Below are 138,041 nucleotides of genomic sequence, written 5' to 3'. Positions count from 1 at the left end.
CTGGGTAGGGGCTCAAGGTAATACATGGCCCCTGTCATCATTAGCAACTCCTCTTTCCAGGCCCAGCCTCTGCCTCTGCTTTTTTCTGAGAGAACAGGTCATGTTCCCCTCTAAAAGTGGATCGATAGCACAACAGGTAGGGCGTTTGCTTTGCACACGGCCAACCCAGATGTGATCCTGGGCATACCATATGGTCCCCAAGCCTGCCAGGAGAGATCCTTGAGTAAGCCCTGAACACTGCCAGGTATGACCCACAAACAAAAATGAAAAATAAATAAAACCTCAAACTTCACTCTCTTCATTGGCAAGAACTATCCTTTGCTCCCTGATGTAGAGAGATGGTACAAGGTTGATATGAATTGGCCAGACTGATATGCCATAATACAAACCATATGACTTGATCTTCATGGTGGATAAACCTGAATTTCAAACAAAGATAGGCCTTTCCTAGCACCCCTCAAACCACTCAGTGCACTTTGGGGTGGGAGACAGCTCAGAAGATTGGAGCAGGTGCCTTGCATTCATCCCTGGACCCTCACCCGCACCCCAAGTACTGCCAGGAGTGGCGCTGTGTCACTTAGAGCAGACAGGGGAGGTGGGGGTGGGGGAAGCACTTACCTGAGCCCCACCACCTGGCCCATCATCACACCCAGAGAAGCAAAGATTGCAGAGGTCATGGCTGCTGCTCCACGAAGCTCCTTGGGGGCGCTCTCCCCCAGGTACATAGGCTGTATGTTCATGCTCACACCTGGAAGTGGGAAAAATAGGGCACTTCGAGACACCCAGGCCTGCACACCACCACCAACCCTCATCTACAGGATAGTGGCCCAAGATGGCTCCTTCGCCCCCTCCCCTGAAGGTCATAGGCTCCAAATCTGCTCCCAAGTCTACTGATAGAGAAACCTTCCTTTCTTTTTTTTTTTTTGTTTTTGTTTTTGTTTTTGTTTTTGGGCCACACCCGGCGTTGCTCAGGGGTTACTCCTGGCTGTCTGCTCAGAAATAGCTCCTGTCATGGGGGACCATATGGGACACCGGGATTCGAACCAACCACCTTTGGTCCTGGATTGGCTGCTTGCAAGGCAAACGCCGCTGTGTTATGTCTCCGGGCCCGAAACCTTCCTTTCTAACCTCCCATCATTGCAGTGAAAGGGGAGAAAGGCATGAGGGCATCCTGGGGCCACCAGCTGTCCCAGCTTGTGTCACTGATTTCATTGACCCTATCCCATTGCTGTATGTAGGTTCTTTTTGTTTCAGTTTTGGGGCCACACCTAGATATCCTCAGAGCTTACTCCTGGCTCTGCACTCAGGAATCACTCCTGGAGGTGCTTGGGAAACTACATGGGGTCTAAGAGATTGAATCCAGGTCAGCCTAAGATACATTCCTTATTCCATTCCTTGCTGTAGGTTTTTTGTTTGTTTGTTTTGGGGGTTGTTGTTGTTTTTGTTTAGTTTTGGGGTGACACACCCATTTGATGCTCAGGGGTTACTCCTGACTATGGACTCAGAAATCGCTCCTGGCTTGGGGGACCATATGGGACACCAGGGGTTCGAACCGTGGTCCGTCCTAGGCTAGCGCTTGCAAGGCAGACACCTTGCCTCTAGCGCCACTGCTCTGGCTCCTTGCTGTAGGTTTTTTAATCAGACCTCAGGAAGGCTCCCCAGCACCCACACAGCCAGGGGCAAAGAGAACTGAACAGCACCCTTTTGCCCACCTTCGGTGGCACCACTGGAAAAAAACTGCAAGCTATTGAGTTTTGAGGGCTCACCCAGGTTCCCAATGCAATTCTCTGGCCTGGGATTAGGAGAAAGTTGTCATCAGGGTCTGCCTCCCTGGGTAGAAGGAGCTAAAGGAAGCTAGATTGCAATGACAGACAAAAAGGTCTCGAAGGCACCCCTAGTCTTCCTACAAGCATTGAGGAAGATAAAAATTTGGCCTGGTCCCTATCCTTGAAGTGTGAGCTGTTCATAGTGGCTGACAGACTAGGACTGTAACTCCACCCTGGATTTAGGTGTAGCTACCTAAGACCCACCCATTTCTGGAAGGGGTCTTGGGAACCAGATATTATGTGTGGCCTTACCTGCAAGACCCCGCCCATTCCTGGGAGGGGTCTTGGAAGAGGTACATAAGCCTTTGAGCCAGGAGATTAGGGGGTTTGCCCTGCTGGGCTCTCTGGCTTTTGGGTCTTTGCATTCTGGTCTTTGGCCAGCATGGAGCCCAAAGGGAAGATGGCTGAAAGGAGTTAAGATGCAGGGCTGCCTAAGAATGGCTGTGCTTGAAAGGTTAGGATAGAGGCCACACATGTGGTGGATAGGGATGAATAAAGCTGATGCTTCCTGATGCCTGTCTCTGGATGAGTCTGATTCCGCCGTTCACCTGGGCCTGGGACCCTCCGGCTGGATGGGGGTTGCGAAGCCACGTGGCCTGGAATGGCATCCACTTCCATCCAGCCCCATCGTTAATTATTTAATGCTACATAGGACAAAACGAGGTGGGTCTGAAGAACATAGGGTTCTTTTCAGCACCCTCACTTGAGCTCCTTTTCTCTCTGATCACTGTCACCAGGGCTATGGGCCGCCATGTTGTGAGGACACCCAAGTAGACAGGCTGATCTACCGGGTTAGAAGTTTACAGAATGCTGCAGCAGGCCCAGCCTTCAAGTGCTGCAGTCCAGTCTCTCAGCTGTGCTGCAGCCTCATGAGATCCTAAATCAGGACCTCCCCACTAAAAGACTCTTTTCTGCTGATTCACAGAAATGATGAGGTAATAAACATTGAAGGATGTCGTGCCGTGACTAGGAATTTCTATATTTCTAGAGGAAAACCGACAGATGGCCCTTGGTGCGGATTGCTGTTTCGAAAACTCCCAAGGAATATTTCACCAGAAAGCCCACTGAGAAGCTTCCCCCCAGTGTGGATGGCTGAACAATTCCTGGGAAATATTTTTGAGATTCATGTTATTGTAGCGACATTATGCTTCCTTCACAACTAACATCTAATTGGCCTTTCTCCCTTTGACTTTGTTACAGGCAACTATAGCCTCAATTAAATTTCCCTTTACCTGGAAAATCTCAGCACCAAATTAAAGACAGAAACATTTTTTTTTCTCTGTCTTTAAAATGACCTTGCAGTCTCTGCTTCTGGGGACATTTCTAAAATTGATTACTTGTTGACTAACTTTTACCTCAGAATTTATATCGAAAAAAGTTTCAAAAAAAAAGGGGAGGCCGGGCGGTGGCGCTAGAGGTAAGGTGCCTGCCTTGCCTTGGATGGACCACGACCTGGGTTCAATCCCCCAGCGTCCCATGTGGTCCCCCAAGACAGGAGCAACTTCTGAGCACATAGCCAGGAGTAATCCCTGAGCATTACTGGGTGTGGCCTAAAAACCAAAAAAAAAGAAAAGAAAAAGGTTTGGCTAGGATGTAGATTTGGGCTGTTGAACTTTTCCCAGAAAAAGAATTATATCCTTTTGAGACATAGTTCGTCTTCTTCATTTTGATCTTTAAACAATGAAAACTCTCCCCTTAAAAATAGAAACTTGAGGGCCTGAAGAAATAGCACAGCGGCGTTTGCCTTGCAAGCAGCCGATCCAGGACCAAAGGTGGTTGGTTCGAATCCCGGTGTCCCATATGGTCCCCCGGGCCTGCCAGGAGCTATTTCTGAGCTGACAGCCAGGAGTAACCCCTGAGCACCGCCGGGTGTGGCCCAAAAACCGAAAAAAAAAAAAAATAGAAACTTGATAGAGAAACTCTGCTCCTCACCAATACTCCTGGCTCTGAGCTCAGAAATCACTCCTGGCAGGCTCAGGGGACCATATGGGATGCTGGAGATGGAATCCAGGTCTATACCAGGTTGGAAAATTTGCAAGGCAAATGCCCTACTGCTGTGCTATCACTCAGCATGCAAGCAAACATCCTATCTGTGTGCTGTCTCTCCTGCCCTGTCTCCCTAGGACTTTTCCTTAATATCAGATCTATTCAGGTCTGCGTGCCACTCTAGCCAGGTGAATTGTTTTACTGTTAATCTGAGCTTTGTTTGTGAACATTCTTCTCATACCTGTGACTGACAGTTTACCTCATATACACCTGTCCCCCACATTAAAGATTAGAATGCTGTTTCTCCCACACACATTGTGTGGTCTTTTTTTCTTCATATTTTCGCCGTTCATGTCACCCATTCTCCTCGAAGGAATTCAAAGAAGTTGTCTAATGCAACTGGACCCAAAAGCTAGCCTGCAGCAGGAGGGTTTGTCACAGTTTTAAAGCACTTTGTTCCACAGGAATAGAAGAGTATTACAGACATTGGCATCTGGTTTTATGGACAGGAGGAAACAGGAGGCAGAGGGGACTTGTTGATGGAAGCTTCTAAAAATACTCAAAATTTTGCACCCTCATATGATAAGGTCCAGATTCTGAGGGGTCCCCAAAAGTTGGTCTGCCCTGGCAGCAAAGATCTGAGGGCAACTACCAGACATCTTTACACTGCCTCTACCCAAAGCTAAGGGCTTACAGAGTTGTTAAGATGCAGGACCTCAGTGAATTCGTGGAGTTTTCCCCTCTCCTGCCAAACCCTCATTTTAAAAAATATCCACTTGATTGGTGGGGGGATGGACTTCTGGGCCACATCCAGAGGCATTAAAGAGTTATTCCTAGCTCTATAATCAGAAATCACTCCTGGGAGGCTCGGGGGACCATATGGGATGCTGGGGATCAAACCCCGGTCTATCCCAGGCTGCAAGGTTTGCAAGGCAAACGCCCTACCGCCGTGCTATCACTCTGACTCCTCCACTTGATATTTTTATTGTCACTGATTATTTATTTATAGGCTTGGGGGCCACACCCAGCATTATTAAGGCTTACTCCTGGCTCCATGCTCAGGGATCACTCCTGGGGAACTGTCGGCCTGTCAGCTATGCTCAAGGCAATAATAGCTTTTCCTATCACTCTGACCCTCAGCATACACTTTAAAAGTCTAGTTATAGGGGCCAGAGCAGTGGCGCTAAATGTAAGGCATCTGCCTTGCAAGCACTAGCCTAGGATGGACCACAGTTTAATCCCCTGGTGTCCCATATGGTCCCCCCAAGCCAGGAGCAATTTCTGAGCACATAGCCAGGAGTAACCCATGAGCATCAATGGGTGTGGTCCCAAAACAAAACAAAACAAAAGCAGTCTAGTTATAAATACCTCTCTGACACTACTAAATCTGGTTTACCACCAAAAGAGGACCTGAATGAAGACATCAAGGGATAAAGAACATGTATGAATCAAGGCAATTGAGGAACATGTGTAGGAGTAGAAACAGACCCTCATACCTGCACTGATCCCCATAAGCAATCTCCCCAGAATGATCATTTCAAAGGAGCCTGCTCTGCGGCTGAAGCCAAACAGGACTGCTGCTGCCATCGCCAGGCCATTATTCGCCAGCAGGGACTTCTTCCTTGGGGAGGAGAATACAGGGAAGAGAGATGGGTCTGAGGCCAGAAAAGTTCTCCCTAGGGTTGCCCCTCTCTAAGGCTGATAGAGATCAGTCCTTTGCAGTGGCATTTCCATGTGTGGGCTGCGTCAAAGCCTTACTCCCACCCCCTACTCTAGAATCTTCCCCCACACCCCAAGTCAACCCCCAGCACCCAGGCAAAAGCACAGGGTTTTTTTTTTCTGGTTTTGATCCCACATGGGATCAAATCTAGGTTAGCCATGTGCAAGGCAAATGCCCTAGCCATTGTGCTATCACTTCAGCCCTCTACTTTGGCTTTTTTTTTTGGGGGGGGCCACACCCAGTAATGCTCAGGGGTTACTCCTGGCTATGTGCTCAGAAGTTGCTCCTGGCTTGGGGGACCATATGGGACACCGGGGGATCGAACCGAGGTCCATCCAAGGCTAGTGCAGGCAAGGCAGGCACCTTACCTTTAGCGCCACCGCCCGGTCCCTGCTTTGGCTTTTTAAAGTACCACATTTGGTAGTACTCTGGAGTTCCTTCTAGTTCTATGCTCAGGGAAAACTCTTGGAGAAGAGTGGGGGGAAAATCTATGTGGTGCCAATCACCGAATCCAGGTTGGATCTATACAAGGCAAGTATTCTACCCACTGTACTATCTCTCCAGCCTCCAATTTCACATCCTTATTTTGCACATATAGGTAAAATCCTCCAATATGCATCTCTTTCCTTATCCTTAGTTCACTTTTATTTCACTTCAAGAAGGCCCGTGAGCACCTTCCATTTTCCATTTTGCTGCTAAATCTTCATCTTTTTATAGCTGAGTTGTATGCCGTGGCATAAATGTACCATATCTTCTTTATCTAATCATCTATCAAAGGACACCTTGATTGTGTCCCTATTTTAGTTACTGTAAATAATGCTACAATAAATATTAGGTGGCTCTTTTGTGCTAAAGTGTTTATATTATCTGGATAGATGCCCCCAAATAGGATTGCTGGATCATAGGGTAGCTCTCTCGTTTTCAAAAGTGCTGGCATAGAACCCAGGACATCACACTGAGAGGCGTGAGTTTGACCAGTTGCGCCACATCCTCCAGTCTCTACTTGAGCTTCTTGAGGAAATTTCCTCGAGTTTTCCCAAATAATTGTACCAATTTATAACCCCACCAACAGTGAAGGAGAGTTCCTTTTTCTCTGTACCTCCTGACACATGTTGCCACATTTGAGGGGCAGGCATGCCCACAGATACAAACAATAGAACTTCTAGCATGAAAGCTTGTGCCTTTCCCAAAGGATTTGTTTTTCATATTTTGGGGGGTATTATTTTGGGGGGACAGATCCAGAGATGCTCGGGGTTACTCCTGGATCTAAGCTCAGGAATTATTCCTGGCAGGCTCAGGAGACCTCATAGGTGTGAGAAATCAAACCCAGAGTACACCGGAAACACTTACCTTCCCAGTATGACGGCCAGAGGTCCAGCAAACAGTGCTCCAAAGAAGCCCCCCAGGGGGTACAGAGACACAATGATGGACCACACCAACAGGACCATGTGCTCAGGCAGGGGCTGGCCTGTGCGTGCCTTCCACGTGCCATTGATGAATTCCTGAATGGGCTGTGGACAGAAATACTGGTCAGCTTAAGTGGGGGGGGGGGGCAGCGCCAGACTCTAAGAACTCTAGTTGCTTCTGTACAATGGGTAGGGTTCTGAGCAATGCTGCTCCAAGCCCAGGTGTGGGGCAGGAATGAACCTTCCTGAGTTCTTGCCACATGCAGGATGCTCTTCTAGTCTCTCAACTAGTGTTTGCTGGACGTCTCCACTATCCCCACTCACCCTGTCCCCTTGCTTCTGGCCTGAACAGAGAGCCACCCAGACTGGTTCCAGTCTTACCCACCTCAGTGATTCTCTTCAGAGCATTAAAGAAGGCAGAAGAATACAACTTCTGGGGACTTCAGGGTCCACTCTGGGGACTTCTTCCTTGGAAGGTCGCCACAGACTGGCTGTTCCCCCTGTTACGGGCCATTATTTCTCTTCTGTGCCTCTTTCCTACCCGATTGCCTATGGGCAATGTATTGATGCCAAGGCACTCAATCCGCATTGCTCTCCCATCTCCACCCAGTGTTCTCTATGCCCTATTTAATCCTTCAGAAAAAAAAATTTTTTTGGTTTTTGGGCCACACCCAGCAGTGCTCAGGGGTTACTCCTGGCTGTCTGTTCAGAAATAGCTTCTGGCAGGCACGGGGGATCATATGGGACACTGGGATTCGAACCAACCACCTTTGGTCCTGGATTGGCTGCTTGCAAGGCAAACGCCACTGTGCTATCTCTCCGGGCCCCAGAAATTATTTTCTGTGCAATCAAAACCCACTCAAGGGGCAGAAAGATAGCACAACGGTAGGGGATTTGCCTTGCACACAACCAACCCAGGACAGACAATGGTTTGAATCCCAGCATCCCATATAGTTCCCCGAGCCTGCCTGGAGCGATTTCTGAGACAGAGCCAGGAGTAACCCCTGAGCACCACCAGCACCTCCGGGTGTGGCCCAAAAGCAAAACAAACAAACAAAAATAAAACATTTGATTTATCTGGAGTGTGCCAGGTGTTACTTTGGGAAACCTGGCTGTGACAATCTAGGAAGAGACTGCTAGATAAATTTTATACACAGTTTATTGTTAACCCTGGGGTCAAGCTCAGAAAGGCAAAACAGTCTCAACAACTTGTCAGGGCTTCAGCCTCATGTGATTAAGAATGGGGGCCAAAGCAGTGGCACAGGAGGCAGGACGTTTGCCTTGTTCGTGCTAACCTACGACAGACCACAGTTTGATCTCCTGGCATCCCACATGGTCCCCCAAGCCAGGAGTAACCCCTGAGCATCACCAGGTGTGGCCTAAAAACCAAAAACCAAAACAAAAATAAATGAATAAATAAAGAATGATTGATCAGGGGCCAGAGAGATAGCACAGTGGTAGGGCATTTGCCTTGCACATGGCAAACCCGGGACAGACCTAGGTTTGATCCCCAGCATCCCATATGGTTCCCCAAGCCTGCCAGGAGTAACCTCTAAATACAGAGCCAGGAATAACCTCTGAATGCCTCCAGTTGTGGCCCAAAAACAAAAACAAAAAAGAATGTATGAATGACTGGGCACGCAAGTACATACCAAGGTCGGGGCATTGATGATGGAGAGATTGTAGCCAAACTGAAAAGTCCCCCCAATGCCTGCTGCACAGATCGTCAGGAGCAAGACCCGGCCCTGAGTCTGAGGAGAGAAAAGGCAGTGACTGAGAAAGACTCTTCTTCCATCACTGGTAAGAACTCGTCAGGCATAGCAGAGCAATCTGAGGCAGGCAATGATGTCTCTCCTTTTCAGATGAGAGAACAAGCTTTGAAGAGAAGGAACTGCACCAGGTCCTACACCTGACAGAGTTCAGAAGATCCTTCTTAATCCTTCTCTGATCCAGGACTTCCGCTCCTGGCCTTCTCACTGTCTTTACCACTATAGTTCTGAGGTGGATAGCAACGTCCAGCCTCCTTCCCAGCTGCCCCTGAGAAATTATTCTATTGAAATTAGAATATTTGAAATTAGAAATTTCAATAGAAACTGTTCTATTGAAGTGCCTGGGGCAGGATAAGAGCCCCTGAGCCCTAATATTTGGGAGGAGGGTTTGGTACACCCAGTTGGAGCTCAGGTTTATTCTTCATTCTATGTTCAGGCACTTGTCCTGGCAGTGCCTGGGGAAACCATGTGTGGGACTGAACTTGGATAAAACATAAAAAGACTGATCCTCTGTAATATGTCTTAGCCTTGACCCCAATGAGACATTCTCCAAGAGTGAGGCAGCCTGCTCTTACCTCCAAGCACACTCTGTGGTGAGGTTAAGAGAAGAAACCATGTGGATCTACCTACATAACTGAAAAAACGGGCAGCATGGAGTAGTTGCAGGTATTGGCAGGCCTGGGACTCAAAGGCAGCTCACCCTTCCCCTCAATTCGAGTCATATCTTTGTCTAGAACTAAACATGATAATGCCTACCTTCAACCCGGGGGCTGCCAAGGCACCACACACTTGCTACAACTAAGGAAAGGTTGCATCTTAGTGGGACTCCCTAGCAAATGGGGAAATAACTCAACACAACACACACAGACTCTATTTCCTCTGTGAAGCTAGCTACACAGTGCTCAATGGAAGCATGCAGAGGAGAGAAACTGGAGAGGGAAGTGAGGGTGCAAAACTGTCACAAAAGGTGGTTGAGGGGGCCCGGAGAGATAGCACAGCGGTGTTTGCCTTGCAAGCAGCCGATCCAGGACCTAAGGTGGTTGGTTCGAATCCCAGTGTCCCATATGGTCCCCCGTGCCTGCCAGGAGCTATTTCTGAGCAGACAGCCAGAAGTAACCCCTGAGCACCGCTGGGTGTGGTCCAAACAGCAAAAAAAAAAAAAAAGGGGGGGGGGTGAGGGCTGCCCTGGGAGTTAACTCTGGCCTTCTCAAGGTCTCCAAGGATCCTGAGGTCATGCTTCTGAAAGGAGGCCCCCCAAATCCTGCACACCTGTGAACCCCCCCATGCAGCCTCGCACTGGCTCCACCCTCACCCCCAGGCCAGGTTTCAGGGAACATTAACCTAGGCTCATTTTGAGCCTCGCGTTTCACTTTCACTCCACTCTACAAAGCAAGCACAAACTATGATTTCTTCTACTACATGTGAGGCCTTGGGGAAGTCTTGGGGTGCGCTGGTTGGCAGATCCTCCTCTGAAACACCTGGGCCACGGCAGTTTGGGGAGTCAGATCTCTCCAGATCACAGGGAGGCGTCGCGGAGAGGCCCAGAGGGTCCACCATGCTGCAGCCAGCATTTAGTAGGGACAGAGGGTGGTGACAGGCGAGGTCCAGGTCCAGTGAACTGCAGCTATGCAGTGGCCCGCGCATGCGCGCTGAGCCCTCAGGACATCCCGACGCCTGGGAGGCGAGCCGGGGAGGGACCGCGCGTGCGCAGTGGGCACAGGCCCAGGGATTCCAGCAAAAAGGGTTGCAAAAAGGGGGGTTCAAAGCGGGGCTGCCGCGTGCATGAAGGTGACCTGTGCTGGGTGCCGACTGAGCGCTGTTTCTTCATCCTCCATCCTCCTTTGAGCCAGTGGCTGAGGCTTAAAAGCTTTTCATGCATTTCAGCTGAACCCCAAACCCAATTCTGCAGCCCCTGGGTGCTCTGAGTTCCAAACTGACACTCCCCCAAATCCCATGCATTTGTACCTGCAGACCTTTCCAGAATTCCCTCTCCGGCCTCTCATCGCCCTCCCCCGCAGCAGCCTGCAAACGCTTCTGCAATCCCACATCTGCACACTGCCTGGGCCTGGGCCAGGTTCCCCTTGGAATAGCAACTGGGACCCCCAGACTGCCCCCCACCCCACCCCACCCCACCCCCGAGCTCGGAAGACCCGGTCCACCGGCGCTAAACGGCTGCACCCTGGCTCATGTCCACCACCGCATGTCCCCAGCGCCCCAGGCTTAGGAGGCACCAAGCGGTGGACTCACCCACCAGGGCTCTCATGGGTGCTGCCTGGAAGACTCTGTCTCGGGTGGGAGCTGGGGGATCCAATGCCTGAGAGGCCAGGCCCGGAAGGCGCTTGCCGGTAAGATGCAGAGTCCACAGGGCGGGTTTAATTTATTTCTCAAGGCTTCTCACGCCCTGGAAGGGCAACCCGGGGATGGACAAGGGCCAAATGGAAGTGACTTCCCAGAGATACTATTACCAGAACTGCCTTGGCCTGAGTGGCACTGAGCACCGTCTGGGACAGGACGTGTTACAAAATACAAAAATACTGCACTTTCTTTGTTGCTCAGGCTTGCCTCTTGCTTCTCTGAACATGAAGTTAGAGAGCCCCATCGGTATTTTATGAGGAAAAATATAAAATATTAGCTACTGCTAATCTCGCTTTTTTTTTTTTCTGCTTTACTCTATTTATGAGCAGGATTACATCAGGAGGGTTTTTGGTTGGTTGGTTGGTTGGTTGGTTGGTTGGTTGGTTGGTTGGTTGGTTGGGATTTGAGGAATTGAACCTGAGTCTACTGTGTGCAAAACAAATACTCTACCCACTGTGCTTTCTCTTTGGCCCCTACATCAGATACTTAACCATCCTTGAATGCTTGGCTTAAATACAACTTTCTCATAAAGTCCTGTTACTACTAGCACACCTTCAGTTTCAACTACTAGTAAATAACTCCAATAGACCTTTTTTTTTTCTCGTTTTGGGGTCACACCCGGCAGCACTCAGGGGTTACTCGTGGATCTATGCTCAGAAATCGCTCCTGGCAGGCTCGGGAGACCATATGGGATGCCGGGTTCAAACCACCGTCCTTCTTCATGCAAGGCAAATGCCCTACCTCTATGCTATCTCTCAAGCCCAATAGACCTTTTTGAGGAGGGGATATTTGGGCCACACCCGACAGCACTCAGGGGTTACTTCTGGTTCTGTGATCAGAAATTGCTTCTGGCAGGTTCAGGGGACCATGTAGGATATCAGGCATCAAACCTGGGTCTGTCCCATTGTAGGCTGCATGCAAAGTTGCCCTACCATCATGCTATGTCACTCTGGCTCCTGATTTTTCCCCAAAAAACAACTATTGCTCTCCTACCCTCTCATGAAAAGTCATTGGGAAATTATGGATTAATAAGTGGTTTCGGGCAATTATCTGGAAAAATAAAATTATCTCAGTCAACCCGTATAGAAAGTCATTCCAGGGGCCGGAGAGATAGCATGGAGGTAAGGCGTTTACCTTGCATGCAGAAGGTTGTTAGTTCGAATTTCAGCATCCCAGATGGTCCCCTGAGCCTGCCAGGAGTGATTTCTGAGCGTAGAGCCAGGAGTAACCCCTGAGCGCTGCCAGGTGTGACCACCCCTGGTCACACAAAAAAAAAAGTCATTCCAGAATGACTGAGGAAATAACTCAAAGGTTTGGGATGTTGGTGGCTCAAAATGCTAAGCACATGCTTTGAATGTGGAAACTTCAGGTTTGACCCCCAAAACTACGTGGTCCCAATGCTTCTGGGAGTAACTCTCGAACATAGAGCTAGAATTAGTTCGTGAGTCCCACCAGATGTGTGACCCAGCCACCTCTCCCAGCAACATGAGGTTCCTCCAAGAACCATCAGGAATGACCTCAGAGCATCACTGGATGTCAATGTGACCCCAGACAGACAAAATCATTCTAGGTAAACACAAAAATAAAATGCAAACAACAAGCTTTAATATTTATTCTTATTTTTTATTTTGATGATGGGACCACACCCAGCAGTGATCAGGACTTAATCCTGGATCTGCGTTCAGGGAATCACTCCTGGTGGGCTCAGGAGACCATATGTGTTGCCAGGGAACCTAAACTTGGGTCAGCTATGTGCAAAACAAACACTCTACCTGCTGTATTATCCCCCTGGCCCTAAAAATATTATTAAAATACGGGCCAGAGCAGTGGTGCAAGCAGTAGGATATTTGCCTTTAATGCACTAACCTAGGATGGACTGCAGTTTGATCCCCCAGTGTCCCATCTGGTCCCCCAAGCCAGGAGCAATTTCTGAGCACATAGCTGGGAGTAACCCCTGAGCGTCACTGGGTGTGGGCCAAAAAGCAAAAACAGAAAAAAAATAAAGGAAAAGAAAAAGTTTGTATTAAAAGATATAGAATACTTTTATAATTCAGGATAAATATTAACTCATATAAGGTCTTTTTGGTGTCTTTGTATTTTTTTGTTTGTTTTGGTTTTGGGGTCACACCCAGCAGCGCTCAGGGGTTACTCCTGGCTCTGTGTTCAGAAATTGCTCCTGGCAGGCTCGGGGGACCATATGGGATGCCGGGATTCGAACCACCGTCCTTCTGCATGCAAGACAAATGCCCTACCTCCATGCTATCACTCGGTCCCTAAATCATTTAAGTTTTTATGAGGATTTTTTATTACAAGTAAGAATCTACATTAAGACACACCATAAAAAGGGGAAATAAAAAAGCTGGAGCAGGGGACTGGAGTGATAGCACAGCAGCAGGGCATTTGCCCTGCATGCAGCTGACCGGGATGGACCTGGGTCGGACCCCAGGCTTCCCATATGGTCCTGGAGCCTGCCGGGAGCGATTTCTGAGTGCAGAGGCAGAATAATCCCTGATCTGGGCGTGGCCCCAAATAAAAACAAACAAACAAACAAAAGCTAGGGTACATGCCTTGCATGCTCAAAGTCCAGGAGCTTGACTTCCCCAGCACCTCCAGCAGCGCCTAACTTTTTGGCCTACACCTATTTCCTGGACCACCGCGAGGGGGCGACAAAGCCTGAGCTCTGCAGGAGTTTTCCACTGTGGGTGGAAAACAAGCAGTGAAATGTTCCCCTTTCTGTGATACAGCTTGGAAAATCAGAAACTACCGTGGACAAGGAGAGTTGATGTTATCTTGCCACCCCCCCAAAAGAAGCCTAGATAAAGTCCTTACTCTCAAACCTTGGCTAATTTTTCCAGTAAGATAGTGTGTCCTTCAGGGGACCAGCCATGGAGGGAATTTATTGCCCACTCTGGCACCCACTGGGACACTCTTTTCTAAAAAGACTTCTTTAGGGGCCGGAGAGATAGCATGGAGGTAGGGCATTTGCCTTGCATACAGAAGAACGGTGGTTCGAATCCCGGCATCCCATATGGCCCCCCGGGCCTGCCAGGAGCGACTTCTGAGGGTAAAGCCAGGAGTAACCCCTGAGCGCTGCCGGGTGTGGCCCAAAAAACAAAAAAATTAAATTAAATTAAAATTAAAATAAAAAGACTTCTTTAGGGCCAGAGCTATAATACAGTGGGTAGGGCGCTTGCTTTGCATGCAGCCGATCTGGAGTGTGATCCCCAGCCTCGCGTATGGTCCTCTGAGTCTGCCAAGAGTGATTCCAGAATGCAGAGCTAGGAGTAACCCCTGAGCACTGCCAGATGTGGCCCAAAAATCAACCAATCAATAAAATAAAAGGGCTTCTTTGTCCTCTCTCTCTATAAATATAAGAACCCAAGCTTGGAGCTGGAAAGATGGTGCAGGGGTTAAGGCACTTTCCTTGACCCAGGTTCAGGGTGATTTGCAGCACCCCACACAGTCCCCAAGCTCTGCCAGGAGTGATCTCTGAGCACAGAGCCAGGAGTAAGCCCTGAGCCCCACAGGTTATGGTGTCAAAACAATAAAAATCCCTACTTGTGACCCTGTAGACAAGGTTCTGTTGAAGACCCGAGTTTGTCATCACTCAGCCCACCAGCCAGTACAGCCCCTTGCCCATGTCTCTTGGTGGACTGACTACCCACCCTCTGGCAGCAGTGAAACGAACCTTCACAGTGACAAGGATGCTGCCTCCACAGTCCCAGGTTCCCAGCCCCAGCCAGTACACAAGGGCCCTGTCTGATTTCACTTCTCTGTTCTGTTCACCCACCCAGCAAGCCAGGTGGGCCATGACCCTGAGTGGGCCCTGGTGGGCCTCATATCCAGCCCAGACTTTCCTTTCTGCTTCTTGAGATGTGGCGGGATCTTGACAAGTGTCTTCCACTAGAACCAGTACGAGGACTGGCCTCCAGGACCCCTGCAGGGCTCAGCCTAGCATCAGGCCCTCCTCTGCTGGAGAAATAAGACTGGGGATCTGGGGTCAGAGAAATAGCATAGAGGTAAGGCATTTGCCTTGCATCAGAAGGACAGTGGTTTGAATCCCGGCATCCCATATGGTCTCCTGAGCCTGCCAGGAGCAATTTCTGAGTGGAAAGTCAGGAGTAAGCCCTGAGTGCTGCCGGTGTGACCCAAAAAAAACAAAACAAAACAAAACAAAAAAGACTGGGGATCCTCTAACAGCCTGCCAACATTGGTCAGTGGGGAAGGGCAACTTCAGGCCAGCTTCTGCTATTTCAAGGTCACTCAAAGGCCCTTTCGTCCTGTGACTTTTCCTGTCCCTTCTACACGGACATTATCTCTTCCTCAGGGAAGTAAGTCACTGACCTTGAGTACCAAGTCATCTTGGTGACCATCAGCTGCCACCAACCATAGCAGGCTGGCCACACCCCAATTGTCCTGAAGTTGCTCTTCCCAGCCTCTATTTGCTCCCCTGTAAAATGGGGATATCACAGCTCACCTGCTCCCCACAACAGCATTGTGCCCTCAGGGCCTTCTACCTGTATTACCTTCCCTGCACCAGGCTTCTTCCTAAACTTTCCCCAATACTGTTCCAGGCAGGCCCTTCGCTTCTGTCAGTGAACACAGAGAATTTTTTAATTTAGTTTCATTTTACTTTTGGTTTGGGGCTACATCCAGCCATGTTCAGGGGTTACTCCTGACTCTGCACTCAGGATTTATTCCTGGAAGTACTCAGGGAGCCAGAGATCAAAACCAGGTTGGCTGCATGCAAGGCACGTGCCCTCCCAGCTGTACTATTACACTTTAGCCTGAAGGGTGGGCGCCCTCTCCCCCCAACCCGAGCAGGGGTACAAGGGCTGGGCTGATTCCAGCAAACTCCATGGATTCCTGCTTCGCCCTCCTCAGAGCCAGGCTCACGCTCCAGCTCTGGGTCTCATTTTCAATTTAATGGTTCAAAAGAAAGGAAGGAAGAAAGAAAAAAAATAAAATAAAAACTCAAGCTTACAACTGGCTGCGGGGGGCCCCTCCTGATCGCCCTTTGATATCTGAGGCCTGAATAATGGGCTGATGGCAGGGAGATGTGAAGCCATCTTAATTAGAAGAAAGGAATGTCCTTGTGGCTTTGGGGCTGGGGGGCCAGGCCGTTCTAAAAATACGACTGTGCCCACATCTGGAGGGAAGGGGTAAGGAAGGGGCGGCCAGAGTTGAGGTGCTGACGCCTGCATTCCTTAGAGGGGGTACGCCAAGGCCAGTCCCTCTGGGTCCCATGTCAGCCCCTTGTGGCTGGGCAACTTGCTGGAAGGGTGAGGGAGCTCACCTTTCTGGGTTCCACCTGAGCCCCTTCAGACATGCCTCCCACATCCTTGGCCCCTGGTCCCCATGACATGACATGTGGGACTGGCAGGGTCTCCGGCTGTTGGTTCCTTCACCAGGTGAAAAAAGTCTCATGACCAATTGGCTGGCTCCAAGGGTACCACAGTTGTCACCAGGGCAGCCAGTTCAGCCTAGCCCTTAAGCTCCCACTCCCGTTAACTGCTGTATCCCCCAGTGCTGCTGCCACCATTAGCACCCCCACACCTTCCCTTCCCCCTGATGACATTCCAGCTCTCAGCACACTGGGGTCCCATAACCCTATTAGTGTCTCCCTGGGCCAGATAACACTCCTGGGTGGGGGTTCCTGGATCCCTGTCTAGTTTGGGCCCAAACTCCCCATCATGTTAGATTCCTTAGGTGTCAGCATTTTTGCTTAAGCCTGGCTCCTCTCCAGCCTTCCAGGGCTCCAGCTCCTCCTTCTTGCTCCTCCATACCCCCTTGCCCCATCCATCCATGCCATCTCAGATCACTCTACTACCAGGGCCTGGCAAATGCCCCTCATCCTTTGGGCACCTCTCTCCACCTTGAACCCAGTCTCGGGGATGCCTGAAAAGTCCAGCTTCTGTCACTGCCTCAAAGGGCCAAGTGCAGGCCGCTCGCCTGGCCCTCGCCTGACACAGCCCACCTGGACTCTGTTGTTCTTGCATGGCTGCCAACAGCAGCAGCTGCCCAATGAGTTCCGGATCTGGTGCTAAAAATATCTCCAGGACCCAGACAGGAAGGGCCAAGGGGACGCAGCTGCTGCTGGGAGGGGGTGACTGGAGTGGTGGGGGAAGCCCACCCACTGTGGCTGGGGTTTGTGTACTGGAAGTGGGTGGCACTGTGTTCACAGAGAGAGAGGGCTCTGTGAGGGGAACCCAGCAGCCAGCAAAGGGTACCAGGTGTTGTCAGAGGGAAACCCAGAGTTGACACGAAATACCTTGCGTGTGGTTTACCTGGTGTGTTAGCACAGCTATGGTGTGGCCTGGAGATAAAATATACTTAAGTATGAATGGAGGGGGGCCAGAGAGATAGCATGGAGGTAAGACGTTTGCCTTGCATGCAGAAGGACGGTGGTTCGAATCCCACATCCTACATCCCATATAGTCCTCCCCCACCCCCAGCCTGCCAGAAGCGATTTCTGAGCATAGAGCCAGGCTGAGTAACCCCTGAGCGCTGCCGGGTGTGACCCAAAAATAAAAAATATATATATATATGAATGGAGGGAGCAGAGAGATGGCATAGTGGTAGGGTGTTTGCCATGCACATGACCAACCTGGGAGGAATCTAGGTTCAATTCCTTACATCCCATATGGTCCACCGAGCCTGCCAGGGGAGATTTCTGAGTGCAGAGCCAACAGTAATCATTGAGGCACCAACGGGTGTAGCCCCAAAATCAAAATAAATAAAAATAAAGCTACCATTTAGGGACCAGAGCAGGGGCGCAAGCAGTAGGGTGTTTGCCTTGCATGCGTCAACCTAGGACAGACTATATGGTTTGATCCTGAGGGTCCCATATGGTCCCCCACGCCAGGAGCAATTTCTGAGTGCATAGCCAGGAGTAATCCCAGAGCATCAGCAGGTTTGACCCAAAAAAGTAAAAAAAAAAAAAAAAGCAAAAAGCTACCATTTAAAAACATGTGCTGCCCGGGGACGTGGTGCTCAAGCTCATGTCAGCTGCATTTCTCCACTTGTAAGTGCATTTTCCTACTGTCCTACCTTCATGCTGAGATGTGTATACTGTGCTCTCTTTACCTGTGGAGAAGCTTGTGTTCTTTCAAGCACGTTACTCTCTTTCTCATCAGAATTTCAAAAAAAAGGGGCCGGCGAGGTGGCGCTAGAGGCAAGGTGTCTGCCTTGCAAGCGCTAGCCAAGGAAAGATCACAACCTCGGTTCGATCCCCCGGTGTCCCATATGGTCCCCCCACGCCAGGGGCAATTTCTGAGTGCTTAGCCAGGAGTAACCCCTGAGCATCAAATGGGTGTGGCCCGAAAAACAAAAAAACAAAAAAAGAATTTCAAAAAAAAAAAACAAAAACAACTTTTTACTTCAAAAAAAAGAACAAAGGGCTGAAGAGACACAGAGTGTTAAGGGGTGCTGGTCTCATATGTAGATGACCCAGGTTCAGTCTCTCATGTCCTGCCACGAATGATCCCTGAGTGCAGAGCCAGGAGTAAGCCCGGAGCCCTGCCCAGAGCCCTGCTGGGTGTGCCATCCCCTCCCCACAAAAGAAGAATGAAAAGGGAAGAGCCCTATCAGAAGCTGTCTCTTCAGGGAGAACTTCCTGGAGTAGGAGGCATTTCTACTACCCTTTATTCCTCTCTTAAAATAATATCTAGGGTGGCCTGAGCTGTGGCGCAAGTGGTAAGGCATTTGCCTTGCATGTGCTAACCTAGGTTGGACTGCGGTTCCATCCCCCAACGTCCCATATGGTCCCCCCAAGCCAGGAGCAATTTTTGAGCACATAGGCAGGAGTAACCCCTGAGCATCACCGGGTGTGGCCCAAAACAAACAAACAAACAAAAAATATATATATATGTAGGCTGGTAGGAAGGAGAATCAATAGGTGGATTAGTGAAGATAGTTGATGGATGAAGGAGCAAATGAATAAACGACTGAGTCAAATCTGGGCAGCAGCTAGAAGTCCTGAGGCCTGAATGAAGGCGAGATGACAGTGTGCCCTGCTGCAGAGCAGGAAGGGCTGAGAGCCAAGGGGTTACAAAGTCCAGAGACTAGGGAAAGGCATGAACTTGGGGGATTCTGATATTATCTTGTCTGGAGCCTGTAGTTGGTTCCTGTTTTTAGGCCTGAAGTGTTTTCTTTCCATTTTTCTTTGATGTACCTATGCAAATTACTGCTATTTGTTATAGTTTAGGTTTTCCCTCGTCGCTTCAGGGCCTATTACTTATTTTCCATTTTGTTTTAATTTTTTAAAGAATTAAGGGGGAGATATGATGTAAATAGAGGCCTTTGAATTAATCCTCATTTGTTTTTGTTTTTTTGTTTGGTTTGTGTGTGTGTGTGTGTGTGTGTGTGTGTGTGTGTGTGTGTGTGTGTGTGGTTTTTGGGTCACACCCGGCAGTGCTCAGGGGTTTTTCTTGGTTCCAGGCTCAGAAATTGCTCCTGGCAGGCACGGGGGACCATATGGGGCACTGGGATTCGAACCGATGACCTCCTGCATGAAGGGCAAACACCTTACCTCCTTGCTATCTCTCCGGCACCCTAGTCCTCATTTGTATCTTAACCTGTTTTCCGTTGGTCTTGTTTCCCTGTTGCCTTTCATCTGGCTTTTTCCCCTCCCCTTGGAGTGTGGGACTTATTTGTTTTTGTTTGTTTTTGTTTTTATCTTGGTTTTGGTTTTTAGCTTTTTAGGGCCACACTCTGTGACACTTAGGGGCTACTCCTGGCTATGCGCTCAGAATTTGCTCATGGGTTGGGGGACCATATGGGACACGGGGGGATTGAACCTTGGTCCATCCTAGGCTTGAGTGGGCAAGACAAACGCCTTACTGCTTGCACCACTGCTCCGGCCCTGGGGCTTGTTTTTTTTGTTTTTTGTTTTTTGTTTTATCTTAATAAATACTAATCAGGAGACCTTACCTGAGAGCTGCCATCTAGGCCTGTACTTTCACATAGTGGAATGACTGGCTTGTGGGTAAACAGCTTATGGTGTGAGTTTCTAGCCTGCTAAAAACCTCCATATCTATGTGGATTATTTATTGTGAGAAATTACCAGACCAACTTCTACACACACACACAAACACAACACACACACACACACACACACACACACACACACGCACACGTTTGGACGTTGCTTAGCATAACAAAATCAAAGAGAGCATTCATCCAATATAACCCTAGGCCCCTGTAATTTGTGGTCTCTAGGCTTCACTCCACTACTAACTGTCGAAAGTGGCAGGTGTCAGAAAAGTGGAACTGGTGTCTCAGGAGTGGCCTGTCCTGGGCCTGAGACGAGGGGAAAGCAGTATGGCCCACACCCAATTCTGCTCTGACGGGGCCTTTAAGTTTTCCACTCGGAGGACAGAAGCATGTGAGGAAACAATGCAGCCAGGGCTGCCTGCATGCCTCACTTAGCTGGCTGCCTCCACCTGCCCCGAACTCCCAGCCACCCAAGAATGTGCTTCTCAGCCCCCAAATCAGGCGCCTGCCTTATCGGCTAATCGAAGGGGAGACAGATGCCCCTGTGGACAATGACAGCCCCTCTTGTTAGCCCCGACTTGACCCTGAGTGGAGGGCCCGACAGCATCTGCCAAAGTGCCTTCAGGCAGGAATAGCTCCCCTTCCCCAGGTTGACAGGAAACCCGACCTCCAGCACCCCCCCAACCCCAGCTCCTTCATGCCAGGCAGGCGCCGGCTCTGGTGTGGGGGGAGGCTGGGCCCTGGACCTGCTGCCATGTTTCCATCTGGATGAATTCTGTTTGCCTGTCCCCCATCCACCCACCCACCCCCCTTGAATGTGACCATGGCCTGGCTGAGTGGAAAGCAGAGGCTGTCAGAGGGCTCCCTTCACCTGCTCAGGCCACCCAGCTTGTCAGCCCAGGGCTCCAATCCTATTAAATGAGACCCGACCGACCTCTCTACCTTTCTACTGAGCCAAATGATCTTCCCTCAATCTTCCCTTGAGCAGAGTCTCACTGAAACACTGCCTGAGGACTCGTCTCAGTGTCCTGTGGAGCCTCATTCATTCTCTCATGGTGAGATGACTTGCTCCATTGAATTTCCTCTGTTCCTATTTCCTTGTGGGATCTCAAGTCCTGTCCAAAGCATCTCTTCTCTGCCATGTTTGTCCATAACAGAGCTCCCCCACATTGATGAAGGAACATCTGTCTGGACACTCTTCTTCCCTTCATGCCTGACATTATTTGAGCCAGCTGCTAGGGCCATATCCCAGAGTCCCTTCCAAGGTTGGGTTGTCTCTTGGGCTTGCTCCAGGACTGTCTTACTCCAGAAGCCCTTTCCTGTTGCTCAGCGGCCACCTGGCCTCTTTAATGGGGCTATTGCTGTCTGACCATTAATTGCCCTGCACTGACCATTTTTCTTCTCCAAATAGATGGCAGGCTATCAACGCCTCTGCTCTACCGATGGCAGGCACCCACATCTGGACCACACCAATCTGCTTTCCCAGCACTAATGTGGCTCTAGACCTTGGGCAACTCTCACACAAAATAACCAGACTGAAGTAACTGGCCCCTTTAACTTCAGGGAAGGCCACTGCTGTTATATCTTTTTTTGGGGGGGGGGGGATTTTGGGTCACACCCGGCAGAGCTCAGGGGTTCCTCCAGGCTCTAGGCTCAGAAATCACACCTGGCAGGCTCAGGGACCATAAGGGATGCCGGGATTCGAACCACCGTCCTTCTGCATGAAAGGCAAACACCTTACCTCCATGCTATCTCTCCGGCCCCTGCTGTTGTATCTCAAATCTCAAACTCACCACTAGCCGAGCCTCTTAGGATTTGGGCCGACAAATCCCCATTCCAAACTGCTCACTCAACCTCTAGGTCCCACCGGGTCTAAGCCACCAAACGCAATGCCCCTTTGCAGCCTTCCCCTGGTCACTGACTCCTCTGCAAGGCCACTACACTCAGAACAGCCCCATTTGATCTTTTTTTTAAAGTGACAACGAAGCATCACTTCCTTCCAAGGCCTCCCCAGCTTTCCGGACTGCAAGTGACAAATGTCCTTGGTCGGGTTTCTGTGGTCTCTGAATCTCCCTCATCTGCAATAGCACACGCCAAGTTTGTTGGGCAGAGAACAAGCAGCTGTGGATGAATGAAACGAAGGAAAATGGAAAGAAATTCTCTCTCCCTGAAAATCACTCAGGCCCTCTCCAGTCTGTCTCCAGGCTCACACCCACCAGGGTCCTTTTGTGCCCTACATGGGGGGCTCCGATTCCTCAGACAGACTTCTTGGGGGAGACGCACAAACACCAAAGGGGTGGATGTGCAACGGAGCAGGGACCCTCTGGGCCTAGGCTTCAGGCCTGCACAGCTCAGAGAGCTTTTCTCTGCTGGGTGTCCCCGGTGTGATAGGGAGAGAGGGAGAACGGGAGAGGGTTCTGGGCCCAAGGGGGTGGGTGGACGACAGGGCAGATAGAGTCATTCACCCAGAGTTGAGTGATGGGCTCTCAGGGCCCCTCATCATTTTAGGCTGGGGCCTGGGTCCTAAGAGGATCCTGCTTTTTCTCTCCTAACAACCACTTCTTTCTTTTATTTTGATTGATTGATTGATTTTTGGACCACACTCGGTGTCACTCAGGGGTTCCTCCTAGCTCTGCGGTCAGAAATCGCTCCTGGCTTTTGGGAACTATATGGGACGCCGGGATGGGGAATCGAACCCCTAACCTAGGATAGCGACAGCAAGGCAGAAGTCCAACCGCTCGCGCCACCGCTCCGCCCCCCCCCCCCCCCCCCGCGGAAGCCGCCAAAGCAACTCGCTTTCCTATTGGCTACGACTTCTCCCGCGCTGTTTCCGCGGGGACCACAACAATCGCCACGTGCTCCACCGTGGGCCTCGCTGATTGGCTCCTGCGCTGGGCCCGCCCATGCTCCAGGCCGCTTCCTGCTTTCACGCTCCCTCAATCCCGATAGGCTAACAGGGAACCCAGGCCCCGCCTCCTGGCGCTGGGCTCCGTCGCGGATTGGCCGAGATCGCAGAAGGAGGCGGGCTTAAGAAAAAACAAAACATGCTGCCAGCAGGTAAGGGCCATGTGTGTCCCAGAAGGTGCCCCATGGCGTGGCAGGGCCTGGCTGCGGAGTTCTCGCAGGTGCCGGCGGTCACGCGGGCCTACACCGCGGCCTGCGTCCTCACCACGGCCGCCGTGGTAAGTAAAGATGCCCAGGAAGGTTTGGGAGGGGGGACTGCCAGGCCCTGAGGGGGTGGTGATGGAGTGGGGCTCCCCCTAACTGTGGTGGGTTTTGCAGCAGCTGGAGCTCCTGAGCCCTTTCCAGCTCTACTTCAACCCGCACCTGGTGTTCCGCAGGTTCCAGGTGAGGTCACCCACCTTTGGTATTTTTATTTTTATTTATTTATTGGTTTGGGGGGGGATTACACCTGGCTCTGCGCTCAGGAATCCCTCCTGGCAGGCCCTGGGGACCATATGGGATGCTAGGATTCGAACCACCGTCTTTCCGCATGCAAGGCAAACGCCTTACCTCCATGCGATATATCTCTCTGGCCCCCCCACCCTGGGTTATTAACCGGCTCAGGGCCCCCCACTTTGTTCACCTGACTGCCCACCCCATCCCCAACCCCCTTTGCAGATCTGGAGGCTGGTCACCAACTTCTTCTTCTTCGGACCCCTGGGATTCAGCTTCTTCTTCAACATGCTCTTTGTGTATCCTGCACTGAAATGGGGAGTGGGGAGGAGGGGACACTGTGGCTTGAGGGCGCTTCCTAAACTTGCACCCCACAGGTTCCGCTACTGCCGCATGCTAGAGGAAGGCTCTTTCCGGGGCCGGACGGCTGACTTTGTCTACATGTTTCTCTTCGGTGGCGTCCTGATGATTGTATCCTTCCCCCCAGCTCTGCCAAAGCAGGCCCCAGATAGGCATAGCACCTCCAGGTGGGTATCAGGGCCACCCTACACCCCCAAGTTTTAGGTCGACTGTGCTGGGGCCACATCTTTTTTTTGGTTTTTAATTGGTTTTTGGGTCACACCTGCAGCGCTCAGGGGTTACTCCTGGCTCAGAAATCACCCCTGGCAGGCTCCAGGGCCCATATGGGATGCCAGGATTTGAACCACCAGCCTTCTGCATGCAAGTCAAGAGCCTTACCTCCATGCTAACTCTCTGGCCCCGGGGCCACATCTTGAGCGCCCTGCAAAGGGCCACAGGGGATTCATACACACCAGGCTCCCAAGGGCTGTAGCCAGAGGCTGGGGTGAAGGGAAGAGGCACCATCACTCACTCTGGGCACAGATTGATGGGAAAATGACACCTGGGGCTACTGAGGGCAATAGCACTCCAACAGCACAGACAGGTCTGACTCTAAAGACGCCTCCAGCGCCTTGACTCTGGCCCAGCTGCTGGGTCTCCTGGGAAGCCTGTTCTTCCTGGGCCAGGCCCTCATGGCCATGCTGGTGTACATCTGGAGCCGCCGCAGCCCTCAGGTGAGGGTCAACTTCTTCGGCCTCACCTTCCAGGCGCCTTTCCTGCCCTGGGTGCTCATGGGCTTCTCACTGCTGCTGGGCAACTCCATCCTCGTCGACCTGTTGGGTAAGCCTGTTTCTCTCTATCCCGTTTCAAGCAGGTGGTCCGTTCGTTATTAGCCAAGGGTCCTGGATGGTACCTATCCCCCTGGACATGGGCATTGACCTCTCATCTGCCCTCTCAATGCCTGTTATATGTGCTAGCAGACACCAGCCAGGTCAGCCTGCTGACGGGTGTGGCTCCAGATAGGTGGTGGGAGTGAAGGGTGGGGAGATTGGTTGGGCCAAGTTTCCAGTGAAGGCTCTTCCTCCTTCAATCTCCAAGTCCTGCCCACTCTGGGCCAAATCTGCTCTGCCTGAGGCTGGCTGGTCATGCTATGGGGCCTGAAGTTACTCTGGATCTTACTGGGATCTGGACTGTGTAGGGCTTGGATCATGGCTGTGAAGTACAGTCACAGCAGTGCTCTGCTCTTCCACAGGGATTGCTGTGGGCCACATCTACTACTTTCTGGAGGATGTCTTCCCCAACCAGCCAGGTGGGAAGCGGCTGCTGCTGACCCCTGGCTTCTTGTGAGTGCTAAGATGACAGTTCTCCTCCCATTTGTCCTCTTGAGTACTCCCTGTCTTGAGGCGGGCCTCTGCTGACCTCTACTCTGCATGGGCCCCTTCTTATAGGAAGCTGCTACTGGATGCCCCGGAAGAGGACCCCAATTACTTGCCTCTCCCAGAAGAGCAGCCAGAACCCCCACAGCAGTGATCTCAACCTCTAAAGGCCTGTTTCCCTGACCTCTGCTTCCAGCGACTAACATATCCTAGACTAGAGGCTGAGCTCAGGTCCAGGCTCCACCCAAATAAACAATTCACCTGCAGCTGCTTGCCCCCAGAACTGACTCCGCTGACTAGCTGGCCATATCTTCCATGATGGTTCACAAACCTGGTCCAGCCTTACAAAGGATGTCATCAACCTGGGATCAAACAAACACCTCAGAGTCACTGGTCACCAATTTCAGCTAGCCTAGAATCACCCCCTCTGGTCAGGCCTTCCACTGAATACCAGCTGACCCCAGGCAATGGAGATAGGTGAGGACCTACGTACCACATATTCCTGCTTAACCCCAGACACAGGCCTGCCAGCAGCTAAGGTTGTGCTGGGTCTGGACCTGTTGTCTTCAGTACCATAGATGTACACTTATATGTAGTATTTAGAATACCTGCATGAAGAAATGCAGTGGTTTGAATGGAAGTTGTCTCGAACACTCTTGGCCTCAGAGTATAGTGAAAAAAAGGAAAGAAACTTGAATCAAGGAGGAGAAAGGCAAATATGAAAGGATGGGGGCCAGGGGCCAAGGGGTCTCAGGTGCACTGGTGGAGATTTAAAAAAAAAAAAAAAAAAAAAAAAAGGACAGATGGGGCCAGAACAATAGCACAGCAGTCAACATAGGACGGATGGTGGCTCAAATCCCAGCATCCCCCGAACCTGCCAGGAGCGACCTTGGAGCACAGAGCCAGGAGTAAATCCTGAGCACTGCTGGGTGTGACCCAAAAACAAACAAAAAAGGACAGAACTAAATATTAAAGCCAAAGTTAACAATGGAATCAAGAGACACAAATGTTTAATCTAAACTTTAAATGGGCCTGTTATACTGGCAGACTGGGGGAGGGGGGCAAAGGGAACATGGTGGAGGGAGGTATGACAATGGCGGTGGGATTGGCCCTGATCCACTGTATGAAACCCAACTATGAAGGACTGTAAATCACAATGGTATCAATAATATTACATTTAAAAAAACACCAGAACTGTTTTTTTGTTTTTGTTTTTGGGTCACACCTGGCATCACTCAGGGGTCACTCCTGGCTCTATGCTCAGAAATCGCTCCTGGCAGGCTCGGGGGACTGTATGGGATGCCGGGACTCAAACCACTGTCCTTCTGTATGCAAGGCAAACGCCATATCTTCACACTACCTCTCCGGCCCCAGAAGACCATAACTGATTCACGTGTTGACAGTGATTTGGTTAATTCGAGAAAGCCCCTTTGTGGTTCAGGGCTATGAGAGAGGGGATAACAACCTGTTAGAGGCAGAGCTAGGAAGAAGGCAGGGGAAATTGTCCAGATGTCTCTCTCCTAGGAGCTAGGACACAGCAGGCTGTTAGTCAAGCAGCACTGGGAGGTGAGGGGGCAGGCGTGCATTTGCAGGAACTGAGGCTGTTGTGTCCCTGCAATGCAGGGTCAGGGGAGTGGAGTGGGAATATTGAGCCCCTTCCCACTGTTCATTTCCCCTCCCACAAGCCCATCAGGAGGAAAAGCTAGGATGGATCTCTGGCAGGGATGGAATGAAGAGTGATAACCCCACTCCCACCCCCAGCCAGGCCCCACTCCTTGCCTGGCCCTTATTTTTAGGCTGTTATCTTGAAGAAACAGAACATGACCTGTTGCCTTTTATTTAAAAAGTGTTTCAAGCCCTGCCTGGGGCTCCTATACAAAAACCAACCCTAAATGAGGCCTCTTCTTCCTGATCGAGTGGGTCCTGGGAAGTGGGGTTCAGCAGGTGGAAGCGTGTGCCCGGGGAGGGCAGCAAGGGATTTCCCCTGCCCTGTGCCGCTCAGGACAGTCTGGCTGCCCTTTGGCCTCACTCTCTCCAGAAGATGATAAAGAAGTGGGTCCATCTTCTATACGCTTCGTGGGTGTGCCAGGCCGTTACCAGGCTGGGGCAGTGTTGGCCAGACGCCTCATCCGCCTAGAGGAGAAGGATGATGAGCCAGGGCAGCTTCTCTGTGGCCCCTCCTGCTACCTGTTCCCACCTACCCAGCTTTTCAAGAGCCCTCAGGCTAGGGGTCTGCTTATGGACTTGCAGAAAAACCCTCCTTAGTCGTGTGGATGAGGACTCCCCAGAAACCAAGGAAGATGTGGGGTGAGGGAACGTGGTGCCTATAGAGACACCTATAGGGACAGACTTGTACCTTGTGTTTCTGTCCTGGTCCCGAATCTTCTTCTCCATTTCAGCATCCGTCAGGGTCTCCAGCAGAGGGCACCACTGGTCAGCATCACCAGTGTTCCGGATGGCAATCTCCACCGTGGGCAGGGGATTCTCGCTATGGGGCATTCACAGACTGTTAGTCCACAGAGAAGCAGCACGGAAGGCTGCAGAAGGCACAGCGCATCACCATACCTTTACTGGTATGCTGAACCGGTACACTCAGGAAGACCCAGGGTGTTCTGGGGCTGCCTCTCAGTGGGACTCCCGAGGGGGTGGCCGGGACAACTCCTGTCACTGGGGGCTACAGAGATGCCGCCACCTCCCTGGCAACAACAGGCCCCTGTTCTCTGGGCTTCACTTCAAAGCAGACTCTGGGCAGACCCCATGCCGCCACTGCTCCAGCCGCCTCAGCGTCTCCTAGTCTGGAGACTGGGAGGGGTGTTTACTGTGGAGGTGGTTCCACGGGCAGCCGTGATAATAGCCTCTGAGGCAGAGCAGGGGAGGGCTGGCTGCCCACTCATGTCCAGGGCCATGAAGCATTGAGCAAGGACAGGTACTGAGTGAAAGAAAGCAGGAGAAGTCCCTCAAGTTCCTGCCACCTCCTTGTGAAGGGCAGAGGTTACTCTGCTCCTGAACGTTTCACACACTTTCAGCTTCAGTTGAGTCAAATTAAACTCCCCGAGAGCTAGGCTAGTTACTCATTTATATGACAAAGTGCTGATCCAGACCCTTGGGTCCCCCAATCACTCCATCCTAGATCCCTAAGCAACCTCTTAAAGACACATGGAAAGCTGACAGCCTCCCTCCTAAGATCAGCCTCAGCACAGCCTGTGCCTTTGTCTTCTCTGACCCTTCCAGCTGCTGCCATGCCATGGCTTCCTGATCTTTCTTCTCCAGCTGGCCCCTCCAGGGCCACTGACTTGGGCAGCACCAGGCACTGCTCCAATGTGGTGGGACCCTGGCTGACCCCTCCTGGTAGCTCTTGACAGCTGTTGTCCAGCCAGTGTGGGCGGTTTGGCAATCCAGGAACTGCCCGGCCACAGACCCAAACCCAAACATCCTTCCTCACCTCGAGGGCTCCCGGCTGCCCTCCTTGGGAAATGTGGAGGGCGCCAAGCCCACACCAAGGGGAGGCAAAACATGTTTTCCTTTTAATTTAAACAAGAGCTGGTGAGTGGAGGCCCCTCTGTTTACCTCCCTTTGGCTCCGGGAAGATGTCACTCCAGTGCTTGGTTCTAAATTAAGAACTGCTTGAAACAGCACGTGAGAGCCTGGAGCCGGCAGGCCTGCCTTGAGTTTCTGAGGAAACTCAAGCAGAGCCTCCCTTTTGCTGGGCCCCTGAGGGGAGATCTGCTGGGTTGTTTCCAGGAGCTCATGAAGCTCCAGGCCTTCCTACAGCAACCCCTGAACTCCTCCAATACCAGATGGGACCCCCAGAGCTCAAGCCAAGAGAGCCATGGCTGACAGAACCACAGGAATGCTTCGAGACACTCCGAAGCTCATCTCTGGCAATTCTGCGTTTACACTCTCATGTGACAGGCCGGGTCAGCTGAGCCTTGTGCAGCTGCCCTTTCACACAGGAGATGAGGGAAAACAAGTGTGACAAGAAGGAGAGGAGGCCGCAAGACGTCACCCTCCTGTTTACTAGACAAGGGTGCCAGGCCTGCATTAGGTAACGGTCTCTTAAGCATGACACTATGTATGTCACAATAGCATCAACAATAAAAGGGGGGAAAACACATGCCACATGACTAAGACTTTAGGCAACCATAGCTCAGTGGGAGTGCTGCTCTGCAAGAAGAAAGCCTGGGCTCCATCCCTGATACTCCAAAGTAAAGAAAAGAAGTGAGAACTCTAGACTTCAAAGGGCACTGCCAATCATAACCATGATATGACAGATGGTATGGGAGAGTCTACTGGCAAATCTGAGCAGGGCCCTGTATCTAGGCTCTCTAAAGAACTCCTGACAACACAGGAATGAAAAGAAAAATAACCCAACTGAAAAACAGACCAAGACCTTGAACGACCAATTTGGCAAAGATAGAGAGGTATCCAGTCTCATCATTCACCAGAGCAATGCAAATCCAAGCCTCCCTCTTCCCACCAGGATGGCTAGAACCAAAGCCAGGAAAGGGCAGGGATGCAGCTCAAGTGGCAGATCGCAGGCCTTGCCCTTTTCAAGACCTTGGGTCCAATCCTGTGTGCCTCACAACCTCTGAGTACCACTGGAGGTGCTCCTTCCTCAGGAAGAGTCAGGTAAGCCCTGGAAACCTCTTTAGTAGTGCAGCTACTAGAGAAAGCAGCATACACACACACTGAAAGTTATCAAACAAAAACTTGCACACCAGCATTCACAGCAAATCTTTCCTATTTTGGAGAGAGGTTCATACTCAGAAATATTCAGGAGTCAATCACTCCTGGTGGTGCTCAGGGGCCGACTGGGGAGATGAGAACTGAACCCAGATAAGCCACATGAAAGGCAAGTGTGCTGCCTGCTGTACTATACTATCTCAGTCCCCCATCCACTTTTTTTAGTGCTGAGGATCCAATTCAGGGCCCCACAGATGGGGGACACGTGTTCTACTCCTGCCATATCCCTGGTGCCAGCAACACGATCAAAACTATCTATATTTTGGGTGTCAATTGTCTATGTCACACCCAGTAGAGAGCTGAGTCCAATTGGTGGCAGAGACTGAATCCAGCACCTTTTGGTTTTGGTTTGAGTCATACCAGTGATGCTCAGGGGAGCGCCTGGAGTACCAGAAGTCGAACCCAGGCCAGCTGCATGCAAGGCAAGTGCCCTACCTGCAGTACTCCATCTCTGCCCCTTGTCCCTGAACCCACTGCCATGGATATGAGAAGCAGGATAAGCTCCCCTACTTAGCCCACAGCCCTGGCCCAGCAATGCCTTTCCTGCTAGCCCCAAACTGTAAATGCCCAAGCAGGCTGATAAGGCAGAAGATTGGCATGTCTCTCAGGGCAATCTCATTCACTCTCTTGGCAGGGACAGTAGCTCACAGTAGAGCACTGTCTCACATGTGCAAGGCCTGGGTTTGAACTAGACTGAAAAAAATAAGATGATTCCCACCACCATAGGCTATATATAGTGAAAATACTCTTTCAGCTAAGAAGTCAGTCACGAAGACTGCGTATCATCTCAACCAAGTATTACAAAGAGAAAGTTTATACACAGAACAGAATATTATTGTCTGTCCAGGTCTGGAAACATGACGCTTGGGGCTGAATATTGTATGGTGGAGGACTTCCTTCTGGGGTGCTAAGAAAATTTTCAAGCCAACTGTGACAGCTACTGTACAACTACGTAGAAACACCAAATCTCCACACAGCTGGCAGCTGAGAGGGGGATTATCCTTGTCAAGGTCTCTGGGAAGAAGTTACTAAAACAAGTGGTTCCTGCCATCAAGTTCTACGTTCCACAGTCTTCATCCTCAGCCTAGGGCCTAGAGCTGATAACTCTGTAGGGAGGCACTTGGCCCAGACGCCTAGAGCCTCCATACAACCTGGTGAGCAACACACTTGAAGGACACGCTCCAACACCACGCTCCAGCGCTCCTGCCCAATCCCGCTGGTTCAGGGTAGCAATGTGTTGCTCTGGATCAGCTCTGTCTTTAAGGAGCCTGGAGCACTCCGATCATGCCCCATCTTGACTACTTGAAGAGTGCCTCCTGCCCACTGCCAGGGGTAGCAGACAAACTGTGTATACAGGCAGACTTGTCTCACATTGGACCAACTCAATGCCTCTATCCCTGAACAGGCACCAGCCAGGAGCTGGGCTTGCTTGAAGGAATGGACAGGACTATTTCGTGAAGGCCCAGAAGGGCTGCTTTGTTTTTATTTTATTTTATTCTATTTTTTGGTTTTGGGGCCACACCCAGCAGCACTCAGAGGTTACTCCTAGCTCTGCACTCAAAAATCTCTCCTGGCTGGGCCCGGAGAGATAGCACAGTGGCATTTGCCTTGCAAGCAGCCGATCCAGGACCAAAGGTGGTTGGTTCGAATCCCAGTGTCCCATATGGTCCCCCATGCCTGCCAGGAGCTATTTCTGAGCAGAGAGCCAGGAGTAATCCCTGAGCATCGCCAGGTGTGGCCCAAAAAAACCAAACAAACAAAAAAAACTCTCCTGGCAGGCCCGGGGTATCAGATGGGATGTTGGGGATCAAACTCGGATCTGTCCTACCATTCCATTCCCCAGGAAGAGCTTCTTGTATGGAGCAGACAGTGAGCCAGGGCTTCATGCATCACAGTGGTCCTGGCTTTGGGGACACGGCTATCCCCTCGCCTTCCTCTCTAGACAGACCTCAAGGACTTGCACACAGAGACTTAGGGAGCAGGGATGGACTGGTGCTGGGAGAACCTTGGAGGAGTGGGAGAAGCCTCAAAGAATGTGAGCCTGAGCCAGAAAACTCAGAAGACTCCCCTTCTTTTCTTTGCCCATCCTCTCCCCCAGACAGTGTAAAGAACGCCAGGGGCCTGGGCGGAAGAACCCCTGAAGCCAAAAAGAACTGCTCAGACACAGCTCTGCACCCACAGGGGTTACAGCTTTCCTGCCTAGCTGGCCTGCTAGGGGGTCTAAGGGAGTTGTGCAAGGCAAGCAACCTCCTCCATGGTGAAACTACACTCCCCCACACCAGGTATACACCAGGTATAGAGGAACTGTCAGTTGGGATAAGTGAGACTCCCAAGGGGCCAGCTACATGGTGTTTCTGATCTCCCCTGATGCCTGACAAGAGCTGGACAAGCTTGATCACCATGCTGGGGTCCAAGGTCTTCTCCCTTGCCTCAGGCCAGGTGGGAAGCAGAACTGCTTAAGAGGATGGAGGTGATGGACTTGCCACCTCAGTTTGCATTCCCAGGAATGCAGGCGGTACTCCGCTCCCAGGGGGGCCAGCTGTTTCCCAGGCCCAGGGCCTCCTATCCCGAGGGCTGAATCATTCCTTCTCTCTTGCTCAGCTTTATAGGAAGTCTGAAGAATAAGGTCTCACGGGATCTCTGGGAGAACCAGCCGAGACACAAACATACTAATGAGCTCAATGAACTGTGCTGTTTTTAAGAGCAGACCTCTTTGTTCTGGCCCATTGTGTACCACTTTCAACTGCAATGAAAATGGCCAACATGTCTGGGCACAGTGAACCCTAACATCCTATCTAGACAGTGAGTTCAGGCTGGAGATGACAGAACAGTCCTGACACTACTCTGCTACTGTCTATACTTATCTAACCTGTGGGGTAACCACCAAAAAACAACACCAAAAACAACCTCAAGGAAAAATGCCCATGTCCCAGGTCCAGAATATTCTGTGTCTACTTCCACCTCTGCAGGAGAGGGGCTGGCTCATGGTCTTGCACTAAATGACAACAAGATAGGATGAAAATAAAAAGGAGCCAAGGAATCAACTCTGAGTCTCAGAGCTGCATGTGAAGCCCTAGTTTGAGAGATAACAAGTCTATCAGAACCCTGTGAGGTGCCTCAACTGAGAAAACCTCTAGGGGTGGGGTTGAGGGAGCTGCTGGCAGCTAAGTGGGAGGAAGACAGACTCAGGAGACAAATGTCATCTTCATTAAGGCCTCTGGATGTAGGGCAAGGCTGCAGTGTCCCAGCAACACCTACCTGAAGGCATAGGTCTTCTGATGCCAGCTCAGCTGTCCCCGGATGCTGTATGCGATAGTGGTGACAAACTCCCCGCCCAGCCCTAGCTCCGAGCACAACTTGAGGGCAAACTTCTCCGGAGAGTTCTCCTTCTCGGACATGTCCCACTCAAACTGGTCCACCAGGGAGATGTTGCCCACATGGATGTTGAGCTGCGGTCAGAAACAGAGAAGAAAGTGAGATTGGCCAGACTCAGGACTTAGCAGGGAGCTAGAGAGGAGGGTGGCCTGATTTGGAGCCAAGCCTGTTGGCTGGACTGTGCCCAGGACTCACCACCGGGAAACTGTGCTGGTCTGTCCTCCTGTCCAGAATGCCCTCTCTGCACTTAATGGACAACCATGAGGGTCTCTGGCTCCAGTCTGGCCTCTTGCTTGCACTGCCTGTGAAGTGATGCCAGAGCATCTGTTCCCACTGCCCAGCTCCCCAAGCTGGCCGGTCTCCTTTGGGCCATTCGTCTCGCAGGCCCTTCCAAGATGATGATACTAGTGTCCCTCACTTAGCTATTATACTGGGGCCTTCCCTGGTCCTTAATATCATCACCTGAACCTGTTGGCAGATGCTCCCTGTCCTTGACCAGCTCTCCAGGGAGGAGGCAGAGGCAATTCTACCCTATCCTACTAATGACCACCAGCCCCACCCCATGCCAAACAACGAACAACCCCCTTCCTGAACCCTCCCAGTCAGAACAATCCTGGGAGAGCAGTATCCAGGCAAGAGAGCCACAGCAGGACCCCAGGGACCCTGGGCCAGTATGTCTCTCACCATGTGACATGTCCTCCCACCCCCACAGATGAGCTGTAACAGCTCAATAATGGGCCCCTCAGTCACTCAGAAAGAATTCTCTGGGTCTGGTTGCCACATGTCCTAGAGATTCTGCTCACTGACATCCAGTAATCTGCCATGCTCATTCACAACACCATCCTGTGCCCCTCCCTGTCCATTCACAAAGCCATCCTCTGGTACTCAGCTCAGCTATTTTGTCTTGACAGAGGCCACGGTCAGTGGTGATGGTAAAGGAGTCCAGGGTTACCCCATGGCACCCAGAGGCCATTAGAGTTACACGTGATACTTGGGGCCATTGGTGCTGGGAATGGACTCAGGACCTCTTTCTACCATATGAGAATCTTTGAGGCTTTTGTTGCTTTTTTTTTTTTTTTTTTTTTTTTTTGTGGTTTTTGGGTCACACCCGGCAGTGCTCAGGGGTTATTCCTGGCTCCAGGCTCAGAAATTGCTCCTGGCAGGCACGGGAGGACCATATATGGGACGCCGGGATTCGAACCGATGACCTCCTGCATGAGAGGCAAACGCCTTACCTCCATGCTATCTCTCCGGCCCCGCTTTTGTTGCTTTTTATTTTCATGTAACTGGCTATCACCCAGGTCTCCAACAGGGACTCCTAACTCATCTGTGTCCCAGCTTCAGCTCAGCTGTCATACAAGAACTGAGATGGACAATGCTGATGCAGTTAAGAGCCTAGTACGTAGAGGGGAACTCCTCCTGGCCATGGCCTCGTTCATAAAACCCCAATCCTTTTGGGCCCCACATTCTGCTCACTTACAGCCAATCCCTCATGTTTGCCTATCTCCACAGAGCCCACAATGCACATTTTCAGAACAAAACTGGAAGAGCATATGTGGGGGGGGCTCAAAGAAGATACCCTGTCCCCAACAGACAGAGGCACAGCAGGTGCCACTTTCCCCAGGAGCAACATGAGGGGGAACTTTTTGGACACAGGGTGGTGCCATGTGGACTGGACTTACTTCAGTCAACTGTTGATTAATGCTTTAATTTACAACATTTAAAAAGGATTAGAGGCGGAGAGAGCACTCAAGAGGCTGGGCACTTGCTTTCATGCAGGAGGCCTGGGTTTGAGTCCTGGCACCGTGGAGTCTGGAGCACCAAGGGAGTAGCCCCCAAGTACAGAACTGAGAATAGTTCTAAGTACTAAGTACCACTGGGTGTGGCCCTGAAAACATAACAAAACAAAAAACAGACTCAAACCCTTCATTCCTACAGCTAAGAGCAATCCCTGAGCAGGGAGCTGGGAGTAGCCCCACATCACCACTGGGTGTGGCCCCAACACAACAACAAAAGAAATGACAGGCCTACCAAAGAGATGTACAGAGGCAAAGGGAACAAGGGGCAAATCTAGACAGTCTTCTGGGAGGGATCCTGCAAGTAGAACAGGAGGGGAGGAGTAAAGCAGGGCCTGGCAGGCCTCCCTAGGGAAGTGGTATTTGAGGAAAAACTGAATGATCTGAGAGAGAAACCACATGGCTCCCTGGTGGCCAGGGAGGAGCCCTGACTGAGGACACAGTAACACCAAGGCCCAAGGCCAGAAGGGAAGCCAGAGGTCAGGGTCAGGCTGAGGGGGGTCTGAGGTTTGTCTTAAAGCCTTCCGCTTCTCAAAAGAATCTGGAAAGCTTGCTGAATGCTCTGGGCAGAACTCTGGGGCAACAGTGTGCTAAGAATGCTGCAGGGCTCACAAGACTACACAGACAGGTCATCTCCCACCCACTTCTTCAGCCCGTCCCTGTATCACGCATCCCCAATCTTCCATAATGATCCCCTAGCACCACAGGTGGTCTCTCAACAGCATGAATTGTGAGTCATTCCCCCTCCTCAACATCCCCACTAGGTCCAGTTACTGGGAATGCTATCCCAGGCTGTGAGGAGACAAAGACTTCTGTCCTCCAAAGTGTCCTGGGAGTCAGGAGCAATAGCTCCTCAGTGGCACATGGGACTGTGAGAGTGAGAGTGAGAGTGAGAGTGAGAGTGAGAGTGAGAGTGAGAGAGAGAGAGAGAGGGGGGGGGAGAAAGAGAGAGAGAGAGAGAGAGAGAGAGAGAGAGAGAGAGAGAGAGAGAGAGAGAGAGAGAGAGAGAGTGTAGCCTAGGGCTTCATGCATGGAAGGAGTACTCTACCACAGTGTCAGTGCCCAAGCCCAATATAGGAGCCTGTTGCCAAGGAAACAGCCTGGAGACTGTCCTAAGAACCAGCAACTGACTTCCTGGGGCCAGCAGTGGCTTATGGCTGAGGAAGGAGACAGGTAGAAGTCTCAGGCAGATTTAAAACCATATGACTGCCCACTGTCCTATCTGAATAAAACAACAGTGTAATAGCTCTTGTCTTTGAGAAAAATGTCTAAAAGTAAGCCATAAGGATCAGCCTCAACCAATCGGAACCACCGGGACTGTGGTGAGCCTTAGTGCTGAGTCCCCTCTGTGGTCATAAGGTCCTCGAGCCCCACCAGGAGTAATTCCTGTGTAAGTAAGTATGAGCACTGCCCAAACTCAAAACCCAAAAAAGGTTCATTCAAGACATCAATAAATGGGGAATATAACTCCTGCTCAGGGACTGGAAAATGTTACATTGTTATGACATCAGGACTATCCAAATGACTAACCGCCAATATAATCTCCATCTCAAATCCAACAATGTTTTTGCCTAGGTGGAAGCCATCCAAAAATTCTTTTGAAATTTAAGGGATCTTAAACAGTTACATCTTTAAAATTAAGACAGTCACACTTCATAGGGCTGGAGCAACAGCATAGTAGGTAGGGCGTTCAGCTGACCTGGGACCAACCCCAGTTTGATCCCTGGCATACCATATGATCCCCAGAGCCTGCCAGGAGTGACCCCCTAAGCAGCCATCAGGTGTGACTCAAAAAAGACAAAACAGAAAGATTTCACACCTACTAATTTTAAACCAGATATATAGTCCATAAACACAATGAAAACCTATTCTACATCACTAACCAATAGGAAATACAGGGGCCGGAGAGATAGCATGGAGGTAAGGCATTTACCTTTCATGCAGAAGGTCATCGGTTCGAATCCCGGCATCCCATATGGTCCCCCGTGCATGCCAGGAGCAATTTCTGAGCCTGGAGCCAGGAAAAACCCTTGAGCACTGCTGGGTGTGACCCAAAAACCACAAAAAAAAAAAAAAAAATAGGAAATACAAAAAAAAAAGAAAGAAAGGCCTACTCTGACTACACCCAACTCTTCATCTCTAATGCAGCAAGCAAGGTCCTAACTTAAACCAGATCTGCAAAGAGACAGTGATTCAGTATAGGTAAATGTGTTCAGCTTAGCTCAGCCATGGAAAAAGCATAGCAATGGTTTATGTGGGTTTCCCTGGCTTCATCTCCTGTACCATCTCCTTGTACCATTCAGGCTCTGCTTAGAATCTAACAGGCACAACAGCAACCCCTGAACACACCCAGAATAAATCTGACTTGGAAAAGTTGTCCCTTAACACTTTCTGGAGTGAGCTGAGATCCTGCTTTCCAGAAGCCCTTCCCCACGGCAGACCTCACAGAAAGACAATGAACTTCAGCACCCAATTCTGCCCCAGCCCTGGTGAAGGGCAAGGAGTCACCTTGATGATGACGCGCTGATCTGACTGGTCTTCTAGGATGCTATCTGTAGGATAGGACTCGATCTGTTGTCTGATGGCAGAAGCAATGGCTGGCACAAAGGTCAGCGGATTCAAGTCCAGGTCATCACAGAGGATTTCTGAAAACATCTCCGGGGTCATCAGTTTTTCTGAAAGCAAAAGAAACCAAGAATACCAAATGACAAAGGATCTAATTCCACTGTGCACGACTAAGCCTACCACCACCTCTTCTTCATCACCTTCCTGGTCACAGATGAGGATGGGAGAAATGAGGGACCCTCCGGACACAGGGGCAGGCAGAAGGAAGCATGAAACAATCACTGCCTCCTCCTAGTACTCATTTTTCATACACTTTCTCTTCTACATCCAGGAATTATCCACAGATAATTCTCCTCGGGTCTGATTCACTTCGTTGTGACGGGTGAGATGCCTGGTAGAACAGAAGTGAAGGCACTTCAAATGTGGCAGCTTCACTCTCTCCTTCCCTTCTCTTACCCTAGAAACCAGGGATAACCATGTGAAAATGGCTGTCAGTGAGCCAAAGACAGGGGCCTCAAGAGAAACCAGCCCTGAGAGGTTCATTTCTTTTTTTTTTTTCTTTGTGGTTTTTGGGTCACACCCGGCAGTGCTCAGGGGTTATTTCTGGCTCCAGGCTCAGAAATTGCTCCTGGCAGGCACAAGGGAACATATGGGGCGCCGGGATTCGAACTGATGGAGAGGTTCATTTCTAAAGACCTATACAGCATCATACCTTGTCCTTAATTTTATTCCTTTTATGTGGTTCTTCTTTTTTTTTTTTTTTTTTTTTTTTTTTGGGTCACACCCGGCATCACTCAAGAGTTATTCCTGGGCCCGGAGAGATAGCACAGCGGCGTTTGCCTTGCAAGCAGCCGATCCAGGACCAAAGGTGGTTGGTTCAAATTCCAGTGTCCAATATATGGTCCCCCGTGCCTGCCAGGAGCTATTTCTGAGCAGACAGTCAGAAGTAACCCCTGAGCACTGCCGGGTGAGGCCCAAAAACAAAACAAAACATAAAAAAAATAAAAATAAAAATAAAAAGTTATTCCTGGCTCTACGCTCAGAAATCGCTCCTGGCAGGCTCAGGGGACCATATGGGATGCCGGGATTTGAACCACCGACTTTCTGCATGCAAGGCAAATGCCTTACCTCCATGCTATCTCTCTGGCCCCATCGTGTGGTTCTTTATTCTAATTTCTGTAAAAGACAATAACTGGTGAGTTTCTTCCTTTCTTTGGGGGACTCACCATCTTTAGTGCCCACGTTTACTCCTGGCCCTGTGCTCAGGATCAAACATGGAGGTAATTCAAAGGAAGAATATTAATGCCAGGAATTGAACAAGGAACCCTACCTACAGATCATGTAAGCACCTTAACCCCGATATTACCTGTCTGGCCCTGGTGTTAGTTCTTTAAATAGTTGATAGAATTTTGCTATTTCTGCAGTTTAATTGTGAATACTATTTTCTTAATAATAGGACAATTCATATGGATAAGTTTTTATTAGGGGAGTCATGGTAAAGCACATTTTGATTTAAAAATTAGGCCATTATTGGTCCCCCAAGTCAGGAGTGATTTCTGAGCACATAGCCAGGAGTAACCTCTAAGTGTCACCAGGGTGGCCACAAAAAAAAAAAAATTGGGGCCATTTTGTACAAGACTTGTCACATTTATTTGTAGTTTATTTATTTATTATCTGCAAGTTCAGTGATGATAGCTCAACTTGTTCTCGAATTTGGTCATTTTTGTTTTCTCTTGTCAGTCTTACTAGAGTTGTCAACTTTACTGGTCCTTTCATTTTTTTATGGTCCCACTCACTGACTTTAAGACTTCACATATGCAAGGCATAAACTCTGCCAGAGTGCTATATCCTTGGTCCATGAAGCACAGAAAGCAGCATCTGTATCTCACTAATTTTCTCTATTGCTTTCATTTGTGATTTTATTTAGTTCCATAATTTTCATGTCTTACACTGTGATACTCTTGCTTGTTTTGATTTCATGTTGGTCTTCTTGGTTCCTGAGATAAGAGCTTTGAATTATCATGACTCTTCATCTTTTTTTTTATTTGATTTTTGGGCCACCCCTGGTGATGCTCAATGGTGGTTACTCCTGGCTATGTGCTCAGAAATCGCTCCTGGCTTGAGGGACCATATGGGATGCTGGGGGATGGAACTGCGCTTAGTCCTAGGTTAGTGTGTACAAGGCAAACGCCCTACCACTTGCACCACCGCTCCAGCTCCTTCATCTTTTCTTTTGCAATCTACTGAGACTATAAATTAATCTGTCAGCACTCTGTCAATTTTATTACAAACATTTTGAAATGATCATTTTTATTCAAGTCCATCTTTATTTTATTTCGTTTTGGTTTGGGGCCATACCCAGCATTATTCAGGGCTTACTCCTGGCTCTGTACTCAGGGATCACTCCTGGTGGGGCTCAATGGATCCTACCTGGTACCAAGAATCAAACTCAGATTGGCCAGGTGCAAGGCAAACACCCTACCTGCTGCGCCATAGCTCCGGCCCCAGGTCCATCTATATTTTTATTTTTTTTTGCCTCTGGCTTATTATTTTAAACTAGGAATTACATAGGGCCAGAGCGATAACACAGCGGTAGGGCATTTGCCTTGAATGTGGCTGACCCAGGATGGACCAGGGTTCAATTCCCGGCATCCCATATGGTCCTCCAGACTGCCAGGAGCAATTTCTGAGCACAAAGCCAGAAGTAATCCCTGGGCATTACTGGGTGTGACCCAAACCCCCACCCCCCAAAAAAAGTCTAAATAGGAACTATTTATTTAGTTTTAAGTTATTTAGTTTATAAAATATTTTCATTTTGGTTAGATAATACACAATCTTTTAAATTTGTTAAGATTTGCTGTATGACCCATGATATAGTTTATATGGTATATGTTATATACCATATACCAGTGATGTATGTTCCACTGGCACTCTAAAAAATGTGTAGTCAGTTGTCTCAGGTAGAATGTTTTATAAATGACAACAGATGCTGCTGGGAGATGGTGGTGTTGGTTCCCTATGGTACTGTTGATTTTTTTTATCTAGTTATTCTATTTGTAATTGAGAAACGGGCATCAAGATCTTTATGTAATTGTGAATGCTAATTTTTTCTTTTAGTTCTAGCAGTCTTTCCCAACTCTGCAAACAAATAAACTGCTGTCTTTTTTTTTTTTTTTTTGTAGATAACACACTATTATGTGTGATTCTGCTTCTTGATCGAACCATAAACTCTAGAACTGATCTCTCTGGTTCTAAAATGCTGAAAGTTACGCTTCTCTGGCAATGGCACCTGCTGCACTGGAACGGTGAGCCAAGCACTGACTTTGTTCATCTCCAAGTTGCATTTTATACCCTTTATACAGTTTTTCCTGACCACCTGTTTTCCTTTATCTTTTTTACCATGTATCCTTATATAAGCTGCCTTAAATTCCCTTTGAAAAGGGTGATATATATTTATATATACATATATCATACGTATTACATATATGTATATATACATTTTGATATTTTGATATATATCAAAAATATACAAAGGATTTATATTTATATTTTATATATATACATAAAGGAGAAACTTTCTATAGGATATTAAAAGTAACAAGACTTAGGGCTGGAAAGATAGCATAGCAGTAGGGCGTTTACCTTGCATGCAGTCGACCTAGCATGAAAGGTGGTTTGAATCCCAGCATCCCATATGGTCAGAGCTTTCCAGAATCTATTTCTTTTTTTGGTTTGTTTTTTGGGTCACATCCAGCAGCAGCACTCAGGGGTTACGCCTGGCTCTGCACTCAAAAATCGCTCAAGGTAGGGGCCGGGTGGTGGCGCTGAAGGTAAGGTGCCTGCCTTGCCTGCGCTAGCCTTGGACAGACCGCGGTTCGATCCCCCGGTGTCCCATATGGTCCCCCAAGCCAGGAGCAACTTCTGAGCACATAGCCAGGAGTAACCCCTGAGCGTTACCGGGTGTGGCCCAAAAATCCAAAAAAAAAAAAAAAAAAAAAAAAAAAATCGCTCAAGGTGGGGGTGGGTGGAGAGATAGCACAGTGACATTTGCCTTGCAAGCAGCCGACCCAGGACCAAAGGTGGTTGGTTCGAATCCCGGCGTCCCATATGGTCCCTGTGCCTGCCAGGAGCTATTTCTGAGCAGACAGCCAGGAGTAACCCCTGAGCAATGCCGGGTGTGGCCCAAAAACCAAAAGAAAAAAAAAAATCGCTCCTGGGGGCTGGAGAGATACGGTGTTTGCCTTGCACCCGGCCAACCCAGGACAAATGGTGGTTCGATTCCTAGCATCCCATATGGTCCTCCAAGCCTGCCAGGGGCGATTTCTAAGTGCAGAACCAGAAGTAACCCCTGAGTGCATCCGGGTGTGACCCAAAAAAACAAAAACAAAACAAAACAAAAAAAAAACATCACTCCTGGCAGGCACGGGGGACCATATGGAATGCCAGGATTCAAACCACCATCCGTCCTAGGTCAGCTGCGTGCAAGGCTAACACCCTACAGCTGTGCTATCTCTTCAACCTCCTTTTTTTCTTTTTTCTTTTGTTTCCAGAGCGATTTCTGAGCACAGAGCCAGGAATAACCCCTGAGTACCACCAAGTGTGGCCCAAAAACCAAAAAAGAAAAGTAACAAGACAATATATATACTCATGCAATCTGAACCAATAACCTATGCTGAGCCAGATTGTACGTGTACTATAAGAAAAGCAACTGGTAGGCTTACAGCTGGTAGGGCACTTGCCTTGCACACAGGTTTGATCCTCAGCATCCCATGATTCTCTAAGATCTGCCAGGAATAAACCCTGAGCACAGGGCCGGGCGGTGGCGCTGGAGGTAAGGTGCCTGCCTTGCCTGCGCTAGCCTAGGACGGACCGCGGTTCGATCCCCCGGCGTCCCATATGGTCCCCCAAGAAGCCAGGAGCAACTTCTGAGCGCATAGCCAGGAGTAACCCCTGAGCGTCACAGGGTGTGGCCCAAAAACCAAAAAAAAAAAAAAAAAAAAAAAAAACCCTGAGCACAGAGGCAAGAGTAATCCCTAAGCACAGTTGGGTATGGAACCTCAAAAAAAGAAAGGAAAAAAAAAAGAAAAGAAACTAGAGCTGGAGATAGTATAGTGGGTAGGGCACTTGCCTTGCACATAGCTGACCTGGGTTCATTTTCTTGCATCTCATATGGTTCCCCCAACCACTACCATCACCTAGTAATCCTTGAAGGCAAGGATCCTTGAAAACAAGGAGCAAGCCCTTAGCATAGCTGGGTGTAGCCAAAACAAAAAAAAAAAACAAAAAACAAAAAAACAAAAAAAAAAAAACAAAAACAAGAAAAAAGAAAAGCAGTGATTATGATATTTGCATTGAATGTGGTCAACCCCCCAATTTGATCCCTGGAACCCCAAGTCCCACTGGAGTGAGAGAATGAGAGAGTGAGAGTGAGAGTGAGAGAGAGAGGGAGAGAGAGAAAGAGAGAAAGAGAAAGAAAGAGAGAGAGAGAAGGAGAGAGGGAGGGAAGGAGAGAGAAAGAGAGAGAAGAGAAAGAGAGAGGGGAGAAAGAAGAGAGAGGGAAAGAGGGAGAGAGAGGGAGAGAGAGAGAGAGAGACAGAGAGAGAGACAGAGAGAGAGACAGAGAGAGAGAGAGAGAAGAAAAGCAAAGTCCTGGAGCTGGAGCAATAACACAGTAACCTGGGTTCAATCCTTGGCATCCCATATGGTCCCCTGGAGAGCGTGAGCCAGGAGTAACCCCTGAGCACTGCCAGGTGTAGCCCAACAACTAAAAAAACAAAACACAAAATCACCAAGGTCCTTGACCTCAAAGAGTTGAAATGAGGGGCCGGCAAGGTGGCGTTAAAGGTAAGGTGTCTGCCTTGCAAGCGCTGCCAAGGAAGGACAGCGATTCACGCTTAGCCAGGAGTAACCCCAGAGCATCAAACGGGTGTGGCCCAAAAAAACAAAACAAAACAAAAAAAGAGTTGAAATGAAAAGCAATGACCAAATAAAGAACAGTGACAGTAGCCAACTGAGACAAGTGGGGAGCAACCAGTGAGGGGTTTACAGCACTGTTAGTGGCACCTGCACCCATGCTGGGATACCCATGCACTGAACCTGACCCTCTTGACATTCCTTTTTTTTTTTTTTTTTTTTTTTGGTTTTTGGTCCTAACCCAGTGGTACTCAGGGAATACTCCTAGCTCTGCATTTAGAGATAACTATTCGTGGAACTGGAGGACTATACGGGTGCCATGAAACAAACCTGGGTCAGTGAAGTACAAACAAAGTGCTCTGCCCTCTGTACTCTCTCTGGTCCCACTTTTTATGTTTTACAAGTTCCCTTATCCAGGGCTCCATGCTTTCATCAGCTAACTGATAGGTCCGAAACATAAGCAACCCAGTTCTCAGGCCTGGTTCTCAGAATTTACCAGGCTTCTGGTAAAGTAGACTAATCCCCCAGAAAGCTGAAGACGTAAGAGGTCATCAATAATCATACACACACTTCTGCCAAGGAAATCCCCTCTAGGAAGCAAATGATATAAGCAAACGTGTTAAGTCATGGAAACTTTTCTCAGGAAGAGATTTAGTAACAATCTAAGGCACTTCAAGGCAACTTCAAGGCACTTCAAGGCACCAATTATGAAGACCAAAGAAATCAGGAAAATACTTAGATTGCGGTAATTTGTTTAAGATGACGCACAGGGGCCAGAGCAATGGCACAGCCGTAGGGCGTTTGCTCTGCACATGGCCTACCCCAGAGGGACCCAGATTCTTATCATAATCCCATATGGTTTCCGGAGCCCCTGAGCACTGCTGGGTGTGACCCAAAAAAACAAAAAAATAAATACATTTACATTTAAAAAATAAAAAATAGGGCTGGAGCAATAGCACAGCAGGAGGGTATTTGCCTTTCACACAGCTGATCCAGGACAGACCTCGGTTCAATACCAGGCGTCCCATAGGGTCCCCCAAGCCAGGAGCGATTTCTGAGCACATAGCCAGGAGTAACCTCTGAGCATCACCAGGTGTGACCCAAAAACCAAAAATAACAAAAGGGGGGCATCCAGAGAGAGAGCACAGCGGTAGGGCATTTGCCTTGCACACAAACAATCCAGGACAGACTGTGGTTTGAATCCCGGCATCCCATATGGTCCCCCGAGTATGCCAGGAGAGATTTCTGAGTGCAGAGCCAGGAGCAACCCGAGCACCGCTGGGTATGACCCAAAAACCAAAGATGAATGAATGAATGAATGAATGAATGAATAAAAAATAAAAATGATGTGCAGAGAGCTCAGACGGCTAAGGGCATGCTTTACAGGCAGTGGCCAGGTTCAGTCAGATACAGAATGATGAGAAGAGCAGAAGGTGGTCAGGGATACAGAGTAGCTGTATGGAAGGCAGGTGCCTCAGCAGTCTGAGTATACCATGGTCACCATCAAGGATGGGCAACACACATATCACACAGAGCCTCCCACACTTAAGGGGAGGGAGGAGCCTGAGGCCCATGTGTCTAACACACAGTGAAAAGGCAAAAGCAGAACTTCAACTGAGAGTCTATATCCTCAAAATCTATGCCCTGATGCTCTGAATATCATGTTCCAGGATCCCAATGAAGGTAAGGGACTGCTCACACAGTTGCTGAGTCTGGGTTAGGCAGAGCCCACAGGTTCATGTACCATTCATATTCCAGGTAAAGGCATCCCGTAGCTTCTGCCCATCGATCTCCATATCCAGGCGGATGGGGACCAACACCTCAGGCTGGGACGCATTCTCATGGATCACAGCTGGGTCATGATCATCAAAGCTGGAAGGAGAGTGACAGCAAAGTCAGCAAGGGACACTGTGGGATCTTGTACTCAGGGACAGGTGACTGATAGCAAACCTGATGAGGAGGGAAAAGTCTGTGTCCTACAAGGGACCTTCCAAAAAATGGCAAAGTCAGCAGAATCCTGACCAGCAGGGGTCTCTAGGCCACAGGAGCAGAGCTCCCACAGAAATATAAGTAGGGAGAGGGAGCTGCTGGCAGAACAACAGCGGGGACAAGACCCAGGAGAAATAAAGGGGTCTTTCTGACAGGGAGATTTATGCCACAAAGAAGACAAGACTTCCACAGAAAGCTGGGGAGGGCATTTCCAAAAGAGAAAATACTTGAGCAAAGGCCAAGGGCAATTGCAGGAACAGCCAGAGCACTGCAGGTAGGTGCAGGTAGAGGCAGAGGACAACGTGGGGAACACTGGAAAGCCATGGGCCAGATCTGCCACGGTGCTGACAGTTCTCCATTCGCAGCAGCAGAATCTGCGTCAACCCTGAGGAGCTCCATGCTGCTACATGGTCATACCTGGATTCTAAGTTGTCAAAGAAAAGAAACAAGGGTGACAGACTGGAGGCTAGGGAACCGAAGAATGTCTGGAACATAAAGTCAGAGAATTGCTCTCACAAAAGAGGAGAGAGGAAGTCAGCACAGGCCAGACACCACCAGAGCTTTGGGGAAAACCCAAGGAAAGGAACCAGAGTGCCAGAGATAGGTAGAGGTAGCCATTCTGAACGAGACACTGAAAAATCAACACCTCGGAAAGCAGGCAAAAGGGAAGATGAGAAAGGAAGCAGGTGGGTGCCAAGCAGCAGAGGGAGAAGGGATTGGAGTTTCTGGGTGGCTCTGGCAGCAGCGGAGGCAGATGTGTGTACAGTGCAGTGAAAGTGGCAGAGGTCACAGGAGTAGACACCAAAGAGAGGCACAGACTCCAATTGTGTATGTGTAGAAGACCACCAGTGTAGGACGTAAACTCAGCTTGGGTTGAAGGAGCTTGGGCCTGAAGGGAGCTGGGCAAGGTAGGCTGGCCAAAAGAGTGAGCAAATAAAAAAGTGCTGAGACTGTCTTTGTGGTGTCAGGAAGAGGAAGCTTGCCAAGACTGTGGCCTGGGCTTAGTTGAATCCTGGAATGGCCAAATCTGCAGGCAGCATCTAACAGAGAAAGCTAGGCAGGAGGCTGAATATCAAGGCCAGCTCAGAAAAATATAAGGCAAAAAAAAAAAAAAAGGGGGGCCGGGTGGTGGCGCTAGAGGTAAGGTGCCTGCCTTGCCTGCGCTAACCTTGGATGGACCGCGGTTCGATCCCCCGGTGTCTCATATGGTCCCCCAAGCCAGGAGCAACTTCTGAGCACATAGCCAGGAGTAACCCCTGAGCGTCACTGGGTGTGACCCAAAAACCAAAAACCAAAAAAAAAAAAAAAACATATGTCTACATATATCTACATCCTATATATCTACATCCTAATTTTTGGAACCTATGATCATTCATTTTTATGGTTAAAAATATCTACATATATCTACATATATCTACAACATATATCTACAACATATATCTACATCCTAATTTTTGGAACCTATGATCATTCATTTTTATGGTTAAAAATAAAATTAAGGGGCCGGTGAGGTAGTGCTAGAGGTAAGGTGTCTGCCTTGCAAGCGGCGTCCCATATGGTCCACCCAAGCCAGGGGCAATTTCTGAGCACTTAGCCAGGAGTAACCCTTGAGCATCAAACGGGTGTGGCCCGAAAAAAAATTAAGATTCTGAAAAAAAAAAAAAAAAAAGAGAGAGAGATTCTGAAAACATGGGCCAGAGAGATAGCATGGAGATAAGGTGTTTGCCTTTCATGCAGAAGGATGATGGTTCGAATCCCAGCATCCCATATGGTCCCCTGTGCCTGCCAGGGGCGATTTTCTGACCATGGCCAGGAATGACCCCTGAGTGCTGCTGGGTGTGACCCGCCAAAAAAAAAATAGAAGATTCTGAAAACGTGATGGTTAAATTTAGGAATTTCAGGGCTGCCCTAAGCACAGCCAGGTGTGGCCCTAAAACAAAACCAAAATGATTTTTAGAGATTATCCCCAGAGAATTTAAATTATAGCATGTGTCCCTATGGAGAGGCAAGAAGAAATTGCATTGACAATGGAGAAGGACATGTGACCACAAAAGTAGAGACTAGAATGATACGGTCCCAAGCTCATGAATGCCTGAAGCAACCAGAAGCTAAAAGTGTCAAACAACCTTTGAATTCCTAGGACTATGGCCTGATTAAAATCCCATGGCATAAGGAATAACTGACTATTAAGAACTATTAAAGATGGGACCAGAGAGATAGCATGGAGGTAAGGCGCTTGCCTTGCATGCAGAAGGTCGGTCGAATCCCGGCATCCCATATGGTCCCCCGAGCCTGCCAGGAGCGATTTCTGAGCATAGAGCCAAGAGTAACCCCTGAGCGCTACCGGGTATGACCCCCCACAAAAAAAAGGGGGGGCCGGAGAGATAGCATGGAGGTAAGGCGTTTGCCTTTCATGCAGGAGGTCGTCGGTTCGAATCCCGGCGTCCCATATGGTCCCCCGTGCCTGCCAGGAGCAATTTCTGAGCCTGGAGCCAGGAATAACCCCTGAGCACTGCCGGATGTGACCCAAAAACCACAAAAAAACAAACAAACAAAAACCTATTAAAGAGAATAAACTCTGAGACCAGAATGACTGTACAGTGAGTAGGACACTTATCTTGTATGTAGTTGACACAGGCATCCCATACAATCCCTTGAACCATCAGGTGTGATCTCTAAACTGAGTGTGACCAATAAAAAAGCAAAAAAAGAGAGAGAATAAACTGATTGCTTTAAGCCACCCAGTTTGTCGTGGTATGTGCCAGCAGAGTAGCCACAAGGGACTTACATCACAAATGTGACATGAATGGCACTTAAAGCTGACATAAAAAAAAAACAACATGAAGGTCCCAGTATTAACCCTCCTCAAAGTGCTAGGGAAATTGAGAGAGCAGCAAGACTAAAGCAGGCAGAGCAGACACTAGGGACAGTGGGCAAAGCCTCGGGGGTTAGGGGGTAGCAGAGAACTCTGGGAAGCATTGTGGAAGTAGAACGTTCAGGGAAGGAGATGGATTGAGGGGGAAAGATATACACTCACCAGAGAGGGAAAGTCCTCTTTTTGTCCCGGCCCATGCGGTTCCTGTTAATGGTTGTGGAACATGGCACAGCGTCTAGATGGTGGGAGCTGTTGGGCAGGGTGGGTACCCACTGGCTGTTCCTCTTTGCTTTCTGTTCCCTGGGGAGACATGGGGGAACACTACATCAGCCCAACAACACATACTACCCCTCGGTGTCAAGTCCTGGTTACCGGAAGCCCATGGGGCACCTGCTGGGCTCCACTCTTGTGGGGACCTCTGTGCACTCCAAGCTCTGTAGGCTTCTGTTTCCCAGGCTCATTCACCTGCCAAAGAGTATTAAAGCCAGGAAAGTGTCTGAGTCACAAGGGAGGAGAAAGTGGTGGACCTGGATCTGGATGCCATGTTCCTCTGACCTGGAGCAGATTTGTGCTACAAGGACTGAGCAAAGGCAGCACTGCAGGAACAGAGGTGGCAGCAAGGAGGAGGATTGGCCAAGTTTAGGTCTTGGCTAAGGCTAGAAATTAGACAGAGGGTCCCTATCCAGGGTGGCCTGCCACAGGAAAAACTAACAGTAGGCAGGGATCAGGCTCTGAGGGACTTAGGCCAGGAGATAAACGGCCAGACAGCGTTTCAGGCCTGTTGATGCAGATCTCTGCCTATACCTGCAGTTCTCCAAGGGCCACCTGGTGCCAGAGACCAACTCAGGGTCTCACACAGAATCTAGCTGCCTCAGATTAAGTTTAGATAGGTCGATGGGCCTATCTGGGGGCAAGGATATGGTTTCCTAGCTTCCAGACTAGTAGAGTTTAGGTGATGAATTGATAAATGTTTTCTAGAAAATGATGCTCTAAGTCATGAAAGACATCCAGGCCCCATAAAGAGCTCATTCTCTCTCTGGATTACAGCTGGATACCAAAAGCTCTTTTACACTGGGCTCCAGCAGCAGGTGAGACAAAGCAGTTGCAACCCTACTGAGCGGCACGCATCCCTTATCATCCTTGACAGCGGCATCCCTAGCAATGTGATTATAAGCAATAAGGCGACCAGGCTTGAAGCACCCTCTATCCTCAATATCTACACCAAGTCTTCTTCAACCTTTTTTTGGCTAGAGTTCAGAGCGTGTTGCCACAGTGACTTCCTGCCAGTTAATCCCACTGAAGGGGGTTGGATGTATCAGCATATCTTCTTGACAGTCGCCAAAAGCAGGATTTTATGACCAACTTTACCTTATGTGACACTTGAGGAAAAAAAAGGGAATGTGGGACTAATCTGGGCAGGAGCTAAGAGCCAAGGCTACACAGCCTTCAGCTTATCTGGACCAGTAGCATCTAGTCCTGGCCAAATACTCACATAGAACTTGAAGTGGTGAATTCCTAGCCCATCCTCAGTTAAGTGACTCCCCTCTCTGATGGGCCCCAAAGTAAGAATTCCTCACAAATTCCAGGGTGATACCAGTGTGGCTGTGGCTGTATTTGGGAACTATAGATCTAGATTAACCAGTTTTTTGACCGGTGAGCATGGAGAGTCAACCAGGTCACGTCCAACATCCTCTCCATAACAAGGAGGCCTCGACAGTACACCCTCTGTTCCATGCCTAGGCCACTCTGCCAAGCCCTCCTGTAATAGCTGTCACAACTAATCAAAATCTGTCTTAATGTGAGCATGAAGACAGGGTCAAAGAACCTGATTTACTGAGTCAAGTGATACAACCTTCCTTCCACCAGGTCTGCCCGCAAGCCCCAAGACTTAGCAGGACATTTGGTGACAGGGACAGAGGGCCCAGCCTTCCTATGGGGCTGACTGGATTGTGGGATGGCACTTGTTAAGGGATCGCCACTTAAAATGTCTCTCCATCACTCCCAACTGTTCTCTCAGCTGTTCTTCACATGACATGATCATCAAGAAAGTGTTTACCACCACATAAAGATTCCTGCTGACATGTGCAGACTTGAAAGTCCCATCCATGTGCACACAATTTGCTTTCGTCACTTCCCCAGGAAAAGTCTAGCCATCCCTCAGGGAGAAAAAAAATCTGCAGAGCTGGATGCCTGCCACCTTTTTAGGAGAGGGAGTGGGAGGAGTAGTAGTATAAAAACAAACCAAGAACACAGATGAGAGAAAATCTGGATGAAAATTTTCCATAACCACATCACTAAAACATAACCCTCTACAAAAACCCAAGTTTTTGTGCATATAAGTACCATGTTTCTTTGAGAGCTGGGAGTGTAATATAGGAATTCTACACATTTCACTCAGGAACTATATGTGAGGCTGTGGCGGAGTCCCCTTAACCGTGACAGAGACTTGAAAGAGAACTCTTCTGGAACACAGACGTGACAGAGAAGGCCAAGTCCCTCACGTTAACTGCTTCTTCCCTCACTTCCCCAAAAATAACTGTTAATTTCTTGTGGTTCCTTGTTTCTCATGATTATTGAATTCTACCAAAGACATCTCTGTGCTTTGCTTTTTAATTAGTTCTCTGATGACACCCCTAAAGCAAAATTAAGGGGCTAGAGAACAGAGATGTTTGATGACACGCTTCGAAAAAGATCACGTTCAGCCACCACAACCCCGTGAATGTACCCAGCCATAGCACCCTCTCACTGTTTTCTGCTGCCAGTTTATTTTTTCACTTTGAATTTTACAAATTACACTCATGGACAAAGAGTGTTCCCTGTTTTTGCTTGCTCTTTATATTTTTGTTACGAGCCACCCCTTTTCCAATCTATCTATTGGGTATCCAAATGATTTTGATAAATCTGAATGGTAGATGCATTAGCTACATCCGACTCACCTGTTTGTTACAACAAATATTGTGTAAAGTTTCTAAGCCTATGCAAGTCCATCTATGTTTGTTTCCAGAATCCAGCTCTTGGCTTACATTTCTAAGAAACCCAAAGACAGAGAAAAAACTCAGAAGCCTGATAAGGCGATTTCTAAGCAAAGTGGGTAAAGTGTTGAAAAGTATTTCAGGTCAACTTTACCACACCCCTCAGAGGACTATGAGGAAGATATGTTGTCTCCAGGACCCACCCTGGCCAGTTAACCTGTGCATTACCTGAGGTAGGTGGGGGGCTCCGTGCTGATGGACACAGCCTTATACTTCTCATCGTTGCCATCTAGAATCTCTTCCACCTCTGAGGCTTTCAGTAGGGTCACACTGGTGGCCAGGGTGGTGTATCCGTGATCTGCAACAAGACACCGCTGCCATCACCATGCTGACGGGGCCCAAGGCAACAACAGCCAGTCAACGGATGCAACACATCCAAGTCCTCACATGCAAGAGGTGGGAAAAGCAGGTGTCAACCTTACTATTGCTGAATGCTGGTCTCTTCCAAAAGGGCAGTCTGGACTGAATGCTCAATTTCAAGGTCCTACTGGGTAAACACTCCCTTAGGACTGGAACTAATTTGTTGGGAGCATGCTGGCTCCGGGCAGAGGAAATACTGAGGACAGGAGCAGCTGCAGCACAGAGTGGCCCAGGGGGCCTGGTTATGGTGCAAAGCTCCAGAGTACTATCACCAGTGGGAAGAGGTATGATACCACAACATGAAGCACAGTGGAGAGATGGAATGAAAGATGGAAAAGACTTTTCTTTTAAAACAAGAGCCCAGAGAGTTGCAAAAGGTGCTGCTGCATGTAGGACATCAATTTCTGGGTATGTGCCAAGTAAACATACTTTCTGGGAAGCAGGAGAGATAGTAAGGGCCCCATGACACACAGCTCTTCTATGGAACCTTGGCCAAGAGCGATGACCTGTCTGCGAACTCAGCCCAGCTTCCCCTGAAGAAACAAGTCAGTTAGGGGAAAGGTCTCCAAAGCACAAGGCTGAAGAGTCACCAAGGCCAGATTACAAAGGGGAAAGTAAAGTTGAGAACTCACGGGCCCAGAGAGATAGCACAGCGGCGTTTGCCTTGCAAGCAGCCAATCCAGGACCAAAGGTGGTTGGTTCGAATCCTGGTGTCCCATATGGTCCCCCCGTGCCTGCCAGGAGCTATTTCTGAGCAGACAGCCAGGAGTAACCCCTGAGCACCGTAGGGTGTGGCCCAAAAAAACAAAAACAAAACAAAACAAAAAAAAAGTTGAGAACTCACAGCATTAGAGGCTGATGCTCCACTGAGTGGTAGAAGAAGTGGTGAAAAAAAAAAAAGAGACTTTCAAGTGAATGAGGGAAAATGTTATAGTAACAGATTTAAAAAATAAAATAAAATAAAAAGCAGCTCCGGCTCCTGCATTAAAAGAACCTTTACAATGACCACAAAGGACAAGACCACAGCAATACCTACGAGGACAAACGGACAGATTGTGGAGAGCATGTGAGCACGCGCACACACACACACACACACATACACAAGGCTTTGGGCTGTCTTCACCCAGGCCCAGGGCAGCTTTCTACAAGGTGTCAATGACAAGTGGGAAGTTGTTTCCCCACCTGCCAAATGTCATGGCGCCGCCACACCTTGGTGAGACTGTCCCCAATGCAAGGTGGGCCAGGGCCTTCAGGTGTGTAAAAAAAGTTGTCTGTCTGTCACCCTGCACAGAGCTGCCAGCGGGGACAGCTCCTCTAGCATGCCCACGCACAATTCGGCATGAGGAGAGGCACATGCACGCGTGCTCAAGCGCACCGGCTGCCAGGACGGAGGACTACGGGATGGAAGCCAAGCGGTGAAAGCCCCAGGGAGAGTGGGCGCAGGGGCCACCACCCGCCACTCGGGCTGCATGGAGGGTGACGATGGCAACACGCCCACAGCAGACGGCAGAGCATCACAGCATTCCGAAAACGTTTTGAGACCAACTTGTCTTCACCACACCTGCCGTCGCCCCGGCTCCGCCCCCTCTCCTGCTGATCCAGGACCCCCACTGGCTGCCTGAGCAGTCGGGACAGGTGGGTGGCAAGCCCGGCCCTGGGATGTTCCCTGTCACTCTAAGGTCAGGGGCTGCAGTGAAGACACTATGGAGTAAAAACGTTTTGATCCTCATGACATTAGCGAGTGGTTTTGAAACAGGTTTACAAACCCTCGTGAAGACGCACCCTTAGTGTTAGGTTTTGTTTTTTTACCATGTGACGATGCAACTATTTTCTTCCTCTCTTCCACAGTGGCTAGCCGCCTCCAGAGTGAGGGGTACCTCTTGTACAGAGAACCTCGGAACATACGGAGGTAGTTCCCCACCTATGAGTAAAGCAAGAAGGCTCATTATGAGAATCAAGTCCCCATACCGAAGGGGCGGGGGAATCCTGAGACAGAGGCTGCACTGGATCGAGTGTCAGACACAGACCTCCATAAAAAATCACATTCTACTGACAGCATGGGTTCAACAGCAGTGCACATCTGGCCCCCATCTGCCCTTCTGGGGTGGAGAATAACATCTGCATCCCGATGACAGAACCGAGCGAGATCCCAAGAGGTCTGACCAATGCATGGGAGGAGGGCCCCAAGTTCACCAAGAAGCCCCCAGAAAGAACTAAGAAGCTGGTGTTGATTTGGATTTGGGAATGAGGATCTCTGGCACTTTCTAGAAATATAAAGCCTCTTTGACTCTCTTTTATCTTAAGAACAGGACTTTGATACTTTTACGAGGCAATAAACACCAAAAAGCTCTTTAATTTCAAACAGATGCAGGGTGATTTCCCCCCCTGGCCTCTGTTGCTTTCTTTAGTAACACAACCGCAACCAGGAATACCAGAAGAATTTTCCAAAGGGTTTGAAAAAGCACTTATCAGCAATCACCAGATTGCTACATAAATCATTACAGCCCCTAAACAATAGTCTCGGTTGACTTGTGCCAAATACTCCAATATGACTTCCTTAATGAAATGGAACTGCATGCGAACGTTTTTAGAGAGAAGTCCCATCACCTCTCTGACCTTTCCAAAATGATCACTGGTATCACGTTCCAGGGGAGGGCCAGGGGTCTGGCTCCACTTGTAATTAGCCATCAACTCTTTTTTGGGGGGGTCTCCTTACTCATTTGTCAAAAGCTCAACGACTCTGAACCATCACACCTATCACTCCCATGCGCCTTCCCAGCACAGTATGTGTTCAATAAGAACATGTTTCTGAGGGCAGAAAAGAACAATAGTGAAGTGAGTAGGTAAGGCATCTGACTTGCATGTGGCCAACCCATGTTCAAGTTCAATTCCCCAGCATTCTGTATGGCCCCCAGCATACAGCCAGGAGTAACACCTGAGCACTGCTGGTTATAGCCCCAAAACTGAACAAACAAGCAAAAATTAACCACGTTTTCTGCGTAGAACCAAGATTTCTATGATGGATGACCCATGCTGTGAAAGGAACATTGGTTGTCCTTGTTCAAAATAGCATGCACAGGGCCCGGAGAGATAGCACAGCAGCGTTTGCCTTGCAAGCAGCCAATCCAGGACCAAAGGTAGTTGGTTCGAATCCCAGTGTCCACATGGTCCCCCGTGCCTGCCAGGAGCTATTTCTGAGCAGACAGCCAGGAGTAACCCCTGAGTACAGCCGGGTGTGGCCCAAAAACCAAAAAAAAAAAAAAAAAAGCATGCACAGGGCTGGAGAGATAGCATGGAGGTAGGGGCGTTTGCCTTGCGCGCAGAAGGACAGTGGTTCAAATCCGGCCTCCATTATGGTCCCCTGAGCCTGCCAGGAGCAATTTCTGAGCGTAGAGCCAGGTGTAACCCCTGAGCACTGCTGGGTGTGACCCAAAAACCAAAAAATCAACAACAACAACAACAACAACAACAAAAGAGCATGCACAGAGAGTGGCCTGTGTGTCCCACACAAAGCACAAACCTCTCAGCTCTTTGGCTCCTGTATCATCCCCATCCCAGGGGAGAGTTGCAATTCAAAGAGAGACAAGAATGTGGCCCCAACATACACACTGATTCACAGATCTCTAGGACTCTCAGGTCTCAAGAGACCTGAGTTCCAAATACCCTTTCCTTGGTTTTCCCTGAAACAGTCATTGCCCTCTCTGAACCTGAGCTTCCCCAGTGTAAAATGAAGATACAAACTTGGGGAGCCTTTAGGATCCTCTCAGCTCTGTCCTCTGGCTTGATAAACTACGATGACAGCACAAGGCATCTTGTGAAGATGAAGAACAGTGTTCCACATGCAGTACCCATGTGAATGCCTATATCTCGTGAAGTGCTGGGTATAGCACGATGCCAGACTGCCTCTGTGCCCAGCGGGGCCACTACAAACTGGATCTCAAACAACTGTTCTCACTCACTGAGCTCAAAGGAAAAAACAGAATCAGAATTACAAAACCTATTTGTATGGTAGAGATGAACTTCATCGAAGCCTCACATGAGCCACCGACCCACTTTCTCTCAATGTGTTCCATCTCAAAAAATAAAAGTTTCTGTCCAGAGTCAAGGTCCAGCTGCTTTTTCTGACCATAGGTCAGGTAAGGTTCTCCTTAAAACTCCTCACTATCTCAAAATGAAATCCTCAAGTGCCTTTCATAGCTGGCATTTAGGCAGGCGCGTGCCAACCCAAGAGGATCTTCTTTGCAAAGGTAAATGAACAGGCATTGGCTCCATTCCTCCAGCGCAGAAATCTGTGAAGAGCAGAATGTAATAACATTCCAAAGCAAAACAAAACAAAACAAAACATTGGAGCCAGGGGCTAGAACAATAGGACAGAGAGTAGAGCGCTTGCCTTACAGATGGAAGGCATGGGTTTAATTCCCAGCATTTCACAGGGTCCCCGAAAACCTTCAGGAGCAATTTTTTTTGGGGGGTGAAGAGTTTGGGGCCACACCCGGTGACACTCAGGGGCTACTCCTGGCTAAGCACTCAGAAATTGCTCCTGGCTTGGGAAACCAAATGAGATGCCAGGGATCGAACCATGATTCGTCCTGGGTCAGCCATATACAAGGCAAACAAATGCCCTACTGCTGTGCCACCACTTCTGCTCCTTCAGGAATAATTCTTGAGTGCAGTGCCAGGAGTTAGCCCTGAGCATCACTGGATGTGACCCAAATACCCCGCCCTCCAAAAATTTTAAACAAAAATATTAAGATATTTGGCTGGAGGGGCCAGAGAGATAGCATGGAGGTAGGGCATTTGCCTTGCATGCAAAGGGACGGTGGTTCGAATCCCAGCATCCCATATGGTCCCCTAAGCCTACAAGGAGAGATTTCTGAGCATAGAGCCAGGAGTGGCCCCTGAGTGCTGCCAGGTGTGACCCAAAAATCAAAACCAAAAAAAAAAATTGGCTGGAGAGGGGGCCGGAGAGATAGCATGGAGGTAAGGCATTTACCTTTCATGCAGAAGGTCATCGGTTCGAACCCCGGCATCTCATATGGTCCCCCGTGCCTTGCAGGAGCAATTTCTGAGCACGGAGCCAGGAAAAACCCCTGAGCCCTGCCGGGTGTGACCCAAAAACCACAATAAATAAATAAATAAATAAATAAATAAATAAATAAATAAATAAATAAATAAATAAAAATGGGGCCCAGAGAGATAGCACAGCGGTGGCGTTTGCCTTGCAAGCAGCCGATCCAGGACCAAAGGTGGTTGGTTCAAATCCCGGTGTCCCATATGGTCCCCCGTGCCTGCCAGAAGCTATTTCTGAGCAGACAGCCAGGAGTAGCCCCTGAGCACTGCCGGGTGTGGCCCAAAAACCAAAAAAAATGGCTGGACAGATAGTACAGTGGGTAAGACACTTGCTTTGCACAAAGCCAACCCAGGTTCAATCCCCAGAATCCTATACAGTCCTCCAGGCAAGCCGGAAGTAATTCTTGAGAGTAATCCCTGAACACTGCTGAGTATGGCCCAAAAACCAAACAAATTTTAATGACTGCATTCTGCCCTTCTTGTTTTAGAAAAACTATTGAGGCTGGAGAAATAGTACGGGGTTAAGGTGCTTGCCTTGCTAACCCTAGTACCACGTGTGATCCCCAACCACTGCTAGGAGTGCATGAGCACGTGCATGTGTGGCCCAAACCCCTTGCTTCCATAAAAACTGGTGGAAAATGGCAACACTCAAGTCCTGATAATACTGACAATGGTCTGATATTCAAACACAGTTAAGCAGAATCATAAAGTGTTCCAAAAGTAGTGGCCATCAGAAAGCAATTCCCAAGAAAAAAGAAAGAAAGAAAAAAAACAGAGAAGCAAAAGTGTAAAAACTGGAATGAGGGCCCGGAGAGATAGCACAGAGGTGTTTGCCTTGCAAGCAGCCGATCCAGGACCAAAGGTGGTTGGTTCGAATCCCGGTGTCCCATATGGTCCCCCGTGCCTGCCAGGAGCTATTTCTGAGCAGACAGCCAGGAGTAACCCCTGAGCACCACCGGGTGTGACCCAAAAACCAAAACCCCACCAAAAAAAAACTGGAATGAAAGAAATGTGGGCATAAGAAACTAAAAACTGCTTCAAGGAAAGGCAATGGCTGGCATTCCTATTTGTTTTTATAGAAGCCAACCTGGAGGGATAGAGGTGCCACCAAGCAGAGATGTCAGCGATGAACTCAGGGCCCTTTTATCTCCTAGGCCCCACTCCCTGGGACATGGTAACTGCTTTAGCTAGGCAGGATCCACACATACTTACCTCTCCTTCAAGGAGCTTAAGTATGCATGCATGGTACATGCATATGGGATTTGTACAGGAAGGGAAGTGAAGAAAAGCGAGAGACGGGCAATGAAGGAAGTGCTGGGAAAAGGGGAAGGAAGAAGGCAGGCAAAGCTAGCCATGTCAAAAATCAGTCTAATCTGACTGTCTTTAAGTTGAGAGTCTGCGAGCATGGCTCAGAATTTTTAGTAAAAATAAAACAGAAGCTGTTCCTGGTCTTCAGCCCAAAAAGAATCATTGTTTCAATCAAGACCATGACAGTTCCGTGTCCATGACAGTTCCACTTCTAGACCTAGTAGTCCAGGGTCTGTGATGCCTTAGAAAAACACCCAAGCAGGGGCCAGAGCGATAGCACATTCGGTAGGGCATTTTGCCTTGCACGTGGATAACCCAGAACAGACCTGGGTTCGAGTCCGGGCTTCCCACAGGGTCCCCTAAATAACCAGGAGCAATTTCTGAGCACATAGCCAGGAGGAACCCGGGTGCTAAGGAGTGTGGCCCCAAAACCAAAAAAAAAAAAAAAAAAAAGGAAAGAAAAGAAAAGAAACACCCAAGCAAGCATCCTCCTCTCCCCCTATTTCAGACAAGCCACTGAGCACATCCCCTATTTCCAGCCTGAGACTTGAGGATCCCTCCCAGAAGCTGGGCCCATGATGAGCAGGAAAGAGGGCGCCCAGAGGGAGCAACCTAGAAGCAGCTGAGCGCAGGTGGAATTCGAGCGCGCATCCCGCAAGGCCACGCCCACTGCTCGATAGGCACGCCCACAGATACGCCCATCGCTGGAAGGCCACGCCCACTCTCCCTGTTCTGTCGGCCAGACACGCTCGCCTCTCCCTGCCACACCCACCATTTCCAAAAGCCCCGCCCACGTCCACGCCTATCCCCATAAGCCACGCCCACCTCCCCTGCCATGCCTGTAGACACGCCCATCGCGCTCCCAAGCCACGCCCACCTCAGCGAGCCACGCCCACCGCGCGCCCCCGCCCCGTGATGAATGGGGACGCGCGCTCCCGTGGCGCACGCGGGAACGAGGCGAAGGCGCGCGCCCATGGGGCTACCTCAGAGCCGATCATGTAGAACTCGCCGTCGTCCTCCAACTGGAACTTGACGGGCTTCTGCCCGAAGGTCTTGCTCAGCGCCATCATCATCATTGTGGCGGCGGCGGAGGCGCGCGGCCAAGGCCGGGCTGCGAGAGATCGGGGAGGTCCGAGGAGGCGGCGGCGGCCGGGACGCGCCGCGCGGGCAACGCGGAACCAAGGCCAGGAAATGCAAAGGCGGGCCGGGTTTTGCTCTCGCCGCCGTCAAGCGCCTCAGCCGCCGCCGCCGCCGCCGCTGACTAGGCCGTCCTCAGTGCGCATGCGCACGCGCAAGAGTCACGTGACGCTAACGTGCGCGCCGCCGACGCCGGCACAAAAGACTGAGCGCGCGCCCCCGGGAGCTCCTTAAAGGAACCACGACCCCTGTCTCTTTGAGAACGGAGGAAGGGCGCTTGCCTGGCATGCAGAAGGACGGTGGTGCGAATCCCGGCATGGTCCTCCGAGCCTGCCAGGAGTGATTTCTGATTGTAGAGCCATGAGTAAACCCCTGAGTGCTGCCAGGTGTGACTCAAAAACAAGAAAGAAAGAAAGAAAAGAAAAGAAAAGAAAAGAAAAGAAAAGAAAAGAAAAGAAAAGAAGGAAGGAAGAGAGAAAGAAAGAAGAGAGAGAAAGAAAGAGAGAGGGAGGGGGAAGAAAGAAAGGAAAGAAAGAAAGAAAGAGAGAGAGAGAGAAAGAAAGAAAGAAAGAAAGAAAGAAAGAAAGAAAGAAAGAAAGAAAGAAAGAAAGAAAGAAAGAAAGAAAGAAAGAAAGAAAGAAAGAAAGAAAGAAAAAGAAAAGAAAAGAAAGACTTGGCATCAGAAGCAACCTTCTTGTGGACAGAAATAGCAAAATAGCAACCGAGTGCCTGATTTAGGTGCTGGCTAGCCCAGACCTACAGCTGAGGCTGGAACCCAGGCCAATGCAAGAGGAAAGAAGTGTGAAGATCTGAAAGCCAGGAAGAAGCCTCTGTTTTCCCCACTCAATATAGGCTACTCAAATGAGTAGATAAAAGGATCCCTAGAGGAGTTGGAAGAGAACCAACTAGCAGGAGCTCATGCTTTGCATGCAGGAACTGGGATTCATCCCCTAAACCACATTATCATTCTTTGCCTGAGTTGTGCAAAGAGCAATTCCTGAGCTATCTTCTGGACACCACTGGGTTTTGCCCCAGTGAGATAGTACAGAGGATAGGGCTCTTGCCTTGCACAAAACAAGCCTACCTTTTCTGATCCCTGTAGTGCCTATGGTTCCCTGAGCAAAAGAAAGGAAAGAAAAAAGTAGATTTGTTTCCTTGCTTTTCTTGTTTTGTGGCCATGGCGCTGTTTAGGGCTTAATCCTAGCAATGCACTCACTAATCACTCCTGGGGGACCATATAGGATATCAGGAATTAAAATTGGATCTATTGGGGCTAGTGTGATAGCACAGCAGTAGGGCATGTTTGCCTTGCACGCTGCCAAGCCAGGACAGGCCTGGGTTTGATCCCCGCAACCCATATGGTCCCTTGACCTGCCAGGAACAATTTCTGAGTGCAGAGCCAGGAGTAACCCCTGAGCGCCACAGAGTATGGCCCAAAAACCAACAACAACAACAACAAAAACTGAGGTCTATTGTGTGTAAGGCAAGTTTCCTACCCTCTGTACTATCTCTCTGGTCTCATGAATTATTTTTAAAAAAGAGAAGAATTCCTGGGAACAGATATTTCTGCTCCAAGCTCAGCTAAATGTGATCCCTGAGCATGACAACACTGGGTAGGGTTGGCAAGATGCCACAGCCCAGGTACTTGTTGGCTTGCTTAGTACATCAGTTGAGAGTTGGATGGGAGGAACCTTCTCTGAGCCTTCTTAACTCTTGCTCTGAACTTACAACCTACCCAACATGGGATGGTAAACACAGCTAACCACTTCGGCCCTGGAGGGTTTACAGCCCTGAGACTGACTGTAAGGAAAGCGTCAAAGCATTTCATCTCATTCAACAGTACGGTGGGTCAAAACACAGCTGCCTACTTCCTATGGCATCAGTGGGAAAGAGTATTTTAGAAATTTCCACCTTTTAGGATATGTAGGACAGCAAAATCAAATCAAATGACACCACTTAGTGCAGGATGTTCTGCTGCATGTGGGGAGGCTGGGAGTGAATGACAAAGTTGTTGTGCAGGTATCCAGTCAGATGGAGGAATGGAGCAAGAAGAGCCCTAAGCATTGCATCCATCCCCAAGGAACAGGAGTCAAAGGGGTGAGGGCTCCATCCTGTACTACAGGACAAAGTCACCCCAAGTCAGCCTATCCACATTCCTGGCCCAGTCCCTCCCCTTCCCCTGGCCGTGCAATCACAGAGAACAGAGGCAGACAAGTAAAAAAAAAATACCAAAAACAATAATGTTTAATGACAATCCTTAGTTAAAAAAAAAAAGGCTTTGTACATGTTATACAGTACACACATTTACATGGCTTTGGAGGGTCCCAGTACTGGGCTGAGTGTGAGGATTCAGCCCATGACAGGATTGAGGTATGTTGGGGCCTCCAGGGCCGAGGGTCTCTGGCAGAATGCAACTGATACTAAATTTTGGCCTAGATCCTGGAACAGATCTTTCCAGAATCACTAGAACTGGAAGACAGCCAGTTCCCAGTGCCTGCCCAGAGAAGACATCTTGGGAAACGAAAGGAATCCTGGAGACCCCAGACTCCCTGCACTGGCCCTGGCATCACCTGGCAGAGTGATAAACAAGGGCACCAGGTCCCTACACTGCCCAGCCAAGGTTCTACCCTGAGAGACAGGGACAGAGACTGAGGACAACTGGTTCTGTGACCCATATGAGCAGAGCCCACCCGGGACCACCCTCACTTGTAATTCAAGCCAAAGCATCCTTGCCAATGTGAGGCACTTGCTAGCAGGTGACCACGACCAGCGTGATGCTTCCTGCAGTTGTTGTGGTGGCAGGACCCTCACCCCACTGAGAAGACACCTGAGAAAACACAGCCCTACGATGCCTGGGTCCCACCCACAGCTAGAGAAGGCCACAGGTGGCCGCTGACATCGGTAATCTGGTACTGTCAGGCCAGGGGAGGCCCTCGCAGGAGGTCAAGCTGTGTTTAGCGGAAAGTGTTGGCAGGTTCAATACAGTTGAAGAAGTCGGGGCCCACAAATCGGGGGAAGCCCTCCAGGGCCTTCACCTTCACAGGGTCGAACTTCCAGTAGAGGCGGCCACGCAGGAAATAGGCATAGCCTGAGGAGAGAGGAGAGTCAGGCTGTGAGCAGGTGGACACTGGGCCCCAAGCCTATTGGGCTGTGACCAGAGACTGGTCTTGGCTTGCTAAGTAATCTGAGACTTGGAAGCTCCAGAAAAACCCTCCCGGAACTTGGATTCCCATGGGGAGTCTTTTCTATTGGCCTGAAGACTGTTCTGAGTTCCCTCCCTGGTCTGGGTTCACCCCCCTCACTGCCCTCTGGGGACTTTCCAGGGCCTGCAGTCCTGCAGAAGGTCAGCATGAGGGAAGGTGGCAACCCACAGAACCTAGGACCTGTCCTAGAGCTGGTCACCACAGGACTGTGACTTGGGTGGACCCTCAAGTCATTCAGTACAGGAATGAAGGGGGTGGGAGTCTCTGAGAGAGCAACCAGGGGTGCTACAATTCCCCTCCAGCTCTTTAGTTTGGGGGACACTACTTAAACAGGAGTCCTGGTTTCCTGTAGCTCACCAGGGCAACCTAAGTTAGGGACCTCATCACCTGAACCTCAGTTTGCTCCTCAGGAAACCCTGTTCATGGCGAGTGGTGTCCTGAGAACTACTCTAGCACAGAAGGAACAAAGCCTACTGTGCAGAGTGCTTAGTGGTCATCATCAAGACATGCTTATTTTACCACAGTTGCCTAAAGGCCTCTCTGGCCCTCGACCTTATCTGTAGCATGGGTTGTTGCATGGGTAGGAAGGGCTTATGGTGAGGGCAGAGGGGACTGTCGTCACAGGACCCCACGCACCATTGGCATCCTGGAAGGCAGCGTCTATCTCCGCAGGCACCCCTCGCCAATCAGTCACCCGGCGGGGCTCGGGGCTGTCCACGTGGCGGGTGTTCAAGTGAAAGCGCCAGTAGTCTCCACCCCGGAAAAAGTAGATCTTGTTCTTCTCTGTGCCCCAGACCAATGCAGCATGGATAGGGGACTCTGGCAGGCCCAGGTCAGAAAGTGGTGAAGGACCCTGGACTGGCTTCTCACCATCATACACCCAATACTGGGCACCTGAGGAGGAGAGAGAAGTGGCCTTGGAGCTGCCTGCCAACCACACCCACCTATTCCACCTGCTCGCACCTCTTTGCTGCCAGGGGTTTCCCAGCCTCTGTTTCTTCTCCTATAAAAGATGCAAGGCAGGGCCAGGGAGATAAGGGACTGAAGCACATGCTTTGATTGCAGGAGGCCTGGGTTTGATCCCTGATACTGTATAGTCCTCAGAGTCAGGAGTGACACCCCTCCTCCTCCAAGCATCAAGCCAGGAGTAACCCTTGAGCACTTGAGGTGTGACCACAAAACAAATCAAAAGTCAGGGCAGGGGAGAACATGCTGAACACATGCTTCATATACATAAGGCCCTGTATTTGTTCCTCAGTAACACATACAAACACACACACACACACACACACACACACACACATACACACAGGCTATAGGTGCACTTTTTTATTCTTTTTGTTTTCTTTTTGTTTTGTTTTTGTTTTTGTTTTTGGGCCACATCCAATGACGCTCAGAGGTTACTCCTAGCTATGCGCTCAGAAATCGCGATTTCTGAGTGTAGAGCCAGGAGTAACCCCTGAGTGCTGCTGGGTATGGGTGTGACCAAAAAAAAAAAGGGGGGGGTACTCCAATCCCCAAAGGTGAAGCCTTTGAGAAGGGAAAGAGAAGTCTTTGAGAAGACTGCGGGAAAGGTTATTCTAAGCAGAGGGGCCATTTGAGTTCCTGTTCTCTCAGTCTTGGCCTACCTGTGACAAGTACCTGCTGACCACCCCCTGGGCTCTACCCAGCTGCAGCAGACCCTGGCAAGGCCTTTATGAACTTCTTGCCACCTGGAATGTTCGGGGCTCTAGTCTCTGTTATTTAAAGATTAACCATGTAGGTTCTGTCCTCAGATGACTTTATGTCTCTGAGCCCCAGCGGCTTCCTCTCTCAACTGGAGATAAAAGCACAGCTGTCCCAAGGGTGACTCTGAGGTGGCTTTGAGGGCTGATGGTGTAGGCATGACCCCCCTTCTTGATCTCTCTTTTATTTTTGCTTTGGTGCTATACCTGGTTATGATCAAGGGTTACTCCTGGCTTTGCACTCAGGAATCATTCCTGGCACTGCTTGAGAAGTAATATGGAGTACCAGGGAATGAACCCCGGTCAACTGCATTCAAGGCAAGTACCTTACTCTACTGGCCCTATTTCTCCCTTCTCATATGCTCCCCTCTTTTTTTTTCTTTTCCTTTTTTTGTTTTGTTTTTGTTTTTGGGCCACACCTGGTGACGCTCAGGGGTTATTCCTGGCTATATGCTCAGAAATCGCTCCTGACTTGGGGGATCATATGGAACTCTGGGGAATCGAGCCACAGTCCGTCCTAGGTCAGCCACATGCAAAGCAAAAGCTCTACCGCTATGTAACCACTCTGGCCCTATATGCTTCGCAAACCACCTCCTCCAGGAACCTCCCAGAAATTGTGGAGCAATGAGCCTTGTCTGCCCTTCACTTACTAGAGTAAGATTATGTCTTTTTGTCTTTACCTTCTTCCTGGCTCCTGGGGTGGGGAGAGGGCATCTCCTGAGTGGGTCATCCCATCCAGCACTCACCTTGGAAGAACCAGATGTAGCCCTGGGCATCCTCAAAGGCAGCGTCCACAGGGCTGGGCAGTCCCTGCCAATGGCGAGAGGCCAGTGCAGGGTAGCCAGGCTGCAGCTGACCCTTGCGTAGCCGCCACACGAAACCCGCCTTAAAGAAGAAGAGCTCGCCACGGATGGTGGAGACGGCATCAAAGGAGACCTCACAGGCATCTGGCAGGACCTCTGGCTGGGGTGAGAGGAAAGGGGCCACGTTGGAGCCACCCAGGCCAGCAGAATGGAGGGAGCTGGAGCAGGGCAGTATTTCCAGAGTCTCACCTCCAGAGGAGCAATCTCATTGTTGTCTTCCAAAACCTGGGGGGCTGTAGTCGGGGGTCTGGAGGTGGATGCTTGCCAACGCCGGCCATATAAGTACTGGATGCCCCTGCGGTCATCAGGGCTGAGGCTCAGCGGGTAGCGGAAGGTGTAGAAAGGGGCCATCACGGCCTTAGCTGCATTTGTGTGCTGCAACCCCAGCATGTGACCAAACTCATGGGCTGCCACCTGCAGGAGGTCTGTGCCTACAAAAGAGAGCTTGAGACATTCCTGGCCCACTTGCCACAGACCTCCAAGCTCCATGGAAGCTCAGTTATCTTTGCTCCTTTTAGAAACAGGTTTCCACCCAACTACAAACATGTTTGTAATCATGGTTCTTAAATAAAGATGTTATTTTTTTTAAAAAAATGGGTTTCCAGGGAGCAAAGTGATAATACAGTGAGTAGGGCACTGACCTACCAGATCCAATCCCTAGCATCCTATATGGTCTCCTGAGCACCACCAGGAATGATTCCTGAGTGCAGAGTCAGGAGTAACTCCTGAGAATGGCCAGGTGTGTCTTCCCCCCCCCAAAAAAAAAAAGAAAATAAATGGGCCCCTAGCTCATACCTTGGTTGTCCCCAATAGTCCAGGTCTCATCATAGTCGAAGTGAACATCCCCCTGGCGGTGTGTCTTGGGGAAAAAGGCGTGGGCTAGGACTCCCCCGGGTCCATCAAATGGCAGGTCATCACCATGTGAGTACCTGCAGGTGGAGGGAGAGCAGACTCAGCAGCTGCTAACACGGGGGCTTATTCCAGAGACAGGAGGTCGGTCCCAGGCCACTGGGTCACCTGATAAAGTCAATCATGATGTCAGCACGGCCCTCCTGCACCTCCGTGAAGGTGAGCGGCGTCACATCACTCCACACCTGCAGGGCCTCTGCCATAGCCTGCCGTACCTGCTCCCGAAGCAGCTGCCATGGAAACCGAAGGATCCTGTAGAAGGGGGAAGCAGAGGAGAAGGCCGCCTAGGCCTCGCTCAAGGCAGGCGCAGTCCCTGATGGCTGCTGGGCCAGGAATTTCCCCTGAGTGCTCAATGCAGGTGCAGGAGCAAGGGGCACAGGTCAAGGCTGCTCTGGGCCTTGGTTCCAGCACCCTGGGCTCCAGCCACCTGCAGATGTCTTTGTGTGGGGGTGGGGGGGGTCTTCAGAATATGCTTTCAATGCATGAGAGCACAAAGAGCCCTTCACCCACCTTCTAGCTCTCTGGGGCTGACCTTGGCCCTTCTCTTGATCACCTGTTCTTCACTCCCAGGATGTCTCTGAGGCCCCAGCCCTCAGCACCCCTATTTCAACTTCCACCTCACTTCCCAGGGACCTCTGATTACCTGAGCTATTACCTGTTAGCTCACTGCTCTGTCCCTGTGCTTGGGTCTAGGGAAGAGATAGCAGATTCAAGATGTGGCTAATGCAAGCTCCCTGACAGTTTATTCACCAGAATGGGGTGCAGGGGCTGGCCTTTAGCAGGTCCCCATAAGGGTCTAAATGTAGGGAGCTAATAAGTTGGGGGTGATCCCATTTGTTCTGGGACTCTCCAAGTGAAAATATAGACACGGCCCCTTGTAGGGAAGGGTGCCACTGTGAAGTGGTCTGTGTGTATAAGAGGGATTTCAGGGAGACTAAACTATAGATGATTTAGGGTCAGTCATCCCAGAGACCTCACCCCAGTGTGTATCTGTTTCTCCTTCTTGACCCCCTGGGCAGAGTCTAGAGAGTACTTGAGCCTAGCCCCTACCTGTAAGTGAGGTCTGTCTTCTCCCAGCGCCCCCCTGACAACACAAAACGTTTCTGTCGATTCCGGGCATTCAACCCTTCGGGTGGGTCAGGCACTCCACAGCGAGGAGGTCTGAGGCCTTGGCCATGCTGGGAGACCCCAGAGGCAGGGAGGCGTGGTGCCAGGCTGTTGGGCCAAGCTTCATGCCAGAGCTGAGGACCCCTCCTCACTGCGTAATGGCGGCGGGCATCCTAGGTAGAAAGGAAAGGCAAGGCTGGGTCAGGTCCCAGATCTTCAACCTCTTCATGAGGGCAGAGCAAGGGATGAGGGATGAGAAAAGGAGGTGCCTGCCCTCACAAGCAGGTGCTTTAGTCTTGGCATGACCTGGGATGAGGCACTCAGTGACCCCTCACCACCTTCTGGGTCGCCTGTCACCTGCTCCAGCCATTCAGAACAGCAAGGCATGTTTGAGGCAGGTCTGAGTGTGGTTGTCACAACTGCAAACCTCTGCTTCCCTGTCACCCTACCACACATACCTTACACCTCCCTTTCCTCTGGGGCTAGATGTGTAGAGGCTCCATGTGTCAAGGGGATGGCATAGACAAGACAGACGCCCCAGCCCTCCTCTGCTGGAGTCCCACAACTTTCAGAAGCGATTGTACTCAGATGTTGCACCCTTCTGCCAGACTCAAGACAGAGGTCACAGCTCCTTGAACCAGAAAATCAGAAGCTCCAGGCGATAGAAAGCCCATTCACATAGCAAGGGGCACTGTGAGAAGACACAGGCTGCACAAAGCTGAAAGGCACGGAGCAAAGGGCTTGCTGCACCCACCATTGTACAGTGCGGGGGGCTGGGAGTTGGCTTTAGCCTCCCCACAGCCATAATTAGGGCAAGAGCCAAGCCATACAGTCTTCAGCCTCAGCCTCAACTTCTGGCAACTCTCCTAGCCCTACCACAGACTACCAATTTAAGAACCACTGGAAAACTCATCACCCCAAAGCAGTCCAGCTTCAACCCAGCTGCAAAGGAAGTATCTGAGTGCCTGGAACTTTCAGGCCCCTAGGACATTAGGAAGTTCCTGGGGTGATGAGCTCCAGGTCAGATCTCCCCCATTCCAGAGCTCACATATGGAATGGTGGATGACCCAGTGGATCTCTGCTGTGCTGGCTGACCAGAGTTCACCATTAGTAACTTCTATTCGTGGCCCTTCAACACAATCATGTCTGGGAGGGGACATCTCCACTCCACAGACAGGGTCCTGAACCCCAGAGGGGCCTCTCCCATTGCAGCACACCAGTCTGGGATGAAGAAATGGGCCACTGAGAAGTCCCTCCATTTGTCCTGGTACCAGTGGAAAGATAGGGATGCTGTCTGAGCTCCCAACCCAACCCTACCTGCTACCTCTACTTTGCATTTCAAGCTGGAATTCCCTTCCCCTGCAGGAGGGTGCAGGCTGGCCTCACCTGGATGATCTGAGAGGAGAAACAGGAAATTAAAAGCACCTGCTGCTTCCCAAAAGCGCAAGGCAACCTCCCCTCCTCCCCTAAGAATGTGGACAAAATGTCATCTTGAGGCTGTCCCCAACATCACATTTCACCAGCCACAAGAACTATACTCTCCACTCCCCATACTGACTCTTTGGGCTGCAGAAGGAGATTCCTGCTCTACCCAGCACAAGCCAACAGTCCTCCCTGGGCAGGACAGGTTTGCCCTTAGAGCCCATATAGCCCAAGCCCTGCCTGCTTGTTCTGCTTCTGCCTGGCCAGCCATCAATTCTCTCCTGTGCCCCCCACACACGCAGGGCTAGAGCAACTAGTCCTGCAGGAAAGTGGATAATGTATACTTTCCTTCCACCCCAATTGTTCTTCTCCTTTCTGCCCCAGATGCCAAGTTTTTTTTTGTTTTGTTTTTGTTTTGTTTTGTTTTGTTTTTGGGCCACACCCTGCAGTGCTCAGGGGTTCCTCCTGGCTCTATGCTCATAAATCACCCCTGGCAGGCTCAGAAGACCATATGGGATGCCGGGATTTGAACCATGGTCCTTCTGCATGCAAGGCAAACCCCCTACCTCCATGCTATCTCTCTGGCCCCTCAGATGCCAAGTTTACACCAGGCTTCTGCACCCAGCTTCTGTGAGAGCAGCAGAAAGAGCAATAAATAGTCAGAAGACCCAGTTCTGGGCCACAAAGACTCTAGAGTGACTCTGTGCAAATCACTGATTTCTCTCTCTCTTCCTCTCCCTCTCTCTCTCCCTTTACTTTTGGGTGGGGGCCGCACCCTGTAATAGTCAGGGATTACTTCTGGTTTTGCACTCACAAACACAAATGCACTCACAAATCCATATGGAATGCCGGGAATTGAATAAATTGTATGCAAAGCAAATATGCTCCCCACTGTACCATTGCACTGTCATTGTGCTCTCTTCCCTTCAAATTCCCCATATATCAAGTGGGGGGGTGGTACTCTTTAAAAAAAAAAACCCTGGGCCCGGAGAGATAGCACAGCGGCGTTTGCCTTGCAAGCAGCCGATCCAGGACCAAAGGTGGTTGGTTCAAATCCCGGTGCCCCATATGGTCCCCCGTGCCTGCCAGGAGCTATTTCTGAGCAGACAGCCAGGAGTAACCCCTGAGCACCGCCGGGTGTGGCCCCCCCCCAAAAAAAAACCTGCAAACTCCTTCTGAAATGCCACCTGAAGCAGAGTTATTTTTTTTTTTTTGTGGTTTTTGGGTCACACCCGGCAGTGCTCAGGGGTTATTCCTGGCTCCAGGCTCAGAAATTGTTCCTGGCAGGCACGGGGGACCATATGGGACGCCAGGATTCGAACCGATGACCTCCTGCATGAAAGGCAAACGCCTTACCTCCATGCTATCTCTCCGGCCCCTGAAGCAGAGTTATTATTGCTGTTTTTATTTGTTTATTTGGTTTTGGGGCCACACCCAGTGATGCTCAGGGATTACTCAGAAATGGCTCCTGGCTTGGGAGACCATATGGGATGCCAGGGGATGGAACCGCAGTCCGGCCTAGGTTAGCACGTGCAAGGCAATAAAATGCCTTACCGCTAGCACCACCGCTCTGATTCCCAACTCCCAGAATTTTCTGCCCAAGTCCAGATGTCTTCCTTGCAAGGCCTGGCATAAGGCAGGTTGCAGGTCCCTAACCTGTGGAGCTGGTCCTCCTAGGGCAGCTAGGTTTCCCTGATGAAAGAGGGAGAGTGGCAGGCACAGAACACACCTGGCCTCATCTATAGCCCTGAGGTGTAGATCACACCTGAGGGAGGGGTGTGGAAGGGAGTTCAGGGAGCAGGCATCGCCCTATCTCCTAAGGGAGGGAACAGAGTACAGAGAGATGGAGGACTTTGCTCAGCATCATACAGCCAGTTTGGGTGCAATTCAGAGGCTCAGACCTTCCCAGCCATCACTCCCTTGCCCTCTCTCTGGGGCTTGGCTGAGGTCCCAAGCCACATTCCGAGAGGCGTTACTCCTTCCCCGAGCATGCCTGTCCTCTTCGGCCAGCAGTCTCCTGTGTCCCGCTCTGCGATGGGTGCCAAGCTCCTTCCCTCCCACCCCCCTCCCCGCCTCCCCTAGCAGGCACCAGACCACAACCTCAGACATCATCGAGGAATTTCTCCATAACTGGGGGTTCTCCCCTGAGACTACTTCCCTTTTTGAAAAGCAAGAGGCATCCATCCAATTGAGTGAGTTGGAAGGAACCAGGGCTCAGACACTGCTTAGAAGGCTAGACCGGCAGCTTCCCATCTCTGGGGGCTCAGTTTACTGGGAGAGGGGAGCGAATGCATTTTCACTTCTGCAAGCAGCAGGAGGTGAGCTGAAGCATGGGCTTTTGAAGGCCCAGTAACTCCCCATTCCTGGCAGCATTGTGGTCCTCTGAGGCTCAGAGAGGTCAAGCACCCTGGCCACATCACACAGTCAGCTGGCAGTCATGTCCATCTTCTCCCCTGAGTAATGGCCTGATTGTCCCCCCCCCCAAAGCCAGCCCTCCCTTACAGGTCCCAGCATTCGTCCCACTGGGCTGCTCGAGGCTTTCAACAGCCCTGAAAGCTGCAAACTGGGATTGGATGGATAAATATTTACAGAGCTTTCCTGGGGACGGCAGCCTGGGAATAAACACATCAGAGGTGACCCCAAATGCTCCCTGCATATCTGCAGAGTGGTGACTGCTCCAGCATGCAAATCCCGGTGGCAGCGGTGGTGAGGCCAAGTCCCCAATGCCTAGAGAAACTCACATGCTCACCCTTCTGGTCCTGACAACAGGGCTCCCCTGGTGCAAATCCGGATCTCCCCCAATTCCTGAACCTGCAGCTTCAGAACCCCCAAGAGGTTCCTGGCAAAATCCCACGGTATTGGAGCCAGAGATCCCTCATCTATGGGGCCCGCCTACCTACCCCACCCCATCCTATCCCAGAGGCAGCAGAGGAATCCAACCATCTCAAACTCAATTTACCTGGGGGCCGCAGGAGGCAAAGTCGGGGTGATCCTTGAGTGCAAAGTCAGTAGTAAGCCTTGAACATTGGGGGTGTGTGTGACCCAAACAACTAAAACAAAACAAAACAACAAAAAAGATTCCTCTAGGGCAGGGCCACAAAATGTTGTACGGAGGGCCTGCGGGCCGCGAGTTTGAGACCCCGATGGTCTTTCTCAGGGGACCGGTCCCTCGATGGCTGCTGGCCCTCGCCTCAGTCTTCCTTCCTTGCCAATCTGGCTGGATGCCTTGGCCCCCCTCCTACTGGGTCTGCGATTGCCAGACTGTGACCAAGGCGAGGCCACCGCAGTCACAGGACCCTTGAAGTCTTCTCTATTCAGATCATCATACTTTCCTCTCCCTTTCCTCCTCTCCCCACCCCCTGGCTCGCAGCTCTGCTTCTTTCTCACCCCACAGGCAGGTTGCACCCTGCCTCCAAAGCGTCCCAAAGTGCCAGATGGCAGGTGCCCCCAGGAGGGGAGGCCCCTCTCCACTGGACCCCATCTTCCCACCACCACCACCACCACCATCAGGGCAGTTACTGCCCTCCCCAACTCCTCCTTAATCCTGCAATCCTCTGCACACCTGGAGGTGTGCCTGGGAGGCCACACACCTGGAGGCTGCTGACACCAGGCAGAGACCTGCTGGGCTTTGTCCAAGCGATGAATAGGGGGGGCCCTAACCACTCCCTCTGCGCCTGCCTCTTGCAGGGCACGCCCTAGTAACGGCGGCTGGAACACCGGCGGAGCAGGTCCCCAGGCTGCAAGTGGGCATGCATCTAACCAGGGGGGATTTCATCCAGCTCTCCCGAGCCGCAGGCACCTTTCTAGGGCCAGGAAGCTTCCAGTCTATCATGCACACTCCCTCCCCAGAAAACCCCAGAAAGCGCTTCGGGGTGCAGAGTCGTGTGCAGGCTATCCGGGGCACCCCTATGGGTCCAGTTGGGCCAAATGCCCGACGCCCGTTTGGCGAGGAGCACTTGGTGAGGCGCACTCACCGGCGGCCGCGGGGCCCGGGCTAGCAACGGAGGTGGCTGGAGCAGCAGCAGCAACATTGCAAGCAGGAGGGTGCGCAGGACCGCGCCGCGGAGCCGGGCAGCCCTAGCCATCCGCCCGGGGGCTGCAGGGCCTGCTGGGCCTCGCGGCCACCGCCCCTTATAGCCTCCGCCCCGCCCCGGCCCGCCCCCGGCCCGCCCCTTGCGCCTTTTGTTCTAAATTCTGCCCAAGGCCCAGGCGGCTGCCAGGGTGGGGGAGGTGGCCGGCCAGGGAGAAGAGGGCCTGGCCAGGCCAGGGGCCTGCAGACCCTGGGAGAGGCCAGCCCAATCTGGGGCCCCACACTCCTAGGCTGGATTTCCCCCTGACTAGCTCCCACTAGCTACCCTGGGCCTCAGTTTCCCCACTGGGCGGTGGGGGAGACTCCTGTTTGTCCCTGTTTCCTATTTAACTTATTGGATGGTGCTTGATCCCCAGGCCTGGAGGCTGGCCTGCCTGCCAGTTGCTAGTGCTGTTGGCTGGTTCTCCCAAGGCAGCCACAAGTTCTCCGTCCCATATGGCTGAACCTCGGTGGACCCATCTGGGAAATGGTCCAGGGAGAAAAGAGAGAGTAAAATGTGTTCAAGGGCAAATGAGGTAGATGAAGGCAGCTGCTTGCCCCTCTAGTCCCAGCTTGGAACAGAACCTGCTTATAAATGGACCCTTAGAAGTCTTCTTATAACTTAGACTTCTTCATCTTGGCTGGTATGTCTGTGCCCAGGAGGATCTGCAGTTGGTCCACTGGAAGGCAGGTCCTCAGAAGAATGAGGTGGTCAGCCCATGGCTTAGTGGGGGTACTGGGACTCAGGTTGTCTTTCAAACAGATGACCACGTGCTTCTATAGACCCCTTGAGTAGGCATGCCAAAACCCAATGGCACGATGCTAGAAGGGGTCCCTTCTCTCACTGGTTGCTCTGGAATTCCAACGGGTTGTCCACCTCTGCTGACAGCTTGCTCTACCATGGGTCCCACAGAGCCCAATGCAAGCAGTGGCTCCAGCCCTGGCGGCAGTGTCTTGAGCTACTGCACTCACTGTCAGGGCCAACCCAACTGAAAAGTGAGGGAAGCCCTGGAGGCTGCAGCTGGGGGTCCTGGCCTTGGGAATCTTCTTGGATTTTCCAGGAAAGCTCCATAGAGCCACCTAGAGGCCACGGGAAGGGAAGACAGCAGAACTTTTACAATTTGGACTATTTCTAGCAATCCTCTTCTTTAAAGGGACTCTTTTACAATGGTGGTGGGAAATGCTCACTAGTGAAGGCTGTTGTGCAGTGTATGACTAATTCAATCATGAACAACTTTATCTGTGAAAAAAACTGTATTCTGAACAACCTTGTAACCACGGTGTTTAAATATAAACAAATAAATACAAATAAAATGAAGCGACGTTTAAAGTTTAAAAGCTTGTTTTTGTTTGTTTATTTTGTTTTGGGGGCACACCCAGTAGCACTCAGGGTTACTCCTGGCTCTACGCTCAGAAATTGCTCCTGGCAGGCTCGGGGGACCATATGGGATGCCGGAATTCGAACCACCATCCTTCTGTATGCAAGGCAAATGCCTTACCTCCGTGCTATCTCTCCAGCCCCTAAAGTTTAAAAGCTTAATGCAGCACTGCTGGTAAAATTAGAATGACTGAGAGATTAGTACATGCAAGGATGACACATAAACTTATGAATGAGCCATAAAACTAAAATAAAGTGAGGAGAGATACTCAATAAACTGAGTATGTGCTTGGCATGAAGGAAGACTAGAGTCCCCTCCCAGCACCTCGTGATCTTCCAGACACCATCAGATGTATCTGAGCACAGAACTAGAAATAGCTACTGGACATTGCAAGGTGTAGCTCCTGAATAAAAACAAGTCAACAAAACCCAAAAATAGGGACTGAAATGATAGCACGGTGATAGGGTGTTTGCCTTGCAGGCGGCCAATCCAGGACAGACCCAGGTTTGATCCCCAGCAATTGATATGTTCCCGCGGATCCTGCCAGGAGGGATTTCTGAGTGCAGAACTAGGAGTAACCCCTGAGCACCCCTGGGTGTGGCCCAAAAAACAATTCCCATAACAAAACAAAGATAAAAATGGAATCTTAAAAATAAATATTAAGTGAAATGCCTGCTTCCTTAGTAATTTGGTCAAAAAAAAGTGATCTAGGGGCTGGAGAGATAGCATGGAGGTAGGGCGTTTGCCTTGCATGCAGAAGGACAGTAGTTCGAATCCCAGCAATCCCATATGGTCCCCCCATGCCTGCCGGGAGTGATTTCTGAGCACAGAGCCAAGAGTAACCCCTGAGCGCCGCCAGGTGTGACCCAAAAACCAAAAAGAAAAAGAAAAGTGATCAAGGAGAGATGGCGCAGCAGTTAAAAGTTCTTGCTTTGTGAAGGAAGGCCATAATTGATTCAGTGACACTTATGTCCACCAAGTATGGTTCTGGAGTCCCTGCACCTGAAACCCTGCCACTACACCAGTGTATGTCACATCCTGCTCACAGCCAGTGTGTGACCACCAGTCATTATAGCAAGGTGACAGGAAAGAAACCATGGATACGATGGGCTAATTACGTGTCTTATGCACACATAGGATTTTGGGGTTGTTTTGTTTTAGGGTCACATCCAGTGGTGCTCAGGCTCTGTGCTCAGGCTTACTCCTTGCTCTGTGCTCAGGAATAATCCTGACAATGCTTTGGGAATCATTTGCGGTGTTGGATATCAAAGCTTAGAAAAGTAAGTGCCTGGGCCCGGAGAGATAGCACAGAGGTGTTTGCCTTGCAAGCAGCCGATCCAGGACCAAAGGTGGTTGGTTCGAATCCCGGTGTCCCATATGGTCCCCCGTGCCTGCCAGGAACTATTTCTGAGCAGACAGCCAGAAGTAACCCCTGAGCACCGCCGGGTGTGGCCCAAAAACCAAAAAAAAAAAAAAAAGAAAAGAAAAGTAAGTGCCTTAATCCCTCAACTGTTTCTCACTTTACCAGCTATATTAACACTCCAACCAGAGAATAATTCTATAAATAAAAAAAAAAACATTTTGCATGTGACATTTTGGTCTTGAGCATGTCTGGCAGGCACATGGCCTTGCTGGAAGAATCTGTAACCTACCCTGATAAAGTAACCACCACTCACAGTGGGGGTACATTTACGAAGCAACCCTGCAACCAGAGAAGTGGGCTTCTCATAGGAGAATTTCTGCAAGGGAAAGATCTGGACTGACTGCGAAAGATGGGTCAGTTTGACACCTGGGCACCAGGGAGGAGTGATTACACAGACTTAGGGACTGGTGCAGGCTGGTGCAAGTCTGGCAGGTCTGGGAAGAGACTGGCCTACTGTTTACTTCCCACTTAAGGAGAAGAAACCTGGAGCCAGCACAGGCTGAGGTCAAGGGCGGGCCCCGCATCCCAGGTGGGCCAGAACTCTGTATAGTAAGAATTCAGCAGTACACATTCATGTCCTGAAAGCATTAGAACAAACAGCAAACCCAGCTGGCTGCCTCCTCCCTTGATATCAGCTCCTGTCTCAGACTCCAGGGCTTTTGTTTGAGGTGATGTCATACCACACCCATCCTGGTGCCTGGCAGCCTCCCACTCACACTGCAGGGCTAGAGAGAGAAAGTAGTTAGGGGAGGGCTGCAGTCAAAATGTATGTACATGATACGCTCCCTCCCCAGCCCTGCATGCTCCCACCTAAGCACTCTGAGGTCCTAACTAACAATAGTCAGAGCGATAACATAGTGCCACTGTACCCTTGGGCTAGGAATGAGGGTTATAGGGTCTCCCCAGGTATTCCTGGACTTGAGTCCTGAGCGCTTGGTTTTGTCTGGGAACCATACCTGGCAATGCTCTGGCTTTGCATTCAGAAATCAATCTTGGCAGGGCTGAAGAGATAGCATGAAGGTGAGGCGTTTGCCTTGCATGCGGAAGGACAGTGGTTCGAATTCCGGCATCCCATATGGTATTCTGAGCTTGCCAGGAGTAACCCCTGAGTGCTGCTGGGTGTGACCCAAAAACTAAAAAAAAAAGAAAAGAAAAGAAATCAATCTTGACAGTCCCGGGACTAGATGGGAAGCTGGGATGAACATTAGGTTGGCCTCATAGAAGACAAGGCACAGAGAACTCATTGTAATGGAAAAAGATTTCCTTATCATGATTGGCTGTTTTAATGAATCCAAAATTATCCTTTAGAGTTGCCACATACCCCAAGAGCCTCTTGGAGTTGGAGTTACCACCCGAAAGCTGCACACAAGTTGCAATCTGCTGACCAGATCTCTGTTTGTCACTAATACTAAATTCAACCTTATCTCCTGTTTGAGGAGAAGTAGAGCCTTCCACATCCTTGGCTTGAAAGGCATTTTCACCCCACAATCATCATAAACAATCAAACCATCCACAGCTTCCTTTTTTTGTGCTTTTATTTGGGCTAGTGGTTTTAGAATTGGAAAAAAAAAAAAGTGGCTTCTTTTTCTACAGTGCCCAGAAAATGATGATCTGAATGGGAATGGAATAAAACTGTGTCCTTGGGAAGTTATTTATTTATTTATTTATTTATTTATTTATTTATTTATTTATTGGTTTTTGGGCCACACCCGGTGTTGCTCAGGGGTTACTCCTGGCTATCTGCTCAGAAATAGCTCCTGGCAGGCACGGGGGACCATATGGGACACCGGGATTCGAACCAACCACCTTAGGTCCTGGATCGGCTGCTTGCAAGGCAAAGATCGCTGTGCTATCTCTCCGGGCCCTGGAAAGTTTTTTAAATCCTAGTAGCATGATTTCTTTGGTGGACAGACAGCATATCAGGAACCACAGTAGGGGGCCAGAGAGATAGCGTGGAGGTAGGGTGTTTGCCTTGTATGCAGAAGGACGGTGGTTCGAATCCTGGCATCCCATAAGGTCCCCCCCCGAACCTGCCAGGAGCGATTTCTGAGCGTGTAGAGCCAAGAGTAACCCCTGAGCACTGCCGAGTGTGATCAAAACAAAAACAAAAACAGAATTTCACTGAAGTGGAAGAACATATGAGCATCACAATCTATCTACACTTGATGAAACCCAAATCATCTCTCACTGGCAGCAATTACGCCCATTTCTCTAGCTTCATTTGTGAATTGAAACATATTTGATAGAAATTCTATGTTGCTTGCTCTCTCTCCTAGTCCCCAAGTCCTGCACGTTTGGGACAAAATTGAGTAGAGGAGGGATCCAGGACGACCTCTGGTGGGCATTTGGGAAAAGGGCACACTTCCCTTGGGCAGTTCTTGGCTCTAGCTCTGCATCAACACCAGAACCTCAACCACTTGCCCTGGGCAGCAAACCCAGTTAGCAGTTAAACCCAGTTAGCAGTTAAGCTAGGAGGTGGGGGACTGGGGCCTGGTTCCCCATTCCTAGCCTGCCTTGACACTAGCCTCCTCTCCCCTGGAGTGCCTGTCACTCCAACTCCCGTTCCTTGTGGCTTTTGCAGGATCAAGCCTGCTTCTGCGTAAGTCCCCGGCATGTTAGGAACATTGACCTGTGCTCCCTGGATGCGGGATCAAATTTCCAGCCGAGGGGCCAGAGCGGTGATGCAAGCGGTAGGGCGTTTGCCTTGCATACGGCTGACCCAGGACGGATCTGGGTTCGATCCCTGGAGTCCCATATGATCCCCCAAGCCCGAGCGATTTCTGAGCACAGAGACAGGAATAACCCCTGAGTGTCACTGGGTGGGTGTGGCCAAAAACCAAACCAAACAAAAACAAAAACAAAAACAAAAAATTTTAACCAGGTATAATTTTTTATTATTCATTAGTCTATATGACTGATACATAATGAAAAATGAAAATGAAAATATTTACATAATTAAAACTTACATTTAAAAAGTTTGAACTTTATCAGAAATGGTAGAAAGCAGTAATTAGAAGGTAGTTACTTTGTTGGTTTGTGTGTTAATTTTTTTTTGTTTTTAATTTTTATTTTGACCATCTTGGCTTACATATCTTTCACAGTAGTATTTTAGGTACATATTAACATTGAATCAGGGGAATTCCCATCACCAAATTTGTCCTTCTTCCACCCCTGTTCCTTTCTTGCATCCCATATCCCCCACCATCACCCCCTGGGCTGCTAAAGTGGTCCCCTCTGTGTCTAGCTTACTACTAGTGATCATATATCTGTTTGGTCCTGGTACCCTCCCTTGTTTCTTCCTCTATTTATTCAAAATAAATTTTAAAAAAATTTCCAGCCGTGATCGGAGATGCAGAAAGGGATAACAGGACCCTGGGGATACCGACCGACCAGACAGCAAGCAGCTCAGCCCATTCGAAACCACGCCTCGGGGTGTGCCCAGGAGTGCCCGCCCAGTCTCCGCCCGCCTTGACAAGCAGCACCCGGTTCGACCTCCAACCCAGAAACGCCGCTAGCTGCTCATTGTCGCTTTCGGACCCACCGATCCAGCATCGTCACCATGCCCAGGGGGAGCCGCAGTGCCGCCGCCCGGCCTGCCAGGTGGGAGCCGCTGGGGAGTGGGTTAGGGAAATGCTGTCACTCTTGCAAAGTCACTGCCCAGCTTGACCTTGGAGCTGACCTTGTGAGCGGTGCCCCCTCACCCACCCAATGAGGGGTGATCGCCCGAGTGGATCTAACCCTGCTGACCCCCACTCTCCACCCCACAGCCGGTCTGCCTCTGCACCTTCTGCCCACCACCTGCCCGCGCGCCCACCACCCTCGGCCGCTGCTCCAGCTCCTGCCCCATCGGGCCAGCCGGGCCTCATGGCGCAGATGGCATCCACAGCGGCGGGGGTGGCTGTTGGCTCGGCCGTGGGACATGTCGTTGGCAATGCTCTGACTGGAGCCTTCAGCGGGGGCAGCTCAGAGCCTGCCCAGCCTGCGGTGCAGCAGGTAAGACATTGGAGAAGGGGTTGGGGAGAAATGGGGTTGAGGGTAGGATTGGAGAAGGGGAGGTGAAGGCAGTTTATGGGGGGGGGGGGGGGGAGGAGAATGCAGGCCTTTAAGCTGCCTTGGGCCCAGGGTTTGGCCCCAGGGCCTGTCTGTCCTTCCCTGCCTTGCTTGGCCTCCTGTCTGTCACTCACCAGCAGCTTCTCGGTTCCTTCCTTCTGGAAGTCTCTAGACAGGTTCCTGGGACAGGTGCCAAATGCACGTGGGGGAAACTGGGGTTCTGAGCCTTGCTCAAGGTCACCTAACCCTAACACCAACACCAAGGAGGGTTTTAAAGTTGCCTGCAGTCTTGCTCATACCCCTCACTAGGCCCAAGGGTCATAGGTGCTTCCTGTTGGCCTCTTTCCCCGCTGGGTGTCTCACCCACTTGTCCCAAGTCCTGAGCTAAATTTGACTCAGCTCCATGTGGCTGAGTCTGAAAAGTGCTAGAATTTGAGTGGAGGAGGCAGGGGCCGGAGAGATAGCATAGTGATAGGGCATTTGCCTGCAAATCCAGGACAGATGGTGGGGTAATTGGTGGTTCAAATCCCAGCATCCCATATAGTCCCTGGTTGGTGGTTCAAATCCTGGCATCCCCTATGGTCCCCCTTGCCTGCCAGGAGCGATTTCTGAGCGCAGAGCCAGGAGTACCCCATGAACACCACCAGGCGTGCCCCCCCCAAAAGAAGAATTTGAGTGGGGCTAGACTCTAAGAGCACACGAGAAGCATTGGGGTCTTTCTCGTGCCTTCTCTCACCCCCTCTCCATCCCTGATAGACAGCAGGTGTAGGAGGGTTCGGGTTTGCCTTGTTTTATGGTAACGCAGGGAGTGTGCTAAGAAAGTGGAGCGGGGGCAGGCAGTCCCAGCTCTGGCATTCATCTCTGAATGCCAACTGCCAGCTGATGCTGCTATGTCCTTGCTGTGTTCTAGGCCCCTGCCCGTGCTGGTCCTCAGCCCATGCAGCTGGGGCCCTGCGCCTATGAGATCCGGCAGTTCCTGGATTGCTCCACCACACAGGGGGACCTATCCCTGTGTGAGGGCTTCAGCGAGGCTCTAAAGCAGTGCAAGTACAACCATGGTGAGCCCGACATCCCTGACCTAGGGTTGGGGTGGGGATTTGGGAATCTCTGCTCCTGCCCTGTGTGTTGACCACAACCCATCCATGTGCTCTCTTTCCTTCTGCAGGTCTCAGTTCTCTGCCCTGAAGAGGCTGCTGCAGCCTCATGCAGACTTGGAGGCCAGCTCTGCCTGTACCCCTCTGCCCCACCTCACCGACAGCTGGACCCTAATGGCAGATTGTACCCAGGGCACTGGGATTCATTGGGAAAGAGTTATTCTTCTTCCTGTAAAGGACCTGAGACACAAAAGTATAATTAAAAGAGTTTATTTTACTCCGGAGCCTGCTGTGTGGACTCTTACTGGCCTGTCATACATCCTGGCTGACAGGACAGGTGGGCTGGATGGCTGGGTACACTATGGGATGGAAGTTCCCCCTCTAGTTGGTGCACTGGATAGGAAGAGGGAGCCTCTGCTAATATTGACCCTCAAGGGTCTGGAGTCTCAGGAAAATTTGTCCCTCTTTCTCAGTGACATCTGTCCCTTCCCTCTTCTGCAATCTGCCTCTACTTTCCTTTCTCTACACCAGCTTCTCTGAGTCTTATACTGCCTCACAAACTGCGAGTTTTGCCCGAGGTCATGGTTGTGACATTGCCTGTCTTGCTGATGCAACTTCTTCGTAAGTCCAGATTCTGCAAAAGGAACACTGCTGGCACAGTGTTTGCTCGAGCCAGATCCAGGGAGGCAGAGTTCATGGTCAGCCCCCCCTGGATGTGAATCCAGGTCTGTCACTTGGCACAGAGTGCTGAGTCATGAGGCCTGCTGGGACAGAAAGGCAGGCCCTCTGAGTCCAATGCAAACCAGGCCATCACTGGCTATGGGCTAGGCCTGCTAGTTCTTCTCTTTGCACTGGGCATCTACTGAGTGCCACATTCTACCTACACCTTCTGGACACGAAACATAATATATAGCCTTGGGCAATTTCACTTTGGTGAGGATTGGGGTGTGGGGCTCCAGGTACAATGTTTCATCTTTCTGATTCACATGCATTGTGGGAGGAATTGAGACTCAGCACACTTGTCTGTCCCCTGGGAATGTGCACCATTTCTGGGTATGAGTGAACCCCCAGATGTATATCTCCTGAGGACCAGGTCTCATTACATTTGCCTGTATGAGGCTCTGGACTGGGTCCCTGGAACTGAAACAGACAGAACATACCTGGTCTCTGGCTTCAGTTATCGGGTCTTGGATGGCAGAGACCCCATCCTTCGGGACCGAGAAGGGGTGCCTTGCTCCTGGTGGCCACGCCGGATGCCCACACGTCTCCTCCGAGCATCACTCAGTGGAGATAACCCCGATAGCCAGCGCAGCTCCTCTGGATGGTGCAGAAAGGTCCATCTTTGAGGAGGGAAAGACGCTGCCCTCCCCTGTTAGGTATATGGAGGTCTTTAAAATATTTCTTCAATGCAGGTGTGGAACCCTCACCTGCCAACTCTGGGTGGCTGTCTTCCAGGTTCTCCAGCAGGGATTCGTAGCGAGTGGGTGCCCCTTCCTTCCCCACTGTGGAGACAGAAGATTGACTCTGGCTCATCTTATGGTCCCCACCCTGGGCAATCACCCTGGACCTGTATGCCAACCCAGCAGCGGTCATCAAGACACTAAACCAGAAGCATGAGTGCTAGTTCCCAGCCCAAGCAGAAGCTGCCAGAATCCGTGGGTAACCGCTCAACTGCCACCCACCCACTATGTTCCTCCCCATCCGTGGACTCCACTTACTGATGACCTGCACGAGGACATAGGTTTCCCGCTCTTGCAGCATAGAGTTGCCCATGACCGGGGCCTGAGAATTGCCCCCATCCAGCCCTGGGCTCAGGTTCACCAGGTGTCCATCCTTAGCCAGAAGGGCGATGGTCGCTAGGGGCAGAGGCAAGGAAAGAGGTGGGACAGGGTTGAGACTTCTGCCTAATAGCTCTTGTCCCTTCCTCCCAACCCCTCCTGCCTGCTTCCTCACCGTCAGTGGGCACCCGTCCCCTCTGCTTCAGATGGGCTGTGAGGGTCACCAGGTTGCACCAAGGGTTCACCAGCTCCCTGCAACCGGCTGTATGAGAGTCAGTAGTGAGCCACATTCTCCATTCCAGAAGCCTTCACCCCTCCCATCTTGTTCCTCGTGAGAGCAGGAATGGGACTAAGGGATCGGACTAATACCCATCCCATTGATAAGCACATGTGCCTCCTGCCTCTCACTCCAGCCCTGCCTTCTCATAGCTAAACTGCAGCCCCCCAGTCTCTTTCTGATGTTTGGGAATCACAACAATGGCTCAGATGCCTAAATACACTGTGAAGATGGAGAATATTTGTGCCTAGCTATGGTCCTGCACAGCCCCTGGAGACAGACAGAGCGTGAATTCAGTATGCAGAAAGCCTGGGCTCCTTGTTGTATAACCATATGGGCCCCCACCCAGTGTCAGAAGGAACTTAAAGGGGCTGGTGAGATAGTACAGCAGTAGGGCATTTGCCTTGCAAGCAGCCAATCCAGGATGGATGGTGGTTCGAATCCCAGCATCCCATATGGTCCCCCAGCCAGCCAGGGGCAATTTCTGAGCACAGAGCCAGACGTAACCCCTGAGCACCACCGCCAGGTGTGACCCCAAAAAAGAAAAAAAGAAGGAATTTTGGGTAAGGACCCCTGAGTAGCCCTTGAGCAGCAGCAGATATGGCCTTAAAATCAATACCCCCCCAAAAAAATACCCAAACAGCCTCCACCCCACAAAACCTCAGCCTGATGAACTTCCAACCTCCATTTCCCCTGTCTCTTATTTCCTCACCTCTGCCACACTACCTACCAGCTCTCCCTACAGGGCGGAGAGAGCTAGTGTCTGAGCTCACCACCTCCCTTCCCGCTATCTGTTGGGGTGCTCCCCACCCTTACCTCCAAACATCACTATGATAAACATGGCACCGAGACAACAGATATGGGGGGTTTGGTGACCCACTTCTCCATTGAAGATGCACCTGGAGCAAGCTATCTTCCAGGGCGGAGCCTTGCTGGGAAATAGATGTTCAAGTGAGGGGGTACAGGGTGATGGTGGGTCTCAGTCCAACAGGGTCTCTCCTGGTCACCCGGTACCCTTAGCCTCCTCTGGCTCTGGCTGTCTGAGACAGAGGCCCTCTCAGCTTCAGAGCTGGTCTCCATGGCAGTGGGAGCTGCCCAGAGGGCTAGGCAGGAAATGCCTTCCTCAGTCTCCGGGTAACTGGCTGGGAGGGGGCCAGAGCTTTCCTAGGAGCAGGGCCACGCCTCAACGTCAGAGATGTTCAGAGACCCTGTGATATTCTCTCCCTCCTAAGGAGAGAGGTCCCAGGCTGAAGGTCCCCCAACAAAAGACCCCCTATGAGCTTTTAGTGTCTGTGACCTAAAAACAGAGGGGAACCCACCTTGGAGAATCTTCCCTGGGCCTTTTTCCCCCTCTGTTGCTGCCTTTCTATTCACCCCCAGCTTCCCTTCCTCGTTCTTATGTCTTTCTTTTTCTTTTTTTCTTTTTTTTTTTTTTTTTTTTTGTTTTTGGGCCACACCCGGTGGTGCTCAGGGGTTACTCCTGGCTGTCTGCTCAGAAATAGCTCCTGGCAGGCACGGGGGACCATATGGGACACCGGGATTCGAACCAACCACCTTTGGTCCTGGATCGGCTGCTTGCAAGGCAAACACCGCTGTGCTATCTCTCCGGGCCCAATCTTTCTTTTTCTTATCAAGATTAAGAGGTCAAAAAAAAAACAAAACAAAAACAAAAAGGGCCCGGAGAGATAGCACAGCGGTGTTTGCCTTGCAAGCAGCCAATCCAGGACCAAAGGTGGTTGGTTCGAATCCCGGTGTCCCATATGGTCCCCCGTGCCTGCCAGGAGCTATTTCTGAGCAGACAGCCAGGAGTGACCCCTGAGCACCGCCGGGTGTGGCCCAAAAAAAAACAAAAAAAAAAAAAAAAAAAAAAGATTAAGAGGTCAGGGGGCCAGAGCAGGGCACAAGAGATAGTGTGTGTGCCTTGCACGGGGCTAACCTAGGACGGATATGGTCCCCCAAGCCAGAAGCGATTTCTTTTTTTGTTGTTGTTTTTTGTTTTTTTGTTTTTTGGGCCACACCTGGCAGTGCTCAGGGGTCACTCCTGGCTGTCTGCTCAGAAATAGCTCCTGGCAGGCACGGGGGACCATATGGGACACCGGGATTCGAACCAACCACCTTTGGTCCTAGATCGGCTGCTTGCAAGGCGAACGCCACTGTGCTATCTCTCCGGGCCCAGAAGCGATTTCTGAGTGCATAGCCAGGAGTAATCCCTGAGTGTCATTGGGTGTGCCCCCCACACACACACCAAAAAAAAAAAAAAAGATTACAGAGGTCTAACTTATATGTGGTAAAAATTGCCCTTTTCTGTGTTTTTGGATGGATCTCAGAGAGCCATGGTCAGGCTATACGACATTTTCTTTTTTTTTTTTTTTTTTTTTTTTTTTTTGGGTTTTTGGGCCACACCCGGTAACGCTCAGGGGTTACTCCTGGCTATGTGCTCAGAAGTTGCTCCTGGCTTGGGGGACCATATGGGACACCGGGGGATCGAACCGCGGTCCCTCCAAGGCTAGCGCAGGCAAGGCAGGCACCTTACCTTCAGCGCCACCGCCCGGCCCTTTTTTGATGTCTTTTTTTTTTTTTTTTTTATACGACATTTTCACTGCCTCCACCCCACTCCTCAAATTCGTTTTGCCTATTTGTAGTTGATTCCAGTGCCAGATAGTCACCACTTAGTTTTCAGATTCTGCCATCTCAGAATCATAGGAAGAGAGTCTGCCAGTATAAAATCTTCAAGGTCTTGTTTCTCTCTCTTGAACATTGCACTTGGGACTTCCACTGTTGGTTCTGTGGATCCCTTTTTCTGGCTGAGGAATATTCCATGGCCTGTTACCCACCCATCCTGCTGTTCTCTGTTTGGGGTTGTTGCCAACCTCAGTGATTAAACGTAAAGTCAACACAGTTACACACTTCTAGACAGGTGAGTGAATACGTGTTTTTTCTTGCTCCAGAGTAAATACTCGAGAGAAGACTGAGGATTACCTGGTGAACATATATTTAACCATGTGATAACCCGCCTTGTTGCCCAGTGCAAGCACCATTTTTCATTTGTCCCTTTTCCTGGCAATGGTGGGACTCACCAGTTCATAGCTGCCTCCATTTTACTTCTCTTCCCCTATTCTCCTGTTTTCTTTTTGTGTTTTTTGGGATCACACCCGGCAGTGCTCAGGGGTTCCTCCTGGCTCTATGCTCAGAAATTGCTCCCAGCAAGCTTGGGGGTCCATATGGGATGCTGGGGTTTGAACCACCATCCTTCTGCATGCAAGGCAAATGCCCAACCTCCATGCTATCTCTCTAGCCCTATTCTCCTATTTTCCTTCATCTTTCTTTATCCTCTGTTTACTTGTCTCTATCCCCAACCCTTTGTTCTCTTCCTATCCCTGTGTTCTCACATGGTTTTTCTGCCCATCAGTCTCTGTTCACCTTTTCTTTCATTTGTTCCTTTCCTTTCTCTCTTCTTTATTCTATTTCTTCCTTTTTGTGTACCACTTCCCCCTCTATTTCTCTTTCTTGTCTGTCTCCTCTCCATGATTCCACCACATCTCTCTGGTCATGAAGCTAGGTGGGGTTGTGGGGAGATGTTCCTCACTCCTTTAACTGAGACTTTGCTGTGAGAAGGGAGGTGGATTAGACTCTACATGTCATTCAGCAATGTCATACTTCTCCTTTGGAGAATCTTTCCTCCATGTTTCTATCTGTCAAATGGGGGTAAAAACACTGCAGAACAAGGATGTTTGAAGGGAAAAAATTATTATTATTATTATTATTATTATTATTATTATTATTATTATTTTGGTTTTTGGGCCACACCAGGTGGCGCTCAGGGGTTACTTCTGGCTCTGTGCTCAGAAATTGCTCCTGGCAGGCTCTGGGGACCATATGAGATGCTGGGGATCAAATCCCGGGTCTCTTCTGGGTCAGCCTCATGCAAGGCAAACACCCTACCACTGTGCTAACTCTCCAGCCCCCTGAGAAATATTTTGATGACACTTTATTTATTTGTTTTGGAGCCATACCAGTTATGCTGGCAGTAGTGGCAGTAGCTACAGGTGGTACTTAGGAAACCATGCAGTGCCAACGTCAGATTGGAGGCTCACTTCCACTTGATAACATTTCCAAGTGCTACCTTTGTGCTTAGCATGCAGCCAGAGCCCAGATCCATACTTTCTCAATTATCCCCACACTTATACAAACACAAAAAAAACTATACTTTATTTTCACTTTCCAATAAAAAAGAAACAAGACATGGGGAGGAAAAATAATTTGGCTGAAGTCATGTAGTTCAGAAGAGCTGCTGGGGCCAGGGCTGTGCTCAAGTGGTAGAACACATGTATAAGAGGCCCTGGATTCAATTCCTGGCACTGGTGACTCCCAGAATCAATCAACGAGTCCCTGATGGCCTCTGAGCACTGCTGGTGTTGCTCCTAGAAAGAAATAGAAGGAAAGGGTCAGAATGATAGTACAGAAGGTAGGGTATTTGCCTTGCATTCAGCCAACCTGAGTTTGATCCCCAGCATCCCATATGGTGCCAGGTGTGGTCCAAAACAAACAAAGAAAAAAATAGGAAAAGGAGAAAATGAATGAATATAAAAGAAAAAAGAGAAATGAAGAGGAAAGGAAAGAAAAAAGTAGAAAATAAATCAGGTAAGACGATTGCCTTGCACATTGTTGGTCCACTGTCATTTGAACCTTGGCACCGCATATGATCCCCAAGTCTCATCAGCAATAATCCCTGAGCACAAGTCAGGAGTAAGTCCTGAACATTGCTAGATATGACCCTCCCCATCCCAACCCCCCCAAAAAAAACCAGGGTAAAGAGATCAAGGAGCTGGCATTCAACTTTGAATCTCAACCTGAGTCCAAATCCAAGTCAACTCTCCTACGTCAGGTAGATTTTAGGAACTGTCCACATCAATTACTAGTGAGCGCAAGAAGCCACTAGAACACTCTTACCTGTGAGGATTGGGACAGCCTCATTGGAAACACTGCAGTATTCACTAAAGCTAAGTGTGCATACTTCCTACTGCCAGCAGCTCCAGGGATGGTGTCTATCCTGTGGAAACATGAACAAGATACACAAAAGATTTGACTGGAATGTGTTCTCAGCAGTTCCACTGGCAGGCAAAATACGGAAAAGCACCAAAGTTTTAACAGGAGAATGGATAGATTAAACTGTGACTTCTCCACACAATGGATTACTTGTAGCTACAAAACTGAATTAAACATTAAACAGTACTGCATACAGAAACCTCTCAATGCTGAGCAAAGGCATCGGGAACAAAAGAGGACACATTATCATTCCATTTCTATTTGAAGTTCTAGAGCAAGCTAAAACGGATCTAAGGGGACAGATGTCAGAATGAAGGCATTTGGGGGAGGAGAATTTACTGATGGGGAAGGCGCAGGAGGGACTCTTCTGGGAAGATTGAAAATGTTCTAAGCCGGGACTGGAGAGATAGCACAGTGGTAGGACATTTGCTTTGCACGCTGCCAACCCAGGCCAGACAGTGGTTCAACCAGGTGTGACCCAATAACTAAAAAAAAAGAAAAAAGAAAAAAGAAAAAATGTTCTAAGTCTTCACGTAGACAGAGGTTACAGGGATATATATGTATGTATATATAGTCATTATATAGGATAAATAATCATCATTATATATATAATCATTAAGTCATACACTTGAGATTTGTGCACATTATAGAATATGAGTCCCATCTCAATAAAAAGCAGCTCCCAGTATAACTTGTGGATTCTGGGCTGTCTCAGGAAGGGTCTGTGTGGCCAGACCCATGACACTTGGTGAAATTCAGTCTGGCTAGCGGGTTCCTGTTAGTGCCCCTACTTTCTAGCTGCTTTGCATGTCTTGTGGTTTAGTGGGTTCTCCACTCATATTCAAAGCACCTAGTCTCTGCCCCACAGAACTACTATTGCCTGCTGCTGCCTTGGCCATGGCCTACTGGTGTTTGATGCTCTTGACTGGGGCCCTTTTAGCAGGTGAGTTTTCTAGGGTTCTGACTCACCCAAGAGGTGGCATAGGGAACAACACTATTCCAGAAAGCCTGCTCAAGGAAGCAGATTGCTGTGGTAGGGAGAACATTCTAGAGGGGATTGAGGTGGAGGGGAGAACTGGCAGGAAGAAACTGTCCTATACCTGGGCCAAGTCACTTCTGTGTGGGTCTCATTTTCCTCATTTGTGACTAGAAAGCTGGAGGTCCTCTGGGTTCTGAGATCTCTGAGGAGAAAGGGACTTGAACTGCTTTGAGTTTTCCATTTTGAGTTTGTCAAAGGGAAGCTGGTATGGGCAGGTTCTTATTCCACAGCATATCAGGGATATTCTATTTTTACATTTTTTAAATTTATTATTTTTATTAGTAGAGATATATTTTTTTTTTTTGGTTTTTGGTTTTTTAGGCCACATCTGTTTGATGCTCAGGGGTTACTCCTGGCTAAGCGCTCAGAAATTGCCCCTGGCTTGGGGGGACCATATGGGACACCGGAGGATTGAACTGCGATCCTTCCTTGGCTAGCGCTTGCAAGGCAGACACCTTACCTCTAGCGCCACCTCACCAGCCCCATTAGGGATATTCTTGCAGGGGTCCTCAAACTTTTTAAACAGGGGGCCAGTTCACTGTCCTTCAGACTGTTGGAGGGCCAGATTATAGTAAAAACAAAAATTATGAACAAATTTCTATGCATACTGCATATATCTTATTTAGAAGTGAAGAAATAAAATGGGAATAAAAACAATATGTGGCCCGCAGGCCATAGTTTGAGGACCATTGTGAGGTTTCATCAAATTGCTTGAGATTGGGGCCAGAGAGATAGCTAGCACAGTGGTAGGGTGTTTGCCTTGCATGCAGAAGGGTGGTTCGAATCCTGGTATCCCATATGGTCCCCCGAGCCTGCCAGGAGCTATTTTTTTTTTTTTTTTTTTGGTTTTTAGGTCACACCGGAATTGCTCAGGGGTTACTCCTGGCTGTCTGCTCAGAAATAGCTCCTGGCAGGCACGGGGGACCATATGGGACACCGGGATTCGAACCAACCACCTTTGGTCCTGGATCGGCCGTCGCTGTGCTATCTCTCCGGGCCCATCAAGAGCTATTTCTTTTTTTTTTTTTTTTTTTTTTTGTGGTTTTTGGGTCACACCCGGCAGTGCTCAGGGGTTATTCCTGGCTCCAGGCTCAGAAATTGCTCCTGACAGGCACAGGGGACCATATGGGGCGCCTCGATTCAAACCGATGACCTCCTGCATGAAAGGCAAACGCCTTACCTCCATGCTATCTCTCCGGCCCCCATCAGGAGCTATTTCTAAGCACATAGCCAGGAGTAAGCCCTGAGTGTCACAGGGTGTGGCCTAAAAACCAACACCCCCCCCCAAAAAAAAAAGACATTGCTTGAGATTGAACTGAAGGGTGGGAAGCCCATGACGCTTCTTGGGGGTGGCAAAGCTGTCGCCAGGGTTTGGAAAAATCAGTGTGATCAACACTATTGGGAATTTTAGGAGGTTCGGGTGGGCAGCAGAGAATGTGGATGCATCCCTTTCCCTCTACCTAACTTAGATCCTTAGGGGAGATACTGGGCTACGAACCCCGTTAGAGTCTGACCAAACTTGCAGGGGCCAGGGACAGGAGGATGAGCGCAAGCCAGGCTTAAATGCATCTCTCTGTCTCAGATTCCCAGCTGTCCCTGAACCAGGTCAAAGAACTGCTGGTTTTCCCAGGCCAAGTGGCCCAACTCTCCTGCACGCTCAGTCCCAGCCATGTCACCATTGGAGACTATGGAGTGTCCTGGTATCAGCAGCGTGTGGGCAGTGCCCCTCGTTACCTCTTCTACTACCGCTCTGCAGAGGACCACCACCGGGCCCCTGGCACCCCTGACCGTTTCTCGGCAGCCATGGATGCAGCCCACAATGCCTGCATCCTGACCATCAGCCCTGTGCAGCCAGAGGATGATGCAGACTATTACTGTGCTGTGGGCTTTTAGGTCCTAGGCATAGGGTTTGGTGACATATCTGCTGCCTGCTCCTGTCCTTCACTGTGGGCCCCTCCCTCATTTTCTCTCTTTTAATTTTTTGGTGAGGGGAGTTTTGGGCCACACTCAGCACTACTCTCAGGGGATTGATTACTCCTGGCTTCTGTACTCAGAAATTGCCCCTGGAAGGCTGGAGAACCATATGGGATATAGGGGATAAAACCTGGGTCCATTCAAGTCGGCTGAGCAAGGCAAATACTCTATTGCTATGTTATTGCTTTGGCTCCCCTCTCTCATGCTTTCTGAGACTGTATTTCCCCTCTGTGAAAAAGGTTGATAATATTTATTGTATCAACAATGACTTTACTGACGACCAAGAAATTCCTACGGAAAAAGTGATTATCTATGTGGTGTGTGGGTACACGTGTGCTGAAAGTGGCGGGGTAGGAATTCTGGGGGGGTTAGCAGAAGAGGAAGCACCTGAGCTCCTGAAGTGGGGTCCAGCCTCCCCACAGGTCCCCAGAGGTTCACTCTGGTCTCCTGACCTGCCTGTGAGAGAAATGTTTGAGAGAGAAAAAGGAACCAGCTCTCATGCCACTCATCATGCATGCCTGGCTATAGATCAGTGCTCTTTGTAACTGAATTGAGTCCCCATGGAGCCCAGGCTGCTTGGGGGAAGAGTAAGGAGGTAGGGCTGAATGTCTATGGGGCCACTGAGAGAGGGGGGTGGGTGCTCTAATGGCCAGGGGCAGAGCAGAAAGTGCCTAAGGGGCTCTGAGTTGTGGGAGGGAGGGATGGGGGGCAAATTTTGGCATCAAGCAGCAGCAGAGCTGAGTTTTTGGCATGGGGCAGGGCACTCAGTGACCCTCATGTCTTCTCTCTCAGACCCCAGGGAGGGCCTCAGATCTGCACAACATTCTGCAGATGCTGCATACTGGTGTACTCGACCACTTAACCCTGATTTCCCTGGGCCCCTGTCCCTCATTTCAGTCTCTGTAGAGGGCAGCTAGGCAGGCAGGACCAGGGTATCTCAGGGAGGCTGGACTCCAGCTGGGTTCTGAAAACTCCCCATGCAGGCTGTAGAAAAATACAGAAGTAGCTGGGGACAAATCCTTCACTTCCTGGGAAATTTTGCAGACTGCCATCCTAACAGCAATGGGATGGTGCCTTGATGTACTCCCTACGCACCACTATGATTTCTTAGTGTTTTGCCCTTGAAGATAATGACAGCGATTTATGTAATCCTCCTGCATGCGCGTTTTGAAACAATGATGTAATCACATACTATATAATAAAGAAAAATCAGTGACCAGGTGCAGTATTTGTCCGAGCAGTCCAGACACGCTAACGTCTAAACCTTTTTACAGACGCCAACACCCTAGCTCTGAGAACTCCTTTCCTTAAGATCTCGGTGCTCTAATGGCCTGTAGTTTGGGACCCTGGGATTTCTGCTTTCCTCATGAAAGTTTCTGCTTTTTTTTTCTTTCTGCTAAACTGCTTAAAATGCTTATTAGCTTTCTGTATACTCCCTTTATTAGCTTGTAGGCCTATAGAAATGTGACCTTCAGATAAGAGTTGGAAATGAATGAAGGGAGACCATCGGTGGGCTTGGATGTCCCATTTGAGTGTAGGATGGGAAATAAAGATAAAAGGGGCCTTACGTCAATGTCTGTTACCATGGAATCAGGCTCTCTCTCCTCTCTCTCTCTCTCTCTCTCTCTCTCTCTCTCTCTCTCTCTCTGTCTCTGTCTCTCTCTGTCTCTCTGTCTCTCTCTCTGTCTCTCTGTCTCTCTCTCTCTCTCTCTCTCTCCCTCCTCCAACACTGCACTGCACTTTGGTGACAACCTGCAGCCGCTGCAAGCATTGGTCCCCCCCAACCTTACCACTTAACAATCTCTCTGTGTGTCTCCCTGTTTCTCTGTCTGTCTCTGTCTGTCTGTCTCTCTCTCTCCCACTACTGAGCTTTGGTGGCAACCTGCAGCCACTGCAAGCATTGGTTCCCCCCACCTTACCAATCCCAATCTCTCTCTGTCTCTGTCTCTTTCTCTCTCTTGCAGCCACTGCAAGCATTGGTCCCCCCAACCTTATCAATCTCTCTTCCCCCCAACCTTACCAATACCAATCATTCTCTGTCTCTCTCTCTTTCTCTCTGTCTCTCTCCTCCAGCCACTGCAAGCATTGGTTCCCCCAACCTAACCAATCTCTCTGCCTCTCCCGTGCCCACCACTACGCTATGGTGCCAACCTGCACCCACTGCAACCATTGGTTTCCCCCCACCCCAACCGCATTCTCCCACCAAGCTCTAGCTAAGCGCAGCTGCGACACCCAAGCCGGCCGGAAACAGCGAGACGCCGGGACCTCCGCGCCGCCTAGAGCGGTCCCGGAAGTGCCAGCGAACGAGCGAGCGACCAGCCAGGGGGCGGGGCTCCGGACTCAGTAGCAGGGCTCGGCGTCAGTAGCAGCTTCAGAACGAGGCCACGCCGGCCCCGGGTTGGAGCAGAGCAGATGTGGCCCCGCCCCTTTCGCGAGCGGCCCCGCCCCCGGCCCAGGTGAGCGGCCCCGCCTAGCTGCAGGTGAGTGAATGTGTGTGAGCAACCCCATCACTTCGGTCCCTTGGGTGGGAAGCCTGTGGGGCGCTGGCATCGCAGTCTGGGTGGGCATGTGATGTGGGTGTGATCACTCAGGGCCTCCAGCTTGGAGACCCTGATGGACTGAGGGTCGACCAGGCCCCCATGCTCTGGAGGTCCTTGAAGGATGAAGGGGTTCAGGAAGAGCCCCATGAAGGCCTAGAGAAAGTGGGAAGCCCAGAATTTCCGACTTTAAGGGTCTTTATTTTATTATTTTTTATTTTTTGGATCAAACAAGATACAAACAAGCATTGCTGGGGACAAGAGAAAGGATTGTCAACTTTGGGCAAGCAAAGTGGAGATGGTTCCCTGGCAAGAAAAACCCTTTAGGGAGGGAAATTTGGAAAAGGTAAGGTTTAACAGGTGGCTGGGGAAGGGGCTGCAAGCTACAGGCACTCAGGGAGAGAGCAGGGGCATAAAAGTGGGATGGGTGGGTAAAAAGAAAGGGGGGGTGTGGATTGGGGAGGGTGCAAACTCAAGGCTTGAGGTACTGCTAGGTAAGCATGATGCCAGCAAGTGCAGGGTCTGCCTCATGATCTATCTTCCAGCGTTTTCTTTTTTGTTCTGTTTTGTTTTGGGGTCACACCCAGCAGCGCTCAGGGGTTACTCCTGGCTCTAAGCTCAGAAATTGCTCCTGGCAGGCTCAGGGGACCATATGCGGTGCCAGGATTCGAACCACCATCATTCTGCATGCAGGGCAAACGCCTTGCCTCCACGCTATCTCTCCGGCCTCTTTCCAGCGTTTTCTAGAGGAAAGACAGAAAGCTACTGGGTTTGCAAGGCTGGCAGTTGAAGCACACAAAAAAAGAGGAAAAAAACCAGGTCTCTGAGAGCCACGCAGAGCATGGCTGTGGCAGGATCCCTGGCTGCCAATTTGCAACCTCTTAAATGAAGGGGTTGGAACCAGAGGTATTCATCAGCTGAGCCAGATGGGCTGGGAAAGTTGGAGTGGAGAAGAGAAGGCTTTGGCAGTAAGGAGGTCACTGGATCCCAGAGCAAGCCCTGAGATCCCAGCTGAAACAGGAAGCTGGAAAGATGTTTTGGTGCCATCCATGGCAGTTGGTGATTTTTCTTGTCAAGAGTCAGCGCTGCAGGAGGGATTGGTGGGGAAGATTGGTGGTCTGTGAACTGTAGCATAGTATAGCTACATATAGCATAGCATAGCATCTGTGAACTGTAAGATAGGAAGTGGGGCTTACTACTTGTCAGAGTTAGTTGAAGGAATCCAATGTAGATATGCTATAAATTGCATCAGAAGTAGTAAAAGTAAAGCAAGACTTAGCTGAAATAGTGAGTGGAGGGTTTGGTGAGGTTGAGGGAAGAAATGAAAGATGAGAGATTATGGACTGCTGAAGAAGAAGGGAGGCAAAGGGAGTTAAATCTGTGGATGACAGGGCTGGAGAAATAGCACAGTGGTAGGGCGTTTGCCGTGCATGCAGCTGACCCAGGATGGATGATGGTTCAAATCCCTGCATCCCATATGGTCCCCCAAGCCTGCCAGGAGCGATTTTTGAGCACAGAGCCAGGAGTAACCCCTGAGTGCCACCAGGTGTGACCCAAAAACAAACAAACAAACAAACAAAAGGCTGTGGATAAATTTTGAGAACACTCTAGTTCTATGCGTCCCCTTTCTCCTTGGAGCCTCCCTATTTGCTCAGCGGGACTGAGGACCACTCCTGTTGATACTCACCCAATTGTGTTCAGCACTGGATCCCTGTGATGTGGCACTGTTTGGGCCCAGCAGTGCTGTGGACCACTGGAGCTATACCTACCAGTGCTCCAGGAATGGACTTTGATTCTTTTTGTTTGTTTGTTTGTTTTTTGGGTCAGACCCGGCAGCGGCGCTCAGGGGTTATTCCTGGCTCTGTGCTAAGAAGTTGCTTTGTCAGTCTCTGGGAAATTTGGGATGCCAGAATTCGAACTGGGGTTCATCCTGTGTTGGCCACGTGCAAGGCAAATGCCTTACCGCTGTGCTATCATTCTGGCTCCAAGGGCCTTGATCCTTGTACCTGTGCTCCATTCTTTGAGCTGCCTCCCTGGTCTCCATGTGCTGTTTTTCATGCTTACTCTTACTGCTGACTGACTACAAATGCACTAAAAATCTATTTCCAAATAGTAATGTCATGACTATTTCTCTTTGAGTCAGTTACTCTCTATGGTTCAGCATAAGGATAATATCTTCCACCGGAGTCAAAGGATTGAGTTAAGATCTACTTGTAAAAAAAAAAAAATCGGGGCCGGGAAGGTGGCGCTAGAGGTAAGGTGTCTGCCTTACAAGCGCTAGCGTAGGACGGACCGCGGTTCGATCCCCCGGCGTCCCATATGGTCTCCCCAAGCCAGGGGCGATTTCTGAGCTCATAGCAGTAACCCCTGAGCGTCAAACGGGTGTGGCCCAAAAAACAAAAAAACAAACAAACAAAAAAAATCAAACAGTGCTTAGCAGGTAGGAGCTGCTCAATCATTAGAAATTGTTGTTATGAGGCCAGAGAGATAGCATGGAGGTAAGGTATTTGCCTTGCATGCAGAAGGTTGGTGGTTCGAATCCCGGCATCCCATATGGTACCCTGAGCGATTTCTGAGCATAGAGCCAGGAGTAACCCCTGAGTGCTGCCGGGTATGACCCAAAAACTAAAAAAAGAAAAAGAAACTGTTATCTTTATCATGTCACCTGAAATCTGCACTGATAGTTCTGAATGGAGTTCTCAGGGACCACCATAGTAAGATGGGGACTCTGAGTGGAGTGCTCTAAATTCTTTTTTAAATGGCCCTCTCATTGAAACAGCTCACCTCTTGTCTGATTTATTAAAATCTTTTGGTGCTCTCTTTGTAGTATTTTTATTTATCTCTCGTAGCAACTGTTTTATTTGAATTAAAGAGTTCTCTAGAGGGAGAAGAGGAGACTGACGCTCAGTTCTTTTTTTTTTTTTTTTTGTTTTTGTTTTTGTTTTTTGGGCCACACCTGGCGTTGCTCAGGGGTTACTCCTGGCTGTCTGCTCAGAAATAGCTCCTGGCAGGCACGGAGGACCATATGGGACACCGGGATTCGAACCAACCACCTTTGGTCCTGGATCGGCTGCTTGCAGGGCAAACGCCGCTGTGCTATCTCTCCGCGCCCCTCAGTTCTAACAAAAACCAAAGATTTTCCCTTATTCAATTATGTATTCGGTCAGCAGATATGTATGTAGAGATTGTCCTCTTGTGCTGAAGTATGGGAGGCATGGAGCATTCAAAATGAAGGTACAGAGGGAGGTAGTGGTGGTCAGGGCTTGAGTCCCCTCAATTGATGTGTGTGTGCTCCAGAGAGTTGATTGCTGTGAGGAGCTCTTGGCCAGGTCTATGGGACACTGAGAATGTCTGCCTATGATTGTTGGAGTCTGACTGAATGATTTGGATAGTTTGGAAAGATGAGCTCTTGGCTGTCTGGAGGAGTGAATTCTGACAGGGGAAGAAAGTGATGCCACTGAGTGCTTGAACTGGAAGAGTAGGAGTCTGTGGAAGCTAGAGGCAAGAGATAGATCTGAAGGGGCCTTGTGAAGGAGTTGATTTCTGTAAGATTTTTAAAAGGGGAATGATGGAACCGGAGTGATAGTACAAGGAGTAGTGTGGTCCCCGAAGCGCACCAGGAATAAGAGCACAGAGCCAGGAAAAAAATTCCTGTGTACTACAAGGTGTGACCCTAAAACAAAACAAAAAACAAACAAAAAAAAAGGAAGAATAATGTGATCTGTCATATGCTTTTTGTGCTTCACATTGGTGCAAGGAACCAGAGGAAAGAGCAAAAACTGGAGGTAGGTGATTAGTTAGGCAGGGTGGGAGTGGGGGTAGTACTGGGGTTCTTCCACTGAGATGTAAGCTGTGGAATGGCAATAATGGAGAGCCAGGGATCTCAGGAACTAAACAGGGCAGTGAGAGATGAGCAGGGAGATAATCTAAGCAGATTCACAGGGTGCTACTGAGACCCCTGGCTAGAGGCCACAGGGCTAAACTGGTATAGACAGTCTGAGTTCTCTGTTTCCAGGGAGCCCCTTTCCCACTCCTCTGCAAGTCTGAATCTTAGTCTTTTTCCAGTGGTTCCACTATTAATCTAGTCGATGCTTCTTTTTTTGTGGGGAGAAGGGTGTTATTCAGTGATACTTAGGGAATTAATTCTGGCTCTGTGCTCAGGAAGTATTTCTGGAGGTGCTCAGGGGATCAGATGGGATGCCAGGGATCAGCCCGGGTTGGCCATGTGCAAGGCCTGCTTTACTATCAAGCCCATCTAACCCACACATTTGAATATCTTCATTCTTTTGAGACTCGCACCCTGAGTCCTCCTGTTTTTCTTATACTTGTCTTTATATGTGCTTTTGTTTTTCTTGTTTCTGGGAAGTCAAATCTGTCTCTAACCCTCATTGAGTAACCTCAGGGGCCAGATGTGCTTTAGTCCTATTCTGTGGTTAAACCATAGACCAGGGGTCTCAAACTCAATTTACCTGGGGGCCGCAGGAGGCAAAGTTGAGGTGGTCCTTGAGTGCAAAGTCAGTCATAAGCCTTGAACGTTGTGGGGTGTGACCAAAACAACTAAATCAAAACAAAACAAAAAAAGATTCCTCTAGGGCAGGGCCACAAAATGTTGTACGGAGGACCGCAAACTGCCCGCAGGCCGTGAGTTTGAGACCCCTTCCATAGACTCAGGCTCAGGAAGCTTCATTCTCCAACTTGACAATGACCCTATTTTTCCTTTCAGGTCTGTTCCAAAGAAGAATATCGTTTAAAGAACTAGTCATTGGGGATGATAGCAGATTCCCAATGGAGATTCCTTCAGCAACCCATCTTGGTGAGACTTTTGTGTTTGAGGATGGATTGGAGATGCAACAAGAACTTTTCTCAGAAGAGGACTTGGGGGACCCTTTTCTTCAGGAAAGGGGTTTAGGACAAATGGCTATTATCTATAAGGAGATCCCTCTTGGGGAACAAGAAGAAGAACCCAATGATTATGAGGGCAATTTTAGCCTGTGCACAAGCCCTGTTGAGCATCAGACTTTGTCCCCTATAAACAGATCCCAGGATGATGAAATATTTGACCAAACTTTCCTTCCCAAATCAGACCTTAGTTCATGTCAGATAATTGATGGTGGAGGAGAACCCAGTCAAGAGGAAGATGAGAAGACAGGCAGTGTCAACTCAGGACCTCACCAGCCTCATAGAACCACACAAGCAGCCAAGCCCTATGGATGTCGGGAATGCGGAAAGGCCTTTAGCCAGAGCTCACACCTCCTCAGACACCTGGTAATTCATACTGGGGAAAAACCCTATGAGTGCTGTGAGTGCGGGAAGGCCTTCAGCCAGAGCTCACACCTCCTCAGACACCAGATTATCCACACTGGGGAGAAGCCCTATGAATGCCAGGAATGTGGAAAAGCTTTTCGCCAGAGCTCAGCCCTCACACAACACCAGAAAACCCACACTGGGAAGAGACCTTATGAGTGCAGGGAATGTGGGAAAGATTTCAGTCGGAGTTCAAGTCTTCGAAAGCACGAACGAATTCATACGGGAGAGAAACCTTACCAGTGTAAAGAATGTGGGAAATCCTTTAATCATAGTTCCGGCCTGAGCCAGCACAGAAAAATCCACAGCCTGAAGAAGCCTCATGAGTGCAATCTCTGTGGGAAAGCTTTCTGTCACAGGTCCCATCTCATCCGACACCAGAGGATTCACACGGGGAAGAAACCGTACAAGTGCGAAGAGTGTGGGAAAGCCTTCAGCCAAAGCTCCAATCTCATTGAACATCGGAAGACTCACACTGGGGAGAAGCCCTATAAATGCCACAAGTGTGGGAAAGCCTTCAGCCAGAGCTCCTCCCTCATTGAGCACCAGCGGATCCACACTGGGGAAAAACCCTATGAGTGCAGCCAGTGTGGGAAGGCCTTCTGCCAGAGCTCTGCCCTGATTCAGCACCAGCGAATCCACACGGGCAAGAAACCCTACTCCTGTAACGAGTGTGGCAAGGCCTTCCGTCACAGATCGGCCCTCATCGAACACTATAAAACCCACACCAGAGAGAAACCTTACGAGTGTAATAAGTGTGGCAAGTCCTTCCGGGGAAGCTCACACCTTATTCGACATCAGAAAATTCATGCTGGGGAAGAGCCTGAAAGACTGTCCCAGAAAGCACCTTTGCCAGACTGCTTGGGTCTAAGTCCTGTGACTCACTTTCCTGACACAGAGCTAAAGGGGAAAGAGCCAAGCTAAGAGTTCTCCAACAACACCCATAGTAGCATCAAGGCTCTGTGTAGCCCTGGCCAGCTGTTTCCACCCAGCACAGGGTGGGGTGAGGCAGGAGGAGCAGCAGCGAGAAAGCTTCAGAAAAAGCTCAGGATAGAGAGCCGGCTTTGAGTTTTCTCTTTCATCCTCACATTTGACTTATTTTTCACCCTCTTACTTGCTTATTCCAAAATCCAGAAGAAGGAAAAAAAAATCACAGGGAAGTTGAATTAAAGTCTTGTAAATGTCAGATGACCTCTTTAAGTTAGGTTGAAGTTGGGTACTTTTTTTTTTTTTTTTTTTTTGGTTTTTGGGCCACACCCGTTTGACGCTCAGGGGTTACTCCTGGCTATGTGCTCAGAAATCGCCCCTGGCTTGGGGGGACCATATGGGACGCCGGGGGATCAAACCGCGGTCCGTTCCTTGGCTAGCGCTTGTAAGGCAGACACCTTACCTCTAGCGCCACCTTCCCAGCCCCGAAGTTGGGTACTTTTTATAGAATAGTCCAAATCCTTCCAAGAAAATGCATTCGAAAGTAACTGACTCTTTGTTTAAACATAATCTGCTTGGTTTAAGTACAGCTAGGGATAGCAAAACAGATCTCATGGAATGAAGGGAAGAGAGGTCTGACAGGGATTAGTTCTGGAGTTGGGGCCAAGCCTCTGCAATACAGAGGATCAAACTCAGGGCCTCTCACATCAAGGGCTGTGTTCTACCATTGAGCCACCTGGCTGGCCTGGGGAAGTTGCTTCCTTTCTATTCTGGTTTGGAGTGTGGGCAGTTTCCTGACACAGGGCTGTATTCCGGTGAGGTAGGGGTTTGGTTGTGTAAGACAGAGGAATTAAGATGGCCAGTTCTGGGCCCGGAGAGATAGCACAGCGGCGTTTGCCTTGCAAGCAGCCGATCCAGGACCAAAGGTGGTTGGTTCGAATCCCGGTGTCCCATATGGTCCCCCGTGCCTGCCAGGAGCTATTTCTGAACAGACAGCCAGGAGTAACCCCTGAGCAACACTGGGTGTGACTCAAAAAGCCAAAAAAAAAAAAAAAAAGATGGCCAGTTCTGACTCCACCCATGGCCCCTCAGAAGAAACTCCCATAGGACCTAAAGACCAAAGCGAGCCTCTGACATTAGCCAGGTCTATTTGTGACCTGCCGGGTTTGCAGCTGCAGTGTACCCGACAGTACCAGGGGTGTGGGAAGCAGGATGGATCCATCTGAGGCCCACTTTAAGTCAGCTCTGCCTCCCCTTTCTTTGTGACCTAGAGGGAGCCCCCAACTCTCCATGTCCCCCTCCATAAGATGGGGAGAGGGACCTGGCTGCACACTTTGAGGATTGGTACAAGGCCCCTCTTCAAAACCAGACCATGTATGACTGCATCCTGGTAACTGAGTTAGCCACCAGAGTAACCCCTACCTCACCCTGAAAAGCCTTCCCCAAACATGAAAAGTGTTCCCATCTTGTTTGCAGAAAAAAACTCATTCTACTAGGGGTCTCCTAGGCTCCCTACGGTTCTTTTCACTATCACTGGACCTCTCTGCTCTGAAGCTCTCTGCTGGTGTTTGCTGAAGAACCCAAGTCCATGTCATGTCAGGATCAGTGCAGAGTGTTCACAGCTCCCCAGGGAAAGCCCAGCATCACCACAAAGCCAAGCTGTGAGCATCCCCAAGACAGGTCTCTGGCCCGTTTTTCTGACTGCAGGGCTGGAAACTCCTATCAGTCTCTCAAGAATGAATGAGACAGGGAGGAGCTGCTCACTATTCACTGTTCATGTGGATGTTGGTGGCAGGGCCCCACGACAGGTTCTCTTCTATTCTCTGCTGACTTTCCCTAGAACTAGTGGTGGAAGAGTTGCCATTGTGAGCTATTTTGAAGTTCCATTAGTTTATGGCTGAAACCTCTGGTTATTTTAGAATATCAACTTGATGATTAGGTGTAGTTTTGCTGAATTTAAAAAAAAAAAGGAAATCACCATGTGACTTAGCAAGTGGAGCATGGTAAACCAGATAAATTTAATTATTATTTTTGTATTAGTTGTAGGGGCCCTGTCCAGGTGGGCTGGCAGAGTCTGTCCAGGCAAGGGGACATGTAATGGCTGTGCACCTACAAGGCATATGCTCTACCCGGGACCACACTCCCTGCCCTGGCAGAGTTTTAATAAGTAGGTGTGGGCCACAAGGTGTGTATGTAAGACATTTGATGCCATTCCAGGGTCCTGCTGTACCCCCTCCCAGACTGGCTGGATCAGCTGGTGCTCAGGATAATAGCAGGTGACCATCATCCATTTACCAGGAATGGTAATCAGGAATGGTAACCAGGAATCCACCTGCTTGGGTGGATGGTAGAACAGCACCTCCTGGACAGCCCCCATTCTTCCTTAGCCTTGTCCAGACATGGCCTTCTAAGGCAGTTATCCTGTGCCACTCTCCTTATGCTCCTGCCCACCTTTTGCCAAATTGATTTTGTCAGAGCATTTGTGCATATGTCACTGCCCTCCTCAGACCCAGCCTCTGGGAGATTTCTTGCTCACTCCAGTCAACCTGACTCACTGCTTCGACCCAGCCACACGGAGTTCAGGTGTCTAGGTGCCCTCTCAACTCCCAGCCTCTCTCTATTCCTATGCTTTTCTCGCATTTAGGAATATGTACTTTATCCTCCCCCAAAGCTGCTTTCTTTGGCAATTCATATGACAGGATGAAAGCCATCTTGCTAAAGTTGGTTGGTTCTCATAATCATGGTCAAAATAGGTGCTTTGCTCTTGGAAAGCATGAGCAGAACCTATTTCTGCTCAAATTCTCTTCATTTTATTCTCTACTTAAAACAATTTAGGTTCTCATTGTAATGATAAAGAGAGCTTCCTGCTAATATTTTAATATCCCTTGAATTTAATTGTTTGTTTTTGTCATATCCTTTTTTTTCTGTCTTTCTCTCTGTTCTTCTTCTTCTTTTTTTTTTTTTTTTTTGGTTTTTGGGGCCACACCTGTTTGATGCTTAGGGGTTATTCCTGGCTAAGCGCTCATTTTTGCCCCTGGCTTAGGGGGACCATATGGGACACTGGGGTATCGAACCGTGGTCCTTCCTTGGCTAGCGCTTGCAAGGCAGACACCTTACCTCTAGCGCCACCTCACTGGCCCCTCTTTCTCTCTCTTCTTTCTTTCTTGCTCTATTTCCTTGTTTCTCTTTTATGGTTTTTGGGTCACACCCGATGTCATTCAAGGGTTACTCCTGGCTCTGTGCTCAGAATTCTTTCCTGGCAGGCACGGAATCATATGGGATGCCGGGACTCAAACCACCATCCATCCTGGATCGGCTACTTGCAAGGCAAATACCCTACCACTGTGCTATCTCTCCAAGCCTCTTTTCTTTTCTTTTTTTTTTTTTTTGGTTTTTGGGCCACACCTGGCAGTGCTCAGGGGTTACTCCTGGCTGTCTGCTCAGAAATAGCTCCTGGCAGGCACGGGGGACCATATGGGACACCGGGATTCGAACCAACCACCTTTGGTCCTGGATCGGCTGCTTGCAAGGCAAACACCGCTGTGCTATCTCTCCGGGCCCTGCCTCTTTCTTTTTATATAACAAGTTTATTGAGAAATAAAGGAGGCAGGGAGAGAGATAAGATACAATGTGCTTAAGAGAGAATACAGGCTTCTCCAAAGTGGAGAGAGCCCACTACACATCCCAGTGTTAACGTATGAGAGCCTGGTATTACATATCTCAAAGAGGGGCCATGTGAGCAGCATATGTACTTAGGTACCGCATTCACACAGCAATTACACGTGTGCTCGGGCAACATATGTGCCTCTTTTATTCTCTCCCCCACCCCCTGCCTCTTTTATTCTTACGGCAGATGCTGAGTGTTATCAAAGCTCCAACTCTTTGTTTACTAATTAGATTTTTGTCAAACTGCATGTTTTATTTTTTCCTGGCTAATTTGCATTTCTGGTAGTAGCTATTTTGATATAGTTAGTAGTATTTTTTTTTTTTTTTTGGTTTTTGGGCCACACCCGGCGGTGCTCAGGGGTTACTCCTGGCTGTCTGCTCAGAAATAGCTCCTGGCAGGCACAGGGGACCATATGGGACACCGGGATTCGAACCAACCACCTTTGGTCCTGGATCGGCTGCTTGCAAGGCAAACGCCTTGCAAACGCCTGCGCTATCTCCGGGCCCAGTAGTATTTTTTTTAATATTTTAAATAAATGTAGGTACTTTGGTCTATGAGGTTCTTTTTTTTTTCTAATTAGACCCAAAACATTCACCTTATTTTAGTAAGGGTTCATTGATCCCAAAATAGTTCATGTTTATTTACCTGATATGATTGTAGTCTTGATTCTGTGTTTTTTCCTTTTGTGAATTTCAGTTTCACTTAAATTTGTTGCTTATAAGAGTGTTGTTCCCTCAAATCCTTGATAAGAAATAGCAGGGTATTCTATCAATATTACCATTATATTGGGGGCATATATATTTAATAATGATATATTGAAAAACTGCCATTTAGTGCCTTCTTTGTTCTGTGACCTTTTCAAAAATCACAATTGAAGCCTTTGTTTTATATAAAAAAAATCCCTCAGCATTTTATTTAAAACTTTTGTGTATTTATTATATATAACTTATAAACAGCAAATTGTATTTTGTTTTCTGAGTTATATTTTGTGTAAGAACTTCTGTTAACATTATTTCGTAGATTTAGGCATCATTTATTTTCATCCCTCTTAATTTTTTAATATACATTTCCTCATTTAACCTAAAAGGTCTTCCTCATTTTTCCCCATCCCTTACTCTCTGTCTTGCTTACATCAGAAGTTCCATTTATTTTGTTGGTTCTTTGGTTTTTGTTTTGAGGCCACACCTGGCAGTGCTGAGGGCTTGCCCCTGGTCTTGCATTCAGGAATCACTTCAGGTGGTGCTCTTGGGACCATATGGGATGCTGAGGATGGAAGGTGGGTGGACCAAGTGCAAAGCAACTGCCTACCAACTCTACTATCACATCTGCCCCAACCCACTTTTTTTTTCTTTTTGGGGGCCACACCCAGTGACACTCAGGGGTTACTCCTGGCTTGGGGGACCATACGGGACACTGGAGTCTTGAATGGCGGCCTGTCCTAGGTTAGTGTGTGCAAGGCAAACACCCTATTGCTTGCACCCCATACTGCTCCAGCTTCATCCCAGTTCACTTCTGAAGCCATTGCCTCTGACTTCAGGTCCTTGGCTATGACTAGGTGTAATGATGCTGCTGCCTCACAGCCTGCGTCGCTCAGGGGGCTTCAGGAATACAAATCTGTGTGAAAACCAAGGTGTATGTAAGTGTTTGTTACATCCTAAATGATTTGAAGTATATTTCTTTATTGTTCTGTTTCAGCCCCGAAGTCCTTTCAGCATGACTTTAAAAGTGACCTCCGTTTTGCTTTTATAGAAAACACTCTAGATGTGATAATTAACTGTCACAGCCCTGCCCTACCTGTTCTAAGAGGGCCTGCAGTCACTTGAGGAGAGGTGAGGACACTTGTGTCCCTCACCCTAGCTGCAGGTCAATCCCCTCCTCCCATCTCCCTTTCTCACAGCTTAAGGCCATAATAACCGGGGGGTAAGAAGAGAGTCCTTTCTGGTCACTCCAGTTTGCATTTTTGTTTGTTTCTTTGTTTTGGGACAAACCTGGTCAAGCTCTGCACTCAGAAATCACTTCTGGTCGGCTGGGGGGAAGGTACCATATAGGATCAAACCTGGGTTGGCCCGTGCAAGGCCTATGGCTGAAGCAAGAGAAAAGCTAAGCAAACTACCCACTGCAAACCTCCGTCAGAATCTAACTGGGAACCCCTTAATTTAGAAGAGGGTCACAAGCAGCTGAGTGGTAGCTTACCCCCTATTAAGTCCCCACATAGCTGCATCTCTTGGAAAAAGGCATTAGAATTTGTGTTTCTGTTGTCCTAGGACTCCAGAAATTGTGAAAAGCAAAGAGTATGTCATGGCAAAGGCTTGGCACAGTTGCTCCCAGGAGGCTTCTGTCTGGGTCTCACAAATAATACCTAAAGCACCCCCCGTCTCTGTGTGGCCCATCCTGAGGTCTGCTGGTGTGAGCTTTCCTCCTGCCTCATCTTCCTTTGTGCCTCGTACACCTTTGAGGGGAGGGACAAGCAGGTTTCAGAGTCATCCTGTTCCCACTGCTATAGAGCAGATGCTTCAGCATTGAAAGCATGACAAGTGGCTTCCTTTTTGTTTATTTTTGTTTTAGGCTATGCCATGTGATACTCAGGGCTTACTCCTGGCTCTGCACTCAGGAATCACTCCAGATGGGCTCAGGTGACCATATGGGGTGCTGGGGATTGAACCTGGGTCGGCTGTAAGCAAGGCAAGCACTTTGCCCACTGTACTATTACTTGACTCTCTTCTCTCTCTTTTTTCCCATCAGAATTGCTTCTCTGTCCACTCTGTATTTTCTGGCCTTTGCTGTGATCTGACAGATCTCAACTCTGAGCCATGAATTGAGCACCCATCACCTTCTCAACCTTTCATTCTCTGATCCCTCAAGTTCTGCCACAAATATCTGGCTGATCTCCCAGAACCAGTTCCCCACCCAGCCACTTGTGTGATCTCCCTTCATAGGGAGTCCTTCATAGGAATTTCCACTCTGACATATGCAGAGGGTCACTCTCCTCCTCAGGTACCCCTTCCTGTTTCTATGCAGACCAGTATGGAGGCCACACACACCCAGACTCTTCTGGGCTCTCTTTCCTCTGCCAGAGTTTTTGTGTCCTGCCACACCAGTGTCCACATGCCCTGGGCCAGGTGCTAGAGAGATAGCACAGAGGCAGGGCATTTGCTTTGCAAGTGATTGACCAGGGTTTCATATCTAGCACCCTAAAGAGCCTTTGAGCACCACCAGGAAGGATCACTGAGAGCAGAGTAAGCCCTGAGCAGGGCCAGGTGTGGTCCCTAAATACACCAATCAACCCAATAATATAAAAGAGCCTGGGTGAAAGAGGGAGAATGCCTCCAGGACAGTCATTCTACAGCCAGGCTCCAGGCCATTCCTCTGTCCCAGTGCATCCTGGGTTTTAGGTAGGTTCAGTTGACCAAGGAAGGTCAGGATTGTGGCAGTGGAGAATGAGAAGCTGGAGTGAGCCACGGAGGATGATAGTCTCTGCATGCACCTCCCCTTTAGTCTGGTCCATGGGACTCACATCTTCACACATCCTACAATTAATCTTTTTGCCAGCACTTAGTGCATGCCCCAGGAAGACCCTCAAATGACCAAAATGTTTCCTGCTCCTGACTTTTCCTTCTTGTTTCATGGTATTTGCCTCCACAGAAATTGAAATGGAAAGCTGGCTCCTCAAAAGTAGAGCAGAAGGGCCCGGAGAGATAGCACAGTGGCGTTTGCCTTGCAAGCAGCTGATCCAGGACCAAAGGTGGTTAGTTCGAATCCCAGTGTCCCATATGGTCCCCCGTGCCTGCCAGGAGCTATTTCTGAGCAGACAGCCAGGAGTAACCCCTGAGCACCTCCGGGTGTGGCCCAAAAACCAAAAACCAAAAAAAAAAAAAAAAAAAAGTAGAGCAGAAAAACAGAATCAGCATTAATATTACAGTTACTGTCAAAACTGTCATGTGTCATGTCCTGTTTTCAGACAACTCCAGGACAGCACTGGCCCAGGATGCTTCCCTCCACTTATAGAGAAAGGGGTGTGGATCAAGGACAAGAATAAAGCTGGTGGAACTCCTGAGTCTCTCTGTCTGATTTCTCTGCATAGCACCATGGAGTGATCCATGGGTTGGGAGGCTACCCAGGACCAAGGCAGAGACAGAGGCACTCCAGACTCCTTCCTGGTCCTCATGTACCCACAGGAAGTCCAGTAGCTGCCTCTCATTGGTTTCTCCCCAAGAGCTCTTCTCCTCCCTTTTGCCTCAGCCATTTTGTAGATTTGCAGTCGGCCTTGTCCTAGCCAGTCCAGCTCAAGCCAGGCTAGAGATCCAAGGTCCAAGACTGCCCCAAGTCAATGGAGACGTTTATGCATCTTGTCATCACTGAATTGAGTAGATCATGAATGAACAAGTCTAGAAAAATTATCCAACAGTTATCCATGTGGATAACTGATCCAAGTGGATCATGCTCGGAGAGCAGAGTTCTCTTCAAGCATGTGTGAAACAAAAGGCATGAACATGTTGAGCCGTAAAACAAGCTCCCACAGATATTGAAAGGATGAATACAGCCTTTGTTCTTGGAGTACTAGTCGTGCTAGAACTCACAAAGAAAACCACAGGGTAACCAGGGTTTATAGGCCAGGGAATCCACCAGCACGCACTTGTCTCTCACTGGTACAGCTTTGGACTCTGCTTCTTTAGGCTTTAGTTCCTGAGAAGAGACGTTCACCAGAGACAAAGAGATGGCCCTCTAGCCACCCTGGACAATATTTTTCCAGTGAAGAATAGACATGGGGTGATCAGGCCTGACTGTCAGGGACATTGGGATGCTGTTATGCTGTAACGGCCAGGAGAATGGTATTTGGACTCTTCTGGTTATCTGCCTTCTCATCCATGATGACAGCTAATGCTGATTGCACCCCTCCTTCAGTCAGGAGCACTCATAAACCGGGCTCCAGAAATGAGGTTTGGCTTATCCCACCAAAAGAAGTCTGATCGGCTGGAGGTTTGCTGTAGGTGGAGGGAATACAGACTGTGACCACGACAAGATTGGGGCCATATGAGTAGTCTAGAAGTGACTAGAATGGTTGTGATATCTTCTCATTTTAATATGAATATGCCACATTTATAGTCTCTCCACTTAGTGCTGCCCTAAATATTTACAGTCTGTCTGCAGGGTAGAGGATGTTCCAGGAGCATCAGGACCCTAACCCAAGAACCAATCCATGCCATCCTTTGAGGGGCATTAGAGGCATTGAGAGGCATCCTAGAGGGCTTTCCCAATGCACAATCTTGGCCCCACAACAGAATGTCTTGTTCCCTACACCACTGTTTCAGGGTTCCTTCACAGCCTTCTCCCTTAGTTCTGAGCTCAGTTTAGATTCTGTTTGGGTTATTTGTTATTCCCTTACTGAGTCTCTTTTCCCAACGCGTGGGAGAGGTTGTTCTGTTAGCCCAGTGTTTGATGCCTGTGGGCTCCAGTGAACACCTAGAAAGGGAACCAAGGAGGCGAGGATGGGGACCCCCTGTGTCTCTGAGTCACCCAGATGCAACCCCACTTCATCCCTTTGCAAGCTTGCAATTTTGCCCACTCCAGAACCTGCCTTGCCCTCCTCAGCCGCCAGAGGACGCTGTCTCCCCTCTAGAAGTTCCGGACCAGGTGCATATTGCCCAGTTCCAGGTTTCAATGGAAGTTCAGGGACACACTGGTCAGGGGTAGAGTGGAGATAGGGGTCGGTATTTACTGACCCCCGAGTGATGCTGGGGTTTGGCCTGGCTTCTCAATGTGGGATAGAATGTGCCCCCCCACTAGGTTCTGCAAAATCTGAGTGCCAACTATTCATAGATGGGGCTGTGGGGGAATGAAGCAAAAGTCTGTCTACTGTAAACTAAGTCATATAATTTAATTATACAATCCTCTGTAGAGGACTAAATTTTAACTATCTACAATCTTTTATGGGTGAGAGGTATTGGGCCACACTCAGGAGTGCTTAGGACTTATTTCTGGCTCTGCACACAAGGATCACTCCTGATGGGCTTAGGGCACCATTTGGGGGTGCTGAGGATCGAACCTGAGTCTGCCATGTGCAAAGCAAGTGTGTGTGTGTGTGTGTGTGTGTGTGTGTGTGTGTGTGGTTTTTTGGGTCACACCCAGCAGCACTCAGAGGTTACTCCTGGCTCTATGCTCAGAAATTGCTCCATGCAGGCTCAGGGGACCATATGGGATGCCGGGATTCGAACCACCGACCTTCTGCATGCAACTGAAACTTAAGGGGTTTCCATGTCCTATCTGCTGATGCCCAAGTGAGTCTCAGCAGGATGGAGTGGGACGGAAGGAGCCCCTGCCCTATAGGCAGGCCAAGAAGAAAATGCCCCTTTATTTAGACAGTTGAGAACCTAGTGAGAGACAGAAAGAGCAGTCAGACTCCCCAGGACCCTGACAGGTAGCGCCAGGCTCCAGGAGCACGAAGAGTCCATTTCCACTGAGTGACAGTCTGATGTCCCACACTTGCCCGATCTCAGAGAAATGAGGTGCCTATTTCCCTTTGGGTGAGGATGCCTGTAGCATCTTGGGCAATCTTTTTTTTTTTTTTCCTGAGGGACTATATGGGATACCAGGGATTGAACCCAGGTCTGCTGACCCAGGTCAGCAGCGTGCAAGGCAAGGCAAACACCCTACCTCTGTGCTATCGCTCTGGCCCATTACTTTGTTTTTCAATGTAAGACTGAGAAAAAAGTAAGCACTTTTTCTGAAAGCATGGAAATTTTTGTCAATGAGCATGTTATTTCTGTTCTAATCTCAGAACCAGTCCAGAACCAGAACTCTTTCCTCTTACTAGTTTCTTAGCTGCCTTATTCCTATACACTTAATACTCCACAACCTCAAAATTTATCATTTTGGGGTCAGAGAGATAGCATGGAGGTAGGGCATTTGCCTTGCATGCAGAGGGACAGTAGTTCAAATCCCAGCATCCCATATGGTCCCCTGAGCCTGCCAGGAGTGATTTCTGAGCATAGAGCCAGGTGTGCAACCCCCAAAAAAAGTTTATCATTTTATTCCTCATATCTGAGAATATCCTAGAACCTTCTGATATGAGAAGATAATATGGAATTGACTATTAACACTATTATCTTAGTGATAAATATACTATCTCTCCCATAGGTACAGTCTTCTTTTATTTTTTTTCCACCTTTTAGACCATACCCAGGGGTGCTCAGGTCTTATTCCTGATTCTGCACTCAGGAATGACTCCTGAAATGACTCCTGGAAATGCTTGGGGGACCATATGGAATGCCAGAGATTAAATCTGGGCTGCTTGCATGCAGGGCAAGTACTCTAACTCACTGTATTATCACTCTGGTCCCTCTGTGGATATATTCTTTTCAAAAAAAACCTAGGAAAAGCAGGCATTTGTTGCAAGTAATAATTTGCAATGGTGGAATTTTCTTTTTTCTTTTTGTTTTTGTTTTTTGTTTTTTTATTTTTTGGGCCACACCCGGCGGTGCTCAGGGGTTACTCCTGGCTGTCTGCTCAGAAATAGATCCTGGCAGGCGTGGGGGACCATATGGGACACCAGGATTCGAACCAACCACCTTTGGTCCTGGATCGGCTGCTTGCAAGGCAAACACCGCTATGCTATCTCTCCGGGCCCGGAATTTTCAATAATGTGTTCTCAGGCAATCTTGAACTTATCTTGGGCAAATGTCAGAGCCTTCTGTCAGGCCTTTGGTTAGAGAGTTTCCTTCCTGCCTTCCTCTGAGCTCTTTTACACTTTGGAACCTTCTGCCAGGTGAGGAATGAAGGTGATCATCGATTTAAAAAACTCTGAGTTCTTGCTTCTGGATCAGTCTGGGTTTCCTTGGGGGAACAGGGAAGTGGCAAGGATGCTCAGCATTGAGCTGGGCTGAGAAGGAAATTAGAGGCACTGATGACTGATGAAGAGGGGATCTGACCAAAAATGGGTTCCAGGCTGAGGACAGAGAATATCTGGGAAGTCTAGAGGGTCATGACAAGGTGAAAGACTAGTCTAAGTTCACCAGCTCAACTAACTACAGGGAGGTGCAGAGGGTGGGCCAGGAGGAAGAAGAGGGCAGCAGTAGTAGATTCCTCTGGCCTGGCTAGCTTTCTAGGGTACCCTTGGGACACTTTCCCAATGGATACCAAAGATTTTCCACCACCCACCTCAGGATATCTGGGGTGGCTGAAAAAATATGGAACTAAAAGAGAAAAACATGAACCTGAGCCTGTCTGATTGACAATGGAAACATTTTATTGCCAGTGTGTCTTAGGTGGTCTGGGATGGGGCCCCTCTCTGGGGGGGATCCTGTACCTCCAGGATCCCATGGCTGCAGGAGACCAAAGGGCCTAATGACATTTTGCGGGGGTCACTGTCTTCTTCACGGTGTTCCCCTCGTGCGTGATCTCGCAGCTGAACTGGCTGTGAGACTTCCAGCGTTCAGGGGACAGGCTTAGGAAGCTACTGGCCTTGTACTTGTGGTTGTTCTGATGCAAGGGCTCTGTGGTCTGCACACCCTGTGTGATGGGGGTGTGGTCCGCCTTCCAGGTCACCGTCAGGGTGCGAGGGTAGAAGTCACTGATCAGACACACCAGTGTGGCCCGGTGTGCCTTGAGCTCCTCGGAGGAGGGTGGGAACAGAGTGACCACGGGTGTAGAAATGGGCTGGCCTGTGTGGACAGAGAAGGGGTGTGAGTCTCAGGTACTGGAGCAGCCTTTTCTGCAGCATGCCTGCTGTGTCCAACTTCTGCTCCTGGCTTCCTCTCTCCCTCCCGGGAAGCAGACTGTCCTCATCTCCCAGAAGTCCTTCCTGTCCCTCTCCAGGGCACTCCTTAATCATCCCTTTCCCAGGAAGACCAGCGACATGATCGAACCCCTTTGGTGTGCTGCCTCAGCTCTCCAGTGTGTGAGGAGAGCCAGGGATCTTTTCTCTGCCTGCTCTCTGAGTTTGGAATCGAGCCTGATCTCCAAACCCCTTCAACTCAGCCTCAGGTCCCACATCTTTTTTTTTTTTAGGGGGGGGTCACACCTGGCAGCGCTCAGGGGTCACTCCTGGCTCCACGCTCAGAAATCGCTCCTGGCAGGCTCGGGGGACCATATGGGATGCCGGGATTCGAACCAATGACCTTTTGCATGAAAGGCAAACGCCTTACCTCCATGCTATCTCTCCGGCCCCAGGTCCCACATCTTGTGTGCTTCTGTGTGGAGTTGTCTCTGAACCCCTCAGGCAGCCTCACAGTGTTCGGGGAGGCTGGAGCCTGTTGCCAGCCAGGGATCAGAGCTGCCTCCTTTCCATACACCCAGTGCTGGTCTTGCCCATTATAAGCTCTTCCAGAAAGGGCTCATTCCTGACAGCAAAGTCAGGGGCTCCGCTCAGGATCTGTCCATCTCCCCAGCCCCTACCACCTGCAAGACTCTTCACTCTGACCTTGGGGCTATTCCCTTAATGGTAGATACAGCAGCCCCCCACAACATTTCACCCTTACTCATCTGATGAATGCTGCTTCTGCCTGGCAGTGCTGGCCTTCCTCTGAACCTATCCCCACAAATCTCTTCTGAGTCTCTCATGCCCTGTGGGGAAGTTTGGGCAGCAAGTATCTCCTTGGACAGGTGAGACCTGTCCTGAAACCAGGGTTTGGGGGTCCTGGACCCCACAAGTCTGTCCAATGGACTCCATTTCTGGGTTTTTTGTTTTTGTTTTTGTTTTTTTGGGGTTTTTTTGTTTTGTTTTTTTTTTGTTTTTTTTTTTTTTTTGGTTTTTGGGCCACACCTGGCGATGCTCAGGGGTTACTCCTGGCTGTCTGCTCAGAAATAGCTCCTGGCAGGCACGGGGGACCATATGGGACACCGGGATTTAAACCAACCACCTTTGGTCCTGGATCGGCTGCTTGCAAGGCAAACGCTGCTGAGCTATCTCTCCGGGCCCCCATTTCTGGTTTTTAACTGTCCTGGGAGAGTTTGGCTCTCCTTACATTTCCCACCTTGTTTAGGCCTGACATCTCCCACATGCCCATCCTCACAGACTATCAGAGGTCATGGGAGTTTCTGCCCAAGCAGAACAGATTCTCTTGGTCTTGTCAGTAGGTGTGAGGCTTCCTAGTGCCCTAGGAGACTATCACAGCCACCAATGTGGTCCCCTCAGCCTTGACCTACACCTGGGATTGTCTTCAAAATATCTTCTCAGTGTTCCCTGTGAGAATTGACTTTCTGCCCCAACAATCCCTGGTGGAAGGAGCCTCCAACTCACCATGTTTGGGCGCCAAACTCCTATCCCAGGCCCCCAGGATCAGTGTGTCTGTCAGTCAGACTCTGAATGAGGTTATTCCTGCTGGTTACCCAAGACCAACCTGGGTCCCCCAAGCTTTAGGGAGAAAGGTTGAGGGATGTGGGCCCCACAGAGCTAAAGAAAATACAGCACCAGCAGGAGGTTTGGAAGGCTGGAAAGGCCAGAGGATCACTTACCAATGACGATGAGCTGGGTCCCTTCACCGAAGATATACTGTTCTGGCAGTGGCTCATGCCACAGCCCGTTGTGCCAGCACCTGGGGCCTGCTCCCCGGGAGCTGAGCCAGAGCAGAAACCTGCTGGACATAAGACAGAACTGCAGCTGGTGGACTCTGTGCTAAGGCTGGGCCCACAGCCTGGAGAGTTCCCCCATCCAACCCCGATCTGAGGTATTAGTTGTTTGTTTTCTTCTTTTTTTGGAAGGGTGCCAATACCAACAGTGCTCAGTGCTTACTCCTGGCTATGTACTCAGGGATCACTCCTGGTGAGGCTTGAGGAACCATAGGGAAGTGCCAGGGATCAAACCTGGGTCAGCTACATGCTAGTCAAGTACCCTACCTGCTATACAGTCTCTAAGGCACAGCATTCATTTCTTGGAGATACCCAAGTGCCACCCCTGAATTCAGGCCTGCACTTAATCACCCAGAGTCCCTTGTCGATGGTGACTTTCCATCATTTCTGTATGCTTCACCCTCTCATGCGGTGATGTGGTGACTCCTGAGCTGGCTCAGATTGACACAACTTTCTGGTCTCATTTTAGGGTCCCCAAGTGTCCCTCCTCCAGAACTTCTCATGGTCCAGATAAGCAGGCTTTTCCCCTGTGCCCCAAATACCAGGTCTCTCCTGGCACCACATGTGACATGTGGAGGTACTCTTTCCCTTTGACCCTGCTCAGTGAGACCCAATTTAGTTTTGCCTCTTTCATTAAGCCTTTTCTGACTTTTAAGAAATTTGTCATCTCTCCCTTCTTCATCTCCTGCCATCACCCAACAATGACTCCAAGTAAAGTCCTTTAACTCTCCCATAGACCTCTTCAGTAAAGGCTAATCTCCCAAGGTTTTGGTTGTTTTTTTTTGGGGGGGGGGTCACACCCAGCAGTGCTCAGGGGTTCCTCCTGGCTCTACACTCAGAAATCGCTCCTGGCAGGCTCGGGGGACCATATGGGATGCCGGGATTTGAACCATCGTCCTTCTGCATGCAAGGCAAATGCTCTACCTCCATGCTTTCTCTCCAGCCCCTAATCTCCCAAGGTTCTTGTACCTTATGTTACTTCAGGATGTGACATAGAGGACACCCTTCTTTCCAGTGACCTGGGCACTCAGCCCAAGGCACTCAGCAATCCCCCATTGTTTCTTTCTCTGACCCATGCCTCACTGCTAACCCTAATTCATCCTTGTCATTTTTTCCACATTATGGATAACTACTCCTGCTCAAAGTGTGAGGCTCAACTCCATCTCAGCTCCTATCTCCGTCTGGGTACCACCCACACTGTTGTGGCCATCTTCAGTTAAATCATATAAAACACCCGTGATCATGATGTAGAAGACTTAATATTGTTTTTGTTTGTTGGTTTGGTTGGTTGGTTTTTGGGCCACACACTGCGTTGCTCAGGGGTTACTCCTGGCTATCTGCTCAGAAATAGCTCCTGGCAGGCACGGGGGACCATATGGGACACCGGGATTCGAACCAACCACCTTTGGTCCTGGATCGGCTGCTTGCAAGGCAAACACCGCTGTGCTATCTCTCCGGGCCCAAGACTTAATATTGTTAAGATGACAATAGTACCCAAAGAGGACTATTAATTCATCAGTATCATCTTTATCAAAATTTCAATAGCCAGCCACTGTTTCAGAAAACTTAATCCTGAAATTCATATATGAATTACAATTATTTTCAAAAAAAAAACAATGCTAAAAAATAAAGACAAAATCCAAGGATAAATATTTTCCAAATTCTAATGCTGATGCTAAAGATAAAGTAATCTAAAGAGTATGACACTGCATAGAAACTGGTAGATGGGGCTGGAGCGATAATACAGTGGTCAGGCATTTGCCTTGCACACAGCCAACACAGGATGGAACCCATTCGAATCCCAGCATCCCATATGGTCCTTCAATGGCACCATGCCCAGATCACCTTGCCAGGTGAATCCTAGTGCCTGTATTCTCTCTTTCCCCTGGATGATCTTGGCACCTTCCTTGTGCCATTGCATATGACTGTGACTTCCTCCAGGTCTCTTTCTTCATGAGCATTGACCTGGAGTGAAATATGACCCTGGAAGACTCCCTGTCCCCCTGTGCCTTCCCTGCCTGAGGTGCTAACCACTCTCCATGGCTGGGCACTGGGCACTGAGCAGGTTCATCCAGACCCTTCCTGCCCTCATAGTGATCCAGTGTCCCTGAGGTGGGATCCCTCACCCATTTATAATCCACCACATTGCAGAGGGTGGAAACTGAGACCCAGGGAGATCAGGGAATGAAAAGAAGAACTGTTGAGGGCTACTGAGTTTGGACACTGGAGTCGATGCCAGCTCTGGTGATCTTCCACCAATGCCTACACCTCTCAGAGCTTCTCCCCCAACCAGTGAAAAGAAAACTACTACCCAGTATGCATTGTGGGCCACTATAAAGGAGGTTCTGCCTATACAGTTGGACATTTTTATTTGTTTGTTTTTGTTTTTGAATCACACCCAGCGGAGCTCAGGGGTTATTCCTGGCTCTGCGCTCAGAAATCGCCCCTGGCAGGCTCAGGGGACCATATGGGATGCCAGGAATCAAACCACCATCTATTCTGCGTTCGCTGAGAGCAAGTCAAATGCCCTAACGCTCTGCTATCTCTCCAACCCCTACAGTTGGAAAATTTTATCACAATCCTTGATCATATCTATGTGAACATAAACACAATTATCTGAGACTTTTTTCCTGGAACTCACAACATGCACAGATAAAGAGCTGAGGTCACACAGCAAGACAGGTGAACTGTACTCCCAGATCCTGAACTGGGCCTTCTCATGAAGGCCTCTGGACATGGAGAGGGACCAGTCACAGCAAGAAACCTTGGCTGTGGGTCTGGTGCTAGGTACACCAAGGCTGAGGAGTGTTGCTTAGCTACACTGACCTTTTCCTGCCTTCCCCTTTTAAGCCAACCCAGGAGACCAAGATGAGGCCAGCGAGGCACTAGCCTGGGTGTAAGATTAAAGGAATGCCCAAAATTCAGCTCAATATCATGAAGATAAACATTTTATACAATAATATTGCAGACAAAAATGCTAACAGTTCTGCACTGGACCAAGTGGCAGCACTTGAAATAAAGCCGATATCTACCTAGGCTGCTCCTCAGCCTTCCCAACCTCTATCTTCCCATTCTAGTCTCAGCTAGGAGTCTGCTGTACCCCTCAGCCCCTTACCTGTCCCACAGGCTCCAGGAGTTGCTTCCTGATGGGGCTCCAGGGTCCAGGACTGTGGCCCTGGGTGCTTCTGTAGTGGGCAACAGGCCATGGGCACCCACCACCAGACCCAGAAGAAGGAGGGGCACATGCTTCTGGGGAGCTAGGTTTTGTCCCCCCAAAGCTGCTCTGCCCAGCTGACCTATCCCAGGTGCCATCTACCGTTGAGGTGAAAGTATCTGCTGTGCTGGTCTCCCTGGAGAGGGACAGAGGGTACCCTGGTCTTTCTTCTCTGGTTCTATCCCTCACTCTTGCCCTCTCCAGGGCCCATGGGCAGTACTCTGAAGAGGGTGGAGCCTGTCCCTGAGGCCCTGCCAGCTGCCCTGTGGTCAGGAAGCCTCAACTGCCTCCCACACCTCACTCCTGGTGGGGCCCACCTGCTCCTGCACTGCTTCCTGAGGACACACTGGCTCTTCAGCTTCTCCTCAGGCCGGGGTTCAGGGGGTAGGGGACTGTGGGGCTGCTCTCCTGATGGTCCCTGGGGGAGGACATTGATAGGGAAGGAAACGTGTAAGGTTCACAGGAAGCAGGTGTTGGAAGAATGTGATAGAAATAAAGATAGTATTTACTAAGCCATCTATCTGTCTGTCTGTTTTTATCTCTCCCTTTCTCTCCAGAGGACGGTGCTTTCCACACTTCAGGGGGCTAATTTCTACTAGGCTCCTTTTCCTTCCTTTCTTTCCCTGAGCCCACCCATTCTAGGTCTTAGTGGCCTGAGGTTCAGGATACTCTCCTGGTAGCCCCAGGAGATGAGGGTTGTCCATCAGGATGCTGAGGAGGAGAAGGGAGGGATATGGACCTTCCCAGGGCTGGAGCTGAGAACTGAAACTCTTCCCATTGGAATGGCAACCTCCAGGGACTTAGTCAGCTTTCTCTGTAAATGAGACCAGTCTCAGACAGATTACCTCAGAAATCACAATCATGTCATATTTGTCTTTGGAAATGGTACTGAGGGGCCAGAGAAATTGGTGGAACCCACCTGCTCCTGCTCTGTTCTTTTTTGTGTGTGTGGTTTTGTTTTTAAATTAATATATTTATTTAATTGATTACAAATATGATTGTAGTTGGGTTTCAGTCATGTTCCTGCTCTGTTCTTTTTTGTTTTGTTTTGTTTTGTTTTGTTTTTGTTTGTTTTTGGGCCACACCCGGCGGTGCTCAGGGGTTACTCCTGGCTGTCTGCTCAGAAATAGCTCCTGGCAGGCACGGGGGACCATATGGGACACCGGGATTCGAACCAACCACCTTTGGTCCTGGATCAGCTGCTTGCAAGGCAAACGCCGCTGTGCTATCTCTCCAGGCCCTCCTGCTCTGTTCTTAACAGGAGTTAAAGGCATGCCAACAATGCAACTCACCCCTGGCACCACATGGTCCCCTTACCACCATGTAGTGTGGCCTCTGAGACATGGGTGGCCTCAGCACTGCTGCAGGTCCTTGCACTTTTCCTGTTGGCTAAGATTCATTGGTTGGGAGCTCCAAACATTGAGCATTGCTCTGAAGAACCCCCATAGTAAATAAATACACTAAATAAAAGTTCTGATTGACAAGTGCTGCAGATGTAAGACGTATATGAGGGATAATTTATCCTATTACATTATTGTTACTAATTTTTTATCAGCTGGCCACTTGGAGGTTGCTGGCAAAATTTTCATGCTGATCAAAAAATGAATAGATAATAATAGAAAACAGAAAAAATGAATGGTTAATACTTCAACTGCTACTCTTAAAAGCTTTTACTGCAACTCAAAGAGGTGAACTCAGTTCTTTGGGCTGCAATTAGAATTTTGCAAATATGAAATGGCCCTGAGCAGATTGGGAAAAGGAAAGGGTCTGGGATTGGGAAGACAATAATGGTGTGTCTGGGGCCAGTGAGGTGGCGCTAAAGGTAAGGTGTCTGCCTTGCAAGCGCTAGCCAAGGAAGGACCGCGGTTTGATCCCCTGACGTCCCATATGGTCCCCACAAGCCAGGAGCAATTTCTGAGCGCTTAGCCAGGAGTAACCCCTGAGCATCAAACGAGTGTGGCCCAAAATACAAAAAAAAAAAAAAAAAAGAAAAGAAAAGAAAAGAAAACAATGATGGTGTGTGAACTTTGCTCCCATTGTCTCCCTGCGTAGTGAAGCTCTGGAATATACAGCAAAATGACTCTTTACTGCAAATTTTAAAGGAAGAACTTAAGAACTTTTGCAAACTAAAACACAGGGCCCAGCTGAGTGGGGGAGACTCCTCTTGTTGTCTGGCTTTCCCAGAACGCAGGCCTGCAGCTGACACCTACAACTACCCTTGCCTTCAGGTTCACGTCCCAGTTCACTCGAGTCCAGGGTACCACTGTACTATTGCTCCGGCCCTGCTAGCTGTCAGTTTAGCCAAATCCTTGGGGTGCTGATATAGACACACTGACTTCTTGCTATTCTGTGAAGTTCACGAAGGCCACACTGAAACAGGACCTCAATCTGTGCATGAGCCTCACATCCACCTGCTTTGAGCACTGCACCTATGTCCCCAGAGCAGGCCCTTTCTCCAGCAGTGGCATTAGGAATGGCACTGAACATGGGAGCCCAAACAGTTTTCATGAGGATATGAGGGAGCCCCTAGAAACTGATCTGGCTCAGCTTCTTTCCACTGGAATGTTCAACCCACTACTATCTCTAACCTATCTCCTTGAATCTGGGGTGCTGAAGCAGAGTGCACTCTGGGGTGAAAGCTAGCTCATGTGTGTGGGTAAGACTATTATTCATTCCTGGGCCCGGAGAGATAGCACAGCAGCGTTTGCCTTGCAAGCAGCTGATCCAGGACCAAAGGTGGTTGGTTCGAATCCCGGTGTCCCACATGGTCCCCCGTGCCTGCCAGGAGCTATTTCTGAGTAGACAGCCAGGAGTAACGCCTGAGCACCGCCGGGTGTGACCCAAAAACCAAAAAAAAAAAAAAAAAAAAAAAGACTATTATTCATTCCTGGTCTCTGGAAGCCTTGGTTCCCCCACTAGCCTGCAAGACAGGTCCAAGCCCTGGAGAGCAAAGAAGGTTATCACCCATAAACACAGGGTCCTCTTCCCCCAGCCTGCCACATCCTGGGGGGGGGGGGAGGTGTCACTGTGAAACCACACTCCCTTTCTTCTGGCTTTCAAAATTATTTTTCCTATCAGGCTTCCTTGAGGTAGGAGCTGGGATGTTTGTTCGGAATGTCAGACCAGGCCTGCCCAATCTGTTTCCATTAATACAGTTGAACCGAATTACAGAGATGTCATTGTTTACAGATGATCTGAACAGATAATCCATCACAGGATAGAATTGAGTAGCTGTGACAAAGATCTTATCACCCAGGGAGCTACCTAGTCCTGGACAGGAAATGTTTGCTAGCTCCGTCACATGCACATGTGAAAGAGTGAAGCATGATCTCACCTAGGCCAGATTAGCTCAAACCAGATTTTTGTTTTGTTTTGTTTTGTTTTGTTTTGTTTTTGGGCCACACTCAGCGGTGCTCAGGGGTTACTCCTGGCTGTCTGCTCAGAAATAGCTCCTGGCAGGCACGGGGGACCATATGGGACACCGGGATTCGAACCAACCACCTTTGGTCCTGGATCGGCTGCTTGCAAGGCAAACGCCGCTGTGCTATCTCTCCGGGCCCCAAACCAGACAATTTTATGACTTGTGGGGACAGCTGTCAATGGTTGGAGACATTTTTAGTTGCCATAAGTAGGGATTGGTGGGAGTCATACTGGTATTTGGTAGGCAAAGACCCTGGAATAGTTTATTTTGTTTTGGTTTATTGGGATACACCCTGCGGTGTTCAGGGGTTGCTCCTGGTTCTGCACTCAGAAATCACTCGGGGGACCATATGGGATGCCAGGACCTGGACCAGTTTAACACCTACCAATGTAAGGCTGGAGGATAGCACAGTGATAGGGTGTTTGCCTTGCATGTGTCTGCCCAGGATGGACTCTAGTTCAATCCCTGGAGTCCCCTATGGTCCCCCAAGCCAGGAGAGATTTCTGAGTGCATAGCCAGGAGTAACCCCTGAGCATCACTGTGTTGTACCCCCTCCAAAAAAAAAAAACATCTACCAATGCATAGGCTATCTTCACAGCAGAAAACTGTCTGCACCTGAGTATCAGCAGCAGGAGGTGAAACTGCCCAATCACAGGCACCAGCTTTCCTTTGCACAGGCCGAATAAAGGCCTGCTCTAAATTTAATAGGTTAATCCATGTTGGTAATCAGATAAAATCAGGGAGACAGACAGTGCCTTTGTACCTCACACCCACAAACCAGAGGCTCAGAGATGGGAAAGGCTAGCCTTGCACGCAGCTCACCCATATTTGATCTCAGGCACTGTATGAGTCCCCAAACACCACCAGAAGTGATCCCTGAGCACAGAACCTGGAGTAAACCTTGAGAATTGCTATGTGAAAACCCCAAATTACAATAAACATAAAGGCAGGGGATCTGGTTAAGCCACCCATGACCAGCTATGTCTCTTGGGATCTTCACCCCCATTGTACCCCTCCCCATTTGAATAAATTTCATTGACCATCTGAACCCCCATGGGGTTCAAATTCAACACGGTCAGAACAAACTCAGCAAAACAACTTCTCAGACACAAACAGCTTTAATTTCCCAATCCAGCCTCCAGTGACACCCACAGTCTTGCTGCTGATAGAGGAGAGGCTGGACGGCTCTTGGCTCAGCTCCCTGTGGCCCGACTGAGCCCTCCTTAACCTCTTCTCCTCTGTGCCAAGATGTGCCTTTCCTGGCTTCGGTTTGAGGTGTGTGTGTGTCCTAGGGAGTCGGGGACTCTGAAGCTGCAGGACCCTTATCTTTTTTTCTTTCTTCCTGTAAATTATGGGATCCCACAGCACAATAATACAGAGCCTCATCTTCAGGTTGCAGCTCAGAAATGCTCAGATACCCCGTGTTTAAAGTCATATCTTTGGAACCTGAGAAGCGAAGGGGGATCTTGTCACCACGATGATAGTTGAAGTCAGAGAGATACCTCAGCAGGAACCTAGGTGGATGGCCAGGTCTCTGCTGGTACCAGTAGATGCTGTGACTGTTGATATCATACTCTCTGCTCAAGGTGCAGGCCAGTTGGATTGTGGTTCCAAGGGGCGAGGACACTAATGGCTGCTGTTTCAGCATTGGCTGTGAGCCAAAACCTGGGGACACAGAAGCATGTTGGTACCCTGGGCAGGGCAGGGAAGGAGGTGGGACCAGGATCTGCAAGCTCTGGGGTTCTCACCTGTGCAGTATCCAAAGAGCACCAACAGGACAGGAACCCAGGACATGGCGGTGGGCATGAAGCTTCGTCTCTCCGGCACCAACAGAGCTCCAGGGCCCTCTGGGGTGGAAAGGCAGCTTCCTATGCCCTCCCAGGGGTGGAGCCATGGCACATCCCTTCCTGGCTCACCATCCTGAATTTTCTGGGGTTTGAAGTGTCAGTTGGGTGAACAACCCCGTGAGACTTTTGTGGCTCCTGCCTTGACCCTATGGAAGCTTTGGGGGAGGAAGCACCTGCTGGATGTTTTCGGACCAGTGCCCAGGAGGCTAGTCTGCAAGCTTGGGGCCCTGAGGGTGGGTCACCTCAACATCCCCTCAAGGAAACAGCCTGCAGAAATAAGTTTTGGGGTCGAAATGTACACGCATAGTGAACCTGGGAAGAGGAAAAGCAGGAATGTTGAAGGAATGGAGGGACAAATTTTGAGGCTGTGAGAACCTTCAATACACAGCCAGTTGGTCAGAAAAAAGGCCACGTGATAACCTGCCTCACATCCCAAGTGAAGGACAGTTTTAGGAGATTTAAGCCTTTAACCTGTCCAGTGTGATGCTCTCTCTGGGTAGGTGTCAGATTAAATTGAGTTGAGATGAATTCTTGGGCATGTCTGACTACATGAAACTTCTGTTCCATCAGGAGCTTTCTGCCCTGATCCTGCTTCAACTTCCTGTCCCAGTTTGTACCAAGAGCTAACTTCAGGATTTCTCCCACCAAGAGCCTGGATCCCAGCATGCTAAGCCACTGAGACCTTGCTCCCATGCCTCAGACATCAGCAGGCTTTCCTGGCACCCCCTCAACCCCAAAATTAGAATCTTGAGTGCCCAGGGGCAGAGCCTGGCTCTGTGCTACTTCATCAAAAGTGTCCAGGCCTGGGACCTGAGGGATAGTACAGCTGTAGGACTCTTGCCTTGGATGCAACTGACACAGGTTCTATTCCCAGCACCTTATATGGTCCCCTGAGTCCACCAGAAGTGATCCCTGAGCGCAGAGTCAAGAGTAAGTCCTGAGCACCTCTGGGTGTGTCTCAAAAACAGAAAGTAAAAAGAAGCATCCAGGCCTCTGGGTTTCCAGTACCATGGGCTGGTTTGATCCAATGTATAGAGAACCAAGGGGGCTTCTAAGTTCTGTCCTGTCAATTCCCCACATTCCTCACATGTACATATACATAAGTATACATGCATGTACATACACACAAATAGCACACACAAGTGAAGACTCACACTTGGGGAACATATGGGATGCCAGAGATAGATCCCAGGTCTGTTTCGGGTCATTCACATGCAAGGCAAATGCCTTATTGCTGTGCTATTATTACTCCAGCCCCAGCCCCAGCCCCATTTTGTCTTTTTTTTTTTTTTTTTTTTGGTTTTTGGGTCACATCCAATGGCGCTCAGAAGTTACTCCTGGCTCTGTGCTCAGAAGTCACTCCTGGCAGGCTTGGGGGACCATATGGGATGCCTGGATTCAAGCTATCATCTGTCCTGGATTTGGCTGCGTGCATGGCAAACGCCCTACCACTGTGCTATCTCTCCGGCCCCCCCATTTTGTCATTCTTAAATATCTAAAGGACTCATAACTATTGGTCCTTGCCATGTTTCCCTTAAATTTACCATTTATCCTCTATAATCAGATTCTTCCTGGAAGTTGACCAAGACTTCTGTAGCCTCAGCAAACAGTGGCCCCAATTTAAGCTGCCATAACTTATTTTGCCTTAACTTAAGCCAATGAATGAAGCCTTGGTTCTTTTCTGTCCTTTCAGATACTCCCTGGATACACAACACTATACATTTAATTTTGAATCAAGATTATATCATTTCTGCTGTCTGTCATAGTCCTAATTGATCTGGACCTCTTACTACCTGATAATCTACCATTTATCCCATTGTTACATTATTTTGAGGATACTATGCTAAGGGGTAGATCAATAAGAAATGGCTGGCTTGGGGCCGGGCGGTGGCGCTAAAGGTAAGATGCCTGCCTTGCCGCGCTAGCCTTGGACGGACCGCGGTTCGATCCCCCGGTGTCCCATATGGTCCCCCAAGCCAGGAGCAACTTCTGAGCGCATAGCCAGGAGTAACCCCTGAGCGTTACCGGGTGTGGCCCAAAAACCAAAAAAAAAAAAAAAAAAAAAAAAGAAATGGCTGGCTTGATTGCTTGGTAAGAAGCATGCATTGCAAAGAATGGAACTAGTTCATATCAAGATTCTGGAACCCATCACATAAGGCAGTTTTGAATGTTCCAGTGTTGATGCCATGATGTGTCAAAGAAGATTAATGCATCTTGCACATCTGTGACAAATAAAATTCAATATCTGAATAAAATTTTCTGCTTTTGGAGATGGCATATATGGGAACAGCTATTGGACATGTTGTATACTCAGTGACATAAAGATGCCATGTTTTTTTTGTTTTGTTTTATTTTTTTGGGCCACATCCGTTTGATGCTCAGGGGTTACTCCTGGCTAAGTGCTCAGAAATTGCCCCTGGCTTGGGGGGACCATATGGGACGCCAGGGAATCGAACCGCAGTCCTTCCTTGGCTAGTGCTTGCAAGGCAAACACCTTATCTCTTGCGCCACCTCACTGGCCTCAAGATGCCATGTTTTAATGCAGAACAGAAGAGAAAAGCTTTTTACAGAGCACAAAGTGAGCTGCAATGAAGGAACTCCTACTGCTGAGTAGTAAGACTTGGCAGAACTTGGGGCTTGGAATATTGATAGAAAGTAAAAATACCTTATGGAATTTATGGCAAGATTGTAGGGGAAAAATCACAAATTTGGCTTTTATCAATCTGGAGCAAGACTGTGCAGTTTGCAGTGTTGAATTTATATGTTTTCCATAAAACAAACACTGAGGCACACATGTGCTCCTTGGGTCCTTGCACATGGCTCCCCAGGCATATGACACCTATATTCCCCGCTTGAGATGTGTACTCTCCTACTTTTATGCTGAGTTGTGTATCAGGGCTCTGAAGCCTGAGCGCTCTCTTGAGCATGATATTCCCTTTCTTTCTTATCTTTTCTCTCCCTTCCTCAATATCTCTGAATAAAGCCTATTTTTATTAAAAAAAAAAAAAGGCAACAAATTTGCAGTGCTGCTGGGCTCAAGCCAAGATAACATGAGATAAATATTTGTTAAGAACTGCCTGTCCGGCCGAGCTGTGGCACAGCAGTAAGGTGTTTGCCTCGCACGCGTCTGACCTAGGATGGACCATGGTTCAATCCCCCTGCTTCCCATATGGTCCCCCAAGCCAGGAGCAATTTCTGAGCACATAGCCAGGAGTAACCCCTGAATGTCACCAGGTGTGACCAAAAAAAAAAAGAAAAAGAAAGAAAGAAAAAAGAACTGCCTGTCATTGGCTGGAAAGAGAGTGCAGCTAGGTAAGGAAAGTAAGATAAGGTGCTTGCCTTGCATGTGGTTCGATCCCTGGCGTTCCTTATGGTCCCTTGAGCACTGCCAGGGGTGATGCCTAAATGCAGAATGAGGAGTAAACCCTGAGCATTTCTGGATGTAGCCCCAAAACAAAAGCAAACAAAACCAGAACTTCCTGTCAGGAGGTAAATTCAGTCATAAATTAAAGGCCAGAAATAATCTCTTAAACTTAAGATTCCCTTTGAGTTAGAAGCATTGGCTGCCACTTGAGCATTTTATCTCCTCACCCTCAGCTAACAACTAAAGAAACTCTCATCTTCATGAGAGTAACTGAGATCATAGCAGGCTACTTTTTTGTTTGGTTGATGTTTGGGTTTTGGGGTCACATCTAGCACTGCTCAAGGCTTATTCCAAACTCTACACTGAAAGATCACTCCTGAAAGTTTCGGGGACAATATAAGATGCCAGGGATCGGGCCCGGAGAGATAGCACAGCGGTGTTTGCCTTGCAAGCAGCCGATCCAGGACCAAAGGTGGTTGGTTCGAATCCCGGTGTCCCATATGGTCCCCCCGTTCCTGCCAGGAGCTGTTTCTGAGCAGACAGCCAGGAGTAACCCCTGAGCAGCGCCGGGTGTGACCCAAAAACCAAAAAAAAAAAAAAAAAAAAAAAAAAAAAAGATGCCAGGGATCAAACCTGCGTGAGTCACATGAAAATGCCCTACTAGTTCTACTACTGATCCAGCCCTGGAAGGCGATTTTTTTTTTGTTTGTTCTTTTGTGTTGTTTTTTCCGGGGGCCATACCCAATGGCGATCAGAAATTACTACTGGCCTTGAGCTCAGAAATCGCCCCTGGCTTGGGGAACCATATGGGATGCCTGCAATCAAATCCGTGCCTGTCCTGGATCAGCCACATGCAAGGCAAATGCCCTATGACTGTGCTACCACTCTAGCCACAAGGCAGACTACTTTTTTTTTAAATATGGAATTCTTCACAAATTTGTGTGTCATCCTTGTGCAGGGGCCATGCTAATCTTCTCTGTATCGTTCCAATTTTTAATATATGTGCTGCTGAAGCGAGCACTTGGCAGACTACTTTTTTTTTTTTCATTTTTTTAATTTTAATTATGACAACAAAGATGCAAAGAAAGAGGACAGGGTAAAGTTACAGTGGAAGCACAATCACCCATAAACAGAATTCTCGGTAGTCCCATCAATGATATCTCAGCCTTGAACTTTCAGCCAAAGAACATTAACAAAAAGAAAACTGAATCCATGTACAATACAATTACTTTGTCCCTCAAATCCCCAGTTGTAGTACATACTATTTCTTAGCAGCACACAATATAATCCAAAGAGATTAGACTTATGTAACTCCTTAAACATTGAGGGCAAAGTACATTTATCTAGTTCCATGCACATGCTTACTAGTTTAAGTTAACCTCAAAAGTTTTAGTGGGTTGTTTTTCTTAAGGATTGGAGTCAAGGGAAAATAGTAAAAATTGGTGTTAGAGTGGTATTTGTTTGCATAGGCCCACTAAAATATAAGGGACATGGAAAGAAAAATTATGGTCTAAATACAAGGAAACCCTACCCCTGAAGTTTCAACTTAGGTAGTGTGGAGGAATATTTTTTATTTCCAAATACCCAGTTAGGTACTTCTTACTCTTTCATTTCCTTGCTATGAAAATAGAAAGACAGGTGCTGTAACCCCAGTGGGAGAATGACATTGACTTGGGTCTCAGACACTCCCGAGGATAAAAGATCTAAGACATCAGATAAGCTACAAAGACAGCAGGATCCTTGTGGGACCTGCAATGAATACTGGAGGAAGGATAAGATGACTACAGCCCTAAGGAAAGCTGCAGTATCCAAGAGATAACTTATCTTATTGTCCTTTGTCTCTCTGATTGACTTCCCCAAAGAAAGGAAACCATAAAAATCCTAGAAGATCCCTTCCCAAACAGATGAATTAAATCCATCCATATGGTAGGAATACAAACACTGATTTTCATGGGTAAGTAAAGGGGTAGTTGAAATTGTTATCTGCTCACAGAAACCAGAGACCTCAACTTAAAGTATGCTAAAAATCATGGCCTTTGTGCTGAAAATTTCTGTGAAGAGGAAAACCTGCTTTAAAATCTATGAGGAAGTCCTGAGTAAATCAGTGATTGTTCAAATACATTCTTTTTTTTTTTTTTTTTTTTTGGTTTTTGGGCCACACCCGGCGGTGCTCAGGGGTTACTCCTGGCTGTCTGCTCAGAAATAGCTCCTGGCAGGCACGGGGGACCATATGGGACACCGGGATTCGAACCAACCACCTTTGGTCCTAGATCGGCTGCTTGCAAGGCAAACGCCACTGGGCTATCTCTCCGGGCCCCAAATACATTCTTTCGACTTATAACACCCACTTAAATTAGGGCATGGCTAAGGATCTTTGAAGTCCTGAGCAGGCATGCTTAGATGACTTGAATGGCTCCTTTGGGTCAGTTGTAGAGTGTATATTTTGCATTGTGTGATGCTTTGTACAGCAATAACATCAAAGGCCTTGTGTTATTTTCCTCTTCCTTCCCTTCCCTTTTCCCTTCCCTTTTCCCTTCCCTTTTCCCTTCCCTTCCCTTCTCCCTTCCCTTCCCTTCCCTTTTCCCTTCCCTTCCCTTTTCCCTTCCCTTCCCTTCTCCCTTCCCTTCCCTTTTCCCTTCCCTTCCCTTTTCCCTTCACTTCCCTTCTCCCTTCCCTTCCCTTTTCCCTTCCCTTCCCTTCTCCCTTCCCTTCCCTTTTCCCTTCCCTTCCCCCCTTCCCTCCCCTCCCGTTCCCTTCCCTCCCCTCCCCTTCCCTTCCCTCCCCTCCCCTTCCCTCCCCTCCCCTTCCCTTCCCTCCCCTTCCCTTCCCTCCCCTCCCCTTCCCTTCCCTCCCCTCCCCTTCCCTTCCCTCCCCTCCCCTTCCCTTCCCTCCCCTCCCTTCCCCTCCCCTTCCCTTCCCTTCCCTTTCCTCCCCTTCCCTTCCCTTCCCTTTCCTCCCTTCCCCTCCCCTTCCTTCCCTTCCCTTCTCCCTTCCCTTCCCTTCCCCCTTCCCTTCCCTTCCCTTTCCCCTTCCCTTCCCTTTTCCCTTCCCTTCCCTTCCCTCCCCTTCCCTCCCCTCCCCTTCCCTTCCCTCTTTCCCTTTTCCCTTCCCTTCCCTTCCCTCCCCTTCCCTCCCCTCCCCTTCCCTTCCCTCCCTTCCCTTTTCCCTTCCCTTCCCTTCCCTTCCCTTCCCCCTCCCCTCCCTTCCCCTCCCTTTCCCCTTCCCTTCCCTCCCCTTCCCTCCCCTCCCCTCCCCTCCCTTCCCCTCTCTTCCCCTCCCCTCCCCTCCACTCCCCCTCCCCTCCCCTCCCCTCCCTTCCCCTCCCTTCCCCCTCCTCACCCCTCCCCTCTCTTCCCCTCCCCTCCCCTCCACTCCCCTCTCTTCCCCTCCCCTCCCCTCCACTCCCCCTCCCCTCCCCTCCCCTCTCTTCCCCTCCCCTCCCCTTCCCTCCCCTCCCCTCCCCTCCCCTTCCCTCCCCTCCTCTCCCCTCCCCTCCCCTCCCCTCCCCTCCCCTTCCCTTCCCTTCCCTTCCCTTCCCTTCCCTTTTCTTCCCTTCCTTTCTTTTCCCTTCCCTCCCCATCCAGCCATGTTCAAGCGTATTCCTGGCTCCCCTACTCAGGAATCACTCCTGGCAGGCTCAGGAGACCCATGTAATACTAGAGTTCAAATTTTGGATTGCTGAATACAAGGCAAAAGCCCTGCCTGCTTGCTGTACTATCTCTTTGGCTCTTTTTTTTTTTTTTTTTTCCTTTGCTTTTTGGTTTTTGGGCCACACCCGGTGACGCTCAGGGGTTACTCCTGGATCTGCACTTAGAAATCGCTCCTGACTTGGGTAACCAATATGGGATGACAGGGGATCGAACCCCGAGGTCTGTCCTAGGTTAGCACATAAAAGGCAAACGCCATACCGCTTGTGCCACCTTTCTGCCCCCCCCCCTTTTTTTCTTATTTCCATCTGGACCTACTGTTATCCCATGTGCAAGCTAAGGCAGCATCATACAATGATGCATATTTTCTCTACCTTTACCATGTGTCACATACCAGGTGATATAACAATGTTGATAAAGCCCAAGACTGATTGACCTGGTGTGTCTTTAATGATTTAACAGTAAGTTCTGATATATGGGAAAGCAATTTTTTCCTATCTCCTTTCCATAAGCAGCCAATCTATTCTGGGCTTGGTTTGGTTTGGTTTCTGTGCCCCATCAGGACAATTAAATATGAACAATGATTGCAAGTCTAAAATTATCTTTTTTTGGGGGGGGGCCACACCCGGCATTGCTCAGGGGTTACTCCTGGCTGTCTGCTCAGAAATAGCTCCTGGCAGGCACGGGGGACCATATGGGACACCAGGATTCGAACCAACCACCTTTGGTCCTGGATCGGCTGCTTGCAAGGCAAACCGCTGTGCTATCTCTCCAGGCCCTAAAATTATCTTTATTGAAAACAAGCTGAACTAAGCCAAGTGCACCACCGGGTGTATACCCAACAAAATAATAATTAAGTGATTTAAAAATCACTGTTGAAGATTTGGGAAGGAACGCTCACATACTTCTAGTGGGGATGCAAATTGATAGTTAATTTGGAAAACAGCATGAAATTCCTTAACAAGTTGTTGTTATTGTTTTAACTAGATTTAGGGACCAGATAAATAATACAAGGGTAAGTCACTGGCCTTGCACGCAGTCAACTCTAGTTTGATACCCAGCATCACATCTGGTTCCTGAATACTGCAAGGAAATCACTCCTAAGCAAAAAGTCAGTGGTAGCCCCTGAGCACTAGCAAGTGTGGCCCAAATCTCTTTCTCTCGCCCTGCCCAAAGAAAAAATAAGGATGTGATTTATATGTAGATATAATGGAACTCTTTTTAGCTGTGAAAAGATGAAAGTTTTGTCTTCAAAAAAATAAAAGGAACTCAAGAGAATTATGTGAAGCAAAATAAATCAGGAGTAATTATTAAGTGCAGAGCCAGGAGTAACCACTAGCACCATCAGGTGTGGCCCATAAACAAAAAAACTTTTTTTCTACCTTCACAATAAATAAATTTTACATGTGATAATAGTGTTGAGTTATGTTTTATATTTTAGAGAAAATGCTGAGAAAAAATGGGGGCTTTGGGTGGTAGGCCCACAATTTACTGTGTTCAGTGGTTTTTCCTGGCTCTGTGCTCAAGGGTGACCATATGTATATGGTACTGAGGATGGAACCTGGATCAATAGTGTGCAAGACAATTTCCTTAACACCTTTACTATCTCTCTAGCTCCCAAATGCCTTGATATTTACAGGTGGAGTAATATTATATCAGGGATTAGCTTCATACTTATGAAGGAAAAAGGACATAGTTGTGTATGCAAGAGAAATGGCAAAGAGATGATTACCGAAGTTAATGATGAACTGTGCAACTTCTTTTAAAAACTTTTATTTTTCGGGGCTGGAGAACTGCAAAGCATTTGCCTTGCATGCTGCCAACCCGGGATAGACCCGGTTTGATTCCCAGCATCCCATATGGTCCCCCAAACTTGCCAGGAGCGATTTCTGAGCAGAGTCAGGAGTAACCCCTAAGCATCCAGGTGTGGCCAAAAAAAATAACAAACAAAACAATTAATAAATAAATAAACTGCTTTAAAAATGTTTTATTTTTCGGGGCTGGAATGATAGCACAGCGGTAGAGTGTTTGCCTTGCACGCGGCCATCCAGGATGGACCCAGTTTGATCCCCGGCATCGCATATGCCCCCCAGGAGCGATTTCTGAGCACAGAGCCAGGAGTAACCCCTGAGTGCTGCCAGATGTGACCCCAAAAAACACCTCCCCACAAAGCCCAACTTTTATTTTTTCACAAAAAGTCTTTAAAATGTTAGGAACTACACTGTAAGCCTTCCCCCTCAAAATCCACATGTTAAAGTCCTTAACTCATTCTTTCAAAATGTAACTACTTGAAGATATAGGATCTTTAAATGTGGTCATTAAGGGGAAATGAGATCCTTTTTTTGGGGGGGAGGCTTTTTGGGGCACACCCGGCGGTGCTCAGGGGTTACTCCTGGCTGTCTGCTCAGAAATAGCTCCTGGCAGGCACGGGGACCATATGGGACACCGGGATTCGAACCAACCACTTTTGGTCCTGGATCGGCTGCTTGCAACGAAAACACCGCTGTGCTATCTCTCCGGGCCCGGAAAATGAGATCTTATGAATAACCCTAACATTAAATGACTGGTGTTCTTACAAGAAAAAATTAGAAAGTTGGAGACAGTACATGGGTTAAGGCATTTTCCTTGCTTGTGTCAAACTCTGGTTAGATCTTTGGTATCACATATGGTCCCCTGAGTATCTGAAAACAGAGCCAGGAGTAAGCCTTGAGTATAGCCGGATGTAGCCCCCAAAACAAACCAAAACAAGAAGATAAGCACTCAAACACAGAACAAACTTATTTGAGAACACAGGAAGAAAGCAGTCGTTTTAGGGAGAGAGTCTCAGAAGAATGTAATCCTGACAACATTTTGTTGTTTTGGTTTGAGGTTTTTTGTTTCTGGTTGTTGTTTTTGGGGGGCAGGGGAGAGGGGGAAGTTGGATTAGACCTAGTAGTGCTCAGTGGACTGTGTGTTATAGATTGAACCATGCATGCAAGCAAGCACCTTAACTCCTAAACTGTCTCTTCAACCACTGTCAACTATTTGTAAAAATTATTTTTACTTAACGAAATGTTATTTACAAAGTTATCGATAGTTCAGTTTTAAGCAGATTATATTTCAACACCAACTCATCACCAGTGTCAACTCTCTCCACCAATGTTCTCATACTTCATCCCCCATCCCCTACTCCCATTCCCTACCTGCCCTTAACAGACATATTACAAAGTTCAGCAGTTGCAGGTCGTCTCATGCTTTTAGTGTTGCTGAGTCTATGACTTATGGCCAAACCATTTTCCAACATGACCAGTATAACTGAAGCCTCAATCCTGTTCCCCATACTTCCTTTTCTTATCTTCCTTCCCGCCTCGGTTTCTTTCTTTCTTTCTCTGCCTCCTCCCACCTAAGCTCGGGGGTCAAGGATAATGTAGGCTTTTGCTACATTCATTTATTTCCATCCAAATTCGCATAGAAGTGAGAGCATCGTATCTTTTCTTTGTTTTTCTTCTAACTTACTTCATTAAACATGGATCTTCCGGGTTTAGTCAGGTTGCAACAAATTGCAAAATTTCATCATTCGGGCCGGAGAGATAGCACAGTAGCGTTTGCCTTGCAAGCAGCCGATCCAGGACCAAAGGTGGTTGGTTCGAATCCCGGTGTCCCATATGGTCCCCCGTGCCTGCCAGGAGCTATTTCTGAGCAGACAGCCAGGAGTCACCCCTGAGCACCCCTGGGTATGACCCAAAAACCAAAAAAAAAAAAAATCATCGTTCATTGTAGTTACATATATTCTATTGCGTACATTGCCACAATTTCATAATTCATTCACCTATTTTCATAATCCATTCTTCTGTTGGACACCTAGGTTCATTCCATATCTTAGATGTTGTACTAAGTGCACTACCAAGTTTTTGATCTAGAGTCCTAGACATCAAAACTGTGAGAAAATAAATTTCATCTGTTTAAACCTCCTGGTCTGTGGTATTTTATATGCAAGACAGTAGTAGCAAATGAGTGTAAATACTTTCATGCTATGAAAGAACAAACTAGAGAATTTCACACCAAACAAGTTTATTAACAGCTTTCTGGTTCTACAATATTTCAATAAAGTTATAAAATTCAAAGGCTCACAAGCTTACAAAACTTTGAAAACTTTAAAGATGCAAAATCATCATAATGATAATGATGGCTAGGACTTATTCAGGTCTTATCCCCCAAATACGAGGAGAGAACTCTGTGAAATATTTTATTTTTCTCTTTACAACTTTTTGATCTAAAAACCTCTGTATTCATGTTGTATGAGAGAATCAAGTATCAAAGAAATAAAGTAGGGCCCGGAGAGATAGCACAGCGGCGTTTGCCTTGCAAGCAGCCGATCTAGGACCAAAGGTGGTTGGTTCGAATCCCGGTGTCCCATATGGTCCCCCGTGCCTGCCAGGAGCTATTTCTGAGCAGACAGCCAGGAGTAACCCCTGAGCACCGCCGGGTGTGGCCCAAAAACCAAAAAATAAATAAATAAAGTAACACTCAAATAACTTCATTGGGTACTGCTTGTTCTCCCTCAGACTATATGTAGAACTCCCTCCAGAATTCCCATTTACAGACTCTTGTTTTTGTAGTTTTTTTCCTTGGGAAATTTCAATTATTTAGATCTTTTTTTTTTTTTTTTTTTTTTGGTTTTTGGTTTTTGGGCCACACCCGGCATTGCTCAGGGGTTACTCCTGGCTGTCTGCTCAGAAACAGCTCCTGGCAGGCACGGGGGACCATATGGGACACCGGGATTCGAAACAACCACCTTTGGTCCTGGATCGGCTGCTTGCAAGGCAAACACCGCTGTGCTATCTCTCCGGGCCCAATTATTTAGATCTTATTGCCAGTATCTGAAGATCATGAGAAAGTGTCTCATGAAACAAAGCACTTGTTACTTTTTCTCTTCTCATTGTCCAGTGCAGCAGTAGGAATTTATGTCTTCAACATCATTGCTGTATGAAGCTGAATTAGCAATAAAAGCTTTAGGTTGGACTTTTATTCAAACACCCCTAGGATCTTTACTAAACCTGCCCCCTGGTTATCCACAACCACCTGCTTAGAGCATTCCACACCACATGTGTGGGACTGAGAGAAGACATTTCTTGGTATTCTATGAGAAGTTGGCTGCCTCTTGTATAAAAAGGATTACTAAAAATTTACCAATATCATTTTCCAGTACTATATTTATCAATATAATTCATAAATTATAAATGAATGATCAGCAAGAATAATTTGAATGACAGCTCTTTAACAAGGCTTACACAGCCAGACCAAATCTGGCCCTGTTTTTCTCTTAATTTTTTTTTGTTTATGGCTACACCCAGCAGCTTTCAGGGCTTACCCTAACCCTGTGTTCGGGGATCACTCCTGGTGAGGCCCACAGGTTCAAACCCAGGTTGGCTGTGTGCAAGGCCTACTAGCTGTGCCCTACTAGCTGTTAATGCTCCCCTCGAACCCGACCCCATTTCCCTCTTTAGCTACTCCCATCTATTCATCAACAACTGAGTTCAAACAAGACTAATTTTAGTTCCCCACCCTGTTAATATTTTAATTGCAAAGCCTTCTCACCTGAAATTATCTACTTCTTATTGTTTCCATGAAGTAACCCTTTCATCAGTCTACAGGCCCTAACTATTGTGATCATCTCCTGTTATTTTGCCCTTTTTAAAGCACCATGGACTAACTACCTTATCTCAGTAAAAGGCCTTGTGCAAAATTTCTTCTTCAGCCCATGGTGGGAGAATAAAATATTTTTCACTCTATAGTGACTATCTTATGACTCCTATATATCTTCTGCCTAAAGATCTTTCAGGAGTATCCCAGGTCTGCCTGTAAATATAAAATAGAATCTAGAAAAATCTAGAACAGGATCTAGTTAGTCCCTGGGCCATGAGGGCCTCTGCCCCATCAGTATCTAGGAACAAAAGAACATGGCCCTAACTAGCAGGCTGCGGAATGAGACCAAAAACGAACTTCCGGTTCAACCGGAAGTACCCTTGGCCACTGCATGCAACGATGCCCACCATTTTGGACTCCAGCCATCGAGTCCTGGGAGGGTTAACTTCCATCACCCTCCCTGCCTAACCGTGGTACAGGTGGACCCGACAGACCCCCTAAGTGAGGCTCTTGGGGCCCTCAGAACTCCTGTGTTGTGATAATAGTCTGTTATTTCAGGGTCTCTCTTTTGATTCCTTTCTGCAGAACAGTTCTTTTGGGGCATGAGGCTCCAACAATGCTTCCTACACTCATTCTCTTAGTAATTGGTTTCTCCATTTGCTTCTTTATGTCCACAATGATAACTCCTTACACCCCTCTTAAAATAGCATTGAGGCCCGGAGAGATAGCACAGCGGTGTTTGCCTTGGAAGCAGCTGATCCAGGACCAAGGGTAGTTGGTTCGAATCCCGGTGTCCCATATGGTCCCCCGTGCCTGCCAGGAGCTATTTCTGAGCAGTCAGCCAGGAGTAACCCCTGAGCACCGCCGGGTGTGGCCCAAAAACAAACAAACAAAAAAAATAGCATTGAAAAGCACCCCCAGGCCAGAAAGGCCAATTGAGTTATTAAAGTTACAGCAGAGTTGGAATTAGTCTAATCCTAAGGATTTCCTATTAACAGTAACAAAGACATGGTTTAAAAAAAAGTAAGTGGTGGGGCCGGAGAGATAGCATGGAGGTAAGGCATTTGCCTTTCATGCAGAAGGTCATCGGTTCTAATCCTGGCATCCCATATGGTCCCCTGTGCTTGCCAGGAGCAATTTCTGAGCATGGAGCCAGGAGTAACCCCTGAGCACTGCCGGGTGAGACACAAAAAAAAAAAAAAAAAAAGTAAGTGGTGGGGGCTGGCGAGGTGGTGCTAGAGGTAAGGCGCCTGCCTTGTAAGCGCTAGCACCGTGGTTGGATCCCCCGGCGGCGTCCCATATGGTCCCTCCAAGCCAGGGGCAATTTCTGAGCGCTTAGCCAGGAGTAACCCCTGAGCATCAAACGGGTGTGGCCCGAAAAACCAAAAACAAAACAAAAAAAAAGTAAGTGGTATATCCTATTTATCATTTTATGAATGAAGAAGTTTAAGTAAAGAGCCCACTCAACCTGTAAGTGGTAGAGAGAATTTCAGTGCTAAACTGTTTATTCCCCCAAAAGGCTTAATAGGACTGCAGTAGAAGGTAAACTCTCTGGGACTATCTGACCTAAGGCAGAGGTGTTTAAGTGTTTCTTTACTTTTTTGAAGCATGATTACGTTATGACTTATTTGCTACCAATTAAAAATAGGATGGCCTAAAAAGTACAAGTAAATAGTGAGTTGGGCGTCTGGAAAGATAGCACAACAGATAAGGCACTTCCCTTACATGTGGCTGATGGGGGAAAAAGAAAGTGCAAAGGCAGAATGTTCTAATATAGAAGGTTACTTGGGCTACAGGAAGAACGAAAAAAACCACTGTGTTAATAGTGCAGAGTGAACACTGAGGACGATTTCTAGAAATGGCCGAGGTATGCTAAGGGGCTACCACAAGGTGCCTAGTTTTCAGAGTAAAAAAGTCGAGTCATGGGAAGGTTAATTTTGCTTTATTTTGGGGTTTTAGTTCTAGGTTTTGAAAACACCTGATGGTGCTTGGGGGTTACTCCCAATTCTATACTCATCTGTGCTGGGGGTGGGTGGAAGGTGGTCAACCTTCAATAATACTTGAACCCTGGTTTTTACTCCAATATCACATATTTTTCCCAGAGTCCTATCAGAAGTGACCCCTGAGTGCAAAGCCAGGAGCCCCGAGAACTAGGACACGGCAAAACAAATACATTTTTTAAATCATTAGGAGGGGACCAGAATGATAGCACAACAGGCAGGGCCCTTTCCTTGAAGGCAACCAACCTGGATTTTATCCCTGGCATTCCCATGGTCCCCTGAGACCACCAGGAGTGATTCCTGAACACAGAGCCAGGAGTAACACCTGAGCATCATCAGGTATGGCCTAAACACAAAGCAAAAATCAGGAGGATTTGGGGGGGGGGAATGGAAGTAATGAAAAGTGAGCAAATAAAAAAAAAAGTGAGCGAATCTATATACATTCTGGATATAGAATTAACAGAAACAATGTGGGGGTAGAATTCATGTCCTTAGTAGGTGGTGAGCCAGAGAAGGAAATTTGGGGCCTATTCAGATTTTTCTGGAACCTAGGAAGAAATACATCTAAAATATTGAAATTCTGCATTATATGGCCCATTGCCAGGGATAAGGCATAGTAACAGAGTTACAGACATATAAGACCTGAATGTGGGGGCCAGAGAGATAGCACAGTGGTGTTTGCCTTGCAAGCAGCCAACCCAGGACCTAAGATGGTTGGTTCAAATTCCGGCATCCCCTGTGCCTGCCAGGAGCTATTTCTGAGCAGATAGCCGGGTGTGGCCCAAAACAAACAAACAAACAAACAAACTATATATATATATATACACACACACACACACACACACGTGCAGACATTAACCAGGGAACTAAGAAACAGCCCATCCTCAAATGTGACCTCAAAACAAAGACCTGAATGTGGATTTTGTTTTGAGGTCACATTTTGAGGATGGGCTGTTTCTTAGTTCCCTGGTTAGTGTCTGCACCTGTAATAAATATGAATGGCTTGGATCCCCTGTGGTGGTGGCCTAGGAGGGATTTTGAGCAGTAGGTCTTCTCAGAAGATCTAATTTCTCCTTTTTCCACTGTGTCTGCCGCAGGTTCACGGAGATGAGCAGTCCAACTCTACCCAAGCTCTTGGAACTGGCAGCCCACAGTCTGCTGAGCAGTGAGACGATACCTGCTTTAGAAGAGTTCACAGTTAACCTCTTTCCACCACTGCTCACCACTGCATTTGCCAA

General features: G+C 49.1%; 10 protein-coding genes, 1 long non-coding RNA gene, 1 other non-coding gene and 1 gene segment (V, D, J or C); 6 read left to right on the top strand and 7 right to left on the bottom strand.

The window, feature by feature from the left end:
• SLC2A11 (solute carrier family 2 member 11) overlaps nucleotides 1-10,351 on the bottom strand; it is a 16,947-nt gene extending 6,596 nt beyond the window's left edge. The window contains exons 1-5 of the mRNA XM_049790384.1: nucleotides 10,127-10,351; nucleotides 8,591-8,689; nucleotides 6,883-7,043; nucleotides 5,309-5,433; nucleotides 619-748 (exon numbers count right to left, since the gene is read on the bottom strand). Coding sequence (XP_049646341.1) covers nucleotides 619-748; nucleotides 5,309-5,433; nucleotides 6,883-7,043; nucleotides 8,591-8,689; nucleotides 10,127-10,351 — 740 coding nt within the window. The remainder of the gene's footprint in view (nucleotides 1-618; nucleotides 749-5,308; nucleotides 5,434-6,882; nucleotides 7,044-8,590; nucleotides 8,690-10,126) is intronic.
• A 12,794-nt stretch (nucleotides 10,352-23,145) lies between these two features.
• On the top strand, nucleotides 23,146-25,334 carry DERL3 (derlin 3). Its single transcript, XM_049790742.1, has 7 exons — nucleotides 23,146-23,238; nucleotides 23,339-23,404; nucleotides 23,678-23,751; nucleotides 23,830-23,923; nucleotides 24,439-24,631; nucleotides 25,044-25,134; nucleotides 25,240-25,334. The coding sequence occupies exons 1-7, from the start codon at nucleotides 23,146-23,148 to the stop codon at nucleotides 25,319-25,321; spliced, it is 693 nt and encodes a 230-aa protein (XP_049646699.1). The 3' UTR covers nucleotides 25,322-25,334.
• Nucleotides 25,335-26,988: 1,654 nt separating this feature from the next.
• On the bottom strand, nucleotides 26,989-59,461 carry SMARCB1 (SWI/SNF related, matrix associated, actin dependent regulator of chromatin, subfamily b, member 1). 2 transcript variants are annotated; one of them, XM_049790709.1, is made up of 9 exons: nucleotides 59,177-59,461; nucleotides 53,598-53,736; nucleotides 51,624-51,753; nucleotides 48,586-48,723; nucleotides 45,304-45,431; nucleotides 37,590-37,756; nucleotides 33,169-33,359; nucleotides 27,524-27,655; nucleotides 26,989-27,300 (listed from the first exon to the last, which is right to left on the bottom strand). In XM_049790709.1, exons 1-9 carry the CDS (start codon nucleotides 59,267-59,269, stop codon nucleotides 27,261-27,263), a joined length of 1,158 nt encoding a protein of 385 aa, XP_049646666.1. In that variant the 5' UTR covers nucleotides 59,270-59,461; the 3' UTR covers nucleotides 26,989-27,260. The 2 variants fall into 2 exon arrangements, with proteins under 2 accessions (XP_049646666.1, XP_049646667.1); XM_049790710.1 differs by having other exon boundaries at nucleotides 53,625-53,736.
• A 2,789-nt stretch (nucleotides 59,462-62,250) lies between these two features.
• MMP11 (matrix metallopeptidase 11) lies at nucleotides 62,251-72,643 on the bottom strand. Its single transcript, XM_049790688.1, has 8 exons — nucleotides 72,533-72,643; nucleotides 67,080-67,309; nucleotides 66,138-66,281; nucleotides 65,916-66,049; nucleotides 65,310-65,551; nucleotides 65,004-65,220; nucleotides 63,170-63,427; nucleotides 62,251-62,418 (listed from the first exon to the last, which is right to left on the bottom strand). Exons 1-8 carry the CDS (start codon nucleotides 72,641-72,643, stop codon nucleotides 62,285-62,287), a joined length of 1,470 nt encoding a protein of 489 aa, XP_049646645.1. The 3' UTR covers nucleotides 62,251-62,284.
• A 6,241-nt stretch (nucleotides 72,644-78,884) lies between these two features.
• CHCHD10 (coiled-coil-helix-coiled-coil-helix domain containing 10) lies at nucleotides 78,885-80,857 on the top strand. The gene is made up of 4 exons (XM_049790751.1): nucleotides 78,885-79,029; nucleotides 79,197-79,422; nucleotides 80,390-80,537; nucleotides 80,645-80,857. Exons 1-4 carry the CDS (start codon nucleotides 78,989-78,991, stop codon nucleotides 80,662-80,664), a joined length of 435 nt encoding a protein of 144 aa, XP_049646708.1. The 5' UTR covers nucleotides 78,885-78,988; the 3' UTR covers nucleotides 80,665-80,857.
• An 893-nt stretch (nucleotides 80,858-81,750) lies between these two features.
• Nucleotides 81,751-83,469, bottom strand: C17H22orf15 (chromosome 17 C22orf15 homolog). Its single transcript, XM_049790753.1, has 5 exons — nucleotides 83,445-83,469; nucleotides 82,527-82,613; nucleotides 82,292-82,429; nucleotides 82,001-82,075; nucleotides 81,751-81,890 (listed from the first exon to the last, which is right to left on the bottom strand). Exons 1-5 carry the CDS (start codon nucleotides 83,467-83,469, stop codon nucleotides 81,751-81,753), a joined length of 465 nt encoding a protein of 154 aa, XP_049646710.1.
• Nucleotides 83,470-88,571: 5,102 nt separating this feature from the next.
• On the top strand, nucleotides 88,572-90,606 carry VPREB3 (V-set pre-B cell surrogate light chain 3). The gene is made up of 2 exons (XM_049790383.1): nucleotides 88,572-88,617; nucleotides 90,296-90,606. Exons 1-2 carry the CDS (start codon nucleotides 88,572-88,574, stop codon nucleotides 90,604-90,606), a joined length of 357 nt encoding a protein of 118 aa, XP_049646340.1.
• A 2,515-nt stretch (nucleotides 90,607-93,121) lies between these two features.
• On the top strand, nucleotides 93,122-96,909 carry LOC126033779 (uncharacterized). Its single transcript, XR_007504500.1, has 3 exons — nucleotides 93,122-93,177; nucleotides 93,471-93,570; nucleotides 96,890-96,909. It is a non-coding gene; the product is annotated as an uncharacterized LOC126033779 (long non-coding RNA).
• Nucleotides 96,910-97,951: 1,042 nt separating this feature from the next.
• Nucleotides 97,952-99,566, top strand: ZNF70 (zinc finger protein 70). Of its 2 annotated transcripts, XM_049790690.1 has the most exons (2): nucleotides 97,952-98,037; nucleotides 98,308-99,566. In XM_049790690.1, exons 1-2 carry the CDS (start codon nucleotides 98,010-98,012, stop codon nucleotides 99,450-99,452), a joined length of 1,173 nt encoding a protein of 390 aa, XP_049646647.1. In that variant the 5' UTR covers nucleotides 97,952-98,009; the 3' UTR covers nucleotides 99,453-99,566. The 2 variants fall into 2 exon arrangements, with proteins under 2 accessions (XP_049646647.1, XP_049646646.1); XM_049790689.1 differs by having other exon boundaries at nucleotides 97,967-99,566.
• An 11,893-nt stretch (nucleotides 99,567-111,459) lies between these two features.
• On the bottom strand, nucleotides 111,460-117,110 carry LOC126033378 (immunoglobulin lambda constant 3-like). The segment is given in 4 exon segments: nucleotides 111,460-111,779; nucleotides 113,572-113,690; nucleotides 116,801-116,870; nucleotides 117,089-117,110. Coding segments are annotated over 4 exon segments (531 nt in total).
• Nucleotides 117,111-121,608: 4,498 nt separating this feature from the next.
• LOC126033376 (immunoglobulin iota chain-like) lies at nucleotides 121,609-122,114 on the bottom strand. The gene is made up of 2 exons (XM_049790382.1): nucleotides 122,069-122,114; nucleotides 121,609-121,985 (listed from the first exon to the last, which is right to left on the bottom strand). Exons 1-2 carry the CDS (start codon nucleotides 122,112-122,114, stop codon nucleotides 121,609-121,611), a joined length of 423 nt encoding a protein of 140 aa, XP_049646339.1.
• A 4,330-nt stretch (nucleotides 122,115-126,444) lies between these two features.
• On the bottom strand, nucleotides 126,445-126,552 carry LOC125995308 (U6 spliceosomal RNA). Its single transcript, XR_007490853.1, has one exon. It is a non-coding gene; the product is annotated as a U6 spliceosomal RNA (small nuclear RNA).
• An 11,358-nt stretch (nucleotides 126,553-137,910) lies between these two features.
• Nucleotides 137,911-138,041, top strand: part of PRAME (PRAME nuclear receptor transcriptional regulator) — a 2,825-nt gene continuing 2,694 nt past the window's right edge. The window contains exon 1 of the mRNA XM_049790692.1: nucleotides 137,911-138,041. This exon is cut by the window's right edge and continues 153 nt beyond it. Coding sequence (XP_049646649.1) covers nucleotides 137,911-138,041 — 131 coding nt within the window.

The sequence above is a fragment of the Suncus etruscus genome, chromosome 17 (assembly GCF_024139225.1).
Source record: "Suncus etruscus isolate mSunEtr1 chromosome 17, mSunEtr1.pri.cur, whole genome shotgun sequence".
NCBI lineage: Eukaryota > Metazoa > Chordata > Mammalia > Eulipotyphla > Soricidae > Suncus > Suncus etruscus.
Note: the sequence above shows the minus strand (reverse complement) of the source record. Positions and strands in the feature narration are given on the sequence as shown.

What these genes read in the sequence shown, in the direction of transcription:
- DERL3 (XM_049790742.1), top strand. Translation starts at nt 23,146, where the DNA reads ATGGCGTGGCAGGGCCTGGCTGCGGAGTTCTCGCAGGTGCCGGCGGTC. An exon ending in CATCCTCGTCGACCTGTTGG is followed by an intron (nt 24,632 to 25,043) that starts GTAAGCCTGTTT and finishes GCTCTTCCACAG; the next exon opens with GGATTGCTGTGGGCCACATC. An exon ending in CTGCTGACCCCTGGCTTCTT is followed by an intron (nt 25,135 to 25,239) that starts GTGAGTGCTAAG and finishes CCCTTCTTATAG; the next exon opens with GAAGCTGCTACTGGATGCCC.
- SMARCB1 (XM_049790709.1), bottom strand. Translation starts at nt 59,269, where the DNA reads ATGATGATGATGGCGCTGAGCAAGACCTTCGGGCAGAAGCCCGTCAAG. An exon ending in AACAAAACCTAACACTAAGG is followed by an intron (nt 51,754 to 53,597) that starts GTGCGTCTTCAC and finishes GTCTTGTTGCAG; the next exon opens with ATCACGGATACACCACCCTG. An exon ending in AAGAGGACTTTCCCTCTCTG is followed by an intron (nt 45,432 to 48,585) that starts GTGAGTGTATAT and finishes CTCTCCTTCCAG; the next exon opens with CTTTGATGATCATGACCCAG.
- MMP11 (XM_049790688.1), bottom strand. Translation starts at nt 72,643, where the DNA reads ATGGCTAGGGCTGCCCGGCTCCGCGGCGCGGTCCTGCGCACCCTCCTG. An exon ending in ATGAGATTGCTCCTCTGGAG is followed by an intron (nt 65,221 to 65,309) that starts GTGAGACTCTGG and finishes CTCTCACCCCAG; the next exon opens with CCAGAGGTCCTGCCAGATGC. An exon ending in CTACATCTGGTTCTTCCAAG is followed by an intron (nt 63,428 to 65,003) that starts GTGAGTGCTGGA and finishes TCTCCTCCTCAG; the next exon opens with GTGCCCAGTATTGGGTGTAT.
- CHCHD10 (XM_049790751.1), top strand. Translation starts at nt 78,989, where the DNA reads ATGCCCAGGGGGAGCCGCAGTGCCGCCGCCCGGCCTGCCAG. An exon ending in CCCAGCCTGCGGTGCAGCAG is followed by an intron (nt 79,423 to 80,389) that starts GTAAGACATTGG and finishes GCTGTGTTCTAG; the next exon opens with GCCCCTGCCCGTGCTGGTCC. An exon ending in GCAGTGCAAGTACAACCATG is followed by an intron (nt 80,538 to 80,644) that starts GTGAGCCCGACA and finishes TTCCTTCTGCAG; the next exon opens with GTCTCAGTTCTCTGCCCTGA.
- C17H22orf15 (XM_049790753.1), bottom strand. Translation starts at nt 83,469, where the DNA reads ATGTTTATCATAGTGATGTTTGGAG. An exon ending in TATCATAGTGATGTTTGGAG is followed by an intron (nt 82,614 to 83,444) that starts GTAAGGGTGGGG and finishes ACTCTCATACAG; the next exon opens with CCGGTTGCAGGGAGCTGGTG. An exon ending in GGGACGGGTGCCCACTGACG is followed by an intron (nt 82,430 to 82,526) that starts GTGAGGAAGCAG and finishes CTCTGCCCCTAG; the next exon opens with CGACCATCGCCCTTCTGGCT.
- VPREB3 (XM_049790383.1), top strand. Translation starts at nt 88,572, where the DNA reads ATGGCCTACTGGTGTTTGATGCTCTTGACTGGGGCCCTTTTAGCAG. An exon ending in GACTGGGGCCCTTTTAGCAG is followed by an intron (nt 88,618 to 90,295) that starts GTGAGTTTTCTA and finishes TCTCTGTCTCAG; the next exon opens with ATTCCCAGCTGTCCCTGAAC.
- ZNF70 (XM_049790689.1), top strand. Translation starts at nt 98,010, where the DNA reads ATGGAGATTCCTTCAGCAACCCATCTTGGTGAGACTTTTGTGTTTGAG.
- LOC126033376 (XM_049790382.1), bottom strand. Translation starts at nt 122,114, where the DNA reads ATGTCCTGGGTTCCTGTCCTGTTGGTGCTCTTTGGATACTGCACAG. An exon ending in GCTCTTTGGATACTGCACAG is followed by an intron (nt 121,986 to 122,068) that starts GTGAGAACCCCA and finishes CTGTGTCCCCAG; the next exon opens with GTTTTGGCTCACAGCCAATG.